At 45.9% G+C, this 144,179-nt stretch overlaps 2 protein-coding genes and 1 pseudogene across 8 annotated transcripts; 1 reads left to right on the forward strand and 2 right to left on the reverse strand.

Moving 5' to 3' along the window:
- The first annotated feature begins 701 nt into the window (after positions 1-701).
- Positions 702-86,215, forward strand: ap1s3a (adaptor related protein complex 1 subunit sigma 3a). 6 transcript variants are annotated; one of them, XM_085990474.1, is made up of 6 exons: positions 702-826; positions 24,122-24,410; positions 26,210-26,365; positions 44,974-45,082; positions 47,574-47,711; positions 85,534-86,215. In XM_085990474.1, exons 3-6 carry the CDS (start codon positions 26,250-26,252, stop codon positions 85,810-85,812), a joined length of 642 nt encoding a protein of 213 aa, XP_085846600.1. In that variant the 5' UTR covers positions 702-826; positions 24,122-24,410; positions 26,210-26,249; the 3' UTR covers positions 85,813-86,215. The 6 variants fall into 6 exon arrangements, with proteins under 6 accessions (XP_085846600.1, XP_085846602.1, XP_085846599.1 ...); XM_085990473.1 differs by having other exon boundaries at positions 703-826; positions 26,187-26,365; XM_085990478.1 differs by lacking the exons at positions 24,122-24,410; positions 85,534-86,215 and adding exons at positions 52,435-52,474; positions 52,894-54,797 and having other exon boundaries at positions 708-826; positions 26,187-26,365.
- scg2a (secretogranin II a) lies at positions 85,977-89,365 on the reverse strand. 2 transcript variants are annotated; one of them, XM_085990471.1, is made up of 3 exons: positions 89,259-89,365; positions 88,984-89,044; positions 85,977-88,330 (listed from the first exon to the last, which is right to left on the reverse strand). In XM_085990471.1, exon 3 carries the CDS (start codon positions 88,308-88,310, stop codon positions 86,340-86,342), a length of 1,971 nt encoding a protein of 656 aa, XP_085846597.1. In that variant the 5' UTR covers positions 88,311-88,330; positions 88,984-89,044; positions 89,259-89,365; the 3' UTR covers positions 85,977-86,339. The 2 variants fall into 2 exon arrangements, with proteins under 2 accessions (XP_085846597.1, XP_085846596.1); XM_085990470.1 differs by having other exon boundaries at positions 88,975-89,044.
- A 29,719-nt stretch (positions 89,366-119,084) lies between these two features.
- On the reverse strand, positions 119,085-119,788 carry LOC147115853 (uncharacterized; annotated as a pseudogene).
- Positions 119,789-144,179: the final 24,391 nt, after the last annotated feature.

The following is a 144,179-nucleotide window of genomic DNA, read 5'->3' on the forward strand; positions in this document are numbered from 1 at the left end:
CACAATTTTCCAGCCCTACAAATGGCAAACTCCTAATCAGAGGTGGTATTATTGCCAGGTGCTCAGCTGCAAAATGAAAATTAATTTGATCCCAGAAAATTGGGCAGTCAGCCATTTCTATTCAATGGGTGGGAATCCCATTCTGCAATTTTACCACTTGAAATTTTGCCTAAGCGGAAAATCCTACTCTGAGAATTCACAATTCTAAGTATTATTGATTTATAAGCATATAAAACGCTGGCTGGTTGTGTTGTAACATTGCTTTTTGGTTATAGTAAACTTTAATAATCATTAAAGATCAAATTGTTGAGAGAAGCTGGAAAAAAGTTAACATATTTAGAACAAACTCCACTGGCCAACATAGTTGCCAATTAATGCTCGCCCTAATGATGAGCTACAGAATAATTTACTTTCACTTGTCTGGCCTTAAGTCACCATAAACTATTAACCAACAGTAAAACTCAAAAAGTTTGTCATTCCAAAATTTATCATTCTCACAGCCATAAAAGTAGCACTAAATCAAATCTTAACATGTACTTTAATTTATTTACAATGTTGATAAGCTTTTCTCTATCCTACCTGTAAAAATATGAAATGTTAAGGATCAGGATAATAAGGCCCAAGGATAATGAAACAAAGACAAGGTATTCTCTACCCTGCTGCTTTACTGCCAGTTAATGTGTAATCCACAGGCAGGGAGGAGCTTAAAACTCAAAGGATTCTGGGATAACTGCCATGGGTTCCTGAATATAAGCTTCACAGGAAATGTTTTGTAGTGATTTTGAGAGAGGTTAAAATCCTCCATCTTTCACTCTAAAGCAGAATGGTAAGTTTTTTTTTGCATTATATTTCATTCCTTGGGAGTGTCTCAAAGATCTAAGTACAGAGCTAAAATGGTAAGTGAGGTTTTCAGTTCCTTTACCTGGTTGTGCAGGTGAAAATACAGTACACACCTGGCCTACTTTGAAAGGGAGAGTTTATCATTAGATTGATTAAGACACTTTTGCTGTGTGTATGAGTGGTTAGTGTGTTTTAATGAGACAGGTTAGGAATTTTACTATAGATAATATTAAAGGCTACTAGTTAAAATCAATTGTATCCTGTACCCGATACCTAGCTAATCAGGTTATATGGCATTGCTGAGATGACGGGTGTAGATGTCTCTGAATTTATTTCAATAGAAATCATTACTTCCTCAAAAAAAATGTTCCTACTGGTTTTGAAAAAGGTAATGTCTTTCAGAAGTAATATTAGTGATAACATTCGTAGCTGATTTTGTGCTTTGTACTAATTGCAAACAACCCACGATTCTGGTATTGCATCTTTAAAGAAGAAGTACAGCAAATGCTGGAAATCCGAAACAAAAACAGAAAATACACAGCAGGTCCATTAGCTCCTGGAAACAGGTTATTTCAAATGTAAACCCAGCATCAAAACAGAAAAAAACTTTCAAAAACCAGCAACAGGTTTAAAAGTGAATTTTGTATAAACTACAGAACATTTTAGAATTCCATAAATGTATCAAACTTAAAAATACAACATAAATCAATTAAACTCTTTGGGGGAAAAATTCGGTTGTTAGCGCCACCGATTAACGCCTAAAGAGGCTGAGAAGTGGGGCGCTAGCCAATTTCCGGGCGGGCGCAGGGCACCTAGCACCTCGCCCCATATTGAGCATGCATTTAGCACCGGCGCTAAATCTTAGTGCCCGCTCATACGCGCAGGCTGATTATGACATCATTTGAGTGTGCAACTCCTTTTGGGCGCCCCGGACTGGAAAGTCAGTGGCACCCCCCCTCCGTAGCGCCTGGCGGTAATAGTGACAGCTTACCTGGACCTTGCCAAGTCGCTCTCGGGCTGGAGGAGCGTTATTTAAAGGGGACTGGTGTGGTTTAAAAGCGGCAGCCATTTTTGGAGCACAACTTCCTTGAGAGCTACAAAGAGTTGCTGAGCTGCACAGAGAGCCATTTGATCACTGAGCCAGCGCAGGCAGACGATCTTCAGCCTTCTGACCATCACCTTGCTGTTGGTGAGCCTTGACAATGGGGAACCTTCCTGTGGGCACTTATTATGGGGGCTGCATTGGAGGGGAACGTCCTGCTGCTGAATCATCTGGAAAGGGCACTGAGACGCTGGGAGAGGGGGGCGGGCATGGCCAGACAGAGGAGGGCCAACAGACATCGCCACAGCAGACCTTACGCTGGCAGGGTTTTCCGACAGCAGTTTTCCTACATGAACATGCCGGAGGAGCAGTGTGTCAGAAGGCTGCGATTTAGAAAGGAGGTGGTGACTGAGCTGTGCCAGCTGCTTCAGCCAGATCTGCAGCCTCAGATAAGGTGCAGGACATCTCTGTCGGTGGCTGAGAAGATGTCTGCTGGCCTGAACTTCGACGCAAGCGGCTCTTCTCAGGCTGCGCGTCAGAGGCTGATCAGAAGTAGCTTCTAGGCCCCTCTCACGGAATGCTTGCTGCCATTCCAAGAACAGGAATGGAACCGGTCTGATACCCCCAAGCCTGTGAAGGGCAAGATGCATGTAAATAGCAGGCATGACCATTGTAAATGAAGAAAGTGTTTCATTACACAAAATGTGGTTCCTTCAAACATGAGAAAGCTATGGCAACAGAAAGCAAAACGAATACACTGACACATAACTGCCTCTCACACCCGGGAGACTGTCCAAAACATAAATCACATTCCGACCATCTTCCTTGGCTTTGATTCCACTGCGCCAACCAAAGCATCCAATGCCCCATCAGTGAGGCGTTCCGCCCTCTGCCTCACCCTTTCCATGTCTTGCTAGGCTGTTGCGCCACAGGTAGGCTCCCACCGCTTTGAAGGCCTACAAGGCAGTGAGTGTGTCTGGTGATGCCAATTGACCTGCCCCTTTAAGAGCTGGCCGGCGCCAGTGTGTCTCAGGGAAAGTGATTATTGACCGCACCCTCGCTGCGCCCCGCCGCGGCGCAATTGGGTTGCGCTGCCGGTTTAGCGCCTTAAGTGTAGCGTGCAGCACCTGATTTAGCGCTGCAATCACCTTTAGGGGCGCTGCAACCCAATATCGCGCTAGGTGGCGCTAAATTGTGCCTGGTGCTAAACTTTGCGCATCGCCAGGACTAGCGCCCCAAACATGGCTATACCGAATTTCTAGGCCTTTAACCCTTAGAGCACTGAACATGTTCCAAATTGCACACATTCATACAATTTTTATGAGTTATAATGTAGAATTGTCGTACATTTGTGATGGCGAGTGGAAAACAGATTAAATTTTAAACATCTTGTAGAACTTCCATCAATATTACAAAGACCCATCGAAGGAGCAGGCCTGATACTAAGGCGGATTTTAGACACCTGGTCGGCCAGGCTTGCAATTTGAATCTCCAACACATCCACCATCTTAGTGTTTGCCATCACCTCCACCCTCCTCCTCCTCCTCCTCCTCCTCGACAAGATCAACCATGCCTCAATTGTTGGCACTCTTCCCTCTGAGTCAGAAGGTTGTGGGTTCAAGTCCCATTCCAGAGAATTGAGCACAAAAATCTAGGCTGACACTCCACTGCAGTACTGAGGGCGTGTTGCACTGTCAGAGGTGGAGTCTTTCGGATGAGCCGTTAAGCCAAGGCCCCGTCTGCTCTTTCAGGTGGATGTAAAAGATGCCATGGCACTATTTTGAAGAAGAGCAGGGGAGATATCCCCAGTGTCCTGGCCAATAATTATCCCTCAACCAACATCACTAAAACAGGTTATCAGATTGCTATTTGTGGGAGCTTGCTGTGCGCAAATTGGCTGCTGTGTTTCCTACATTACAACAGCGTCTACATTTCAAAAGTGCTTAATTGGCTGTAAAGTGCTTTGGGACATCCCGAAGTCATGAAAGGCACTATATAAATGCAAATCCTTCTTCTTCTTCCCTCATTACTTAGTTAGACTCTCCTGTACCATCTGCAGAGTGAAAAATAATCAAGTTTATAAAAGAAAAAATTCTGTGCCTTTGTTTCTTTTTATTCGTTCATGGGATGTGGGTGTTGCTGGCAAGGCCAGCATTTATTGCCCATCCCTAATTGCCCTTGAGAAGGTGGTGGTGAGCCACCACCTTTGACCGCTGCAGTCCGTGTGGTGATGGTACTCCCACAGTGCTGTTAGGGAGGGAGTTCCAGGATTTTGACCCAGCGACGATGAAGGAACGGCGATATACTTCCAAGTCAGGATGGTGTGTGACTTGGAGGGGAACTTGGAGGTGGTGGTGCTCCCATGCGCCTGCTGCCCTTGTCTTTCTAGGTGGTAGATCGTGGGTTTGGAAGGTGCTGCCGAAGAAGCCTTGGCGAGTTGCTGCTGTGCATCTTGTAGATGATACACACTGCCGCTATAGTACGCCGGTGGTGGAGGGAGTGACTGTTTAAGGTGATGGATGGGGTGCCAAACAAGCAGGCTGCTTTGTCCTGGATGGTGTTGAACTTCTCGAGTGTTGTTGGAGCTTCATTCATCCAGGCAAGTGGAGAGTATTCCATCACACTCCTTACTTGTGCTTTGTAGATGATAGAAAGGAGTCGGAAGGTGAGACACTCGCCGCAAAATACCTAGCCTCTGACATGCTCTTGTTGCCACAGTATTCATGTAGCTGGTCTAGTTAAGTTTCTGGTCAGGATGTTGATGGTGGGGGATTTGGTGATGGTAATGCCATTGAATGTCAAGGGGCGGTGGTTAGACTCTTGCTTGTTGGAGATGGTCATTGCCTGACACTTGTGTGGCGCGAATGTTACCTGCCACTTATCAGCCCAAGTCTGAATGTCGTCCAGGTCTTGTTGCATGCGGGCATGGACTGCTTCATTATCTGAGGAGTTGCGAATGGCACTGAACACTGTGCAGTCATCAGCAAACATCCCCATTTCTGACCTTATGTTGGAGGGAAGGTCATTGATGAAGCAGCTGAAGATGGTTGGGCCTGGGACACTGCCTTTAGGAACTCCTGCAGTGATGTCCTGGGTGATGACCTCCAACCACCACAACCATTTTCCTTTGTGCTAGGTATGACTCCAGCCAGTGGAGTACTTTCCCCCCCTGATTCCCATTGACTTAAGTTTAATGAGGGCTCCTTGATGCCACACTCAGTCAAATGCTGCCTTGATGTCAAGGGCAGTCACTCTCACCTCACCTCTGGAATTCAGCTCCTTTGTCCATGTCTGGACCAAGGCTGTAATGAGGTCGGGAGCTGAGTGGTCCTGGCGGAACCCAAACTGGGCATCAGTGAGCAGCTTATTGGTGAGTAAGTGCTGATTGATAGCACTGTCGATCATACCTTCCATCACTTTGCTGATGATTGAGAGTAGACTTTTGGGGCAATAATTGGCTGGATTGGATTTGTCCTGCTTTTAGTGGACAAGGCATACCTGGGTAATTTTGCACATTGTCGGGTAGATGCCATGTTGTAGCTATACTGGAACAGCTTGGCTAGAGACGCGGCTAGTTCTGAAGCACAAGTCTTCAGCACGACAGTCGGGATGTTGTCTGGTCCCATAGCCTTTGCTGTATCCAGTGCGCTCAGCCGTTTCTTGATATCATGTGGAATGAATCGAATTGGCTGAAGACTGGCTTCTGTGATGGTGGGGACCTCAGGAGGAGGCTGATATGGATCATCCACTCTGCACTTCTGGCTGAAGATGGTTGCAAATGCTTCAGCCTTGTCTTTTGCACTCACGTGCTGGGCTCCACCATCATTGAGGGTGGGGATATTCATGGAGCCTCCTCCTCCTGTTAGTTGTTTAATGATCCACCACCATTCAAGACTGGATGTGGCAGGACTGCAGAGCTTTGATCTGATCCATTGATTGTGGGATCACTTAGCACTGTCTATAGCATGCTGCTTCCCCAGGTTGGCACCTCATTTTTAGGTACGCCTGGTGCTGCTCCAGACATGTTCTTCTACACTCCTTGTTGAACCAGTGTTGGCCCCCTGGCTTGGTGGTAATGGTAGAGTGAGGGATATGCCGGGCCATGAGGTTACAGATTGTGGTGGAATACAACTCTGCTGCAGCTGATGGCCCACAGCGCCTCATGGATGCCCAGTTTTGAGCTGCTAAATCTGTTCTGAAACTATCCCCTGTAACACGGTGCCACACAACATGTCCTCAGTGTGAAGACGGGACTTCGTCTCCACAATGACTGTGCGGTGGTCACTGCTACCAATGCTGTCATGGACAGATGCATCTGCGACGGGTAGATTGATGAGGACGAGGTCAAGTAGGTTTTTCCCTCGTGTTGGTTCTCTCACCACCTGCCGCAGGCCCAGACTGGCAGCTACGTCCTTCACGACTCAGCCAGCTCGGTCAGTAGTGGTGCTACCGAGCCACTCTTGGTGATGGACATTGAAGTCCCCCACCCAGAGTACATTCTGTGCCCTTGCTACTCTCAATGTTTCTTCCAAGTGGTGTTCAACATGGAGGAGTACTGATTCATCAGCTGAGGGAGAGCAGTAGGTGGTAATCAGCAGGAGGTTTCCTTGCCCATGCTTGATCTGAAGCCATGAGACTTCATGGGATCCAGAGTCAATGTTGAGGACTCCCAGGGCCACTCCTTCCCAACTGTATACCACTGTGCTGCCATCCCTGGTGGGTCTGTCCTGCCGGTGGGACAGGACATAGCCAGGGATGGTGATGGAGGAGTTTGGGACATTGGATGAAAGGTATGATTCTGTGAGTATGACTATGTCAGGCTGTTGCTTGACTAGTCTTTGGACAGCTCTCCCAATTTTGGCACAAATCCCCAGATGTTGGTGAGGAGGACTTTGCCGGGTTGACTGGGCTGGGTGTGCCGTGATCGTGGTCCGTAGCCAATGCCGAGTGGTCCATCTGGTTTTATTCTTATTATTGTTTTTCGTAGCGGTTTGTTACAACTGGGTGGCTTGCTAGGCCATTTCAGAGGGCAGTTAAGATTCAACCACATTTCTGTGGGTCTGAAGCCACTAATAGGCCAGACCAGGTAAGGACGGCAGATTTCCTTCCCTAAAGGACATTAGTGAACCAGATGGGTTTTTACGACAATCCAATAGTTTCATGGTCACCGTTACTGATATTAGCTTTTTATTCCAGATTTATTTCATTGAATTTAAATTCCCCAGCTGTCATGGTGGGATTTGAACTCGCGTCTCCAGATCATTAGTCCAGGCCTCTGGATTACTAGTCCAGTAACATAACCACTAGGCTACCGTTCCCATAATACACAACTTTACATACAAATATATTAAAAGAGTATTTAATGGAGCAAAGCTGCTCACCAATATAAACAGAGCAGTTCTACTACATCCACGGATTAAAATACAACACCTCATCTTAAATATACTATAACCAAACACATCATTTGATTTTGGTGTGCATGTGGTTTAGCAGTCTCAAATGGTCAAGATAAATGGGCCAGAAAGGGAGGGTGAAAACGAGAAAAAAACACGAGACTACATTAATTTGTATTTTAATAGCACAGTTGGTACTGCAGAACTATAATTATTTCCCAACATGTGGCTATATACACAAGGTTTGATGTTAGCTAAATTGTTACTTCATTTTTAAATGGTCAATTCAGATGCCTAAAATGTTCCTGTCTGTTTCATTTACATGGGTTATTTTTTGGAAAAAAAATGTAAAATGGAGCTCTGTCTCAAAATACAAGCTAATTCTGGGTTTTCATTGACAAGACATGACAGGACATCAATTCATGGCATAACACCAGAAATTGTAGCACCCAATTAAACCACAGACCAGGTGACAGTTGTACAAACAACCCTAAAGGTCACAAACAATGTGCCTGCTGTAAATATACATGGAGTCATGGAAAGGATCTTTGCTCTTTCAAGTAAATCTGAAACATGAATGAAAACCGTGGTTGTTATTCAGAGATTACGAATAGGGCTTGCGATTTAAGTGCCTTTGCACATACAGGAAGCTCTGATGTGGACTTTAATCCTGAAATGTTGCATATTTCTGAAATGTCAATAAATGACTCCTATTCAAGCCAGACCTCTGTTCTCTTTCAGCAGTAGTGCTGTTTATAAATGTTACATGTTTAAAGTCTGCCTTAGATAGTCTCTTGGAACATAAACTGGAGAAACCCTTGTGTTTGAACTAGCTAGCATGTCTTTCGCACGTGCTCTCACATGCGTTTCTCCAATCTTTTTGAAGACGGACTGAAACACTTGCTGAGACGAGACCAGAGATCAATTGTAACAGTCAAAGCAAATTCCACTTACTACATTACAACAGTGACAACTTCTCTTGGCTATAAAGCGCTTTGGGACGTCCTGAGGTCATCATAAGCACTATATAAATGCAAATCTTTTTTTTTTCTTTCTTAGTTCACTTTTGCTTCTCTCCTTAAAAGCATGCGTGGATGGGGGGGGGGCGCGGAGAATAATAAATCACACGCCCTGTCCCTTTCATGGGTTGTCTTACTTATTTTTGGCATTATCTTTCTTTAAGACTACTTCTTAAAAACACACCTCCTGAACTTTATGCTTCCAGGTTTTTGCCAAGGACTGTTGCCTCACAGACCTCTGTCTATTTGTTCCTTTTCTCTGTCTGTTAATTCTGGCTTGAGGAGGCAGAGAGACCATGTGCCCGACACATTTGCAGGCAGGGATTCACCAACAGGCCTGTCCACCAGGGGTATATCTTCTGCAGACACCTTATGCTGTGCTCACATGAATAGAATTGTCCTCACCACTGCGTGTGTGGATATCTGTTTGGGCCCCTGAGACAAAATGAAGAATTGTTTAATGTCCCTGGTCATTCTGGCTTTAATACACCTTCTTCAATACCCTTTTTTAAACCATGTGTAAATTCACTTTGGTTGAAAACAGAACCTTTTAAATATAACTCAATCCCAACATCCTTTCTGTGGAGAGAGGAAAAAAAAATCAAAAAATCCCCAAATGTATTAAAAAACAAGGTGGCACTGGGGATAAAATGTATTGCATTACATAGAGTCATAAGGCACAGAAGGAGGCCATTCAGCCCATCGAGTCCATCATCGGCAAATTTAGAAATTCTACTCTGTATTCCAATACCCAGGTAATTTATATATATCAAAAAAAGCAGTGGCCCCAGCACTGACCCTTAGGGAACACCACTGTCTACCATTCTCCAGTCTGAAAAACAGCCATTTACCACAACTCGCTGTTTTCTGTCCTTAAGCCAATTCCTTATTCAAGCTGCCACTGACCCACCTATTCCATGAACCTGAATTTTGTTAACCAGCCTGCTATGTGGTATTTTGTCAAATGCCTTCCGAAAAATCCATGTAGACAACATCCATTGCATTCCCTTCTCTCTGTTATTTCATCAAAAAATTCAATTAGATTCGTCAAACATAATTTGCCTTTAACAAATCTGTGTTGGCTCTCCTTAATTAGCTTAAATCTCTCCAAGTGCCCGTTAATTTTTTCCCTGATTTATTGTTTCTAAAACTTTACCCACCACTGATGTTAAACTGACCGGCCTGTAGTTACTAGGATTGTCCTTGCACCCTTTCTTGAACAATGGTGTCACATTTGCCACTTTCCAATCCTCAGGCACCTCCCCCACATCTAGGGAAGATTGCAAAATTATGACAAGCCCTTCCGCTATCTCCTCCCCCAATTCCCTTAGCAACCTGGGATGCAAGCCATCCGGACCAGGCGACTTGTCCACTCTAAGCATACCCAGCCTTTCTAGTACATCCTGTCTATCAATTTTCACCTCTTCCATTGCTTCTATCTTTTCCATTTCTACCGATATTTTGTCAGCATGCACCTCCTTAGTAAACACCGATACAAAGTACTCATTGAGTATTCTAGTCTTGCCCTGCGCCTCTAAGCATATATCGCCTTCTTTGTCTCTAATAGGCCCCACCCCACCTCTTACTACCCGCTTACTGTTTACATGCCGGTAGAAGATTTTTGGGTTCCCTTTTATGTTCACCACCATTCTACTCTCATATTCGCTCTTTGCCAATCTTATTTTCATCTTCACTTCCCCTCATAATTTATTGTATTTGGCCTGGTTCTCCCTTGAAGAATTCACCTGACATGCATCATACACCCTCTTTTTATGTTTCATCATTTTCTCTATCTCCCTCATCATCCAAGGAGCCCTTGTTTTGGTTCCCTTGCCCTTCCCTCTTGTTGGAATGTAACTAGCCTGTACTTGGAACATCTCCTTAAAGATCACCCATTGTTCCATTACAGTTTTTCCTGTCAGTCTTTGGTTCCATTTTATACTGGCTAGATCCTTTCGCATCCCATTGAAGTTAGCCCTATTCCAGTTTAGAAGTTCCACTCTAGATTGTTCCTTGCTCCTCTCCATTGCTAATCTAAATCTTATGATACGATGATCACTCGTACCCAAGTGTTCTCCCACAGACACTTGGTCGATCTGGCCCACCTCATTCCCCAGCACCAGATCCAGCAAAGCATCCTTCCTAGTTGGGCCAAGAATATATTGGTCAAGGAAATTCTCCTGAACACATTTCAGAAATTCCTCCCCCTACTTTTCCTTTACCCTAGCATTATCCCAATCGATATTTCGGTAATTAAAGTCCCCCAATATCACCACTCTATAGCTCTTGCATATCTCTGTGATTTCCCTGCAGATTTGGTCCTCTACCTCCCTCTCACTATTTGGAGGACTATAGAATACCCCCAATAGCGTGATGATACCCTTTTTGCTCCTCAACTCTAACCAAATGAATTCTGTCCTTGTCCCTGTTAAGTCCGTGAATGATTGAGACACGGACTAGCAGGAGAGAAAACAAACAGATCTTTACTGGTGAAAGGCATAAACGAAACTAAACAACAGAGGCTCTCTAGCGCCTTTTATACAGGGGTGGTCACTGCCGGTACTGCAGTCTGAGACCAGTTATTCTCTTAAAGGTACATACACAACAATTCCTCCCCTTTTAGATAAACAGTACATAACATTCATTTAACAACTAATGATAACGAATTACAATCACAATTACTGTTGCTAGATACATTGGTTAAGTTTAAGCAATTATAAGTTCAGTCTTTGAGGAGGCTTCCTGATTCTGTCTGGATAACGCCTCTTTGGGGTATCAGGTTCTTCTGGCAATGTTGAGTCGGAATCAATGTCGTTGTTTGGTTCATCTGCCTCCAATATTACCGGTTCTGCGGTAGCTGCAATTGGAATGTCGTTTTCATTACCAGGTGTATCAGATTGTGGTGTGGAGTTGACGTTTTCCAGTGACTCTAGAATCTGGTCAGCATGGCATCTTACAATGCTCTCCCCAACATCCATGGTATACATGAGAGGTCCTTGTCGTGTACAAATCGTTCCTGGCTGCCATTTCTCAGTGCGGTAGTCCCGGGCCAAAACTGGTTGACCTATCTTAAAACTCCTGGTCGGCCTTTCATTCATATACTGAAACTGCCTGTTCTCCACATCTCTTCGGACGTTTGGCTTAACCAAATCCAAACAGCATCGTAGTCTTCGATTGAAGAACATCATGGCTGGAGTTTGGTTGGTAACCGCATGTGTCGCATTCCGGTAGGCAAACAAGAAGTTGTCCACCTTGTGTTGTAGGGGTATATCTTCATTACACATTGCCTTGATAGCCTTCTTGAATGTTTGGACAAACCTCTCGGCCAATCCATTAGTGGCTGGATGATATGGGGCAGATGTGTAGTGCTTAACACCATTGTTCTTTAAGAACCTCCGGAACTCTTCAGACACAAACTGTGGTCCATTGTCAGAGCAAATCTGTTTAGGCAGCCCATTCCTGGTGAATATGGTTCGTAAAACTGTGATAGTTTTTTCCGTGGTGGTTGAGGACATTTTTATTACCTCTGGCCACTTTGAATGTGCATCCACCGCAATTAAAAACATCGAGTCCATGAAGGGACCAGCAAAATCAATGTGCACCCCTTGCCATGGAGATGATGGCCACTCCCATGGACGCAGAGGAGCTTGTGGTGGGGCGTTTTGGACCTTCTGGCATCCTGCACAGCTCTTGGTCATCTCTTCGATTTCTCTATCGATTCCCGGCCACCACACAAACGCTCTGGCTAAGCTCTTCATTTTTACCCCACCCAGATGACCCTCATGAAGCTCATTGAGCACTCTAGCCGTCAACTTAGGTGGAATTACTACTCTAGATCCACACATCAAGGTTCCTCTGCACACTGACAGCTGTTCTCTTCTTGGCGAGAATGCTGGCAGCAGTGGCTCGCCATGTGCTGGCCATCCCTTCACCGTTAAATCATAGACCCGTGATAGTGTCGGGTCATTCCGTGTTTCCTTTTCTATGTTTGCATTCGTCACAGGGAGACATTCGACTATGGTCGAGTGGAATAACTCCATTGGATTCACTGCAAGGTCGTCTTCTTCCACCGTCGGCAACGGTAGACGTGACAATCCATCAGCATTTCCATGCTGTTTAGTTCCTTTGTACTCGATGTCATATTGGTGTGCCCCTAGGAAAAGGGACCATCTCTGCAGCCGTTGTGCTGTCATTATCAGTACGCCCTTCTGAGGGTTGAAAATGGAGACAAGAGGTTGATGATCGGTTAGTAGAGTAAATTTTTGACCGTGCAGATAGTGATTGAACTTCTTCACCCCCCACACTAGGCTGAGGGCCTCTCTGTCAATCTGGGCGTAGTTATGCTCAGCAGAAGTTAACGAGCGTGACGCAAAAGCTATCGGCCTCTCCGAACCATCAAGGAATTTATGTGACAGTACCGCCCCAATGCCGTAGGGAGACGCATCACACGCCAGCCTGATTGGCAGTGCTGGGTTGTAGTAAGCCAATACTTCCTTTTGAAGTGATTAAGTCCTTACTCTTCTGAAAAGCACGCTTACAATCATCGCTCCATTTCCATGCTACCCCCGTTCGTAGCAGGGCGTTCAGTGGGTGCAGAATTGTCGACAAATTCGGCAAAAACTTATGATAGTAATTCACCAACCCGAGGAATGACCTCAGCTGCGACACATTTTCAGGCGCTGGGGCCTTAACAACCGCTTCAATTTTGTCAGGGGACTTATGTAACCCCTCTTCATCAATCACGTGGCCACAATACGATATCTGTTTCTTAAAAAATTCGCACTTGGGGCGGTTGGCTCGCAGCCCATGTTCCCGTAGTCTAGTGAGCACCTGTTCTAGGTTGTTAAGGTGTTCACTGTCATCTTCACCTGTTACAAGGATGTCGTCCAAGTAACACTGAGTCCCCGGAATCCCTTGCAGGACTTGTTCCATCGCTCTTTGCCATATCGCCGGAGCCGATGCTACTCCGAATACCAATCGATGATACTGGTAAAGACCTTTTGTGAGTGTTTATCGTGAGATACTTCCTAGAGGACTCTTCAACCTCCATCTGCAAATATGCTTGTGCTAGGTCAATTTTTGTAAAACGCTTCCCTCCAGACAGCGAGGCGAAGATGTCTTCTATCCTTGGAAGAGGATATTGTACTGTGTGAAGGACTGGGTTCACCGTCACCTTGAAATCCCCACAGATGCGAATCTTCCTTGGCTCTCCGGACTTATTGCTTAACGTTTTCTTCATGACAGGAACGATGGGTGTCGCCCACTCGCTCCAGTCGACCTTAGACAACACGCCCGCCTTCTCCAGATTCTCCAGCTCTGCCTCGATGGCTGGGCGAATTGCATATGGTACCGGTCTCGCTTTGAAAAACTTGGGAACTGCATTCTCTTCTATTTTTAGCGAGGCGGTTATGCCTTTAAGCGTGCCCAGTTCTTGTTGAAATACCTCTTTGGCGTTAGCTAAGATTGTTGACAATCATCCAGGAGTGACGTCTTCATCTTTTTTACCGTCCACCGTCATTGCATGAATGGAATGCCAATCTAAGTTTATCTTCCTGATCCATTCCCGTCCCAATAACGGTGGTCCACCATTTGGCAGTATGTAGAGATACAATTTCTGTATTTTCTTGCCATTGTATTCGACAGGCACCCTTATTTTCCCTCTGGGGTATACTTTTTGCCCCGTATACGTCGTCAAGACGATGGATGTCTCTCTCAAGGGTATGTGTGAAAATAGCCGCTCGTAGTCTCGTCGATTCATGACGGTTAGCGCTGATCCTGTATCCAATTCCATTTTAACTTGGGACCCTGCTATCGTGAGAGTGACCCAAATGGTTCGGTGATCCTCTTTTGCGATTACATTGTGAAGTTTGAGACAGCTTAGTCTCCTGTTTCCGGATTCACTATCGCTCATCTGGTCTTCGGAACTACTGTCCGTCATCTTTTGTACTTTCTTGTATGGTTCCTTAGTAGCCTTTTTGTTGTCGCTGGTCTTCTTCCCAGACCTACAAACTCGTGCAATGTGTCCAATCTTCCCGCATTGTCTGCATATTTTGTCTTTGGACCAGCAGTCCTTCTGGTCATGGTTAGTTCTGCCGCAGCGATAACATTTTGCAAATCCCCGTGTCATTTCGTGGGTGCCGTATTCCTGTGGTTTTTGTTGAATTTCTGCAGCTCCCCTGGCTGCTGCTTCATACGATACTGCCATGCTGAAAGCCTTATCTAGCGTCAGCTCTTTTTCTGCGAGTAACTTCTTCTGTGTTCCTTCACTCAGGAGTCCACAGACAAATTTGTCCCGTAGGGTATCTGCCAGTCCTGCTCCAAACTGGCAGTGCTTTGATAGCTTACGTAGTTCCGTAAGATACTCAGCATTGCTCTCATCTTTGTGCTGAGTTCTCCTGTGGAATTTAAATCTTTCTGTTATCAACAGCGGTGCAGGGTTTAAGTGCTCCTGTAGAACAGCAACAATTTCGTTAAAACTCTTCGCCTTCGGTTTGGCTGGAGTAATCAGGTCCCGCAATAGGCCGTACGTTCTAGCGCCCATTAAGTTTAATAATATCGATGCCTTTTTCCCCTCCGCTATATCGTTTGCCTCGAAATATACCTCGACTCTTTCCACATACGTGGTCCAGTCCTCTAATGTATTATCAAAAGCAGTGATACAGCCAGTCTTCGGCATCTTGCAAATCTAAAATGGCACCTCCCGTGCTTTGCCTTCTTCTCTGATTTAACAAAATGGCGCCTCCCGCGCTTGTCCTTCTTCCCCGCTGTTGTTAGCACTGCTTTCCACGGTTTCTTGCGCGTATTCTTTTCTTTTATTATTTTCCCGTCGTGGAGCGGACCCTCTGGAACACTTCCCTCCCTCTTCTGAGGTCCGAACGCTGCCCAGCTTCGAAACACCGGTCGCGCCCTGTATGCTCCACCCTCTCTCTCTCTCCTTGCTTCCCGACTCGCTGCCCGGCCCCATTGAAAAGCCACCCGATCGAGCTTCAGCCCGCCGCAGCCCAGGAAGGATCAGAGCACTACCTGCCACCAGCCCGATTAGCTGGGAAACCACGGACCGAGGAACCCAGCCTGGCTCTGGACAGTCTCTCCTGCAAGTTTTGAAATCGATGATTGACGGTCGACGCCCGTTTCTCGAGTTTCAATGGCCTATTTTTTTTTTCTTCTTTCTTCTGGCTCCGACCTTCAACAACGTCGTCGGAGCTGCTGCTGAGTTGCAGGTAAGTTCGTTTCTAACTCGTCGCCAGTGTTAAGTCCGTGAATGATTGAGACACGGACTGGCAGGAGAGAAAACAAACAGATCTTTACTGGTGAAAGGCATAAACGAAACTAAACAACAGAGGCTCTCTAGCGCCTTTTATACAGGGGTGGTCACTGCCGGTACTGCAGTCTGAGACCAGTTATTCTCTTAAAGGTACATACACAACAGTCCCCTCAAGAACATCCTCCCTTTCCAACACTACAATGTCTTTCTTAATCAGCACTGCCACCACACCTCCCTTTTTTCCTTCGATATCTTTTCTGAACACCTTGTACCCTTGAATATTAAGTGCCCAGTCCTCACCGTTTTTAAGCCACGTTTCCGTTATTGCCACAACATCATATTGCCACACGGCTAATTGTGCTTGTAGCTCACCAACCTTATTCACCACACTTTGTGCATTTACGTACTTGCATTCTAAACCCAATTTTGAATTTTTCATAGTCTTTCTTAGTCTGCTCCTATCTAATATGGTACTACTACCACCTCCAGTACTATCTTCTCTAGTACTATCCAACACACTCACTCTTTTATGCACCTTATTCCTCTTTTCTACTCCTATATGCTGGTGCCCACCCCCCTGCCAAGCTCATTTAAACCCTCCCCAACAGCACTAACAAACCTCCCCGCGAGAATGTTGGTCCTGGCTCTGTTGAGGTGCAACACGTCCAGCTTGTACAGGTCCCACCTTCCCCAGAAATGGTCCCAGTGCCTCAGGAATCTAAAGCCCTCCTTCGTGCACCATCTCTCCAGCCACGCATTAATCTGTTCTATCCTCCTATTCCTGTACTCACTAGCACATGGCACCGGGAATAATCTGGAGATTACCATCTTTGAGGTCCTGCTTTTTAATCTCTTTCCTAGCTCCCTAAAATCTGCCTGCAGGACCTCATCCCTCTTTCTACCTATGTCATTGATACCAATATGGACCACAACCTCTGGCCATTCACCCTCCCCCTCAGAGTGTCCTGCAGCCGCTCAGTGACATCCTTGACCCTGGCACCAGGGAGGCAACATATCATCCTGGAGTCACGTCTATGGCCGCAGAAGCGCCTGTCTGCTCCCCTAACTATTGAATCCCCTACCACTATTGCTCTATTGCTCTTCCACTCTTTTTCCTCCCCCCCCCCCCCTGTGCAGCTGAGCCACCGGTGGTGCCGTGGACTTGTCTCTGGCTGCACTCGCCAGGGGAACCATCACCCTCACCGGTACTCAGAACAGATTACTGGTTGGAGAGTGCAATACACTCCAGGGACTCCTGCACTATCTGCCTGGTCCTCCTCTTCTGTCTGGAAGTCACCCATTCCCTCTCTGCCTGCATACTCTTAAGCTGTGGGGTGGCCACCTCTAGAAACATGCTATCCATGTAACTCTCAGATTCGTGGATGCATCGCAATGACTCCAGCCGCCGCTCAAGCTCCGAAACCCGGAGCTCGAGTTGCTGTAGCTGGCGACACTTGCCGCACATGTGGTCATCCAGACTACGCAAAGCATCCAGGACTTCCCACATGGCACAGGATGTGCACTCCATGGGACTGAGCTGCCCTGCCATGCCTCTATTTAACAGACTAAGAACTAACTTAGCAGAAATGAACTTAAAAAAAACACTCACCAGCTACTCACCACTCACCAGCTACTCACCAATCAGCTCCTTCCCTTGTGCCGAAGTCACTTTTTCTACTTTGACGTCACTCTCTTTCGGATTCTGCCTCTGTTGAGTTGCTGCCTCTCTCGCTTTGGTCTCGCCCAGGTCCACTGCCTCCTCTTCCTCTCGCGCTCCAGCTCCTCTCGCCCATCTGGTGCAAGTCAACCGAAAATAATGGCTGACCACTGAATTGCAAAGATGTCCTAGAGTAACTAATCCTCTATTATCACAGTTTAATTCCTGAACAGTAGGTACATGGCTAACTTTAGACCTTAAACTTGGTGCCCGCATTCACTTAACCAGCAGCAAAGCTTGACAAACTTTTGAGTGCAACAGATATTCACTAAATGAAGTGCAATATATGCTAGTTCTTTGCAGGATATTGGTACCTGCTATTTTCCTGGATACCTTTCAGAAATCAGACAGTAATGTAGTAGGAAGTTGTGCTTGGCTCTTCAGGATCACAAACTATTAGCAACTGGTCTGAGCCTGGGCAGTGTCATGTGGGAGCTGTTAAAGTACAGCTGTAGTACAATCTGGCACCATCTAGTGAGCTTAGTCAGAAATGCATTCTTCTTAAAGACTGCACCTTTTTAAATTAAAGACTTTTTTAGGTTCCTTTCCATTCCACAGTACACTATATATCTTGTGATGCTCGAAAAATTTAAAAATAATTTAATTAGTGATGTATCCCATGATGTGAAATGTTATAACCTTGTGTGTTTCCTAGTGTGTAAATGTGAGATTTTATGATCTGTATTTAAAGGTATTTTTTAAGATACACCAGCACACCCTTAACCACCTCTCTCCCTGCTACCAGCTCCTTTCAGCTCCGTTAAAGTGACAGACCTAATAATAAGGCTGTTATGCCACTTGCTGACTGGATGTTGTCCTGCACTTTCTGTATAATGGAGGCAAGCTGCTCTTTCACTTCAGGTATTATGGAGTGTTTGCCAAAGCTCTTCATTTGTTTATGAACATAAAATTTGACAACATAAATTATGCTTAAATGTGTCATGATGTCATCACGATTAAGCTGGTACATATATCTTCTGACTCTCCTCCATCCTCAGTCTGCCTCACAACCCAAGAGCAACACTACAGGAAATCTACGAGAGTCTAAATAGCATTATTCAGAACCATAAAAATTAAAGCTGATCTGATATTTCCATTGGAAGGCATATTTTTCATTGCTGGGTATCATGACGTGCTGACTGCCAGAAAGTTCCAATTCAGCTGATGTTTGACAATATTCTTACTGGCATATTAATGCAAGACTAATAAAATTTAATTAGCAGATGAGTACTGAGAGTTTTGCTCTACGTTAGTTTCTGGCATTTGTTCTATTTTTCAATGCTTCCAAATCTTCTACGTAGATAATAATTATATCTCACATTTAAAATCATTAATAGAAACCATCATTTGTTTGTCAAACTAATATAAAATTCACGCTGAAGTTCATAAGAAATGGTTTTAATAAGAAGCATAAACAAAACCACTGGTTCTCATACTTTTCATGGCAAAAATTGACAGAACTGCAGAATGTGATTCCCAAAGCAAAAAAATTGACTTATCTATTATAATTGGCAAATGAGTATCAACACCGATAAATGTGAGGTATTACATTTTGGTAGGAAGAATAGGGAGGTCACTTATTACTTGGAGGGTGTGAGTCCGGGTGGGGTAGATGTGCAAAGGGATCTCTGAGTATAAATACACAAATCACAAAGTAGCAACACAAGGCCATAAAAAAAGCAAACCAAGCACTAGGATTTATTTCTAGAGGGATAGAATTGAAAAGTAGTGAAGTTATGCTAAACTTGTATCGAACCTTGGTTAGACCACACTTGGAGTACTGCATACAATTCTGGTCGCCATATTAGAAAAAGGATATAGAGGCACTAGAGCGGGTGCAGAGAAGATTTACAAGGACGATACCAGAAATGCGAGAGTATACCTATCAGGAAAGGATGAAGAGGCTAGGTCTTTTTTCGCTTGAAAAGAGAAGGCTGAGGAGTGACCTAATAGAGGTCTTTAAAATTATGAAAGATTTTGATAGAGTAGATACATAGGGCAGGATTTTCATTGGGCCATGGAGGCGGGATTGGAGGCGTGTGGAGGGGTTAAAATCGTGAAATCGGGGGGCATGAACCCAACCCACCTCCATGCCAGTTTCAAAGGAGGCGGATACCCGACCTGTGCTGGGAACTGCCTCCCTGAGGCAGGAAGGGGATTAATGCCAATTAACTGCCTGTTAACAGGTAGTTTTTAGCCTAATCCCTATTTTTATTCCTGAAGTGTGGGATTCCTGACGGCTCCAAACCATGCCAAGTTAGCAAGGTGGACCGTCGGGCTGAAGGGCTTGGGGGGTTCGAGATGTCCGGTGTTCAGGTGAGTGATGGGTGCATGAGTGCAGAGGTAAATGTGTTTGGTGTGTGTAAAGTGTTTAAAGCAGTTTTACTTACCTTTACAGCCTTCCTTCCTTCAGGTCTCGGGAGTCCCTCATCTCACCGGCACAGAAAGCAGAATGGCCACGAGCCGTCAAAAGTTGCAGCATTCTGCTTTCTGTTCTGGAGAGATCTCTAAATCAGCCTGAGAGGAGGGAATTAATTTAGTGTACAGATTGTCAGTGTTTGACAGCTTCAAAGAACTGTCAAACGCTGATATTTCATCTGTCAAAAGCTCTTGACAGATGAAATGTCAATCTGTGACGTCACCTGTTGCCGGGTGGCCCTTAATTGGCCTGCTGGGTGGGCTCAACAAGGTCAATCAAGTGAAAATCGAGTAGGTTGGCCACAACTCGATGGAGACTGGACTACAACCCCAAAAGTTGTAGTCACGCCTCCAGTATCAAAGTCCAGCCCATAGAGAGTGTTTCCACTTGGGAAGAGCATAGCTAGAGGCCATCAATAAAAGATAGTCACCAAGAAATCAAATAGGGAATTCAGAAGAAACTTCTTTACCCAGAGAATGGTGAGAATGTAGAACTCGCTACCACAGGGATTGGTTGAAGCGAATAGTATAGGCGCATTTAAGGAGCAGTTAGATAAGCATATGAAGGAGAAGGGAATAGAGGGTTATGTTGATAGAGTTAGATGAGGAAAGACTGGAGGCTCGAGTGGCGTATAAACACTGACACGGCCTGTTTCTGTGCTGCATATCCTATATAATCTAGTCACTGTAAACTGTAATGTATGTACCTTTAAGGGGGAGAACTACTTTTTACAGCTCCTGTATCCTGTAGCACCGGCAGTGACCACACCTGTATATAACCCTGAGTAGTGATCTGTACAGTCAGTTGCAGTTTGAACCCTCATTCAGTAAACACCTGTTGATCGTTCCCTGCAGTCTTTTGTCTGATTATTGAAGGACACAACATTAAGATACCCGGATCTAACATAAACCAGTGACCCTGATAAGCCCGTAAAGATTATAAAAGAAGAGCTATTGGTGGATTTTCATACCAATACTGTTTACTGCATGGCAATATGTAATAGGCCAGAGTCCTGAACTTTATTCTTTAGTAATGTTTACAAGGGAAAAGTACCTGTTGCAAAGATTTTCTGCTTTTCTCTTTCTTGGCAGTTGCTGCTCTGAGAAATCTATGCTCTGCCAGTTTGGTTCCTATAATTAGTGGTTAATTAATTAATTTAGTTAAAATAGTAACTTCAGCTGCTGTTAGAAAGATTGTTTTGACCAAGCCAATGAGGGCTGAATGATACTCTGAACCAAGTCAGTTTTCCCTTTTCATTATGTGGGACTATTAAATTATGATTTATAATTAAGGACCATCAAAATCAGTTTTTACCAGTTTCCACCAATAAATTGCTGGATTTAAATTGCTGGCTTTTTTTTGTGGTGAATTGGTACAAATAACAATCTTCTCCTGAATTTTAGGGACCCCGCCCCCAGAATTTCCCATTATTTTCTGACTAAAATTCAGGTCCAAAGGTGCCTACACATCACGTCCATGATGTCAGCATGCATGTTACATGCTGTATTTGCCGTGTTAATGTCCTTGATGTAATGCGTGTGCATCTCTGGACCCAATTTTCAGCAGGAAAGGAATAAAGGCTGTGCAATTTGTTTTTCCTTTTTTAAGGAGTCTTGGGTCTTCCTTACATACTGCTGGGGGGACTACATTCATCATACTGTGGCAACGCCCATCTTTTATTCCTACCTAGATATAGAGTAAGGACAGCACTGCACTGACAGTAACCAAACTGAAAGTTCTCTGAATGCTGACGTCATTTATCAAAGACTGCCTCGGGTCACACACCAAGACATTGTTTACTAAAAGCAAGATCACATCTGTTCCTCTGTGTATAATCTCCAAGAATTATTATTATTCCACCATCATAGTGGCAGGAGCCACAACAATAACCATGGGTTCCTCATTTTTTTTAACTTTTAAAAATAAAAAAAAAACTACCTAGGGAATAAATGAGAATCTGGTGATGAGGCCATGAACTGTACATAATTGTGGGTTGTCTTTTAATGTGACTGTACCTTTTACTTAAGTCCTTTCCTTGATTTATTGTATTTTAGTGATATTCAAAGTAAACTTTTTTTTTTAGTGATTTTCTCTGAATTTAACTGGCCTTTTTTGGGTCAGTTTTTCCCACCTATTTTCTCTCTTGTTTTAACCCCAAAAATTGGAACCTGAAAACAAACAGGTTTTTAAATTGGCAAAAACATTGACTTTAATGATCCTTAGTTATAATAAGACACAGGATGAAATAAAATGTTGGTACTTTTTGATTTCTTGTTGCTTATGCTCCTTAAAACCTACCTCCCACCTGCCCTAATTTATCCTTATGTGGATCGGTGTCAAATTTTTTGTCTTAAAATACTCCTGGGATGCCTTGGGACGTTTTACTACGTTAAAGGCGCTATATAAATACAAGTTGTTGTTGTTGCTAGTCAGCAAATTTCAGACACTATAAAATTTGCCAGATAGTAAGTCAAATAATGGTTTAATTAAAAAAATGCCTTTGTACTTGCCCATGACATTAAAAAAATATCTAGCAGAGCAGAGAATGAAAGAAAACTGTAATATTCAATGATTTGATCAGACATGATGCTACAAGGTGTGCTGAGAGAGGCAGCTGTCCACAGATAAGTTTCACACTGACCTGTAAAGGTTGCCAAGCAAAACATGCGATTATGAATCCAAACTTGAGAGCCACTCATAACTCTGACTGGTTCCATTGCCAAGGTGATTCATCAATGCTCCCATTGACAAATGACCGTTGTATTCTTTACAACATTCTGCTATCTGTGGTCAATATTCATAATCATTCTTTTATACACAAAAATTAATTGATATTTATCACACTTCATTTTCCCTCTGCTTGAACAATAGCAATTAATGCAATGCGTTGTAGTATTATTTGTCCAGGTTATCTCTCAGTCCTCAAGAATTCTTGGGTAGCAAGTGACGTATGAGCTTTGCTATGCATCACATGTTGACGGTGTGTTCAGTCTTCAGTACCATGTTGAAAAATGAAGATTAATGTGATGCAAAACCTGTGTTGTTGGGGAACAGATGGATTTTAAAGGTTTAGCGTACCATTTTCCCTCTCACTTTCCATCAGCACAGCTTTTTGTGGAAGACAGATCTGTTGAAACTAGCTTAGAAACATCAAACAGCCCACCTCGCCCTCCTGCTGCCAGTCAATGAAACTTAAAATTGCAATAAAATTTGTATATAAGACGTTACATTGATAATTTTTAAAGATATTTAAATATTTTAGGTGTGGAAATAGTGTAATGTAATATAATATTTAATTATTTTTAAAGTTGGAAAAATGTTGGTGTTAATTATTATCCTGTTGCTAGTGAAATTACTAATCATAACTTTAAAATAAATAGAGGACAGTGCACCCATCAAAGTACATTGCTAGAGTCTTTCATGAATGTCAAAAATTCTGTCATTACAGAATTGTTCATGGAATTTCACATCAGAAATTATATTCTGTAAGCGTCTGGGAATTTGCTACACATCAAAATGGCAATATTTCATCCCCATTAACCTTCGCTTCTCACCTAATAAGAGGGTGTGTGTGTGTAGTAGAAGTCAAAATGGCAGAAATTCGTATCATGGTATGTTCCTTTTGTATAGGCGAAGCCTTATAGATTGTAAATGACTTTCCCTATGATAAGTAGCATGATTAAGAACTACCAACATTTAAAGAATGAAAGAAAATAGAATAAAACAGATCAAAGACAATAGCTGGGAAGAATTGTTTCTTTTCTCCAGTGTCACTGTGTCATGTTTGATCTTCCATTTCACCGATTGCTGATCTCAGCTGCATTGCTGTAGGGAGGAGCATTGAAAACCAACAGGAGAATCACCTTTAGACAGGAGGTCTGGTTGGAGCAGTATTTGATGGTGGTTTTGGAGCAGTTTATCTGTATGCCGTCTTTACTGTATTGGGTGGATAAAAGAAAGAATTTGGATTTTTATAGTGCCTTTTATGACCTCAGGACATCCCGAAGTGCTTCACAGCCAATGAAGTACCTTTGAAGTGTAGTCACTGTTGTAATGTAGGAGCACAGAAGACCAGGGCAAAAAGAAAATGGACAAAATGAATGTTTTATTGTGTAAAATTGTGGTAATTTTTAATCACAGAATTTATACAAAATGTTATTGAATTTGAAAAGCTTTGTCACAATTTATTCCCTTTTGGCCTCCATTCCAATGGGTTTGCTGGTGAGTCGCGATGTAGGTATTGTAGAATTTAAATATGATTGTCTTTTTTATGAATGATACACTTGTACGGTGACTAGGAATTACAGGCAAAATATTTCTAATTATATCATAAAGGTCACCTTTTACACGTGTTAAAATGTCCCGCATTGTTAGTGAATGATGTGATTCAGTTATTGTTCTCACTGGAGTTAATTATCACATTCCAGGCTGTGGAATCATCATCAACACCCACAAAATAAATAAAGATGTGTGGAGAAAGAAAACTACAAATAAAGAAATGGAATGGAACTAAGGGAAAAGTGAATATTAAAGAAAATACAGATGTTGCCATTTTTGCCCTGAGTACCGGAGGTCGAAGGGTACAAATTTGCATATAGGTTCTGAAGGCGTTGTCGCCAAATAGGGAGGAGCTTTTACCTTGAGGAATTCTGGGAAAGCAGTTACAGTTTCCTGAATGTAAAGGTGTGAGGACATTTCTAACCTACAATCAGAATGGTAGGTACATTGTAATTTCATGCTGGTTGTAAAGGTGATTTGAAATCAATAAAACTCTGACTAGGTGAATAGGTGCATACCTGACATACCTGGAAAGGTGACTTTACTTGTTTGATTAGAGCTCTCTCTCTCTCGCTGTTAGAGATACTGGTGTGTGTATTTTAAGATATTAGGTAAGTAACTTATAGTACCATATTGCAAAACTCTTTAAAACAATCCCCACAGGATTGTGCACCACCTGGAAACAGGCTGAGCAGGTTTAGCAAGGTTGCTGTAAGGCTGTAAAATGCTTTTGTTATTTTCATAAATAGGAAAAAAAACTTGCATTTAAATATGCACTTTCAGTTAATTTCCAGGACTAAAATTGCTATTGGAGAGAAGTATTTTCTAAAGCAAATATATTTCCATGGTCTGAGCTGATTTTCTGTGTTTCAAATGATCTTTATTATGTAGCAGTGTTATCATATGCAAAAATTAATATACTGGTTTATACTGTTTAAAAATGCACTTCTTAAAAATGAAAGTGATGGCAGTACTATATGTTAATTGTTCTATTAAACCCTGCCCATTATTTTCATTAGAGCTCTAGTTACTCTGTCTTTTTCTAAGGTAAGCTGTGTTTTTTCTGTTTGAATATATTCAGGTTCTCAATTCATTCATGTGCACAAAGTCTGTATATTTATGCCCTATAATCTTCATTGTCATTCCTGAATCAAAAGCTGCCTTGATATCGGTCTGTTGTTTTACATCCAACTGAGAGGGCAGATGGGGCCTCAGTTTAACATTTCATCTGAAAAATGGCACCTCCGACAGTGCAGTATTGTACTGGAGTGCCAGCCAAGATTATGTGTTTAGATCCCTGGAGTGGGACTTGAACCCACAACCTTCTGACTCTTGAGATGAGAATGTTACCACTGAGCTATGACTAACACCTCATTTGGGGAACAATGGTTTCTGGGTCTTGAACCAGACTCTGTAGGGTGAATTTTAACTTATTGACCTGCCAGGAGTAGTGGTGGGGTGGGCAGTAGCGTGCAGGAAAGCTGGAAGTCCGGGTTTCCCCGCACGCTGTGGAGTTTTAACTTCTCCCGGCCCACAAGGATTACTCCCCAAGGCTGTCCTCGCTTCACTGCAGCTGCTGGGATTCCCAAGGCTCAGGAAACCTGGCCGACTGCAGTAAAACCTGCAAAGCAGGTTAAATCAGAGGCTTCAGCCTCATTATCATATTTAATGTGCCAACCTGCCTCCTGGGAGCGGATTGGCTGCCCGCCTCTTGTCCTGCCTGAGTAAAAGCTGGAAGTCAGTGGGTTGGAGCCAGTTTCCCGACACACTTCCAATTTTTCCCCATTTAACTCCCCCCCCCCCCCACCCACCCACACCCACTCTCACCTATGTTAAAACTCCCCCCTATGTCTGCAGGTTCCATTGCAGACTGCAACTAAGTACTGGGACTTTATCTTTCAGTTCTGATGAAGGACTGTGGTCTGAAGTATTAATTTATCTATTCTCTCCATAGATTCTAACTAACTGTGTGCTTCCATTGTTTCCTGTTGGTGTTTCAGATTTCCTGCATTTGCAGTTGTTTTTTGCTTTTTATTTCCATTTTTAATCCTTGCTTTTGTCACACTGGGCTACTTTGCATGGTATTTTCATCCACATTAATTATCTGGAGATTCTCTTGCTACCACCTCCCATGAGACGCATTGGCAAGATGGGGGTTAGGAGCAAATCAAGGAGCTGTATTAAGTTCTTAAAGATAAATATTTGTTTTCACAGATGCATTTTATGCTGCTTTTCAGCCGTCAAGGCAAGTTGAGGCTCCAGAAGTGGTACACCACAATGCTTGATAAGGAGAAGAAAAAGATTACTCGGGAACTTGTTCAGATTGTGCTGGCTCGACAACCTAAAATGTGTAGCTTTGTGGAATGGCGGGATCTCAAAATTATTTATAAAAGGTTTGAATTATCTTCTTTAATGATGCAGATTTATGCAACATTTTCACTCCTTTTACTCAAATTAGTAATGGGGTACAGATTATTTATTAAACTTTGTTATAACTATGGCTTCTGATGCATTGCAGAAAACAGCTGATTGCTCAATAGTTGGCACCAGCTGTCTTTGGGACCTCGGTTCCAGAACTGTTGATTCTTTAAAGGACAAGAAGCTTCCATGTTTGTTTTAATTTTATTGAATTTTACCAGCAGCCACTTTATTTTAGTTTAGAACCGCTATTCCAAAACATTAGCTTACAGTTCCTCTCTTCCCTTTAGTAATTTTCCATGCCACATTATTTAACTCTTATTCTGTGTCATTTCATCTATTGCTCTGTGGTGGCAGTATTTCAGTTGAAAGGTGGATTTTATTTTACTCTGTCCTGACTACTCTCCTTTCAATAAATCCAGAAAAGAATCAATTGAATCACAGCCTATTCCAGTACAACTCCTGACGAAGATTTTCAGCAGCCCAAGCAGCTTCCCCCTGCACCCTCAAATATTAAAATCAAACTTGAATCCACCAAATCATACAGCATTGTGGGTGTACCTACACCATATGGACTGCAGCGGTTCAAGAAGGAGGCTCACCACCATCTTCTCAAGGGCAATTAGAGATGGGCACTAAATGCAGGCCTAGCCAGCGACGCCCACATCCCATCAATGAATTAAAAAAAAGACCATATCCCATTGTATTGTGAGAAAATTCAGCCTGGTGTTCTGCAAATGCTGTGCTGCATAGAATATACAGCACAGAAACAGGCAATTCGGCCCACCCAGTCCATGCTGGCGATATATGCAGACTTTGCGGCGGAAATCTCCTCGTGTCCCTCTGCCAGTTTTTCAGTATAATTCAGGTGAGGGGTGACAGGAAATGACTCGGGGGATAAGCTCCACTGTGCCCCCTCCCATTTTTGCCTCATTTCAGTTTTCCATTGTACGTAATGTTGGCGCAGCAAGCGCCCGCTTACTTTCCGCATAAAAATTTTAATTAATTTGTTGGGTTGGAGTGATGTCATGCCTGTTCAGTTGTTATGAATTAATTAGCGCCCAATGTTTATGACTTCAATGGAAATAAAAATCAGTAAAACAAGCTGCCGATTAGCTATTGTGGCAGAGCCACCAGGGGACTCTGATCTTATGTACATAATTATCTTTAACAAATTATTAGCTACAGAATGAATCTGTATCTTTGTTCATATTATTGCATGTACATAGTGCGGTCCCTTTAAGAATGAGACCAAACACGATGACGTCATCACGTTGATCACGTGATCCTCCAGTGGCGGGAAAACGTGATGACGTCATGACGTCAGGCTGGGGAGCCGCCTTAGCCAGTCCTCGTGGAGCCAGCAAAGAGTACAGACCTGTAATTTAGTTCTCCTGTGTTTTCGTGTTAAACTCTGTTGAATATTATTAAACATCGTTTGTTTGATAGACTGACTCGACCTCAGTCCTTTAGTTAGGAATCTAGCCATTCCTACAGTGGTGACCCCGAATTTTCGTGAACAATTTTCGCGGAAGAAGCGAAGTGAAACGAAACATGGAAGCAAACTCCGTGGCTTTGAAGCTCCCACAGTTTTGGGAACAACAGGCGGCCTCCTGGCTCGTACAAGCAGAAGCACAATTCGAACTCCGAAACATCGTTGCGGATCAGACCCGTTACCTTTACGTGGTCTCCGCACTCAACAGCTCCATGGCCTCACGGATCATCAGCCTGCTCGAAAACCCCCCCGGTTGACAGCAAGTATAATACTCTTAAAGCACGGTTAATACAGGTCTTCGGGCTCACGAAGGCGGAGCATGCCCGCCGACTGCTCGCTATGCCCGGGCTTGGCGATTCCAAGCCACCTGAGTTAATGAGCCAGATGCTCACACTCCTTGGCCCCGAACCACAATGTTTCCTCTTTCGGGAGTTATTCCTGAGTCAACTACCCGAGCAGGTTCAGGCTGCCCTCGCCAGATCGGAAGCCACAGATTGTGCAGCACTTGCTGCAGAAGCAGATACGATTTATGCGGTCACGCAGCAATCCTGCGCCGCCACGAGGCACCCCTCCCCCGCGAACGCCACCCCGACGCCTCCATCCCCCGGCTTGTGCTTTTACCATGCTCGTTTTGGCGCGAAGGCCAGAGGCTGCCGCTCTCCCTGCAGTTTCACGCCTATAAAAAAAAATCAACACCAGCAGCAACTCCAGAAAAGGAGGACCGAGTCTGAGGGACTTTCCGCGGCTGCGATGGCGATTGGAAATTCCGGGAAGCTCCTCTAAATTACAGATTCCCTCTTGGGCCGGCGCTTTTTATGCGACACCGGGGCGCAGTGTAGCATCCTTCCTGCCTCAGCACTCGATATTCAGTCTGGGAGGCATGGCCTCTCCCTCGAGGCAGCTAATGGCGGGGCCATTCGTACCTTTGGCAAACGGCGGGTCCAGATGTGCTTCGGCGGGCAACGGTTTCAGGGGAATTCATCACAGCCAAGGTTTCGCAAGCCATCCTCGGCGCGGATTTCTTATGCGCCAACAGCCTCTTGGTGGATGTAAGAAATCGTCGATTGGTTAACACGGCCACCTTCCACTCCATGCCTTGCTTCCGCAGTTCCGCAACATCGCACACTGTCTCCTGCGCGTTGCCCTCGCTGGACGAGTTCACTCGCCTATTAGGTGAATTCCCGGAGCTGACCAAGCCCACTTTCTCCTTGATGCGCTATCAATTACTCATAAAAGACTGAGAGTTAAGAGAGTAACTAAAGGCTTTTATTAACAAAAGAATGAAGGTCTGCCTCGAGTGGTCGACCGGTCCAGAAATACAAAGGGCTGGGGAGCAGTCACCTTTATACTAGGACTTGTGGGAGGAGTCAGCCGAGGCATGTCCAGGCATGTACACAGTGGAATACAAACAGTGGTTTACCACACTCCTCCTCGGCCACTAAGCATGGTGTCAAACACCACATTACTATGACTGGCTCTCCAGTTTACGCACGAGCTCAGCGCCTGGAACCCGGCAGGCTCGCGGCTGCGAAGGCAGAGTTTGCCACGATGGAACGGCTGGGGATTATTCGCCAGTCGAATAGTCCCTGGTCCTCGCCTCTCCACATCGTTCCGAAGCCTGGCGACGGATGGCGGCCATGCGGGGACTACTGACGCCTTAATGATGCCACTACTCCTGATCGGTACCTGATCCCGCATTTTCAGGATTTCTCCGCCCATTTGGCGGGAAACTCAATCTTCTCCAAGGTCGACCTCATCCGTGGCTACCACCAAGTTCCCGTACACCTGCAGGACGTCCAGAAAACTGCAGTCATCACTCCCTTTGGACTGTTCGAGTTTCTACAGATGCCATTTGAGCTCAAGAACGCTGCACAGGCTCTTCAGCGACTAATGGACTCGGTCCTGCGGGATCTTAAGTTTTTATTTGTCTACCTCGATGACATCCTGATAGCCAGCTCTACCAAAGAGGAACACGTCTCCCATCTATGCACCCTCTTCCGGCGCCTCAGCCAACATGGCCTCATAATCAACCCGGCCAAGTGTTAGTTCGGCCTACAGCAGATTGACTTCTTGGGCCACCGCATTACTTCGGAGGGCGCAATTCCGCTGCAATCAAAGGTCGAAGCAATTACGGCATTCCCAAGGCCGCAGTCCACCAAGGCTCTTCAAGAATTCCTGGGCATGGTGGCTTTGTACTGAAGGCAGCACAACTCATGCAGCCCCTCTACGAGGCCCTCAAAGGCAAGGCTGGAAAGGATACAATAGCCTGGACGGTCGAAATGGACAACGCTTTCGACAACACAAAAACCGCTCTAGCCAATGCAACTATGTTGGCGCACCCTCTGCCAGGTGCCACCATCGCCCTTACCACCGACGCTTCCGACTATGCCAGAGGCGCCGTACAGGAACAGTGGGTCAATGGGACATGGCAACCACTGGCGTTTTTCAACCGCCAACTCCGGCGCAATGAACGCAAATACAGCACTTTCGACCGGGAGTTGCTGGCGCTGTTCCTGGCTATCCGCCATTTCCGTTTTTTGTTAGAAGGACGTTCCTTCACTGCCTTTGTAGATCACAAACCACTGACCTTTGCCATGGCCAAGACCGCCGAACCGTGGTCGGCTTGACAGCAGCGACAGCTAACTTTCATTTCAGAATTCACGACAGACATCCAACACGTAGCTGGCAAGGACAACTTGGTAGCTGATTGCCTTTCTCGCGCGACCGTACGGGCGGTCCAGCTGGGTATCGATTATGCCCTCATGGCCACCGATCAGGCATCCAACCCTGAAACACAGGCGTATCGCACCGACACCTCTAGCCTCCAACCGGCCGATGTGCAATTCCACGCAGCAGGCACCTCGTTACTCTGCGATGTCTCCATGGGAGATCCCCGCCCGATCGTTCCAGTCGCCTGGCGCCGCAAAGTTTTTGACGCCATACATGGGCTTTCCCATCCTGGTGTGAAGGCATCTCAAAAATTAATGTTGGCTAAGTTCGTCTGGAGAGGAATGCGTAAGGATATCCGCGACTGGGCTAACACCTGCGTCGTCTGTCAAAAGTCTAAGGTGCAACGTCACGTCAAGGCCCCATTGGCCACGTTCGCAGTACCAGAACGTTGATTCGACCATGTCAACGTGGACCTCATCGGGCCGCTTCCACCGTCACACAGGTTCACACACATCCTCACCATGGTCGATCGTACTACTAGATGGCCAGAGGCAGTTCCTTTGGTGTCTACTACATCCGCTGATGCCGCCAGAGCATTCCTCTCCTCATGGGTCACACATTTCGGCGTTCCGGCGGACATTTCTTCAGACCGCAGTCCACAGTTCTCTTCCAAGCTCTGGAACGCTGTGGCCCAGGGTCTCTGCACCAAGCTTCACCACACCACGGCCTATCACCCGCAGGCAAACGGTTTGTGTGAACGTTTCCACAGATCGTTAAAGGCATCACTGAGGGCCAGCCTCCAAGGCGCTGGATTGGTGGATAAGCTTCCGTGGGTCATGTTGGGTCTTCGCACGGCACCCAGAGAGGACCTGCAATCGTCCGCCGTGGAGCTCGTGTACGGCCAGCCACTCTGCATACCGGGAGATTTCCTGCCGCTTCCAACTGAGCCGTGGTCCGCAGCCAACCAACTCGGCAACCACCGGGAAACAGCCAAGGCTTTTGCGCCTATCCCAACTTCGCATCACGGCCTTCCATCTTCACACGTACCAGCAGAGCTAAAGAATGCTGAATTTGTATTCATTCATCATGATGCCCATAGGGATCCGCTCAAGGCCCCTTATGTAGTGTATGTGCCTTTAAGAGCCCCAGGTGTGCTGTAATGCCAGTAATGGCCACTCGGGCTATATAAGCCTGTATATTGTGTATATCCGTTAGAACCCCCCCCCCGCAAGACTTTGCTTAGTAAACACCTATGAGCCAACTCCTGTCTTCAGTGTCTTTATCAACACACGGACACTACAGTGGCGACGAAGTGGAAACGGACTTACCTGCAATTCGGCAGCACCTCCAGGACATCGATTCCTCGGGTGTCCAGAAGACTCAAGAAAGTGAGAGAAGCTGTGGTTTCACCAGCTGGCCAAGCTGGTGGCAGGTACTGCGCTAATCCTTCCTGGGCGTCAGGCTGGGGCTCCAGCGGCTGGCTCTACAGCTGAGACAGGCAGCGAAATCGGAGGCAAGCAATAACGGACTGGGAGGGAGCACTCGGGAGACGGCCGGCGTGGCAAGCAGGTCAGCGTTCAGACCTGCAGAGAAAGTCTGGCGGGAACGAGTCTCCAACTGTAAACAAATAAAATAAAAAAATAAAAAAACAAAGAACGGAAACCGCGGGAAACAGCGTTGTCATCGGCAGCAGCGGCGGGAAAGTGCGGGAAGCGCCACATCTTTTCAGAAATGCCTAAGTCTGGCAATATTGATGCTTTTGATAGCGAAATAGAGGATTGGACCACATACGTGGAAAGAGTAGAGGTATATTGCACTGCAAATGGAATAGAAGATGAAAAAAAAGCTTCAGTACTGCTGAACCTAATGGGCGCAAAGGCATACGGGCTGTTACAAAATTTAATCACTCCAGCCAAACCAAAGGACAAGAATTTTAAAGAAATTGTTGATACCCTGCAGGAGCACTTAAACCTAACACCGCTGCTGATAGCGGAACGAAGACTGTAAACGTGCCTTCCATAAATGCAAAGACTTAATCACATCCGAAGAAGTTTTGGCTCATTACAACCCATCACTGCCAATCAGACTGGCATGCGATGCATCCCCTTACGGCATAGGAGCAGTATTATCCCATAAATTCCCTGATGGCTCAGAACAGCCGGTAGCTTTTGCGTCACGCTCATTAAACTCAGCTGAGCGTAACTATGCCCAAATCGACAGGGAAGCACTCAGCCTGGTATGGGGAGTGAAGAAATTCAACCATTACCTACACGGACAAAAATTTACCTTGTTGACTGACCATCAACCCCTCATCTCCATATTCAACCCTAAAAAGGGTGTTCCCATTATGACAGCGCAAAGGCTACAGAGGTGGTCCCTTTTTCTAGGGGCACACCAATACAACATAGAATACAAAGGATCAAAACAGCATGGGAATGCTGACAGTTTATCGCGCCTACTATTGCCAACGGTAGAAGAGGCACCTACAGTAGACCCAGTAGAGATGTTCCACTCTACCATAATGGAATGTCTACCAGTAACAAATTCTGCCATTGAAAGGGAGATGAGAAATGACCCGACTCTCTCACGGGTCTATGATTTAACAGTGAAGGGATGGCCAGCACATGGCGAACCCCTGTTGCCAGCATTCTCGCAAAGAAGAGAACAGCTGTCAGTGTGCCGAGGAACCTTGATGTGTGGATCCAGAATGGTGATTCCACCCAAACTCCAGGATAAAGTGCTAAAGGAGCTTCACGAGGGGCATCTGGGTGGAGTGAAAATGAAGAACCTAGCTAGGGCGTTTGTATGGTGGCCAGGTATCGATGGAGACATCGAAGAAATGACCAAGAGCTGCCTAGGATGCCAGAAGGTCCAAAACGCTCCACCACAAGCCCCTCTACATCCATGGGAGTGGCCCTCATCTCCCTGGCAAAGGGTGCACATCGACTTTGCTGGTCCATTTATGGACTCAATGTTCTTAATCGCGGTTGATGCACACTCCAAGTGGCCGGAGGTAATAAAGATGTCCTCCACCACCACGGAAAAAAACATCACAGTATTAAGGACCATATTTGCCAGGAATGGGCTGCCGGAACAGATATGTTCTGATAATGGACCGCAATTTGTGTCCGAAGAATTCAGGAAGTTCTTAAAAAACAATGGGGGTTAAGCACTACACGTCCGCCCCATACCATCCCGCCACCAATGGATTGGCTGAAAGGTTTGTCCAGACCTTCAAGAAGGCCATAAAGGCCATGGGTAATGAAGACATAAAACTTCAGCATAAGGTGGATAACTTCTTATTCGCATACAGGAATGCAACACATATGGTTACCAACCAAACACCCGCCATGATGTTCTTCAATAGAAACCTAAGATGCCGGCTGGATTTGGTCAAGCCCAACAGCAGAAGGGACGTGGAGAACCGGCAGTTTCAAGGCATGAATGAAAGGCCAACTAGAACCTTCCAGATAGGTCAACAAGTTTTGGCCCGGGGCTACCGTACCGAGAAATGGCAGCCTGGAACTATCTGCACATGACTAGGACCACTGATGTATACCGTGGACATCGGAGAAAGCATGATAAGGCGCCATGCTGACCAAATCATAAAGTCATCCGAAAAGGGACAACCTACACCACAACTCTATACGTCTAACGATGAAGTAGAGATACCCATATCCACCTCCGATCCGGTGATACTGGAACCCGATGAACCCGACACTGGCATTCAAGCTGAATCAGCCTTGCCAAAAGAACCTACTACACCACCAGAAACTACTACACCCCCGAGGCGTTATCCGGACCGAGTCAGGAAGCCTCCTGAGAGACTGACTTATAATTAATTAACTACAGCAATGTGTATATTGTTTTTCTTATAACATGTAGTTAATAATTACTTAAAATATGATATACTGGTTAGCTAAAAGGGGAGGAATTGTAGTGTATGTGCCTTTAAGAGCCCCAGGTGTGCTGTAATGCCGGTAATGGCCACTCGGGCTATATAAGCCTGTATATTGTGTATATCCGTTAGAACCCCCCCCAGACTTTGCTTAGTAAACACCTATGAACCAACTCCTGTCTTCAGTGTCTTTATCAACACACGGACACTACACCTTACACAGGCCCTTTCCGCGTACTGGAGACAGGCGACAAGAGTTTCTCCATAGACATCGGTGGTAAACCCGACCACATATCCATTGACCGTCTCAAACCGGCACACCTGGACATCGACCGGCCAGTAGAGACCGCACAGCCACCACGACGTGGTCGACCTCCCGCTGCATCCACGCCAGACCCAAGGCTTCCATCCGCCAGCCCGCCAGCTGTTCAACAACGTCCACTCCAAGAATACAGGAGTCGCTCTGACAGGCTTGTCAGACCTCCTATTCGATTGACTTTTACTGTTAAAGACAATTCTGGGGGGGCGCATGTGGCAGAGACACCAGGGGACTCTGATCTTATGTACATAATTATCTTTAACAAATGATTAGCTACAGAATGAATCTGTATCTTTGTTCATATTATTGCATGTACATATGAATGAGACCAAACACGATGACGTCATCACGTTGATCACGTGATCCTCCAGCGGCGGGAAAATGTGATGACGTCATGACGTCAGGCTGGGGAGCCGCCCTAGCCAGTCCTCATGGAGCCAGCAAAGAGTACAGACCTGTAATTTAGTTCTCCTGTGTTTTCGTGTTAAACTCTGTTGAATAGTATTAAACATCGTTTGTTTGATAGACTGACTCGACCTCAGTCCTTTAGTTAGGAATCTAGCCATTACTACACTATCGCCCATTTTAGTCAGTTTAGAGTTCCAAATTTACCTTTACTATACTGTTTACTATGTTACACATCTCTTTTGGGTCTCGGTGACCTGAATGGACATATTACTGAAAGTGTGGTCTGCCCGGTGCGCTGTACAGTTTAAGCATACACTTCTCCGACTTGTATTCTGCTGTTTTAGCTGAATAGTTCAGCATTCTATTTGCTTTGTTGATTGCTGCCATGTGCTGATTGGATACATTTGAGTGCCTGGTCCATCAATATCCCTAGATCTCTTTCAACCTCACTCTTGGCTATTTTGACAACGTTCACATGGGGGGGGAATTTTAACCTAAAAAAAAGGGTAGTTTGGGGATCTGAATCCCGAACTGAACCCGCCACCAATCTGCCCACCTTACGTTTTAACGGCAGCGGGACCGGGACTAGGCAGCCAATCCGCTGCCGGGAGGCGGATCATCTATTTAGATTTTATAATGAGGCTGGATGCCTCTGCTTTAATCTTCATTTTGAAATGTAGCTTTTTAGCTGGTCGGGTTTTGCAGGCCTTGTGAAATCTGCCAGCTAGCACAAGGTGTGGACTCCTGGATTCAGGAGATAAGTGCCTTTACACTTTTGGGCGCTAGCCAGCTGGCGGGGCCATAGTGAATTTCTAGGCCAAAGGATTTATTTATAGCAAAGGCGATATCTGATTTTTTTTTAATGGGTTGTTCACTCAATTGCTCTGATTTTGAGGGCCTTCGTCCAGTGAGAACAGAGTAGTTATTCCCCAAAAATCACGGTGCAGAACTTACGGTCCCATTCCTCTCTTGCTGAGGGAATGGTAGCATAGTGGTTATGTTACTCGACTAGTAATCCAGAGACCTAGGTACTGATGTGGGGAAGCCGCAACACAGGACTACATGCATGCTAAAAAGCAGAAGCACCATGCTATAGACAGAGCTAAGCAGTACCACAATCGGCGGATCAGATCAAAGCTCTGCAATCCTGCCACACCCGGTCATGAATGGTGGTGGACAATTAAACAACTAACTGAAGGAGGAGGCTCCATGAATATCCCCATCCTCAATGATGGTGGAGCCCAGCACGCGAGTGCAAAAGACCAGGCTTGAAGTGTTTGCAACCATCTTCAGCCAGAAGTGCCAAGTGGATGATCCATATTGGCCTAATCCTGAGGTCCCCACCATCACAGAAGCCAGTCTTCAGCCAATTCGATTTACTCCACATGATATCAAGAAACGGCTGAGCGCACTGAATACAGCAAAGGCTATGGGCCCCGACAACATCCTGGCTATCCTGCTGAAGATTTGTGCTCCAGAATGAGCCACGCCTCTAGCCAAGCTGTTCCAGCACAGCTACAACACTGGCATCTATCCAACAATGTGGAAAACTGCCCAGACATGTCCTGTCTACAAAAAGCAGGACAAATCCAATCCGGCTAATTACCGCCCCATCAGTCTACTCTCAATCATCAGCAAAGTGATGGAAGGTGTCATCGACAGTGCTATCATTCAGCACTTACTCACCAAAAACCCAATCACTGATGCCCAGTTTGGGTTCTGCCAAGACCACTAGGCTCCTGATCTCATTACAGCCTTGGTCCAAATATGGACAAAGGAGCTGAATTCCAGAGGTGAAGCGAGAGTGACTGCCCTTGACATCAAGGCATCAAGAAGCCCTAGTAAAATTGAAGTCAATGGTAATCGGGGGAAAACTCTCCACTGCCTGGAGTCATACCTAGCACAAAGGAAGATGGCTGTGGTTATTGGAGGTCAATCATCTCAGCCCCAGGACAGTGCTGCAGGAGTTTCTCAGGGCAGTGTACTAGGCCCAACCATCTTCAGCTGGTTCATCAATGACCTTCCCTCCATCATAAGGTCAGAAGTGGGGATGTTCGCTGATGATTTCAGTGTTCAGTTCATTCGCAACTCCTCAGAAAATGAAGCAGTCCATGTCCACATGCAGCAAGACCTGGACAATATTCAGTCTTGGGCTGATAAGTGGCAAGTAACATTCGCACCACTCAAGTGACAGGCAATGACCATCTCTAACAGGAGAAAGTCTAATTGCTGCCCCTTGACATTCAACAGCATTACCATCGCTGAATCTCCCACCATCAACATCCTGGGGGTCACCATTGACCAAAAACTTAACTGGATCAGCCACATAAATACTGTGGCTACAAGAGCAGGTCAGAGGCTGGGTATTATGTGGCGAGTGTCTCACCTCCTTACTCCCCAAAGCCTTTCCACCATCTACAAGGCATAAGTCAGGAGTGTAATGGAATACTCTCCACTTGCCTGGATGAGTGTAGCTCCAACAACACTCAAGGAGCTCGACACCATCCAGGACAAAGCAGTCCACTTGATTGGCACCTTAACCACCACCTTAAACATTCACTCCCCCCACCACCGGCGTACTGTGGCTACAGTGTGTACCATCTACAAGATGCACTGCAGTAACTCGCCAAGGTTTCTTCGGCAGCACCTTCCAAACCTGCGACCTCTACCACCTAGAAGGACAAGGGCAGCAGGCGCATGGGAACACCATCACCTCCAGGTTACACACCATACTGACTTAGAAATATATTGCTGCTCCTTCATTATCGTTGCTGAGTCAAAATCCTGGAACTCCCTTCCTAATAGAACTGTGGGAGTACCTTCACCACAAGGACTGCAGCGGTTCAAGAAGGCTGCTCACCACTACCTTCTTGAGGGCAATTAGGGATGGGCAATAAATGCTGGCTTTGGTAGCAACGCCCACATCCAAGGAACAAATGGGAAAAAAAAAGCCCTTTAGAGTGGAGCCTATTTATAATATGCAAAACAGGGTCCTACCCTGGTTGTGATGTTTTATTATATTAAAGGCGCTATATTAATGCAAGTTGTTCTGGTTGTAGGATCCCACTGCAATACTGAGGAACCGATGGGTGCAACATGCACTGCGCATGCTCCAGCCATTGAGTGGCCTAACCAGCAGTCCTTAAAGCGACTGCTGCAGGGTATTCGTAAAATGTGGCCTTAAAACGTAGCGGCATTGCTTTATGTTGGGCTAAAAGGAGCTCCTGGACCCACATAAATCGGCACCACCCTCTGCCAGCCTGTCCACGTCCCTTCTCCCTGTGAATGCCCCCATCCCACAGTTATGTGTGCTTGGCTCCATGGAGGAGCCACCAGGTTTCCCATTCATTCCAATTGGCTAGCTGCCCATGAAGACTGAAGCCATCATCTTCAGCCCCTGCCACAAATTTTGCTCCCTTCTAATTCCCCCTCCCTTGCTGCTGTCTCAGTCTTAGATTTGGAATAGGTTTAGTCTAAGCCCTATTCAATCCTGAACTGAGCCTAAGGCATTATGACCTAGAAATTCGTCTCGGGCTGTGGTGAAAAATGGGCGGTATCGGATCGGCCGCACTGGAACTGAATATAAGTGGCTGCGTGTAACAGGCGGCCGATCCAATACCGCCTGTTATGCACCACTGCCCGAGACGAATTTCTAGGCCTATATCTTCTCCATCACAAAAACCTATTCCTTCCAACTCTACAAGTTGTCTCTTTTATCACTACCTCAGTCCCTCTGTTGCGGAATACCTTTGTCCCCTCCAGCCTCAATTACTCCAATTCTCTACTTCTTATCCTGTTATTCGCCACCCTCCATAAACTCCAATCTGCCCAAACTCTGCTGTATGTATCTTGCCCTGTACCAAGTCCTACCAGCCCATCACCCCACTTCTCACTGGACTGCACTGCCTCTCCATTCCTAACACCTCAAATTTCAACCTCTCCCTGGCTTTGCCCCACCTTACCTCTGAAACCTCTTCCAGCCCCTTCTGTTCCCCCTGGAACTTGCTATTCTTCTGAATCTGGCTACTTGTTCATTCTCCTTTCACTAACCAACAACAACAGAGTCTTCAGCCACCTTGATCCCAATCTCTGGAATTCCCTGCCTAAACCTGGCCATCTCCCTCTCCAATTCTCTCTCTTTCTCTCTGTCTCCTTTTAAAAACCTCCTCAAAACCCATCTCTTCGACCAAGCATTTGGTCACCCTTCCTCGCCTCCCTTTTGCATTGCTTAGCATGTGTTTCCATATGCCTATCTGAAAAGCACTTCAGGACATGCTTTACGTTAATGGCATTATATAATTGCATGTTGTTGCAATTGTACAATTCCATTAATGTAAAGAACATGGCAGGGAAAGCCTGAAGTAGTAAGTGTAGCATTTAGTAGGTGGTTCTGCCAGCAAGGAACAATGACATTGCTCTCGGATTAACTACTCTTCTACCCACTCCATGGTCACTGACTCGGTGGTCAGCTTCACGTAACTACGACTAACTGCTCTGGAATCTGGGAGGAAGGCATGATTGGGAACGGATTGATCGTCAGCCAAGCTTTACTCACCCTCTGTAGTGAATATCTTTGTCCCTAAAAGGCCGTCCATATAAGTGTTCCATTCTCCAACTATTATGATTTTCCCACCTTTTTTCCATTTACAATGGTTAAATCAATGAAAGGGACATTAATAACGTTTTGTTTTGATGTAGGAAGGAGATGGTCAAGCTAAGGCCCTACCCCTGGGAGTGTTCTTTAGCTCCAGTAATAGGAGCTCATGAGTTGAACAGTAATTTCAGTCATTAAATAAAAGTTCAGTATTTCCTCCTGGCCATAGATCATCATCTGTTCACAACCTTGGTGTCATTTTTGACCCTGAAATGAGCTTCCGACCACATATCTGCAGCATAACAAAGACCACCTATTTCCGCCTCCGTAACATCGCCCGTCTCCGCCCTTGCCTCAGCTCATCTGCTGCTGAAACCCTCATCCATACCTTTGTTACCTCTAGACTTGTCTATTCCAATGCACTCCTGGCTGGCCTCCCACATTCTACCCTACGTAAACTTGAGATCATCCAAAACTCGGCTGCCCGTGTCCTAACTCGCACCAAGTCCCGTTCGCCCATCACCCCTGTGCTCACTGACCTACTTTGGCTCCCAGTTAAGCAGTACCTCGAGTTCAAAATTCCTGTCGTTGTTTTCAAATCCCTTGGTGACCTCACCCCTCCCGATCTCTGTAATCTCCTTCAGCCCCACAACCCCCCCCAAGATATCTGCGTTCCTCTAATTCTGCCCTCTTGAGCATCCCTGATTATAATCACTCAACCATTGGTGGCCGTGCCTTCTGTTGCCTAGGCCCTAAGCTCTGGAATTTCCTGCCTAAACCTCTCTGCCTCTCTACCTCTCTTTCCTCCTATAAGACGCTCCTTAAAACCTACCTCTCTGACCAAGCTTTTGGTCACCTGCCCTAATTTCTCCTTATGTGGCTCGGTGTCAAATTTTTTGTCTTCTAACACTCCTGTGCGGCGCCTTGGGATGTTTTACTAGGTTAAAAGTGCTATATAAATACAAGTTGTTGTTGTTGTTGCTTCATTATGCCTTATTAATTGTTTCCCTGATTTGAGTGATTACAGATAGCCGGCTCTGTTGGGGGTGGTGGGCACAGCACAGCCTGTGTCAGAGCAGTGAATGATGGACCGCAACTTCAGGATTTCCGCATTGCACCAAATCCCGAAGTTGCAGTCAGTTTCAAAGGTGGAATGACGGCGAACGCTGCCAGTTCGCCATCATCCGGACCGCAAATTCTGGGCCTGTGTATGTAAATAATTAATGTACTTGGTTTTAATAAACAATCCCTACCCCTCTCCCCCAAAATCTTCAGGTTTTGCACTCTGTACAGGTGTTTATGGGCCAGAAGTGGATAACAGTGTGGGATATATTCAGTACCAGTAATCTTAATCCGAGTGTTAGTACATGAGCAAGGTTTAACTGTGTCATGGGATGTTTGCCCTCTCTGCCACTTATGGGGGCAATTTCCTTTGTAGCAAAATTGTAAGCACGTTAACATTTAGTTTCACTAAAATGGTGCACAGAAGAAATCTTGCCCGTTAGTGCCAAATGAATAGTGATGTAGGGCTGGATTTTGCTAGGGCCGGGGAGGCGGGATTGGAGGCGTGTGGGGGATAAAAATCGCAAAACTGGCGTGCGGGCCCAAACCCGCCTCCATGCAATTTTCCTAAATTCGTGTCTGTTGGTCCCGACTCCGTCCCGCCTCCAGGAGGCGGGATAGGCCCTTAAGGCCCTTAACAAGCCCTCAATTGGCTCTATAATCCCATTTTCCTAACCACTTGCAAGTTTACTCGTTTTCCCACGTGAAACACGCCTGGTGGGAAACACACATCTGAAACCTGGCGGGAGCACAACTGGCTTGCGGAGTAGCAGCTGCAGCTCAACCATTAAATGGCAGATTTGAACAGGCTTTAATTGCAGGTGGCATAACTTTGCTCTCTCAGGTCTGGGGGATCTTTCAGAAGGCATACCCACAGCTCTGGAAGTTTGCAGCCTGACAACCATCTCCAGTGTGACCTCCTGGGAAACCCCTCTCGCCACCTTCACTGAGCGCTTCCTCAACTGAGGCATCTACCAGAAGCATGGGAGCCATTTTTGTCCTGCCCTTCTGGATATTACATGAGGCCGCCCAACAGCAGCAGCAACAACAGTTGCGCCAAACTGCTGCTGCCCCACCTGAGGATGCACAGGCCAGAAGGGGCCAGCGCATGGAAGACCGTCGGCGCAGGAGATACCCCCCAAACAGGGTCTACAGACGCAGGGTCAGCTACCTCAACATGTCTGAGCAGCAGTGCCAGCGACGGACTCCTCCATTCGCTCCACACTCGCAGCAACCCTGGAGACAAAACCTGCCAGAGACTCCTGCATATTTTCCTGGAGTGCCATCACCGCTGATACTGTGGATGGACCCAGAGGCAGAGGGTCGACATGCAGCTGAGCCGAGCTGGGAGAGTGCTGCGCCCTCCGACTAGGACTCTCCACTGCTGTCTCTGTCTCCACCATCTGCTGAGGCTCACTTGTGAGCTGTGATACACCAGGTGACAACACTACTCTCTGTCCCGAAGGTCCCACCGAGGTGTGAGTGTCTGCGCTGGTGCTGGGTGCGTTGCCTTCTGCTGACGCTGCGCCCTCAGAGGTTGCAACTTCCTCTGAGGAGTCTGGATGCTGAGGTTGAACCTCCTCCTGCGTCCTGGAGACGGGAGCTTGCGATGGTCCTGTGGGGGAGTAAAGGAAAGTGTCAGAGATGAGAGGCCAGGGTTACCTGCACAGTGCTTATTGCAGATGATCAGAGGTCCATCTGCTAGAGCTTCCAAGTCATTATCAGCGAGTCATGCAATGCAATTGAGAGTTGGAAAACTCTTCTGTCACCAGCTTGCTCTCCTGCACCGGTCTCTCCGTCCCCCACTTGTGTGTCGTCCTGGATGCCGACGATCTCCAGGATCGCCTCCTCCCATGGGGTCAGCTGGGCTAAGGAGGCTGCCCCTCCACCTGTCCTGGCTCGCTCTCTTCGGTTGTGAGCTCTCTTTTCCTGCAATGGGGGAGACAAGTGGAGTTTGAGCGAGAATGAAGGAGTGAGTGTAGAGAATCGATGGCATAGATGCTTAGAAGGAGAGAAAGATGGAGTGAGATGGCAAGACCAAGGGCCCTCCCTATGTGATGTAAGTTGTTTTCATAGCATGACAGTGATAGGGAGTGTGAGGGCTGCATAGTCCATTAGTTAGGTGAATATGACCATAGAGAGAGAGGGAGTGGGAAAGGGTGCATGGATGTCAGTGTCAAGTGGGATGTGGAGGAAGAGATTGGTAAAGCTGAGAGCTGGTGAGGAAAGGCAATGGGGATCAGATTAAGAGTGATGGGAACATCATACTCACTTTTCCAGTGCGCAGAAGGTCATGGAAGCGTTTCCGACACTGGATCCATGTTCTGCTGGTATTCGAGCTGGCATTCACCTGCTCTGCCACCCTCAGCCACACAGCCTTGGTTTGCTGGGGTGGCTTCTTCCTCCCCGAGGAGGGGAAGAGCACCTCCCTGCTCTCTGTCGCTCCCTCCACCAATGTCTGGAGGGCTGCCTCGTCCAATCTGGGGGATGCCTTACTCCGATGTGTCGCCATGATTGATGATGGTAGCAGCAGCTGCCAGGGCCAGAAGCTTGGCAGTCTGCTGAAGTGAGCAAGGCTTGTGGAAGCCCTTAAATGAAGCAGCAGTGATGATGTCATCGGAGGCGAGCTTCCCACCTGAAAAGCTCACTGGCTAGGGGTTCCCACACGTGGGGAATCAATTGGGCTATAAAATCAAAATTGCATCAATTTCCCACATCGTTCAGGATTCGTGTGGGAAACACGAAATGTGGGGAACACGACCCCAACCGGCCCCCGTAGCAAAATCCAGCCCGTAGTGTCCAAACCATTCTTGTATGCAAGCCACTCCAAGAATCACCAAGACTATTGTCCTATGCCAAAATATAATTAAAAATATATAAAAGTTCTAGTAACCATATGGCAAGCTTTCTCCTTTACCCAGAGGCAGACTGGTGAACCAAAATATTAGAGCAATGCCCAGTAATTTGATCAAGTGTGCTTTTGCATAAATCTGATTTAGGTCAGCAGAAATGTCAGCTTGGATGCTGAATAGAAAGGATTCAAACAACTCACAGAAAACTGATGATATTAGATCACATCCATCAAAAATAGACACACAAAAGCAGTATGAATGGGCTACTCAGATGAGAACAGCACTGCTGGCTCCATCTTGAAGATTTTATCCATGTATGTAATCACCATTATGGCGTGTTTCCAGCTGTAGCAATGGCTTCTAGAGTGCTTTCAAACCACAGTTATACAACTTTACTGTTGATTTTAAAAATAATATCGGGGCGGTTCAGAGAAGGTTCACTCGGTTGATTCCGGAGATGAGGGGGTTGACGTATGAGGAAAGGTTGAGTAGGTTGGGCCTCTACTCATTGGAGTTCAGAAGAATGAGAGGCGATCTTATTGAAACATATAAAATTGTGAGGGGGGTTGATCGGGTGGATGCGGTGAGGATGTTTCCACTGATGGGTGAGACTAGAACTAGGGGGCATAATCTTAGAATAAGGGGATGCCCTTTCAAAACTGAGATGAGAAGAAACTTCTTTACTCAGAGGGTAGTTAATCTATGGAATTTGCTACCCCAGAGAGCTGTGGAAGCTGCAACATTAAATAGATTTAAAACGGAGATAGACAGTTTCTTAGCAGGTAAGGGAATTAGGGGTTACGGGGAGAGGGCAGGGAAGTGGACGTGAGTCTAGGTTCGGATCAGCCATGATCCTATTGAATGGTGGAGCAGGCCCAAGGGGCCGTATGGCCTACTCCTGCTCCTACTTCTTATGTTCTTATGTTATGTTCTTATGAATTTCTGATACTTAACGCCTGTGATTTTTATATACAATATATTTTATTTCACAATTCAGTAAAGTTGTTGCTTGATGGATTTTTTTCAGTTATGGTGAAGTTATTTCAAAAGAGTGTCCAATTTTGCATTGTGGGATCATTCTGTTCGTTCTTTTTATTAACAAAGACCTCTAATTTGCTGATCACTAAAAATGTTCGCAAGTGAGAAAATCAGCAGTTGAGACTGGAATATCATAAATACTGTGACTGTTACAAAAATGAAGAATATTATAAAGCTTGTGGAACTGCGCTGTCAATGACTCTGGTGCTGCATGTAGATTCATATTTCTGTTTTTTTTGTTCCTTAGGTTTGCTAGTTTATATTTCTGTTGTGCAATAGAGGAACAAGACAATGAGCTTCTGACTCTAGAAATCATCCATCGCTATGTGGAACTGCTGGATAAGTATTTTGGCAATGTATGTTTTCTGTGGCAAATGCATTTAAAATTTGGAGTAAGGCTTGCTTAATTTTACCACTTCATGGCCCCATTGTGCTGGTTGAAAATGTTTATCAGATTAAATTCTGCTTTTTTAAACAAAAAATTGAGATTTCTGCTCAAGGTGAGGGATGTTGGAGCGGTGGAATGGATAAAAACTCCCTGGTCAAGTATAGCATGGTTAGCTGCTAAATGAGTGAAGCTCATTGTGCTCTGTCTCAGCAATGTGTTTCAGCCCCAACCTGACAATGGCAGTACAATTGAACCAGTGTGATATTTCTCATAGAAGCCTAGGGGAAAGTCTTCTGTTTTAGGAACTGGATTAAGACTGCCCAAACTCATTTTCCTATCGGCATACAAAGACAATGTTCATGTTAGTAATCTGAGTTAGCTTTGAACATAGGACCTAGAAATGAAAGCCTAGTGTGTAACCAACTGCATCCTTCAGTCTCCAGGTTCTGATTGACTATAAAGTTATGTTTAAATATTGTTTGCTATTTTAATTTTTTCCTCAAAGTTAGATGGCAGCACAATCTGACGTACAGATTTCTGCCAATGATGTGATAAAATCTGTTAACACCTGTTTAGGTTAGAATCTCTTATAATCAATAATTTGGTAGTGTGCAAATGTAGTACTATTGTCTAAGTGAGCCAAAGATGGAAATCAATCCTTCTTACCATGGAGGTCAAGTGATTGTAAAATGCACAAGCTATATCATGAACCAAATAAATAGCTTTGGAATAGTAATCTCATCCCAAGATTCCTGCACTATATTGTGATCGATGGGAACTTTGGATTGGTGTTCTCTATACTGAGTTATGAATTCCCAGTTACAATTATTGGAAATTTGAGCCTAGCTCATGGAATATGTAAATTAAAAATAATTTTCTTTGGTGGTACAATGGGTTCAGGATCTGGTAAATTCCACTATGAGGTGGTAGAACTTAGTGATGGCTCACATCTTCTACTTAGTGACTTCCAAATCTCAGCTAGAACGATCTGGGGAGGCAGTAGTAGAGATGAGTGGAGACTCTCAGGAGGGGGTGGGGAGGATCAAAAGTAAGTGTGAATTACTGCCTTTTTAGAGGGGGTTGCTGATCGGGTTTGTGAACAAGGCCTATTCCTCCTCCTCAGTGAAGTAAGTAGTAAACATAGGGTACTGCAAAGGATTTGGGGAATTATTTAAGTAGATTCTTTTATCCTCAAATAAAAACAGAAAATGCTGGAAATACTCAGCAGGTCAGGCAGCATCTGTGGAGAGAGAAACAGAGTTAACGTTTCAGGTCGATGACCCTTCGTCAGAATTCTTTTATCGTGAGTTTGCTATCCCACTGTAGCATAGTAACTTCTGTTGAATACCATCTTGTTTAAAATGTTGAAAATAGCATCTTTAATATAACAGCTTTAAGATACTTGCATACTCAGTGAATATTTAATAATTAAAAGTGTGTTTTTAATTTAATATAGTACTAGTCACTTTTCTGTTTTTAAATCTGAGAAATAATAAAGTGCATGAGGGTTAGTGTGCAATATTCCTAAAATTGCTTCATAACCACATTAGTTAAAGCTTATAATGTTCTTATTCATGGAATAGACTCTAAAACCCATTGCTACTTTACGTGGAGCTATTATTTGTGCCAAAAAATTATTTTGTAAAAAGTTACTTTAGATTTCTATAAAAATAAACAGCTGCCCAGTCAGCATCTGTAAAAGGGAAAGTCTGAGAATCTTCCAGGCATTGGACTTTTAGTTTCCTCTAGAGGATATAATCCCTAATTCTGAATTTATGATTTCTTTTACTGAATTTTGTGGTTATCAAGATGATGGGAGTGCTGGAAAATTCTATTTTTTTCATTTTTGCAGGAATATGCAGGTTATGTATTGTACGGATTAGAAATAAGTGCAAGGTAAACATCCCAGCCATGGCCCTTAACTGCAAATTCAAAAGAACATCTCCTACTGTGCTGGACAATACCCAGTCAGGGATAAATGCTGGCTAGGTCTGTACCACAGCTGCAGTGATGAGACTGAATTAATCTCACTTAAGAATCAGAGAGAGAGAACAGACTTTATCATACTAGTTTGGATTAGATTTAAACTTGCATCTTAGAAGGGAAAGAAAGCTGTTAACTGCTTTGCCAATTAGCCCTTGGGCTCTTTTAAAAATAATAACGTGTAAATGGAAAACTTGTAAACTGAACATAAATCCCGGTTCTGTTGTGCTTCAAAAGAGCTGAGGGTTTAATACTAACGAAGAAAAATCACTTGGCATAAATATTATATTTAAAGTTCAATAGCAACTAGAAGATTTAGCATTCAAATACACCAAACGTGTAATTAGAATATTTTAAGCACTATACATCTACACAATTATTTTTTAAATTCTTTATATTAACAAACTATGTCAACCATTCCCTCGGGATTCAGCAAACTGTAACTGAACATTTAAAAGCTTTTTTGTCTTTTTCAGGTCTGTGAACTGGACATCATCTTTAATTTTGAGAAGGCCTATTTCATACTGGATGAATTTCTAATTGGAGGAGAGTTGCAGGACACCTCAAAGCAAAGTATACCAAAAGCGATAGAGGAAGCAGATATGCTGCAAGAGGTAAGGCATAGACTTGCAGATAGCCGGTGCAAAAAACTAGTGTTTATCTTTAAATGTTTCCTTGTTATTCAATAACATGTTAAATGTGAGCTATGTAGTTCTTTTACAAAATTAATTCTTGTATCTTGGACAGGATATTTTAACTCTCCTAATAGTTCAGTTGATAAAGGCAGCAGATAATGAATCATAAAGACTGGACTGTCGTAGATCAGATTTCCCAATCTTTGGTGAGTTAGGGTATCAGAAAAACAGCCACAGTTCTAGCTATCCAGTGATACCTATTGGAAAGTTCACAAATTGGGCAATTTGTGCTGGTTTCTTTTTAATGTATTCAACAGACTGGTTATTTATACATTCTGTAAACCCTGTTGGAAACTTGCATTTGTGTTGGCTGAAGACAAGATCATGCTCAGCTGTGATGTCTCTTTGTAGTCAAACAGCCTGCCAGTGCTCACTGTTTAGGTTCACACATGAAGAATGGCCACTGGCCTTATGTAATTGGAGCTGGCTGGTGCTGTAAAACTGTACCCTAACAAAGAAGCAATGTCTTCAAGGGAAAGGGGGGGAGGGGGGGAGATGGTGGTGTGGAATAAAGATTGTATTTTCTTTTGCAGCATAGTTTTGAAGTGTATTTATTTTCTCACCAAATTTCTCCCCTCCCTAAATTTGTTGACTCCTTGCTGGGGTATGGATCAATGGATGTCAGTTGGCCTCTCTACCTTGTCAAAAGTAGTCATTATTTATGTGTGAGAATTGGTGGTGAGCATGCCAAGCTATTTAACCAAAGGAGTTATGTCCTAACGCGATGTCCACATATCCAGCAGGAGTCACTACATCTTCTCTTCTTAGGCAGTCCCGCAGAACTGAGGATGACTTGCTTCTACACTAAAAATGAGTTCTCAGGTGACTGATGAGTCCAATGCGGACCTACAGTTTCTGTCACAGGTGGGGCAGATGGTGGTTGAAGGGGCGGGTGGGTGGGGTGCTTGGGTTGATGTGCGCTCCTTCCGCTGTTTGCACTTGGCTTCCGCTTGCTCCCGGCGCAGAGACTCGAGGTGTTCGGTGCCTTCCCGGATGTTTCTCCTCCACTTTGTGTGGTCTTGGGCCAGGGATTCCCAGGTGTTGGTGGGGATGTTGCACTTTTTCAAGGAGGCTTTGAGGGTGTCCTTGAAGCGTTTCCTCTGCCCACCTGGGGCTCTCTTGCCATGTCGGAGCTCCGAGTAGAGCGCTTGTTTTGGGAGTCTCGTGTCGGGCATGCAGACAATGTGGCCTGTCCATCGGAGCTGATCGAGCGTGGTCAAAGCTTCGATGCTGGGGATGTTGGCCTGAGCAAGAACACTGACATTGGTGCACCTATCCTGCCAATGGATTTGCAGGATCTTGCGGAGGCAGCATTGGTGGTACCTCTCCAGTGCTTTGAGGTGCCTGCTGTACATGGTCCATGTCTCTGAAGCATACAGGAGGGCGGGTATCACTACTGCTCTGTAGACCATGAGCTTGGTGCTGGATTTGAGGTCCTGGTCTTCAAACACTTTCTTCCGAAGGCTGCACTGGCACACTGAAGGCGGTGTTGGATTTTATCATCGAAGTCTGCCCTTGTTGACTGTAGACTACTGAGGTATGGAAAGTGGTCCAAGTTGTCCAAAGCCTCGTCATGGATTTTGATAATCGGGGAGCAATACTGTGTGGCGGGGGCAGGTGGGTTGTCTTGCGGATGTTTAGTGCAAGGCCCATGCTCTCGTGCACTTCGGTGAAGGTGTTGATGATGGGTTGGAGTTCGGCCTCAGAGTGTGCACAGATGCAAGCGTCGTCTGCATACTGTAATTCGATGACAGAGGATGGGACGACCTTGGATCTGGACTTGAGGCGATGGAGGTTGAACAGTTTCCTGTTTGTTCTGTAGATTAGCTCCACTCCAGCGGGGAGCTTACTGAGGGTGAGATGAAGCGTTGCAGCCAGGAAGATCGAGAAGAGAGTTGGTGCAATGACATAGTCTTGCTTGACCCCGGTCCGTACGTGAATTGGGTCTGTGGTGGATCTGTTGGTCGGGATCATGGCTTGCATGTCATCGTGAAGCAGGCGGAGGATAGTGACAAACTTTTGAGGGCAGCTGAATTTGAGGGGGACACTCCATAATCCCTCATGGTTGATGGTGTCGAAGGCCTTTATGAGGTCAAAGAAGGCCATGTACAGTGGTTGGTGCTGTTCCCTGCATTTCTCTTATAGTTGACCCACGGTGAAGATCATGACCATTGTGCCCCTTAGTGGGCGGAATCTGCATTGCGACTATGGGAGGAGCTCTTCAGCCACTGGGAGAAGGCAATTGAGGAGGATTCTTGCGATGACTTTCCCTGTGGCAGACAGCAAGGAGACTCCTCTGTAATTACCGCAATCTGACTATGTCATTGTCCAAGCAAGGACGTCCGCATCACCCGCGCCATGACCGGAGCTGACAACTGCTGGACAGATGACCGCCTAATCCATTCTGTCATCTCCATAGCTCCAAAACAGCGGCGGCAACAGAAGCAATGCTGCAGCAAAATCAATGCTGGAGCACTCAAAGACCCTGCTAAGAAAGCCCGATTCAGCCTGCGCCTCACAACCAACCTGACGACTCCCAGTGATTCAGAGACACAGAGTGCCCACGGTGCCTGGTTTACACTCAAGGCCTCCATAATCAGCACCTGTAAAGAGACGCTCGGTCACTCGACCAGGAAACACCAAGATTGGTTCGACGAGAACGACCAGGAGGTCCAGAAGCTAATAAGCCGCAAGCGCAAGGCATTCCTGATCTGGAAGCAGCAACAGAACTCGAGAGCAAGAAAGCAGCTCTACAGACGCTTGAAGGCCGAGGTCCAACAAAAAACTCACGACCTAAAGAACAGCTGGTGGGTGGAGAAAGTGCAGGAGATCCAGCAGCTAGCCGACAACCACGACATGAGTGGATTCTTTACCGCAGTTAAGACCACCTACAGCCCAAGCACCCAAGGTCCTACCCCACTGCAGGCCAAGAACGGAGAGGTACTCATCAAGGACAGAGAGGCAGTCAATGCCTGCTAGAAGGAGCATTTTGAAGATCTCCTTAACCGAGACTCTGTCTTCGACGCGAGTGTCCTCAACTCCATCCCGCAGCATGCTACCTCAGCACAGCCCTAGCCCGGCATGAGGTTGAAAAGGCCATCCGACAACTGAAGAACAACAGGGCCTCAGGAGCAGATGGAATCCCCACCGAGGCGCTAAGACATGGTGGAGAAGCACTATTGGTGTGAATACATGAACTCATTTCACTTATTTGGAAGGAGGAGAGCATGTCAGGAGATCTCAGAGACACCGTAATCGTGACCATCTTCAAGAAAGGTGACAAGTCACTACATAGTGATAAGGATTCAACTGATCTTAGCTTTCCCAATCTACAGCCATTGTGTCACTTTTAGGATCCCTGGTCTTGCTCTAGTTGAGATCAGCCAACTCCGCACGGATCAGGGATTGAAACTGGGACCTTCCTGGTTCTATTGCTGAGCTAACTACTAGTTAACGTTGCTGAGCCATTGGAGGAGCTTGATATTCTAACTGCCAGAAACCTGAAAAGTTTGCTTTGCATATTCTTACCTTGGGCTAAACATATTACACAGTTGTTACATTTTTTTTTAATGATTATAGTGTTTTTTTTGTTGTAGATTCAATTTTGAAATCTTATTTTCATTTAGCAATTGCCAGCATTCCACTTTTCAGCCAAATAAATGTCTTCACTGTTGCAATAAAACTGTACATTGATTATTTTAAACATATTCCACTTGGATTGTAATACCATTTGGGGGAAAAATTCAGTTGCTTTGCGCCTCCCGTTAGTGCCCTAACTAGCGTCCGGGCGCGGCGATGTTTGCACCGCTCGCAAAATTGACCAGACATTTTGCGGCAGCATTAAGCACTACCGCCATGATGTCCTGCGCCTGCAGATCATGACGTCAGTTGAGTGCGCAACGCCCCGGTAGTGCCCCGGACCGGATATTGAATGGCGCCCCCTGCCTTACCGCCTGCCACTAGCAACGACAGGTTGAGGGGAGCGTTTTGTAATCGGGAAGGGACTGGGGAGCGCTATTTAAAGGTGACCGCTTCCTGCCTTTTTTTGTCGGTGACATTTTTGCACCACGCATTGTGAGAGAGAGAGAGAGAGAGAGAGAGAGAGACTTCTGGAGAGATTCAACACTGTGAAGGAGTTTTAGGTACTGAGCAGCACTTTGCAGGTTCATTTTGATTTGACCTTCCTTGCATCGATTTAGAAGAGACTATGGGGACTTCACTCTGAGCTCTTTCCCTGTGCGCCTCCATTGTTTTTTCCAGCAGATTTGATGTACAGGTCTCTCCAGGCCGAGGTTCAAGGCTGCAATGAGCAGGGTGTGAATGGAGAGCAAGATCGACCCTCCCCAGTGTGTCTATGTTCCATTGCTGACTGCCATCACATGAGCTTCGCCAGCGCTCTGAGGTAGCGCCTCGCTCCTCGGCGTTAGCGCTTTAAGAGAGGTGTGTAGCGCCTGATTTAGTGCTCCAATCACCTCCAGGGGCGATAGAAGCCAAGTTTGCAGTCGGAGGCTATAATTAGTGCCAGACGCTAAACTTTGTGCCCGGCCGATAATTGCGCCCCAAACGGGGCGATAGCGAATTTCTCCCCCTTTGTATTTTCAAAGTATTTATTTAAATTATCCAAACCTCATTTATTTGTTAGGTAGATCCACAGAGAATCTAGTGGCTGACTGACCATCACAGTAAGTACATGTCTTTAGACACAAAGATGTTGGAAATTCCAGGCCTATGTACCTATAGCTCTGAACGTCCTAAACCCCAGTACTGAAATCATTCCTAAACCCCAGTACTGAAGTCATTTCTTCCACTTGTATTACTTACTCTCACCATTTAAATGTTTCTCAACTCTGTTTTGATCCCTTGATTTAGTCAAATCCGCTCATTTCATTTATGCAATTTGCTTTGCTATGAAATCACTTACTGTGAAGAATTAGGGTAATTGATCAGATTACAGACTTCAGTTTCTTGTAAAATCTTGATCGAATCATTCTCAAATAAATAAACCAGTGTCATAGGGGATGCTTCACAGTTTTATTAATATTTTAATGAAACAACCTTAAAGTTGAGTTGATTAACTAATGCTGCAACATGTTTGTTACAGACCATGGAAGAATATATGGCTAAGCCCACATTTTAACTTGGGCTTTTGAAGACCTGGAAGATGGGCCTAATTTCTAAAGTGTGCACATAGACTTACAGTGGCTTAAAATTTAGAAGTATACATTTTGCTGCAGCATCAGATTAAAGAAGAAAATAAAAGTATGTCAATCGAAATGCAGTTAGCAAATTAGCACTGTGCAACGTCCAGGCATATCTCGTTTATAATATTTTGGTATGTATAGCTCTCGATGTACTGTTCATTCTTAGCTTTCCTTTGCTATTAAGCAGGAGGTATGATGCTTCACTACTTTTTTAAAATATACATTCTTTACAAATCTCCTTAACTAGCTTATATTGTAGTTCTTCTATTGTAATTCAAAACATTCTGTTTATATAAAAAAATCAAATCTGCAGAAAATGCTTCTAATCATTATAATTAATAAAGCATCAATCCTGGAATTCTTGATTTACCAAATTCAGGTTTGGGACTGGAGTTGTCAGCTAATCTAATGGCAATTTATTCTGAAAAATATCACCTCCATTAAGCTTTTATCTTTTTAGATAATCTTTCAAGAGAGAATGTCACTTTAAAATGTTTTAAATAGGCTGAAGCTGAACTTAAAGCCACCTAATTGTAAATGAACACTGGAAACAATTGATAAGTAAAAAAAAAAGATGCAGGTTATTTAAGAGCTGATGAACCAACAATATCTGTGTGCCAGTACGTGAAGCAGGTGCATATTCTGTGGTGACCTGGACCTACCACAGATTACCAAATTTGAATCTCTGATGTATTATTACTTTTCTTTGTCAGCATGGCTCTGTTGTAGCACTCTTGCCTCTGAGTAGAGGCCCATATGTTCAAGCCCCACTGCAGCATTGAGCATATAATCTAGGCTGATACTTCCGTGTAGTACAGAGGGAGAACTGCATTGTCAGAGGTACTGTCTTTAAATCAGGGCTCCATTTGTTCGTTCAGATGGATGTAAAAGATTCATAACACTATTCGAAGAAGAGGAGGGAAGTTCTCTTGGTGTGCTTCAACCAACGCCACCAAAAACAAATTAATTAATCGTTTACTTCATTGCAAAATTGAAATTGTTATTTGCATGTTAATGTAGCCAAATCTGATGTCTGTTTAGGATGCTAACCCCTTCTGAACCCCTGAGGTCCATTTGAGATTGTGGTTTGAAACATGAACCAGTGTAAAGTTCTTGGCAGCTAACTGGATTGTGTCCACCGCTCAGTAGGGGAACCTGGCTACAGGTGATCGAGGACTATGATGGTCATCTTTTAAACATGTGGAATTTGAATGTGGAGCCTACTTTTACCATAACAATCCAACATCTGTTAGGAATACAGTATGAGGTTTTCTGTCCATGCAGAAACTGCAGTACAAACCCAATGCAAATGATAAAAAGTTTCACGGTCTTATTTATTGATAATATTCTTGTAGATGAGCAAGTTGTCATGTGCTTAGTTGCACCCTGTGGTTTTTCAGCAGCATTGCGTTTCCTTCAAGCCATCTCATTGTGTTGACATCCAGCTAAGATTCATTATTGATTATTTAATGTTAAAGTATTTTTTTTTACATTTTGAAGTTTAGCTTGATGAATACCAAATTCTCCATTTTTGATGTTTCCATTTCAGCAACTTGCCACTGAAAGAAACAACCAATTATATGTATTTTTCTAAAAACGTTCATGACTGTCCTGTTGCAATTTCTCAAAAGTTTTGCTTTAAGTTAGAAAGATGTAGATACTCCAATCATAAACCAGAAAAATATATTCGAGGTTAAATTTTAAAAGGGACTATGAAGAATTTAGCAATAATAGTTGTATATAATGTACTTGTATCTGAAGATTTAAATATGGATGTGAAAATAAAGAATTGTAATTAATCTTCCACAGCTAATGCAGTGAGTCATTTTAACCGCACTTATTTTTCTTATCTAGGTTCCATAAACACTGGCCAGAATTTTCTGGGGTCCGTGCGGGCACGATCGGAGGCGGGTGGGTGGGAAATTTGAAATATGTTGGAGCAGGTCGGGAACCCACAGTCATCCCCCCCACCCGCCTTTCCCTCTGGTGCATTTGCCAGCGTGGCAGCGACTCAAACGGCAGAGGCGGGCGACCTAATTTAAATCATTAACAGGTACTAGACAGACACTTAAGCGCCTTTTTAACCCTACCGTGCAAATTTCCCTGGATGACCACGGAATCACGCAGCTCGGAAACCACATCTGTCAACCTGAGGCAGAATTTGATGCATCTGTGGGCGGCTGACTGTGAGATGCTGCAAATGTCTGCTGCAGATCCCTGGAAGGAGTCTGAGGCGAAGAAGTTGAGGGCGCTGGTGACTTTAACAGCCACTGGTAAGGCATGTCTACCCGCTCCTCTAGGTTGCAGGTCTTGCTCCAACAATGTGCAAATGTCCATTGATCCAGCTGATTAGTTGACTGCATGAAATGTACTATAAAAGTTCCCACCTCACAATTGATCACTTTCCTCAGGCAGAAGCTGTTGCTCACTGCATTGCCAGCACAGATTTAGCTTTCTAGAGGTTGCCGATATTTCCAGCAAAGTCGCCATCCAGTCTCACCTCATTGGTAGAACCATTGAAAGATTGCTTCTGTCATCTCTACTTGACCTGCTATCTATTCCATCAACATGCGAGCCGTTTATACTGTCTCACCTTGGTCCTCAAAATCAGACCACAATAAGCCCCAACACCAGCAGAACCAGGCAAACCAGCAGCACCAACAACACCACCAACCTTCTCCTCAACCACCTGATGCTGCACAGGACAGAGGGCATTAGCACAGGGCTGAACTGTGCTGGAGGCGATACCCCCAACACAGGGTATACAGGCAGAGGATGAGCTTCCTCAACATGACTGAGCAGCAGTGCCAAAGGAAGCTCAGGCTATCGCGCCAAGTCATCACAGGCATTTGCACATTGTTGGAGCAAGACCTGCAGCCCAGAGGAGCGGGTGGACATGCCTTACCAGTGGCTGTCAAAGTCACCAGCACCCTCAACTTCTTTGCCTCAGGCGCCTTCCAGGGATCTGCAGCAGACATTTGTGACATCTTGTAGTTGGCTGCTCACAGATACATCACACAGGTCACTGATGCCCTCTTTGACAAGTCCGCCAATTATATCAACTTTGCCACTGATGAAGCCAGTGTTACTGAGCGGGTGCTCGGATTTGCCACTCTGGCTGGCTTCTCACGGGTGCAGGGCGTCATCGACTACACGCATGGCCATCAGGGTACCCCATCATAACCCAGGTGTCTTTGTCAACCACAACGGCTTCCACTCCCTCAATGTGCAGCTGGTCTGCAACCATAGGAAGATCATCATGCATGTTTGTGCCATATTCCCTGGCAGCTGCCATGACCCTTTCGTCCTTCGCCAGTCCACCCTCACTCAGCTCTTCGTTCCTCAAAAGAGACTTTCTGGCTGGTTGCTTGGAGACGAGGGCTATCCACTGAAGACTTGGCTCAAGGAGAGAGTTAATGAAAGCCACATATCCACCAGATGTGCCATAGAGCAGAAAATAGGCGTGCTCAAAATGCGCTTCAGATGCCTTGACAGAGCTCTTCAGTACACACCAGCCAGTGTCTCCAGAATCATGGTCGTCTGCTGTGCGCTGCACAACATAGCGCAGCAACGAGGATTAGCGCTGCATGAGTAGCAAAGCACTGAGTGCACAGCCTCGGAGGAGGAGAAGCATCAGCTAGAGGATGATAAGGAGGAGCATGATTGCACTAGGATGAGGGTGAGTGAGAGGTGGCTAGTGAGATGGGGGATGTGATAATGTAAATAGAAAGAGAGGGATGGGTGGACGTGCAAGGTATGTTGGTGTGAATAAGGATGTGCAGGAGTAAGGTTGGGAAGGCAGAGTGATGGGGATGTGATGAGAGGCACAGCAGGATGAAGTTGAGTGTGGCTTTGTACTCACCTTTCTTGATCTAATGCGATAATTGAAACATTTCCGGCACTGCACCCAGGTCCTCCTGAATACATCCCTGCTGTTAACCGCCTCTGCAATTTGGAGCCAGGCTCTTTTTGTCTTCTGGGGAGGTCTTTTCCGCCCAGTCGAAGGGAAGAGGACCAACCTGCATGCTCTGACTCCCTCCACAAGCATATGGAGGGAGTCATCAGAGATCCTGGGTGCAACCCTCTGCCTCTGTGCAGACATCTGTGGAACTGTTTCCAGCAGTCGATTTGTCCAATGGGCTGCCTGCACACTCCTAGATGAACCTTCAAATGCAATGTGGCCATGGCTCCTTTTAAATATGTGGGATGTTAAAAGGGCAATGCATTGTCAATTTCTTATCTGAAATAATAATTAAAATAATGTAAAAATATGCAGTTTTCAGCCCTTACAGCTCAACGACCTGAAAATATATTAAAATTTGAAAAAAGAAATCCCAAATGGGAGTCTTAGGGGGTGATTTTCATTCAGAAGTCGGGAAGGAGGCGGGACTACAACTTTCGGGGTTGTAGTCCCGCCTCCATCGAGATGCGGCCAATCCATGCGATTTTAACATGATTGACCTTGTTGAGCCCACCCAGCGGGCTCAGCAGGCCAATTAAGGGCCACCCGGCAACAGGTGACATCACAGACTGAAATTTCATCTGTCAAGACGTTTTGACAGATGAAATATCAGCGTTTCACGGCTGTTTGAAGCTGTCAAACACTGACAATCTTACTTCTAACCTGAGTCCTTCTACACAGACTCAGTTAGAAATCTCACCGGCACAGAAAGCTGCAGGCTGTCACTTTTGACAGATCGCAGCCATACTGCTTTCTGTGCCAGTTAGATGATGGACTCTGAAACCTAGAGGAAGGAAGGCTGAAAAGGTAAGTACAGGTAATTTAAACTTCTTTACACACTTTAGACACACCAAACACACTTACCTTTGCACTCATGCACCCATCACTCACCTGAACACCGACATCTCGACCCCACCAAGTCCTTCAACCCGACGGCCCGACGACTCTAACTTGCCGTGGTTTGGAGCCATCGGGAATCCCACACTTCAAGCTTTAAAATAGGGATTAGGCTAAAAACTGCCTGTTAACTACCTGTTAACAGGCAGTTAATTGGCACTAATCCCTTCCCGCCTCAGGTAGGCGGGTCCCAGTGCGGGGTGGGTACCCACCTCCTTTGAAACTTATATGAAGGCGGGATGGTGTCGGGACCCCCGAATTTGGGACTTTAACCCCCTGCATGCCTCCAATCCCGACTCCACAGGTCAATGAAAATCGACCCCTTAAGCTCTTAAAGCTGAATTCCCTTCCACATGTAAGAAAATGGGAAAAGTGCTTCAGCTCTGAAACAAATGGCTTAGCAAGCCAAGGAAGGGGCACCCAGGGTCTCACACGCAGTACTCCAGCTTTGTGTAGAGGGTCAACACTGCAAGGGAAGTCCTCTACCCACAGGGGCCAGGAGACGCTCCAGAAAGAACGGTGTGTGACCACATCACCGAGGCCATCACTGCCAGCAGGGTCGTCCCCACCACTTGGCTCCAGTGGCCAAAGAAGCTTCATGACCTCAGGCCAGTGGTGAAGGTCAGTGAATTCATCTTCAAAAGCCATCTGCTACTAACTGCATTGCTAGCCTCACACACTTCTCAATACATGACTCGCCCCCCCCCCCTTCCCCCCCCCCCCACATTCACTCACCTCATGATTGCTACAATCTGTAGCAATCACGAGGCACACCTCCCATTCCTAGCTTCACCTCACCCCCTTGGAGGAGACGGTGCTGGCCATTCTTGGCAGGGGCATGGCTGAGCCCTTGGCCAGCGATGGAGCTGAAAGGATACAAGATGCTAGGAGAGTGAAAAAGACCAAGAAGAAACACCATCACTCAATTTGACACTCCCAGCCAGCAGCTCCTCATGTTCGAGCAGCAAGGCCATTTGCCGTGTCCCCCACTGAAAGTCAGCAGCTTTCCACCAGCTATGCTGCAGCCACTGGGGTAGCACTGCGTGACATCAGTAGGGTAGGCAAAAGCACGCACAAGACAGTCATTAGGAGAATGCATAAGGGTGATGAGTTGATTTCTTGATGTCATATTGGATGGATAGATGTATAAAGTTGGATTGGAAAGTTTGCTTTTTGGTGGCGCTTATTTCAGAAATATGGCCAGAAGGACACTGTGACGGTCAGTAACAGAGGGAAGGTAAGGTGTGTTGAAAGGGGAATTGGGGTTATGGTCACTCGTACCGCAGGTGGATGATTCCATCCCGATATCCTGGCCAAAAAGGGGTTGTCTAGGTTGCATCCTTCCTTCTGCTTCCTCCTCTTCAGCATCTTCCTCTTCCCTCTGCGAACCTATGTTGTAATCTGAAATAAAAGCATAGAATTCTGGAAATACTCAGCAGATCAGGCAGCATCTCAGCCTGAGACGTGAACTCTGTTTCTCGCTCCACGGATGTTGCCTGATCTGCTGAGTATTTCCAGCATTTTCTGTCTTCTCAGAGGCTTTCCTTTACCATCTGAGGCCTTGTAAGTGTCCAGCAGCACTCCTTGCACACTTAAAAAAACGTTTAACATGTACTGCAGCAAGCCATAACCTCAATAAAGCTTTAAAAATCCAGTCCAAATGCTAAAATGCAAACTTACCTGAAAGAGGTACTGACAGCTCCTCTGTCAGTCTGCTGAACGCTGGGTTTTCATGGCAAGCTTAGGACCCAGCGCTGAACTCAGTGCTAAGGTCCAAGTTCGCTGAGGTGACGTTAAGGCGGCACGCCCTCACCCTCTCCCTAATTTACATTTGCAGGGCAATCGCTTTTACCAGCAGCGTTGCCATCCCTTGGAAAATGGCAGACGCTGCGGGACCCACCACCAGCTAGCAAAATAATGCCGGTAACGGGTGGTGTAAAACTTCCAAATTTTTAGCCCCCAGTTTTTCAGTAACTTTAATTTTTTCACTGGCATTCTGAGCAGAGTTTTGTGTGTGCATTTGAACTGATGTGTGCAGAGTTCCACTTTGCCTGAACATGATTTTTAAAAAAATAAGAAACCAAGATGAAGGGTCAGGGCCAATAAGACAGGACATGACCAAGGTTGGAGGAGTGAAAGAGAAGATGGGATAAGTAAGGAACTAGAAGTCTCAGATACTGTGAAATATTTTGGACATGTTCAAATAATTAACCCAAAAGCGGATTCTGGAAATCTGAAATAAAAACAGAAAATGCTGGAAATATTCAGCAGGTCAGGCAGCATCTGTGGAGAGAGAAACAGAGTTCACAAATCAGGTCGATGATATCTGACATGCTGAGTATTTCCAGCATTTTCCATCAAATAATTTAAAGTGTTTCAGTGCAGACTTTCAGAGGTACATAAGCTAACATAAAAAATTACCAGTACAAAAGTGATGCCTAAAATCACGAGTCAGCTTGGGTTAAGCCAGAACTTTCACAGTAATGGATAATTTTGAGAGTTAAATAGCTTTAGAAAGTAAGGGCAATGAGTATAACTCAACTGGCTGGATGGCAGTGCTCAAAAGCAAATACTAGTGTCAAACTGGAGCCTGCAGTATTGCAAACCATATGCAAGTTAAGCTCCAGAGTCTTATTTAATTGTATTGAGTAACTGTATAGTAGTAGAGATCCCTAAATGTCTTTAGTTAAATCCAGTTCAGCTAACATTCTTTCTCATTGGTGTTTGATAGAGAACTATGAGATTTCAAAAGTTCAGAAAGAAAAATAAAATGCACCTGATCCAAGATGGCAGATCAGCACACAAAGGTCTGGATAGGAAAATATTAGGCAGGGATTCTCCCAAACTGTGCCTTCCAAAGTAAAAGGATTTAAATGGCCACAATGGTTTGCTAAATTAACAAATTTACCGCTGCTCTCAAATTGTCCAGAGCTGGGGAAATTTATACACATCTGTGAGCATCACATGCCTGGCTTTCAGAACAATATTCAGATCATAGACTTGCCAGAAAGGGAGCTTTAATAGTCCAACATTTATCTTATTGGACTCCACACAAGTCCCTATTACAGGGTGGTAAATTTTAACTCTATGGCCAGAGTTTTCACCTTTGTGTTGAGTTGGGTGTGTGTGGGTGGCGTGCGGGTGCGGGTCCGAAAAGGGATGTTCTGAGCAATGTGCTGTTCAGAGCAACTTTCACTTAATGGCCCAAATTGAAAGAGTCATGCGCATTTCCCAGCCCTATTAAATGGTGCGGTCTGGTGACGTCATTGATGACTCATTTCCAGCGCCCATATTTAAAGCAGCCTTGCACTGAACTCACATGAAGCTTTCCAGAGGAGGGTGGAAGGTGTGAAAGAAAGCCCACAGGAGAGAGAAAACTTTTGAAACATGGATAGCCAAAGGCAGAGGACTGCATCCTGGTTCTCAGATTCTTCCTTGCATACTCTGCTGGAGGCTGTCAGAGCACGCAGAGAGGTCCTCTTCCCTGATGACGAGCAAAGAAGACCTCCACAAGCAACAAAGAGAGCCTGGCTGGATATTGCTGAGGAGGTTAGCATCAGGGATGTGGTCAGGGGGACCTGGATACAGTGCAGGAAGCACTTCAATGATCTCATGAGGTCAGGAAAGGTGAGTGCAATGCCACACTCACCCTCATCCTGAAGTGCCTGTCAACACATCCCCATCACTCTGCCTTCCCAAGCCTACTCCTGCACATCATTACTCACACCAACTAACCCTGCACATCCACCCAGCCCTCTCTCTCTATGTACATACTCACATCCCCATCTGACTAACCACCCCTCACACTCCCCCTCATCCTAATTCAATCATAGCAAGTAACACCACAGAAGGAGGCCATTTGGCATTGGCACCCCACTCCCTCATAGTCACCCTCTACAGATGTAACCCATCCATTCCTTACACTCATTCCATCACTTTCACTCAAACTTCTCTTCTTTCCCTCCTTGTAGGAGAAGAGAGCCCACAACAACAGGGATAGGGGGAGAACCGGAGGTGGCCCTCCAGTCATTGCACATCTGACCGCAGCAGAGGAGGCGGCTCTGGAAATTTCAGGAGTTCGAGAGATGTTAGAGGTGGGAGATGGAGAGAGGGGCACATCCCAATAACCTGGTGACAGAATCACATCTCATAAAGCCACCATAGATATCTCCGTCTTGATTTTCTCCGGCTCAGAGTCGAGCTGGAGTGCAAATTGGAGATACTCTGACACATGAAGGGGAGGACTAGCTGGACAGTCTAGGACATATCCAGTCATTGTGGTCCATGTTGAGACCAACAAGATAGGGAAGAGAAGGCAAGAGGTCCTGTTTGGGGAGTACCAGGAACTTGGAGCCAAATTAAAGAACAGGACCCCAAGGGTTATAATCTCTGGATTATTACCTGAGCCACGTGCAAATTGGTGTATGGGATAAGCTGATTAGGGAAGTGAACACATGGTTAAAGGAGTGGTGTGGGAAAGAGGGGTTCCATTTCATGGGGCACTGGCACCAGTATTGGGACAGGAACTATATCATTGGGACGGGCACCACCTGAACCAGTCTGGGGCCAGGGTCCTAGCAGAAAGGATAAATAGGGTGGTCACATGGACTTTAAACTAGTAATGGGGGGAGGGCTCAGATGGAGATTGTAGTACAAAAACAAATGAAAGGGAAGAGAGTAGAGTAACAGTCAGAAATTGTGCTTTAGGCCCTATAGGTAAAGGGAAAACTAAATGATGTAAAGTGATTAAACCAGGAGAGAGAAATAAGAATCAAGTGAGTAAAACATTAGCACTGAAGGACAGGCTGGAGTGTGTGGCCCAAATAAGCCTTCTTTGTACAAGCGTACAAGGAATAAATTGAATGAACTGCAGGCGCAAATTCAAATTGCAGGGTATGACATGGTAGCCATTACTGAGACATGGCTGCAAGACTGTCAGGAACTGGGAACTAAATATATCAGATTATAAGATCTACAGGAAAGATAGGGGAAATGGCAGAGGGGGAGGAGTAGCCTTAGTGATTGTTACATTGTTATAGTATCACATCGTTAAATGGAACTACTTTGGTATGGAACTACTTTGGTATGGTGTAGTTATATTGCTATGTGGCACACTGTGCACGGGCAGTGCACAGTGCAGCGTCGGACATCTTGTATCACTCCGCACCATGCGGCAGCACAGAAACAAAGCAGGAATGCAACTAAGTAAAAGCAGTAACTAAAGTGAGCTAAAAGTGTCTATTATTTATAGTATAAGAACACAAGGAGACACAACATGGTGGCAGCGGTAAAAGTGAGTACAAATTGTGCTATACGAACTACAAATAAGACGAAAAGTGATTTTATGAGCTGATTGTGAGTATCGGTGTCTGCGGTGATTGAAAGTGAATCGTATGGGAAACTAAAATGACGGCTGCCGCTGCACTGACTGTGCAAATGCAACCCCTCATGAGCTGGGAAGCTGACGATATAGCGGAAGCATTCCGCAAGTTCAAACAGAAATGTGAGCTTACATTCAAAAGCTTCCTGAAGGGTACTACCAATGAGGAAAAGGTTAGTTACATTCTGTTGTGGACAGGAGAAAAAGGCCTAGATTTGTATAATAGCTGGAGTTTGACTGAAGAGGAAAAGGAAAACCCTGCGACAATTATTGGTAAATTCAGCAACCATCTAGAACCTAAATCCAATCACCGTATACACAGATACAAATTCCAGAGTCTAAGACAGGAACCCGGTGAAACAGCTGACAAGGCTGAGAAATGAAGCCAGGAAGTGTAAATTTAAGGAAATGGAGGAAAGGCTTGTGGACCAGCTGATATGGGGGTCAGCGCATGTAGAGGTACAAAAAGCCCTGATAGGAAAAGAAAAGCTCGGCATAACAGAGGCTATAGATACTGAGAGAGCTCATGAAGCAGCAAATGAAAACGCTGATTTCGCAAACGGCTGACATGCGGACAGCTTCTGAGACGGACAACAGAGTGGATGCAGTGAGAGAAAAGTACAACACACAAAGACATGCACATGACAACGGGGGAAACATCTGCAGAAATTGTGGAAAACCGCACGATTACACAGACAAGAGGAAATGTCCAGCATATGGAACAAGCTGCAATGCATGTGGCAAACTAAACCACTGGGAAAAGAGGTGCAGAACGAAGAAAGAAGGAACATACATCAAAAACAAAGGTGGACAGCAGAACCAGAGAAAGAAACGCAATATCCATGCCATGGATGAGCAGGATGATGATGATGATCACGACAATGCACTAAACATCGAAACCATAAAGATACAGCTTCACGAGATGTCCAGAGTGGAAAATACTCCGAGGAGAGAATTGCACACCATCATCCAAATCAAAAAAAAGTCAAAGGTCGGCCCACAACCATCAACTTAAAGTTGAAACTGGACACAGGGGCTCAGAGCAACATTCTCCTATTGAGGCTGTACCAGCAGATCTTTCCCGAAAACCTGAGAGAAGATGGCTACCCGAAAAATGGTTGTTTAAAGGCAAGTAATGTCACGCTGACAGCATACGGGGGGAGTGAGATTAAACAACTCGGAATAACCTTTATCAAAGGGGCACATAAAAGAAAGAACATCAACTGCATGTTCTATGTCACCGACACTGAGGGGGCCAGCGATCCTGGGATTAAACAGCTGCGAGAAGTTGAGATTGATCTCAGTGCATCACAAGCTGATGAAAATGCCACTGAAGATAGACAGCAACACCCCACTGGAGAACCGCCCACAAATCAAGAGTAAAAAAGACTTGATAGACATGTATCCGGGATGTTTCGATGATACAGTGGGATGTTTCGGAGATTTCCAATACCACATCACCATTGATCCAGAGGTAAAGCCCGTTATCCATTCTCCACGAAAAGTACGCATCGAGCTGAAGACAAAGCTTGAAAGAGAGCTAAAGGAGATGGAAGAAAAGGGAGTGATCGTAAAGGTCACTGAACCCACAGACTGGGTAAACTCAATTGTGGTACGAGAAAAGCCAAACGGGTGTCTCAGAATATGTTTGGACCCCAAAGATCTAAACCAGGCGATAAAGAGGGACCACTATCCCACCCCAACGCTAGAGGAGATTAGGCCATCACTGGCAGGTGCCAAAGTTTTCTCAAAACTAGATGCCAGAAATGGATATTGGAACGTAAAGTTGGATGAGGAATCAACAACACTGACAACATTCAACACACCATTTGGGTGTTACAAATTCCTGAGGCTACCATTCGGGTTAAAGGTCAGTCAAGATATCTTTCAACAGAAAGTAGACGAGACATACAGAGACTGTGAAGGAGCTATAGGAATAGCTGATGATATTCAGATCTATGGAGCAGATGAAAGAGACCATGACATGCACCTACACGAGGCCATGGAGCGTACCAGAAAGGCTGGCATCAAGTTAAATGCAGATAAGTGCATAGTTAAAGTCAAGGAATGCCAATTCTTCGGTATGATTTATACACCAGAGGGAGTCAAGCCAAGTCCAGAGAAGATTGCGGCGATTGCTGAAATGAAACCACCCAAAGATAAGAAAGAGCTAAGGAGTTACCTTGGCTTGGTCCAATACATGAGTTCTTTCATCCCACACATGTCAGAACATACAACAAATCTCAGAGAGCTATTGAAAGAAGACGCCGAATACCAGTGGCCTGAATCACACGAAAGGAATTTCAAACAACCTAAAGAACTATTGTGCAAAGAAACAAGTCTGTCATATTATGACAGAAGAAAACCAGTCACTCTGCAAGTAGACGCTTCTAACAGAGGACTAGGGGCAGCTCTGGTGCAGGAAGGAAAGCCAATAGCTTTCGCATCAAAGGCCTTGACGTCAGCCGAGATGAGATACGCCAACATAGAAAGAGAACTATTAGCAGTAGTGTACGGATGCGAGAAATTCCATACATACCTGTATGGCAGGCAATTTACAATAGAGAGTGACCATCGTCCACTAGAACAGATCTATAAGAAGAATCTGTGCAAAGCGCCTGCAAGACTGCAAAGACTACTTCTAAGGCTCCAAAGCTATGACTTCACGCTTAAGTATAAACCAGGAAAGGAAACGGTGCTAGCAGATGCGTTGTCTCGATTGTCACCATATGAGAAACACGAGGTGGAGGGCCTAACAGTAAAAATCCACCACCTAGTGAATGTTACCCCTACAAAGCTCAGTCAAATCAGAGATGAGACTAGCAAAGATGAGGAATTGCAACTACTCACACAACAAGTAATACAAGGGTGGCCGGAGAGAATCCAGCAGGTACAGGCGACAATTCATCAATACTGGATGATTAAAGACGATATTGCAGTAGAAGACGGTATTCTCCTTGCTGGAGCGAGGATCATCGTGCCAAAGACGATGCAGACACAACTTCTCCATCTCATACATGAAGGCCACATGGGAATGGAGAAATGTAAGCTGAGAGCCAGATCAGCTGTATACTGGATAGGCATGTACAAAAATATCGAACAGATGGTCTCTGCATGTGGTATATGCCAGAAATACAGAAATGCACAACAGAAAGAGGAGATGATACCTAGTGAAATAGCGTCAAGACCATGGCACACTGTTGGGGCAGATCTCTTCGTGTGCAATCGAGAATGGTATCTCATAGTGGCAAATTACTATTCCAAGTTTCCTTTTGTGAGAAGGATGAAAGACTTGAGAGCCACAACTACCACCAGAATTGCAAAGAGCTTGTTTGCCGAACAAGGAATCCCGGGAAAGGTAATCAGTGACAACGGAACCCAGTTCACATCGAGTGAATTCAGAGCTCTGGCAGAAAAGTATGGGTTCAAAATAGTAACCTCATCCCCACACTTCCCAAGGGGACACGGGTTCATTGAAAGACAGATCCAGACTGTCAAGAGAACTCTCATCAAAAGTAGTGAGATGGGGGAAGACCAAGACCTTGCCCTCCTATCACTCAGATCAACACCATTGAAAGCAGACAAAAATCGTGCCCACGGTATCCAAAAAACATTCAAAATTCCGCTCATTAAATGGGAAAAGTTCCGCTCATTTGCTCATTAGCATTGAGTGACGTGAATTGCTGAATGGGAGGAAGTTTAAGACTACACTACCAGCAAAAATACATCCTCCCCAGGACCAGGAGGACATCAGACAAAAGCTGGCAGAAGCACAAATCGTAGGAAGCAAACATTAAGATAAACATGCAAAGACGCTACCAGAATTGTCGAATGGACAATCAGTGCATGTGCAAGACCCGGTGTTGAAAACCTGGAACCCAGCCAAGGTCATTGGAAAAGTTGATACTCCAAGATCCTACTTCATAGGGACTGAACCTGGTAACCAATACAGATGGAACGGACTCCACATCAGACCTTCACCTGAACTGGATAAGCAGCAGACAACATCAGCAACATTGACAACACCAGCTACCACAAGCAGTACAACACCAGAAACAAGCACTACAAATCAAACAACCACGAGCATGCACACTCCAACTCCAAAGGCGACAGCAACAACAACAACGAGAGCGGAACACACCAAAACACCGCAGAGAGGAATGGTCACCACCAAATCCACAAGATGGAGGGACAACATCCAACCACCTGAGCGATATCGCGAATAAAAAAAACCTCACGATTCTTTGTAGTTGATAATAATAGTTTTGATATAATATTTGTTAATTTAAATTGTTAAATTTCATGTTTTAGTTTGTTGAGAAAGAGGGATGTTACATTGTTATAGTATCATATCGTTAAATGGAACTACTTTGGTATGGAACTACTTTGGTATGGTGTAGTTATATTGCTATGTGGCACACTGCACGGGCAGTGCACAGGCCAGTGTTGGACATCTTGTATCACTCCGCACCATGCAGCAGCACAGAAACAAAGCAGGAATACAACTAAGTAAAAGCAGTAACTAAAATGAGCTAAAAGTGTCTATTATTTATAGTATAAGAACACAAGGAGACACAACAGTGATTAAGGATGAAATCACTTCAATGATAAGAGAGGATATAAAGAGTGGTAAGCAGGCAGTGGAGACTTTATGGGTAGAATTAAGAAATATGAAAGGATTTAAGACTGTAGTGCGAGTTGTGTATAGGCCCCTTGGTAGCAGCTGTGAAGTGCTAGGTTGTATAAATGCAGAGATTAGACAAGCGCGTAGCAAAGACGGCGTGGTTTTAATGGGGGATATTAACTTTCATATACATTGGGATAAGCAGACTACCACCTGTCAGAAAGGAAATGAATTTCTTGAGTGAGTCCGGGATAGTTTTCTACAACAGTATGTCGTAGAGGCAACAAGGGGGAAAGCCATCTTAGATTTAGTAATGAGTAATGAGCCAGATTTAGTTAACAGCCTAACTGTGCGTGAACATTTATCCAATAGCGATCATAACAAGATTGAGTTCACGTAGCGTTTGAAAGGGAGAAACGCGAAACAGCTACTAAGATTCTAGATTTGGGTAAGGCCAACTTCAACGGGATGAGGCACAGACTGTCCACAGTAAACTGGGCAAATCTGTTATGATAGCAAAATACTGCAGATGCTGGAAATCCGAAATAACAACAGAAAATGCTGGAAAAACTCAGCAGGCCAGGCAACATCCGTGGAGAGAAATTAGAGTCGACGTTTCGGGTCTAACCCTTTTTCAAAACTGGAAAGGAAATGAAATAGATCGAAAGGCAGGGCTGGGAGAGAACAAAAGAAGTGAAGAGACATTAAGAGGTATTCAAAACGAGACAAGATGGTGATAGGACAGTGGAGACAAAAGACGGCTCAGATTAGGTGTGAAATGTTCTGGCAGAATGAGAGGCAGCTGCCATGTGGGAGAGAGAAAAAAAAGGAAAGGGGGGGAGGGAAAAACCAAAACACAGGGGTGGATAAAAAATATAAGTAAAAATGTAATAGGGGCCGAGGTTATGATCTGAAATTGTTGAACTCGATATTGAGTCCGGAAGGCTGTAAAGTGCCTAATCGGAAGATGAGGTGCTGTTCCTCGAGTTTATGTTGAGCTTCCGTGGAACAATGCAAGAGGCCAAGGATGGTGAGGTCCGAGTGGGAATGGAGCGGTGAATTAAAGTGACAGGCGACCGGAAGCTCGGGGTCACCCTTACGGACTGAACGGAGGTGTTCCGCAAAGCGGTCACCCAATCTGCGTTCGGTCTCCCCAATGCAGGGGAGACCACATCGTGAGCAGCGAATACAGTATACTAGATTGCAAGAAGTACAAGTAAATTGCTGTTTCACCTGGAAGGGGTGTTTGGGGCCCTGGACAGTGGGAAGGGGGGAGGCATAGGGGCAGATGTTACATCTCCTGCGCTTGCACGGGCGAAGGGGAAGGGGTGCTGGGGGTGATAGAGGAGTGGACTAGCATGTCTCGGAGGGAGCGGTCCCTACGGAATGCTGAAAGGGGAGGGGAAGATATGTTTGGTGGTGGGATCACTTTGGAGATAGCGGAAATGGCGGAGGATGATCCGTTGAATGTGGAGGCTGGTGGGGTGAAAGGTGAGGACAAGGGAAACCGTATCGTGGTTCTGGCAGGGAGGGGCAGGGGTGAGGGCAGAAGTGCGGGAGATAGAACGGACACGGTCGAGGGCTGTGTCAATCACGGTAGAGGGGAATCCTCAGTTGAGGAAAAAGGAAGACATGTCGGAAGCACTGGTGTGGAAGGTGGCATCGTCGGAGCAGATGCAGCGGAGATGGAGAAACTGGGAGAATGGAATAGAATCCTTACAGGAGGCGGGGTGGAAAGAAGTGTAGTCCAGGTAGCTGTGGGAGTCAGTGGGCTTATAGTGAATATTGGTCAATAACCTATCCCCAGAGATGGAGACGGAGAGGTCGAGGAAGGGAAGGGAAGAGTCAGAGATGGACCATGTGAAGGCGAGGGAAGGGTGGAAATTGGAGGCAAAGTGAATGAAATTGTCTAGTTCAGGGCAAGAGCAGGATACGGCACCGATACAGTCATCAATGTATCGGAAAAAGAGGTGAGGGAGGGGACCTGAGTAGGACTGGAACGAAGAGTGTTCCACATATCCCACGAAAAGGCAGGCATAGCTAGGACCCATGCGGGTACCCATAGCAACACCTTTGATTTGAAGGAAATGAGTGGAGTTAAAGGAGAAGTTGTTCATTGTGAGAACAAGTTCAGCCAGGCGGAGGAGGGTGGATGGGGACTGGTCGGGCCTCTGTTCAAGGAAGAAGCGGAGCGTCCTCAGGCCATCCTGGTGGGGGATGGAGGTGTAGAGGGATTGTACGTCCATGATGAAAAGGAAGCGGTTGGGGCCAGGAAACTGGAAACTGTTAAAGTGGTGGAGGGCGTCTGAAGAGTCGCAGATGTAGGTGGGAAGAGACTGGACAAGGGGAGAAAAGATAAAGTCGAGATAGGAAGGGATAAGTTCCGTGGGGCAAGAACAGGCAACTCAAAACTGAGCATCCATGAGGCGCTGTGGGCCATCAGCAGCAGCAGAATTGTGTTCAACCACAATCTGTAACCTCATGGCCCGGCATATCCCGCACTCTACCATTACCATCAAGCCGGGGGATCAACCCTAGTTTAATGAAGAGTGCAGGAGAGCATGCCGGGAACAGCACCAGGCATACCGAAAAATGAGGTGTCAACCTGGTGAGGCTACAACACAGGACTACTTGCATGCCAAACAATGGAAGCAACATGCGATAGACAGAGCTAAGCGATCTCACAACCATCGGATCAAATCAAAGCTCTGCAGTCCTGCCACATCCAGTCGTGAGTGGTGGTGGACAATTAAACAGTTAACAGGAGGAGGAGGCTTCAAAAATATCCCCATCCTCAATGATGGTGGAGCCCAGCACGTGAGTGCAAAAGACAAGGCTGAAGCATTTGCAACTATCTTCAGCCAGAAGTGCCGAGTGGATGATCCATCTCGGTCTCCTCCTGAGGTCCCCAGCATCACAGATGCCAGTCTTCAGCCCATTCAATTAACTCCACGTGATGTCAAGAAACGGCTGAAGACACTGGATACTGCAAAGGCTATGGGCCCTGACAACATTCCGGCAATAGTACTGAAGACTTGTGCTGCAGAACTAGCTGCGCCCCTAGCCAAGCTGTTCCAGTAAAAGTACAACACTGGCATCTACCCGGCAATGTGGAAAATTGCTCAAGTATGTCCTGTCTACAAAAAGCAGGACAAATCCGACCCGGCCAATTACCGTCCCATCAGTCTACTCTCAATCATCAGCAAAGTGATGGAAGGTGTCGTCGACAGTGCTTTCAAGCAGCACTTACTCAGCAATAACCTGCTAACTGACGCCCAGTTTGGGTTCCGCCAGGGCCACTCAGCTCCTGACCTCATTATAGCCTTGGTCCAAACATGGACAAAAGAGCTGAACTCAAGAGGTGAGGTGAGAGTGACTGCCCTTGACATCAAGGCAGCATTTGATCGAGTGTGGCATCAAGGAGCCCTAGCAAAACTGAAGTCAATGGGAATCAAGGGGAAAACTCTCCATTGGTTGGAATCATACCTAACACAAAGGAAGTTGGCTGTGGTTGTTGGAGGTCATTCATCCCAATCACATGACATCACTGCAGGAGTTCCTCAGGGCAGTGTCCTAGGCCCAACCATCTTCAGCTGTTTCATCAATGACCTTCCCTCCATCATAAGGTCAGAAGTGGGGATGTTCGCTGATGATTGCACACTGTTCAGCACCATTCGAGACTCGTCAGATACTGACACAGTCCGTGTCCATATGCAGCTGATGTAAGCCCCCAAAGTGTGGACTGAGTGATATACAAAGTCGACAACACTGGCTTGTTGTAAGAAAGACAGACCCAATAATTGAGGTAAAACGGTTTATTCAGGCCTGGGGAGCTATGGCTCTTGCGTCCCAACACAAGGCTCCAACTCCACCGAATCTCTTGAGGTTTACACAGTTATACACATATTCCGAGACCTCCTACTCCAGAGGTCCAATCGATTTAAAAGTCTATACATTAATCACTAACTAGGTGTGCCTAACTTCTACAAGGTAACCAATAACATAAGTTTCACTTTTCACTGTATGGGCCTGTGGCCCCTCTGATTTCTTGGAAATGAGTCATCAGGTCATGTGATTTCTGAGAAACGAGACCGTCTCTCTCTTGACCACTACTAAGTTTCGTTTTTCCAGAAAAGGGTTATGTCATTGTCTCTTTTTGTAAGTTTCATCTCTCTAAACTGGTATGGTCATTTCTGCAATTAAACATACGAATAATTAGTACATTTCATCTTTAAACATTTTGCTGCGCAATTGCGTTCTACTAAACGTGCCCTGTTACGCTCATTTTTAAATCTTACTTCACAGCAAGATCTGGACAACATTCAGACTTGGGCTGACAAGTGGCAAGTAACATTCGCACCACACAAGTGCCAGGCAATGACCATCTCCAACAAGCGAGACTCTAACCATCTCCCCTTGACATTCAATGGCATTACCATCGCTGAATCCCCCACTATCAACATCCTGGGGGTTACCATTGATCAGAAACTGAACTGGACCAGCCATATAAATACTGTGGCTACAAGAGCAGGCCAGAGGCTGGGAATTCTGCGGCGAGTGTCTCACCTCCTGACTCCCCAAAGCCTTTCCACCATCTACAAGGCACAAGTCAGGAGTGTGATGGAATACTCTCCACTTGCCTGGATGAGTGCAGCTCCAACAACACTCAAGAAGCTCGACACCATTCAGGATAAAGCAGCCCGCTTGATTGGCACTCCATCCACCTTAAACATTCACTCCCTCCACCACCGGTGCACTGTGGCTGCAGTGTGTACCATCTACAAGATGCACTGCAGCAACTCGCCAAAGCTCCTTCAACAGCACCTTCCAAACCCGCGACCTCTACCACTTAGAAGGACAAGGGCAGCAGACGCATGGGAACATTACCACCTACAAGTTCCCCTCCAAGCCACACACCATCCTGACTTGGACCTGTATCGCCGTTCCTTCACTGTCGCTGGGCCAAAATCCTGGAACTCCCTTCCTAACAGCATTGTGCGTGTACCTACACCATATGGACTGCAGCGGTTCAACAAGGCGGCTCACCACCATCTTCTCAAGGGCAATTAGGGATGGGCACTAAATGCAGGCCTAGCCAGCCAGCAACGCCCACATCCCATCAATGAATTAAAAAAAAAAGAAACGATGGGTCTACCAGGGCAGTCCTGTTTGTGGATCTTGGGAAGGAGGTAGAATCGGGCTGTGCGGGGTTGGGGAACCATGAGGTTGGTGGCCGCGGGGGTAAGATCTCCAGAGGAGATGAAGTCAGTGACAGTCTTGGAAACGGTGGTTTGATGTTCGGTAGTGGGGACATGGTCCAGGTGGAGGTAGGAGGAGGTGTCGGAGAGTTGGCGTTCAGCTTCCGCTAGGTAGAGGTCAGTTCGCCAAACAACAACAGCACCACCCTTGTCAGCAGGTTTAATGACAATGTCAGGGTTGGATCTGAGAGAATGGAGTGCTGCAAGTTCAGAGGGAGGTAGGTTGGAGTGAGTGAGGGGAGCAGAGAAATGGAGACGGCCGATGTCACGGCGGCAGTTAGTGATGAAAAGATCTAGAGAGGGTAAGAGGCCAGGGGAAGGGGTCCAGGTAGAACGGGAATTCTGAAAGCGGGCGAAAGGGTCAGTCGTGCGGGGGGAAGACTCCTGGCCAGAGAAGTGGGCATGGAGACGAAGGCGGCAGAAAAAGAGCTCAACATCGTGCCGAGCTCGAAATTCATTGAGGTGGGGGCGTAAGGGGATGAAGCTCAGGCCTTTGCTGAGGACTGATCGTTCGGGGTCAGAGAGTGGAAGGTCAGAGGGGATAGTGAAAACATGGCAGGAGGTGAGATTGGGAGAAGGGGGTGTCAGTGGAAAGTGAAGGGGAAGAAGGTTCCGGAGGGGCGTTGGTGTCCAACAGTTGACAAAGCTTACGATCCTTGACATAGGAAAGGAAGAAAAAAAGTTTTTTGATGAAGCGTCGGATGAGTCAAAGGATGAAATTGAACTGTGGACCTGGACAACTTTGAGATAGAGTGCGCCGGTGTTGCTGAAGAGAAGGTCGAGAGTATTCATGTGGCGCCGCATGGCGTTGAGCGTGGATCTCAAGATGCGGTGAGAGCAGTAGTTCGAGGAACGATGAATATCTTGGAGATATTTGTAATCCTGGGTGGATCCGAAACACGAAGGGTGGAAGTTTAGTTGGAATCCACGTGGAATAAGTCGGAACCGGAGACAATTGCTGAGGAAAATGATGTGGCTGTGAAACCGAGTCTTGGCAGATACCTGATCAAACACAAGAAGGGAAACTGAAAGTAATGACGATGAACAAGGTTGAAGAGCCAAACGGAGATCCCGTCGAAGAGAAGAGTAGAACTTCTTCAAGGTAGGCATTCCTAGAAGAGGTGTGGCAGTGAACCGAACACTAGTACGATAGCAAAATACTGCAGATGCTGGAAATCCGAAATAACAACAGAAAATGCTGGAAAAACTCAGCAGGCCAGGCAACATCCGTGGAGAGAAATTAGAGTCGACGTTTCGGGTCTAACCCTTTTTCAAAACTGGAAAGGAAATGAAATAGATCGAAAGGCAGGGCTGGGAGAGAACAAAAGAAGTGAAGAGACATTAAGAGGTATTCAAAACGAGACAAGATGGTGACAGGACTAGTGGAGACAAAAGATGGCTCAGATTAGGTGTGAAATGTTCTGGCAGAATGAGAGGCAGCTGCCATGTGGGAGAGAGAAAAAAAAGGAAAGGGGGGGAGGGAAAAACCAAAACACAGGGGTGGATAAAAAATATAAGTAAAAATGTAATAGGGGCCGAGATTATGATCTGAAATTGTTGAACTCGATATTGAGTCCGGAAGGCTGTAAAGTGCCTAATCGGAAGATGAGGTGCTGTTCCTCGAGTTTACGTTGAGCTTCCGTGGAACAATGCAAGAGGCCAAGGACGGTGAGGTCCGAGTGTAAATGGAGCGGTGAATTAAAGTGACAGGTGACCGGAAGCTCGGGGTCACCCTTACGGACTGAACGGAGGTGTTCCGCAAAGCGGTCACCCAATCTGCGTTCGGTCTCCCCAATGTAGAGGAGACCGCATCATGAGCAGCGAATACAGTATACTAGATTGCAAGAAGTACAAGTAAATCGCTGTTTCACCTGGAAGGGGTGTTTGGGGCCCTGGACATTGGGAAGGGGGGAGGTATAGGGGCAGGTGTTACATCTCCTGCGCTTGCACGGGAAGGTGCCAGGTGAAGGGGAAGGGGTGCTGGGGGTGATAGGGGAGTGGACTAGCGTGTCTCGGAGGGAGCGGTCCCTACGGAATGCTGAAAGGGGAGGGAAGGGGAAGATGCGTTTGGTGGTGGGATCACTTTGGAGGTAGCGGAAATGGCGGAGGATGATTCGTTGAATGTGGAGGCTGGTGGGGTGAAAGGTGAGGACAAGGGGAACCCTATCGTGGTTCCGGGCGGGAGGGGCAGGGGTGAGGGCAGAAGTGCGGGAGATAGAACGGACAAGGTCGAGGGCCGTGTCAACCACGGTAGAGGGGAATCCTCAGTTGAGGAAAAAGGAAGACATGTCGGAAGCACTGGTGTGGAAGATGGCACCATCGGAGCAGATGCGGCGGAGATGGAGAAACTGGGAGAATGGAATAGAGTCCTTACAGGAGGCGGGGTGGGAGGAAGTGTGGTCCAGGTAGCTGTGGGAGTCAGTGGGCTTGTAGTGAATATTGGTCAATAACCTATCCCCAGAGATGGAGACGGAGAAGTCGAGGAAGGGAAGGGAAGAGTCAGAGATGGACCATGTGAAGGTGAGGGAAGGGTGGAAATTGGAGGCAAAGTGAATGAAATTGTCTAGTTCAGGGTGAGAGCAGGAAATGGCACCGATACAGTCATCAATGTATCAGAAAAAGAGGTGAGGGAGAGGACCTGAGTAGGACTGGAACAAAGATTGTTCCACATATCCCACGAAAAGGCAGGCATAGCTAGGACCCATGTGGGTACCCATAGCAAATCCTTTGATTTGGAGGAAATGAGTGGAGTTAAAGGAGAAGTTGTTCATGGTGAGTACAAGCTCAGCCAGGCGGAGGAGGGTAGTGGTGGATGGGGACTGGTCAGGCCTCTGTTCAAGGAAGAAGCGGAGCACCCTCAGGCCATCCTGGTGGGGGATGGAGGTGTAGAGGGATTGTACGTCCATGGTGAAAAGGAAGCGGTTGGGGCCAGGAAACTGGAAACTGTTAAAGTGGCGGAGGGTGTGCGAAGAGTCGCGGATGTAGGTGGGAAGAGACTGGACAAGGGGAGATAAGATGGAGTCGAGATAGGAAGAGATAAGTCCCGTGGGGCAAGAACAGGCTGAAACGATGGGTCAACAGGGCAGTTCATATTGAACATATGTTTTCTTTTGCACCACTGTCAGGTCTTGTTCATTTTTGCCTCAAACCTTGGAAGTGGCTTTGTCACTTGGAGTGAATGGTGAGACATGATTTAACCTCGAGCATTAGGTCTTTGGGTGAGAGTGATGGCTTGGTCATTGTAGGGATGCTTTATGGTGTTGGTGGGAGGGGGGAACTTAGTCATCATGTGGCAGCCATATGGGTACATTGGAGCAAATTAAGTTAATCTGGCCATGATGAGTCCATCCCCGGCAGCAATGTGCTCCACTGCTGGTGGCATCTGCATCTCAGCTTCCTCCTCCTCCTCCTCGTCTTCCACCTGCTCTTCCTCCTCCACTGAAGAGGCTGTGTGCTGTGCGCGATGCTCCTCCTGCAGCTCCAATCCTCGCTGCTGCGCTATATTGTGCAGCACAAAGCAGATGACGATGATTCTGGAGACCCTGGCTGGTGCGTACTGAAGGGCTCCTCCAGATCTGTCAAGGCATCTGAAGCACATCTTCAGCATACCTATTGCTTGTTCTATGACACATCTGGTGAAGATGTGGCTCTCATTATAGATATGTGAAGAGAAAAAGATTGGTGAAGTCAAGTGTAGGTCCCTTGCAGTCAGAATCAGGGGAATTTATAATGGGGAACAAAGAAATGACAGTCCAATTAAATACATACTTTGGTTCTGTCTTCACAAAGGAGGACACAAATAACCTCCCAGAGATGTCGGGAAAGATAGGGTCTAATGAGAGGGAGGAACTGAATGAAATCAGTATTTGTAGGGAAATGGTGTTAAGGACATTGATGGGATTGAAGGCCGATAAATCCCCAGGGCCTAATAATCTACATCCTAGGGTACTTAAGGAAGTGGCCCTAGAAATAGTAGATGAATTGCTGGTCATCTTCCAAAATTCTATAGATTCTGGAACAGTTCCCATGGATTGGAGGGTAGCTAATGTTACCCCACTATTCAAAAAAGGTGGTAGAGAGAAAACGGGGAATTATAGACCTGACATCTGTAGTGGGGAAAATGCTTGAGTCCATTATAAAAGATGTAATAGCAGAGCACTTGGAAAACAGTGACAGGATCGGACAAAGTCAACATGGATTTACAAAAGGTAAATCGTGCTTGACTAATCTACTGGAATTTTTTGAGGATGTAACTGGTAGAATAGATAAGGGAGAACCAGTGGATGTGGTGTATTTGGACTTTCAGAAGGCTTTCGATAAGGTCCCGCATAAGAGATTAGCATGTAAAGTTAAAGCACATGGGATTGGGGGCAAGGTACTGACGTGCATAGAGAACTGGTTGGCAGACAGGAAGCAACGAGTTGGAATAAACGGCTCTTTTTCCGAGTGGTAGGCTGTGACTGGTGGCGTACCGCAGGGATTGGTGCTAGGACCCCAGCTATTCACAATATATATTAATGATCTAGACAAGGGAACTAGATGTAATATCTCCAACTTTGCAGACAACACAAAGCTGGGTGGGCGTGTGGGCTGTGAGGAGGAGGCCGAGAAATTCCAGTATGATTTGGACAGGTTGGGTGATTGGGCAAATGTATGGCAGATGCAGTTTAATGTGGATAAATGTGAGGTTTTCCACTTTGGTGGCAAAAACAGGAAGGCAGATTATTATCTGAATGGCAATAGATTGGGAGAAGGGGAAGTGCAGCGAGACCTGGGTGTCCTTGTGCGCCAGTCGCTGAAGGTAAGCATGTAGGTGCAGCAGGCGGTTAAGAAGGCAAATGGTATGTTGGCCTTCGTAGCGAGAGGATTCAAGTACAGGAACAAGGATGTCTTGCTGCAGTTGTACAGGGCCTTGGTGAGACCACACCTTGAGTATTGTGTGCAGTTTTGGTCACCTTATCTGAGGAAGGATGTTCTTGCCATGGAGGGAGTGCAGCGAAGATTCACCAGACTGATACCTGGGATGGCAGGAATGACGTATGAGGAGAGATTGGGTCGATTGGGCTTATACTCGCTGGAGTTTAGAAGAATGAGAGGGGATCTCATTGAAACTTATAAAATTCTAACAGGACTAGACAGACTAGATGCAGGAAGGATGTTCCCGATGGCGGGGGAGTCCAGAACCAGGGGTCACAGTCTAAAACTAAGGGGTAAGCCATTTAGGACAGAGATGAGGAGGAATTTCTTCACCCAGAGAGTGGTGAACCTGTGGAATTCTCTACCACCGAAGGCAGTTGAGGCCAATTCATTAAATATATTCAAGAAGGAGTTAGATATATTTCTTAAGGCTAAAGGGATCAAGGGATATGGGGAGAAGGCAGGGACAGGGTGCTGAGTATGGATGATCAGCCATGATCTCATTGAATGGCGGAACAGGCTCGAGGGGCCGAATGGCCTACTCCTGCTCCTATCTTCTATCTTTCTATTATAATGCTCCTCGGCCTCAGTACTTGGCCTCCTCAGGGGAGCCACGTCTTCAGTGGAGAGCCCTTGTCTCCAAGCAGCCAGCCGGTAAGTCTGTTTGGGGGTGTGAAGCACTGAGGGAGGGTGGACTGGTGCAGCACAAGTCATGACACCTGCCAGGGAATCTGGCACACACATGCATAATCATCTTTTTTATGGTTGCAGGTGAGCTGCACATTGAGGGAGTGGAAGCCCTTGCAGTTCACAAGCACTCCTGGGTGACAATGGGGTGCCTTCATGGCCACTTGTGTGCAGTCGATGACACCCTGCACTTGTGGGAAGCCAGGCAGAGCCACAAAGCCGAGCGCCCACTCTGTAACACTGGCTTCATCTGGCAAAGTGGATATAATTGGCTGACTTGTGAAACATCTGTGGGCGGCCGACTGCAAGATCCCACAAATGTCTGCTGCAGATACCTGGAAGGAGCCTGAGGTGAAGAAGTTGAGGGCAGTGGTGGCTTTGACAGCCATTGGTAAGGAGTGTCCACCAGGTTCTCTGGGCAGCAGGTCTTGTTCCAGCAAGCTACAAATGTCTGTGATGACCTGGCGCGATAGCCTGAGCCTCCTGAAGCACTATTGCTCAGTCATGTTGAGGAAGCTCATCCTCTGCCTGTATACCTTGTGTTGGGAGTATCGCCTACGGTGTGCTGCCGCACTGTGTTACCCCCCTCTCTGCTGTGGAGCATCAGGTCATTGAGGAGAAGGCTGGTGTTGTGGTTGCTACTGCTGGTGTTGTTGGTGAAGGTGCTCATCTTTGTCCGATTCTGAGGACCAAGGTGAGACAGTATAAGTGGCACCCATGCTGATGTTGTAGATGGCAGGTCAAGTAGCGATCAGAGGGCCAATCCCTCAATGTTGTGATAGTGAGTAGCAATGTGGTGAGTGTGGCAAACTCCAGAAACCTAAATCTGTGCACAAAGTGAAGTCATCAACAGCCTTTGCCTTAGGCAACTAATGAGGTGTAAGGTTTGTGTATTTATCTGGTATTACTAGTTGTCAATTAATGCCCTTGCACAAAGGCCACTGAACCGCCGCATCCGCTTCACCAGCGAGGTTCCGGAGCTGCGTGCTTCCCGTGCTCATGCCGTCAAATTCTAAAGCTCCAGATAAAAACTCTGTTATGGGTCTGATACCAAGTATTTAATGAGTTTAATGAGGTCACCTGCCTCTCCCGATAGAGTCTGTGGTGCGCTGGCAAACGCGACTGCGTTAAAGGCGTGATGACGGCAGGTTCCTGGGATGAGAGGGTTGTCCTATGATGAGAGATTGTGTAGAATGGGCCTATACTCTCTGGAGTTTAGAAGAATGAGAGGTGATCTCATTGAAGTTTACAAAATTCTTACAGGGCTTGACAGGGTAAATGCAGGGAGGATGTTTCCCCTGGCTGGGGAGTCTAGAACCAGGGATCACAGTCTCAGAATAAGGGGTCAGCCATTTAGAACTGAGATGAGGAGAAATTTCTTCACTCAGAGGGTGGTGAATCTTTGGAATTCTCTACCCCAGAGGGCTGTGGAGGCTCAGACATTGAGTATATTCAAGACAGAGATCGATAGATTTTTTGATATTAAGGGAATCAAGGGATATGGGGATACTGCAGGAAAGTGGAGTTGAGGTAGAAGATCAGGCATGATCTTATTGAATGGCGGAGCAGGCTCGAGGGGCCGAATGGCCTACTCCTGCTCCTATTTCTTAAGTTCTTATGTTAATCTCTGTGTTTTGAGATTGTTGCTGACTAAAGACTTCGGGATAGAGGTTATTGTAGTTTTATGGAGAAATCTCTCTTATTCAGGCTGCTCCATCCCAGCATTGGGTAGTCTGGGAGGTTTGTCCCTTGCCACAGACACCATAAACAAATCTGGGATAATTCCAATCATTTGAGTAGCTAAATACATGAATAATACTTAAGAACTATTTTTTCTTGATCCCTGCCCCATTAAAGTGAGAGATGGTGGCCTAGAAATTGGATCGCACTGTGTCCATTTTTAACACATGAAACAGGCACCTAAGGGTCCAGTATGGCAGGCAGCATGCGTCTTGCGCCAGAAGTGCACTGCCGGCAATATTGGATCTAGCGTGCGCCGGGAGTCATAGAGTCACAACGGCACAGAAGGAGGCCATCCAGCCCATTGAGTCCGTGCCGGCTCTCTGTAGAGCAATCCAGTCAGTCCCATTCCCCGCTCTATCCCCGTAGCCCTGCAAGTTTATTTCCCTCAAGTGCCTATCCAGTCTCCCCTTGAAAACATTGAGTGTCTCCGCTTCCATCACTTCCATCGGCAGCGAGTTCCAGGTTCTCGCCACTCGCTGCATAAAAAAGTTTTTCCTCACATCCCCCCTGTATCTCTTGCCCAAAGCCGGAAATCTGTGTCCCCTAGTCCTTGTACCATCAACTAGTGGGAACAGCCTTTCCCCGTCTAGCCTATCCAAACCCGTCATAATCTTGTACACCTCTATCAAATCACCCCTCAACCTCCTTTGCTCTAATGAAAACAAATCCAGCTTCTCCAACCTGTCCTTATAGCTAAGATCCCCCATCCCCAGAAACATTCTGGTAAATCTCCTCTGCACCCTCTCAAGTGCCTTCACATCCTTCCTAAAGTGTGGTGACCAGAACTGGATGCAATACTCTAGTTGTGGCCTAACCAGCGCTTTATAAAGGTTCAGCATAACTTCTCTACTTTTGTACTCAATACCTCTATTTATGAAGCCCAAGATCCCATATTCATAGATCTCATTATAATAAAATAAAGGTCCTATGCTTGTTGTAGGACACTTTTGTGAAATTGGCCTGTCCCAGCACCTGACACACCATGTGCTAAACCCACCCAAGAAATCACAGTGCTACCAGTCGGCAAGGATTCTATGGAGCACTATTAAAGGGCTCATCATCTCCTCACAGGCTAGTTGCTGGTTTGTGCCCTGGGGGCCTTTTTTTGGCTATTTTCTCTGTTCCATTACTAACTGCTTCTCTGCCTTGGAAATACTTGATTTCACTCATGAGTGATTGGACTTTAGGGCTGGAGGTAAGGGAGCAGCAAAGAAGACAGGAGTGAGTAGGAGCAGCTTGGAGAAGATAAAAAAGACTTGCATTTATATAGCGCTTTTCAAAACCTCAGGTTGTCCCAAAGCGCTTTACAGCCAATGAAGTACTTTTGAAGTGTAGTCATTGTTGTAATGTAGGAAACACGACAGCCAATTTATGCACAGCAAGCTCCCACAAACAGCAATGTGATAATGGCCAGATAATTTTTTTTTAGCGATTGAGAGCTAAATATTGGCCAGGATACTGGGGTTAACTCCACTACTCTTCTTCCAAATAATGCCATCAGATCTTTTACGTCCACCTGAGAGAGGAGATGGGGCTTCGGTTTAACATCTCACCCAAAGATGGCAACTCCGACAGGGCAGTTCTCCCTCAGTACTGCACTGGAGTGTCAGCTTAGATTTTTGTGTCCAAGTCTCTGGAGTGGGATTTTTTGAACCTCTCAATCTTCTGACCCAGAGGTGAGAGTGCTCTGGCTGACACTGCGTTGCAAAATTATGCAGCATGCAGCACACACACGACAAACTTGGAGACAAGGTCAGGAGTGAAATGTAGAGCTCTGGCAGTATGATTCAGGCAGCAGGACTGTTGTTTGAGCATGCCGACGATCTGCTCAGTAAGATCTGTTGGGAGGAGGAGGGAGGAGGAGTGCACTGCACAGGAGACCATACTCACAATGGGTCTTCAGGGAACACTTTTCCTATCTCAACCCGACCGAGGAGCAATGCATGAGGCATCTGCACTTCACCAAGGAGGCTGTCACTGAGCTGTGTCATCTGCTGCAGCCACAACTGGAGCCCCAAACCAGGGCATGGACACCACTGCCTGTGGTGGTCAAGGTCACTATGGCCCTTAACGTTTATTCCAAGAGGTCGTAGGTTGTTCCAGGCTGCAGCAGGTGGTATCGGTGACATCTTCCAGTTCAATGTACACTGCTGCCTCAGCCAGGTGACCAAGGCTCTCTACTCCAGGAGGACCACCTACATCTCCTACCCAATGGGGCAAGAGAGCACTAAGCTTTGCACTATGTGTAGTCTTCTACAGGGTTCAAAGGGTCATAAACTGCACTCACATTGCCCTGTGTGATTCCCATCACCAGCCTGGAATCTTCCTCAACAGAAAGGGATATCATCCCCTCAATGTGCAGCTCATTTGCAAACCTGCATAATGCAGGTCTGTGTCCGATTTCCGTGATGCCTTCATCCTGCGCCAGTCCTCTGTCCCACCTCTATTCCAGTCAGGCTGTCAGATCGGAGGCTAGGTATTTTGGGGACAAGTGATATCTTTTCCAGGCATGGATCATGACACCTGTCAGGAACCGGAGTACAGATGCAGGGCTGGCCTACAATGAGAGCTATGCCACCACCAGATCTTATTGAGCAGACCATCGGCATGCGCAAACAATGGTTCCGCTGCCTGGGTCATTCTGGCAGAGCTCTGCCGTACACTCCTGACTGTGTCTCCAAATTTGTCATGCTGCATAATTTTGCAATACGAGGGGGTCAGCCCTTACCACTGCCTGGGCAGGAAGAAGTGGAGGAGGAGGAAGAAGAGCAACATGAAGAGGTGGAAGAGCAGGAGCAGCATTGCCCACTAGTCTCCCAAGCTGCTAGAGCTGTCAGAGAATAACTTGTACAAGAGAGCTTCACCTGAACCATCCCTCCTCTCTCCAACACTCCAACAGTCCCTCCATCCTTATAACCACTCTCCTCACCTCCACCATCTGATTGCTCTCCTGCAGTCTAGCCTCAAGGGAGTTGCCTGAGCTTGACTACAAATATTAACACCAGCTCTGCAAAAATTCACTTTCTATTTGGATAACAGTCAACTTGCTGAATTAAGTATCTCCTTTGTGCAAACCACTAGTGCTGGTCTTGTGTGCTTATTTACCTATCCTGGTGCTCCTATACAGTGTATCATCAGTGATCACAGCTTGGGAGATGGAAAGGTGCTGAGCTTCCAGTAAGGATACTTCAGATGGCAGTGGTTGGCAACCTTGAGTAGCTCTAGGCTTTGAGTGCCTGGCTGGAGACTGCAACATCTTGGCATGCAGCTGGCTGTGTGGTACTGACAAAGAGCACTGGCAGAAGGGGTGGTGGGGGCACAAGCATGTTTTTGTCCTGAGAGAGAACAGCAGGTGCCTCTCCCATTGAGCCAATGTCACTCTCCTGGGGCTGAACCTCCAGATTCCGAATGTTTTGCATAAGAACAAAGTGCAGGGGTGATGTGATGCTCTGGAAGCCCCTCTCAACACTGGGCTCTAGAACCAAGATGGCAGCAGGCTAAGCTTTCATGACAGCAGTGAGAGCAGCCATGGAAGCTGTCAAAGCTGTCACTAGATATTCCAACATGGTGCCCACTGCTGTGTTCATGGAGCTGACCGCTTGCTCCATGTTCAACAGAATGGCCTCGATGCACTGTGCAAAGCCCCAACACAATGTAGAGTTGGACTCCTCCGTGTTCTCAGCCATTGTGTGCAAGCTCACTGGCTGGCTGCCCAGTGCATCTAGCATTTCCTAATGTATCCACACCAGTCTTCTTCAGGAGCCTGGGCTCTTGAAGTCAGAATCTGAGTCCTCTGCAGCAGAGCTGGTATGACATCTCGCCCTCCAGTGAGCTGTCACCTGTGGTGTTCGCTCCCCACCCTAGCTCATGCACACCTGTGCCCAGTGATTCACCTTGTGAAGATGCCTCCTCTAACCTACCCTCTAAAGTACACGTGGTGCCAATCTCTAAACTGGTGTTTGCTAGGGTCAGAGCAAGTGATGGTGCATCTTCAGGGCCTTGACATTTTCTGCACCTGAAATGAGAGGAACAAGGATTAGTTTTTAGTGTCAAGGGTAAGTAGAGAGAGATGAGTGGCTGCTGAAAGCAGCTGCAATTTGTCTTGCAGCGTGTGTAGAGAGGGATAGAATTGAGAAGGCACAAAGAGGTACCTTTGGCACATCTCCAACATTTCCACTAGCCACAGCCACAGCCATGACTCGCAGAGGATGAGTTTTAAGAGGTGCAGATTGCCTTTAAATGGCATCAGTGGCACTAGATTCCTCCCCCCCCCCGCCAAACAGACTGCATCCAATAAGTCATGCTGGAGGAGTTCTGCTGAAAGGTTTCTTTACATCTTACCATCTTTTTCCCTTCTCCTTTCTGTATCACCCCGCACACTCTGCCTGTCTAATGATCTCCCAGCAAGAATTTCACATCGTCCCTGCGACCACGTGAACTGGCACATGCCCGGCCCGCCGCATGCCCATTTGTGGGTGCAATTGAATTTCCAGGCTGGTCACTCTAAAACGTGAAACATTGAGGCAGCACAGAACGGGCGAGAGCGAATCAGCAGCCCCTCCATTTTGGAAAAGCAGATCGGGAAAAACATCGCCCGTTTTGTGCTGCCGCCCAAGACCAAGTCCTACCTCAAAATTGTGTGACACTTATTGAGAATGAATGCTTCAAACCCTGTAGCTAATCCCCACCGTTGTGAGGCGAGAGAAGATTGCTGAGTTTGTCCTCCTGAATTATTCCATCCTTGGTGCTTCCCTCCATTCTCCAGCCCTTTCCCCCGCTGCTTATTGCACACGTTGTGTGGCTGGTTTGGAGGGCGGCCGTGCCAGCTCCTGTCTCATGCCGAGACTACACATACTCCGACTGGTTTCAATCACTTGAAACACGTTTTGTATGTTGAAGGAACATTGTCGTGAACTTTGTGCTCACATGTTGTGAAACAGACTTGTCATGCAAATGTCTTATCCAACAGCAAAGATTGCTTTAAACGGCGATGTGTCTGTGCACTTGGAAGGAAGCAATTCATGAAGTAATAGAAATGTCATTTTTGATGTGTTGTGTTTCTTGTTTTTGCAGCTTAAACGATCACGCCAGTTAGGGAAGCAAGAATCAGTCGTGCTTGCTGGAATAGAAGGAATAGAAGCATCCGGGAAGGCGCCGAACACCTCGAGTCTCTTCGCCGGGAGCAAGCGGAAGCCAAGCGCAGGCAGCGCAAGTCAACCCAAGCACCCCGCCCACCCATCCCTTCAACCACCGTCTGCCCCACCTGTGACAGAGACTGTAGGTCCCGTATTGGACTCATCAGTCATCTGCGAACTCATTTTTAATGTGGTAGCAAGTCATCCTCGGTTCTGAAGGACTGCCTAAGAAGAAGAAAGAGAAGGAATACAGTGGCAGGCTTGGTATTTCATCCAACAATAGGTGCAACATGTACTAGAATTAATGCTCCTTTATTTTCATAATGCTACTTTATTTTCTTCTCAGCTTTTCACAAGAAATCATAGACAATAACGAGCTCGTTTCGGTTAATTAAGAAAAAAAATAATTTTATTCAATAAAATCAACCAGCCACACGTTTCTAGTAACGGTTCAACAATGCGTGATGGGCGAGAGTTCCAAACAAGAAGTTTCATAACTTTTAACACCGCCTCATCATGGAAAGTCAACATTTTCACAACTAAAAGTGATGCCGAAAAGCTTGTGATAAAAGACTCATTGCAACAATCTACTATACACAATAAAGAGGTTTCATTATTCATGTCATTGTCCGTGTAACTTGATTAGAGTACATTCTTACTCTGTTAAGATTTCTATAATCACCAGCTGATAATCTACCGTTTCTTCTCTTCACAAATACAAACCTTTCCCTTCATTACTACTGTTTAGTCATCACTGCCGAGAATTTCTCTGTTTGATTCCTTTACAGAGCGATCCCTGTCGTTATTCTGTTGATTTATTAATTCCATCAACTTGAGTATCACAGGCGAAGAATCTTCCCCTTCCTGTTGTCTTCGAGGGGCGTGGTAATCGTTTCCCGTGAAAGCGGAAAGGTTATTTATTACTGACATGACTTCTGCAGCCTTGCGGGGGTTTATGCCCCGCAGTAACTCTTTGATGGGGTCTTGGTAACCGTCTGCCTCCAACAGCTCGCCAACAGATGCAGCCCCTCTGGCCCGCGGCATGTCAGCGGAGTTCAGAAAGTCGGGATTTTTGGCCAGCAGCATTTCTAGGTACCTGGCAAGTTCTTCATCGTCGGTGTTGATGTCCTGGTCGCCCGTTTGTCCTCGGCCCATGCCGCCTCCGTTCGGTAATGATCCGTGGTTGCGACTCCCTTTAAACCCCTCAAATGGGACATGAATTCCGGACAAACGGTATTTTGACTGATCTGCTTTTCGGAAATACGCCGGCTTCTCGTACATTCTATCATCCATTCCCAGGATATTCAGAATGTCTTCCGTAGTGAGATCTTCACCTTCGTTGTCTGGTGCGAGGTGTCCTCTGGTGTAACTATCTCGAAACCTTTTGTTTTCTCGACCCGAGTCCATTTCCGAGCTCTCTGCAACATAGTAGGGAAGGTCGGACGCGATCTCTGCTGGGAATGGCCTGTCTGCTTGCTTCTTTTGCTCCGCGTCTTTTAGCATTTTGACGATATCATCTGGAGGTATTTGAAGTCTGCTGGACAGTTCGACCAACTGGTCGACGATCCGTGGGTCAATTTCATCCTCAGATCCTCGGGACTGTTTGGTTGTCATTTTCTCATTTTCCACATTTCTGACTTCATCTGTTTTTCCGATGTCCCTTTTCGATTGTTCCTCGTACATTCTGTCTTGCAGCCGTTTGTAATACTGCAACATTAAGTCTACCGCGGCGTCCGACATCTCATCCTCATTTTCTTTCTCCATTGTCACCTTTTCTTGGGAATCTAGCGGATCCAAATCCACCTCATCAAAACCAGCTAAAGATTTCTTCACATTGTTTCCTGCCCGCTCCGAGTCTCTGTCGACCTCTGTTTCCTCATCTTGAAATTGCACTTCTTTATGGTGATGTCTGTTCTTCAGTTCAACCGAGTTCCAGTCTTCTCCATCGGCCACATCCTCATACGCAAAATCACTGCCCTGGGAGATATCATCTTCCTCGTCTTTTCGAAAATGCTCTTCCCCTAGTCTTCCTTGTTCCTTATAGGAACCTGCGTATTTCCCCAGTTCGCGGAAGGCAGACTCCAGGGTTGCAAGGCTTTGGGGGGTGTACTGCTCTTCTACAATTTCACTGGTGCGTTTATAGGGATTAACTCTGTAACCGCCCTCTGGAAATGCAACATGGTGCTTCCTTGACAGTTTACCGTTTCTGTCACTTTCGGGTAATTCGTATCCATCATAGTCTTGTTGGTTACCTTCAAAACCCAGTGTGTCCTTCTCCTGATTATGACGGCGGGTACCTGAACTGTAATGTTTGCCGTTCGCCCTGGCCTTGCTTTCTGCTTGCATCAGTGCTTGCAGTAAAAGTTTGGCCCATTCAGCCCTGCCCTCACCTAGAGATTCCCTGGTGGTGTCCGACTGCAGATTCTCTTGTTCGTCGCCCTCTAACTTTTTAAAGAGGGGATCTTGAAATGGCCGGAATGTGCCTCTCGCATCATAGTCTGGGATGGATGTGTCCTCACTGTTTTGTCTTAAATTTTCAATAAACTCTAGGGCTTTAATCATATCGGGATTAGGGTAGGTATAAATGCTTTCTTTGAAAACGCTCGGATCATATCTGTTTGGCGGCCCCAACGAAGCGGCGTGAAGGCTATCGGAATAAAGCAGGATGGTGAGGGTTAACATTGTGCCACTTGAAAGGGTCTTTATCACCGTCATCTTTATTCTGTTGCCCACAACTGGTAAAATAAAAAAAAGCATCGATTACATCAAAAAAATATACAGTTTAATTTGGACATTCAAACATCAAGATGTATGGAGAATGCAATGCAACAAACTATCTTAGTATTTCTGATATAATTCACTAAGTACCCCAGATACTGATCAGTACCATCCTTTCTAGCACTTTAACCACTCCTTTTCTCATGAAAGAGGTTTACTAAGAAATGACCAATGTATATTAACCGAAATGATGTTCAGTCGATTTAACATGTGTGGTTTCTCAACTCGCTAAGAGTTTTCTTTATTCGCGAAGCATTGGACACATTTGGGAAATTGGGTATTTCCCGTTAGACATTTAAGACTGCATTTGGCACCTGCTGCGTGCTAATTCTATTTGTGTATTGTTTTCACCGCTGGATTCTCCGGGTCTCGAGATGCTGCAGTATTTGTTGCCACGGTAACATGCAATTCATGCATCTGACAGCATTAAAAGCTCGAAAGGAACATTCCTTATGCACAACAATCGTAGAATATGAAATGATATTGCCGAAATCAGATTGTTATGTTAAAATATGTCAATTCTAGACTTATTTTGACTAAGTTTGGCGAAGACAGTCCATATTATTTATTCCACTTCACTCAGCACACAATAAAGCCTTACTTCACCAACTTCGGTTCAGAGGTGTTGGTCCCCGCCGTCTGCCAGTTGCCCGGAGCTCACGAGGAAAAGGCTTTAAAAATAAGCAAAAAAATATCAGTTCAGCTAAGTATGTGAACGCAGATACCCTACAGATTCTACCCACGAATCGCGACTGCAATACAATTTCTAGAGCGCATCAGGTTGCTGTTGAAGCACCACGCGGTTAAAAGGGATCAGTAGCCGGCAACCACATAGTATATCCTTTAGTAGCAGAGTGGGTTTCTTAAACGTGATGCAAAACTTACCCGTGATTTAAAGTGAAGCCGGTTCGTGCTTTCCCCGTTTGTGAGCGTCTGGAGCAGGTGGGACTGAAAATTTCAGCACCCGGACAGCTCCCTATTTATAAAGCAGCCCCACAAACAAGCCAGAACCACATGACCCTGCGTCATCCAACACTGACGCCAGTACAGCTTCATCACTGAATGCAATCGGAAATTAGAATACACTGCAGCCATCACCATGAGGTAGCGCAGCGACCAGGGATAACAGCATTAAGTACGTTATGCCCACAACATGTACACGCAAGTATAGAGAGCCACTGGGAGCTCAACAAAGGTTACTTTGATCGTGAGCTCAACTTTGCTTCACAAAATTAAACACATTTTATCAGAGGTTTCTCCTGATGCCTCACTTGCACAATTGATCAAAAACTCATCTAGGCTTAGGAAGCTAATGTGCTGTTTTTCGTGTAATGTGCAATAAAGCTGCAGCGATGAGATTTTAATGTATTTCCATTATCCGCGATTTTGTGTACTTTTAGGATCAATGACGATTCATAATTTATGTTGCACTTTCCTAGTGAGAGTACACTATGCACCTTTTAACTAGAGTAGTTAGAAAAGAGCATCATAGGCCCTGAAATTACACCATGAGATACTAACAGTTAAATATAGATTGGTCAGCATCTGAAAGAGAAAGAGAAATCAACAATGTAACGATGGGTCCCATTGAAAATGTTAACTTAACTTTCTCTTTCAGATGCTGACCTGACCTGCGCTTCATTTGCAGCATTTGGTGTTTTTTGTAAACAGTCTTTCATTATTTGTATTTTTCCTTTTTATCTTTGTCCCTTCTATAATACCTTAACACACATCTACTTGTGATAATAATATAATTAAAATGATGTGTATGTGTGCATCTCTTATGTGTCACATCACACTTCTTGCATCACACTTCTCTGTCATACCTATTTATAGGCACACTTCTTGAAATTGACTCATATCAAATTTATTTATTCCCAACAATTTTGTAAGAAAGAAAAATCAGTTATTTGCAATGTATAGAAAAGATCACCCCCAACAGAAATAACGGGGGGAATTTTAACCTCCAAAAACAGGTAGGTTTGGGTCAGATGGCATGTAGAAATGCAAAAAATCTTAAACCTGCCCACTTCTGGCTTTAACGGAGGCAGGACAGGGTCGTCCCCCTGACCCTTCTGATATGGCCCCCGACTCTTCCGAATTCCACCCCCGCCACCACCACCACCACCACCGAGGCCTTCAATCTGCCCCCAACACTGACCATTCTGATCTCCCCCGAGGCCCTTCCAATCTCCCCCCCAGACTCTTCCCATCTTCCCTTGACCATTCCGATCTCCCCACGACTATTCCGATCGCCCGACCCTTCCGATCTCCCCCGACCATTCTGATCCCCTCACCAACCCTTCTGATCTCTCCTCGACCCTTCCGATCTCCTCCCGACCATTCCTTTCTCCCTCTGACCCTTCTGATCTCCCCCCAACTCTACCAATCAGCCCCCCGACCCTTCTGATCTCCCCCCGACCATTCCGATCTCCCCCCGACCATTCTGATCTCCACCTGACCATTTTGATTTCCACCCGACCATTCCGATCTTCCCCCAACCCTTCTGATCGCCCCAACCCTTCCGATCTACCCCAACCCTTCTGATCTCCCCCTGACCCTTCTGATCATCCCCCGACCTTTCCAATCTCTCCCCTACCCAACGGTCTCTCCCTGACCCTTCCCATCTCCCCCAACCCTTCCCATCTCCCCCAACCCTTCCAATCTCCCCCTGACCCTTCCGATATCCCCCCCTGAGGCCTTCACTATCCCCTATGAGGCCTCTGATCTTCCCCTAACACACCGACCCTTGCAATCTCCCTCCTGACTCCCCTTCGATCTCCCCAGACACTGACCCTTCTGATCTCACCCAAGGCTCCGCTGATCTCACCCATGAAGCCTCCGATCTCACCCACCCACCCCCACTGAGGCCTCTGATCCTTCCCTTCCTCCTCTCCGGTCCCTGGCTGCAGTCTCGTGCAAAAGGCCTACATGCCCGACAGCCAGCCAGCCTCTCAATCTGGCTGGCTGTGGCTGGAAAACAAAGACAAAAAAATGCTAATCAGCTCCTGCCGTTAAATTGTGAAGGAATAGCCATGATTCAGAGAAATACACGATACTACGACCAGAATTCTGATATTATTAATATAAGACATACTAGGTTTAAGTCTCAGCAGACAAGGCTGTAAACAGAATACAGGCTTCTGAGATAAAGATCAGTTGATAACAAAGTTGTAAACAGACTTTGAAATGGGAAAGGGATATTGACCAAGAAACTAAGACCCTATTGAAAAGCAAAGACTTGCTTCCAAAGAGTCTAGAGTTTGGAGGTAACACAATGGGCCAGATTATCAGTGTGCCGTGAGGCGGGCTTTCAGGAGTGCGGGGGGCAAAAATCCCAAATTCGGGGGTCCCGACACCATCCCGCCCAAATCCCGCCTCCACATAAGTTTCAAGGGAGGTGGGTACCCACCCTGCACTGGGACCCGCCGACCCGAGGCAGGAAGGGATTAGTGCCAATTAATTGCCTGTTAACAGGCAGTTTTTAGCTTAATCCCTATTTTGAGGGGTGTCGTATGGGATTCCCGACGGCTCCAAACCACGCCAGGTTAGAGCAGGCGGGCCGTCGGGTTGAAGGACTTGGAGGGGTCGAGATGTCGGTGTTCAGGTGAGTGATGGGTGCATGAGTGCAAAGGTAAGTGTGTTTGGTGTGTCTAAAGTGCGTAAAGAAGTTTTACTTACCTGTACTTACCTTAACAGCCTTTCTTCCTCTAGGCGTCGGGAGTCCATCATTCAGCCGGAACTGAAAGCTGAACGGCTGTGATCTGTCAAAAGTGACAGCCTTCAGCTTTCAGTGTTGGTGACAGTTCTAACTGAGTCTGCATAGAAGGACTCAGGTTAGAAGTCAGACTGTCAGTGTTTGACAGCTTCAAACAGCTGTGAAACACTGATATTTCATCTGTCAGCACCTCTTGACAGATGAAATTTCAGTCTGTGACATCACCTGTTGCCGGGTGGCCCTTAATTGGCCTGCTGAGCCCGCTGGGTGGGCTCAACAAGGTCAATCAAGGGAAAATCGCGTCGATTGGCCAGATGTCGATGGAGGCGGGACTAAAACCCAAAAGTTGTAGTCCCGCCTCCTTCCCGACTGCTTAATGAAAATCCAGCCCAATGAGAATGCCCAGTTTAAGTGTTAAGAGCTAACACGTTGGAACAGACACACAAACATTAAAAGAGGCGTGTGTCTTTGAAAACATGACATCAAGTAAAAGAAAGATCTGCTGGTCAATAGTTTTATGTTAAACTTGGAAAACAAGAACCATAAGATTAAATATGCAACCAATTGAGATAGCTCCCTCGTCAAAGTGTCTTTAATTTAGATATAGTAAAAACCATACCAACAAGACTTTGAGGATATAACTTCAGTAGAGGCACCAAGCAATTACATTGTTTTTGTGTTAAACGTGGACCACCATGGAGACTCAGCATCTGTTAAAACCAGTAAAGCCAAAATTAAGAATTGAATAGAAAGCATTTTGTAAGAATGACATCAAACAAAAACCATAGCTGTCATTGTTTTTATGATAGTTTTTGGAACACCTAAAGGTAGAGAAATAATTATGCATGCAATAGTTGAATTGACAGTAAGAATAGAAAGCATTCAAAAGAGATATCAATAAAGACAATTAGCTGACATCAGCAGGGAACATCAAAGAAGAAACCAATGCCAAAAGGGTATAAAATAAGACTTTTTTAATAGAAAAGCCAGAACACGCTGAACGGGCAGGGTGTTTCTCAACTTTCCAGAGGCATCTCTGTAAGTCTTTAACTATGAGTCTCGGGAAGTCAAAAGTGTGATGAAATAACTCTGTGTTCTGGCATTTGTATTGTTGTTGTTGTTGTTGTTGTACTTGTTAATGTCTGGAATGTTCCACCGGTGTAACCACTAATGCTCCTCCCTAGCCCCGCCCCTCTTCTGGAATGTTCTACCAAGGGCTGGTTCGGTGATGACTGTGTTAACTTGATGCCATGTTCTTACTTAATAAAAGCCTTTAGTCTTAAGCTTTAACCTCATGGATTCAGGCAGTTATTTGGCACATCAATTTTATTAAGTAACAACTTTTGGAAGATGGATCGATTTTTGAAACCAGAGCGTCTGGATATCGATCCCCATTCGGCAGACACGTCAAAGAAATTTACGCATTGGCTTCGATGTTTTGAACACTTCATCGCATCGGTCGATTCAACGGTTAACAAGTTGGGTCTTCTAACCAACTTGGTAAGCCATCAAACTTACTCTATAATTGAAGATATTACTACATATGAAGAGGCCCTCGCAGCTCTTAAGGCACAGTACCTTAAGTCGGTTAACGAAGTATACGCCAGGTATCTTTTGTCTACTCGCAGGCAATTACCCGAGGAACCTCTGGACGATTTCCTGCAGGACTTTAAGGCTTTGGCTAAGGATTGCAACTACAAGGCTGTCTCTGCCATAGTGTATCAGGAAGAAGCCATCCGCGATTCTTTCATATCTGGCCTCTGATCTAATTATATTAGACAGAGACTCCTCGAGAACGACTCGTTAGTTTTAAAAACGGTCGTCGCTACTGCTCGATCGTTAGATGTAGCCCAGAAGAATTTAGAAGTGTATGCATCAGCCCATGCGTCTCTCTCAGCCTCGTGTGTTCCGAGTATGGAGGCATCCATAACACCAATGGAGCCTCCAGTTAATCCTATTGTTGCGGCTGTACCCCATGGGTCTAAGTGTTATTTTTGTGGCCAATCTAAACACCCCAGGCAAAGATGCCCAGCCAGAGAGGCTACCTGTTTTAAATGTAAGAAATGGGGACATTTTAGTAAAGCGTGTAAGGGTAATCCAGTACCCGATGTCTTCTCTGCTGCCGCCCATCGTTTTACTCTAGCCTCGGCTACGGTTGACCAGATCATACCGTGTTCCTTGTCGAAATCTATGATGGACATCAAGATTAATGGTCATCCTACTGGGTGTTTGATAGACTGTGGCAGTACTGAAAGTTTTATACACCCCAACCTTGTTAACTCCTGTTCATTGAAGGTGTATCCTACTTGAAGTGAAATTGTGATGGCGTCCAAGTCCCTTACTTCGGAGGTAACTGGATATTGTAAAGTCACATTGACCATTAAGGATACGGAGTATAAGGACTTTAAACTTCTCATATTACCTCAGTTGTGTGTGAAATTAATTTTAGGCTTGGGCTTCCAGTGTCAGCATGAGAGCGTTACCCTTAAGTATGGTGGATCTCAGCCTCCACTCACAGTCTGCGGCCTTTCTACTTTAAAAGTAAGTCCGCCTTCTTTGTTCGCGAACCTTGCTCCTAATTGTAGACCTATAGGCCTAGAAATTCAGTATAGCCACTTTTGGGGCGGTAAAGTCGGGCGGCTGCTAAAGTTTGCGCCCGCCGGAAAGTGGAGGGCAGTTCGCCGAAATTCAGTAGCTTTGGCCAAGGAGTTTGCTCGAGCGCTAAAACTGGCGATGCACGGCTATCCTTAGGCGCTAAGCCGGCGGTGCAGACTGATACCGCCGAGGCCGGGCGCAGCGCAGGTGCGGTCATGTTTTGATTGACAGCAGACACCCTGGCGCCGGCCAGCTCTTAAAGGGGGAAGGGTCGACTTGGTCTGCTGCCATGCCCTGGATACTGCAGCCCTCCAGCTAGGCCTAAACACTGCTGCTGGAGAGAAATAGCGCCAGGAAGGATGCAGAGGGCCCGTGAGCGAGCGCAGCGCTTCTCTGGCCATGATTTAAAGGTGCTGGTTAGGGCTTTGGAGAAGAGAAGCCATATCTTGTTCCCGGACAGTGGCAAGAAGCCTCCCAACAGGGTGTACAGGAGAGCCTGGAGGGATATCGCCCAGAGGGTCACAGCCACCTGCGATGTCCCCCGGACTGTTGTCCAATGCCGGAAAAAGTTTAACGACCTCACTCGGATTGTCAGGGTGAGTACCCTTTCCAGTGTCCTCCTCATCCTTGCATGTGCACCTCACATTATGGGCAAAGGGACCTCAAAGGCCTAATGGCCAGCCCTCATCCAGCAGCTGTGGCACTGGCATGAACATCAATTGCACTTTCTGCACTTTACACACTGGCCAAGCTATTCAACCATGGGAGGCAGTGCACACAACAACAGGGCACCACACTGGCCAAGCTATTCGACCATGGGAGGCAGTGCACACAACAACAGGGCACCACACTGTACTTAGAGGCCGTCCTTTCTCTTGCAGGCCAAGCTGGCCCAGAATCTGAAGAGCTGGACTGTCACCGGGGGAGGCCGTCCCCAGTTCCAGCAGCTCAGTGACCTGGAAGAGCGCGTGGGTCAACTCATGGGTGCCCGGGTGATTGGCCCCGTTGCAATTGGAGATGCCAACCCTGTGCTGGGCCCCAATGGTAAGGACATGACCTTTTGGACCTCTCTCGTTCCCCTTGCGCTTCAGATCTACATCCTTTGCCACTGTCCGACCAATGCGCAGAATGCCACCACTCATGCCTCCCTCGCTGACGCCCTGTCCTCACTCTAAAGCTACTCTTGTGCCTTCCTGCTTTCAGCTGGTGAGGAGGAGGTCCCTGAAGCTGCGAGTGTCAGTCCCTCGGAAGAGGAGGACGAGGAGGAGCAAGAGGAAGGCGGCCCATCGGGGGAACCCTCATCCGCGCCAGGGGATGGCAATGGAGGGGACACGTCTTCCCTGGAGGAGAGCCAGGGGGAAGTGTTGCAGGGGGGTGTAGCTCCTGTGCCCAGTGGCGTCCAGCCACGCGGGAAGGGTCGGGCAGCACGGCTGCCTTCTCCCCAGAGGGGGGAAGTGTTGCAGGGGAGTGTAGCTCCTGTGCCCAGTGGCATCCAGCCACGCAGGAAGGGTCGGGCAGCTTGGCTGCCTTCTCCCCAGAGGGAGAGTCCGGCCTCCAGTCCGGAGACGGTCCTCGCCCAGGAGGTGCGCCTCCTTGATCAAATGTCCGCGGACTTGGATCGTCGGCACACCGAGTTCATGGGGGTTGTGGCACGGTTGCCTGAGGCCATTGAGTCCCTGGCTCATAGTGTGTCCAATTTCGGGGCCTCACAGGCCAGGGGTTTTGAACAACTCGTGGCAGCACAGGCCAGGGGTCTCGAACAATTCGGGGCATCACAGGACGCGAGTCGGGCCGAATTCAGGGCATCACAGGACGTGAGTCGGGCCGAATTGAGGGCAGCACAGGACGCGAGTCGGGCCGAATTCAGGGCAGCACAGGACGCGAGTCGGGATGAATTCAGGGCAGCACAGGCAGCGAGTGGACAGTTGATCAGTGGTGCCGTGCAGTCACTGGCTGGTCTGATGCGGGCACAGACCAGGGCAGTACGGGCACTCACTGCTGCCACACTCGCTGTGTCAGGCAGGCATCGCCAGGGCACCCGCCGCGCTGCAGCAGCACAGTGGTCTGGCCTTCACCAGATTGCTGCGCTTGCTGCAGTGCCAGCCCGGCCGAGTGCCAGTGTCTCAGGCGAGCAGCGAGCGCCTGGCATCAGCCAGCTTGCCCCCATTGCTGCAGCCGCCACTGCCACTCCCCCAGCGAAGCTGCTACGAGCTGCTGGAGGGACTGATGCTGCCCAGCCACAGCTGCAGCAGTCAGCAGCCGGCCCCTCGAGGGCCAGAGCTCGTCTAGGCCGACCCCCAAGGGCATCTGCCGTCATGCAATGTGCCCCTCAGGAGCCTTCCCCCAGCCTTGCAGCACCCACAGGGCCCAGGTTGAGGCGGAGCAGCAGGTCAGCCAGGGGTCGGAAAAGCCTGGACAAGGACTCGCCCTCTCGGCACACAAAGTAGAGTGTGTTGGCAAATGTTTTTTTATATGGGGGTGGTTGTGTTGTCTATGGGGGGGGTTCTTTTGGTAAGGCCGAGGATGAAGGCCATTTGGATGGACAAGTTTTGTTATTTCTCCCCAGGTTGTGGGAGTGAGATATGTTTTTGACTGTTTTTTGGGGGTGTTATCTGTTTTTGGGTTTCATGTGGGAAGGGCCCTGAGTTTGTTCAATAAAGCTTTTTCTTTATTCAGCTTGTCCATGTGTGATGTTTCAAGTGGTTGTTGCGTTAACCAGCTGAGGGCTTGCGGAGCGGCTGCATTCATGTGCCTTCATTGCCACAAGCCATTCCCTAACAGGGGGCCTAGAAGTGTCGTTCAATAAGCCACCGACGGACGGCCCTTGGACCTTGTGGCTCCCTCCTGGGCTGGTACTCCTCCTCCTCCTCCTCCTCCTCCTCATGGTCCTCCTGCTCGTCCTCCTGAGGTGGTGGTCCAACGTGAGGTGGCAGTGCCTGAGTCCTGCGGATAGCCAGGTTGTGCAGCATGCAGCAAACGACGACGAACTGGGAGACTCTATCCGACGAATACTGCAGAGATCCGCTGGAGCGATCCAGGCAGCGGAACCGTTGCTTGAGGATGCCAATCGTTTGCTCTATGATGTTCCTTGTGGCTTGATGGCTTTCGTTGTATGCCTCCTCAGCAGGGGTCCTGGGCGCGCGGAGCGGGGTCATGAGCCATGTACACAAAGGATAGCCTTTGTCCCCGATAAGCCATCCTCTTGGGGGAGGCTGTGCCTGGAACATGTCAGCCACAGTAGTCTGGCGCAGGATAAATGCATCGTGGCTGCTGCCTGGAAAGCGGGCATTGACAGCTAGGATGCGCTGCCAGTGGTCACACACCAGCTGTACATTGAGGGAATGGTAGCCCTTCCGGTTGCGGTAATCCTCGGCATTATCGATAGGTGCCCGCAAAGCCACATGCATGCAGTCAATGGCGCCCTGCACCATGGGGAAGTCGGCAATCCTCGCAAATCCGACTGCACGCTGCTCCTGCCTCTCTAGGGTCATGGGGAAGGAGATGAATTGGTGTCTCCTTGTGACAAGGGCATCGGTGACCTGCCGGATGCAGCGATGCACGGCGAACTGGGAGATGTTAGCTATGTCCCCAGCAGCGGCTTGGAAGGAGCCGCTTGCATAAAAGTTCAGAGCCACCGTGACCTTCACTTCCACCGACAGAGATGTCCTGCACATCAGCTGTGGACGCAGATCTCTGTGAAGCAGCTGGCAGATCTCTGCAACCACCTCCCTTCTGAAGCGCAGCCTCTTAACACACTGCACGGCAGTCATGGTGAGATAGGACACCTGCTGGCGGTATTCCCTGAGTGGGTAAGGCCTACGTTGCCGATGCCTGATGCCCCCTCTGTGTCTAGGCATGGCTGCCCCTCTCACACAGCGTCTGCGAGCCCTTCGCACATAATGCTGGAACTGAGGGTTGGAACCCCATGCAGCCCCCATAATATACTTGCAAACAATGAAATCACAATGAGGCAAATTTCCAAGCTCTGGCCAGAAGCCAAAAATACCTCTCCTATGTTGGGCCAAATCAGTAAGGTCTCTTCCTTGGTCTCTGTCCAGAAATCCGTTGCAGAAAGGTCATTGCAGCAAAATGGCTGGCCTTTATAGTTCAGTGTAAGTGCCCTTTAATTAGCGCTCCCCGAGGCCCGCAGGGCCTCTGCTGCGTTCCACTTCACAGTTCTTAACACCGCCACGCCCACATTGGGCGGGCGCGACTGAAGTTCCGGTTTGGGGCGCACAAAGGGCGTTGCACGACGAAATGACGTCATAAGTTGCGCGCGCAGCTGAGCGCGCGCAAACACTTTGCGCCGGCGCTAAATGTCTACTGAAGTTGGGCGTAGGCGCAGATCGTCCTGCGCCCGGGCGCTAAGTGCCTAGCGCTCGAGATCTACCCCTCCTAAGGCGCTAACGGCTGGCGAACGCAACTGAATTTCTAGGCCAAGGTGACTAAGAGTCGACGGTATAGTTCAGAAGATAAAACATTTATAAAAGAGGAAGTGGACAGGCTTCAACGGGAGGGAATCATCAAACACAGTAATAGCTCGTGGCGTGCCCAGGTGGTGGTGGTTAAAACTAATGAAAAGAAAAGACTTGTGGTCGATTATAGCCAGACTATAAACTTGTATACCCAATTAGACGCCTATCCTTTGCCTCGTATTTCTGAGATGGTGAACCAGATAGCTCAGTACCGCGTGTTCTCCACCATTGATTTAAAGTCTGCCTACCATCAACTCCCCATTAAAATAGAAGACCGACCTTATACGGCCTTCGAAGCTAATGGGCGCCTGTACCAATTCCTTAGGGTGCCCTTTGGAGTGACGAATGGGGTATCCGTCTTCCAACGGGAGATGGATCGTATGGTGGATGAATACACGTTGGAAGCAACATTCCCGTACCTGGACAATGTTACTATCTGTGGGCACGACCAACGGGAGCATGATCAAAATCTCGCGAAGTTCCTAGAGACTGCAAAGAGGTTAAACCTGACCTACAACGAAAACAAGTGTACCTTCAATACTACACATTTGTTGTATTCTTGGTTGCGTTGTGGAGAATGGGGTAATCGGGCCAGATCCTGAAAGATTATGCCCACTTAAGGAATTACCTTTACCTCACACTGTAAAAGCTTTAAGAAGGTGTCTGGGATTCTTCTCGTACTATGCCCAGTGGGTGGCTAACTACTCAGATAAAGTCTGACCTCTTATTAAGTCGACGTCTTTTCCGCTATCGGCGGAAGCTCAGGAGGCTTTCCTTAATATCAAACGGGACATTGAGAAGGCAGTGGTATGTGCCGTGGATGAGAAGATCCCTTTTCAAGTGGAAAATGATGCATCTGATTTTGCGTTGGCAGCAACTTTTAACCAAGCTGGTAGACCAGTAGCTTTCTTCTCTCATACATTACAAGGACCAGAAGTTCAACATTCTTCAGTGGAAAAGGAGGCACAGGCAATTATCGAAGCAGTCAGGTATTCAGTGGAAAAGGAGGCACAGGCAATTATTGAAGCAGTCAGGTATTGGAGACATTATCTCGCTGGCCAACGTTTTACGCTCATTACTGACCAGCGGTCCGTGGCCTTTATGTTCAACACTAAGCAGAGAGGCAAGATCAAAAATGATAAGATTTTAAGATGGCGAATAGAACTGTCAACATATGACTATGATATTCAGTACAGGCCTGGAGTATTTAATGAGCCATCGGATGCTTTGTCATGAGGAGTATGTGCTAGTCTAGGTATAGATAAGCTTCAAAGTCTCCACGATGCACTCTGCCACCCTGGGGTTACCAGAATGAACCACTTCATTAAGTCCCACAATCTACCCTACTCTATTGAGGAGGTCTGGACAATGACCAGAACCTGTCGTGTTTGTGCTGAATGCAAACCCCGCTTCTATAAGCCGTCCGAGCCAGCTCATTTTATTAAAGCAACTCGACCATTTGAGCATTTGAGTCTCGATTTTAAAGGTCCCCTTCCATCAAGCGACCGTAATGTCTATTTTCTTAATATTATAGACGAGTACTCTCAGTTCCCTTTTGTTATCCCCTGTCCGGATGTGACTAGTGCTGTTGTAATTAAATGCCTCTGCCAACTGTTTTCCTTGTTTGGCATGCCTAACTATATACATAGTGGTAGGGGTTCTTCCTTTATGAGTGAAGAATTGCGACAGTTTTTGCTATCGAAAGGGATTGCAACGAGTAGAACTACCAGCTATAACCCTCGTGGTAATGGGCAGGTCGAGAAAGAAAATGCGACAGTGTGGAAGGCTATCGTACTGTCTCTGAAGTCGCGAGGCCTGACGACCTCTCGCTGGCAGGATGTCCTGCCAGACGTGCTGCATTCCATAAGGTCTCTTTTGTGTACAGCGATGAATGCCACCCCTCATGAAAGGATGTTTAGTTTTCCAAGAAAAGCTACTAACGGAGAAATGTTACCCACATGGTTGACGACCACGGGCCCTGTGTTGTTGCGCAGACATGTGAGAGGCCACAAGACTGATCCACTGGTGGAGGAAGTACAACTCCTCCATGCTAATCCCCAGTATGCGTATATTCAATATCCGGATGGGCGAGAGGATACGGTCTCTGTTAAAGATCTTGCACCTGCTGGAGCTCGAAAAGAGTTCGACTCTGAGAGTAGAGTTTTCAGTTGTGGTATTGGACCTTCAGAGACACAAACCCTCAGTGTGGAAAATACTGATGATTCTGGGAATTCGAATGAACTGGAGTTAGTACTCCGGGAAGAGCCTCAGCAAGAGTTATGTCATTCTCAGAGGATTATCAGACCTCCTGACAGACTGAATCTATAGCAGGGGGTGAATGTGATGAAATAACTCTGTGTTCTGGCATTTGTATTGTTGTTGTTGTTGTTGTTGTACTTGTTAATGTCTGGAATGTTCCACCGGTGTAACCACTAATGCTCCTACCTAGCCCCGCCCCTCTTCTGGAATGTTCTAGCAAGGGTTGGGTTGGTGATGACTGTGTTAACTTGATGCCATGTTCTTACTTAATAAAAGCCTTTAGTCTTAAGCTTTAACCTCATGGATTCAGGCAGTTACTTGGCACATCAAAAAGTGATTGATTTTGGTGGATGTTCTGGATTTAGAAATAAGCAAGAAGTAAGAAATGTAACGAAGTAAAGATTTGAGAATAAGGATCTCTGAGAAATAAGAAATGTAAGCTAATTGTATTTTGAATTGTTAATGTTGCGACTGATTCAACTATGTATTTTTAGAATTGTCTGAAAGAGTAATTCTGTATAGACTCGCGAACCCACAAATTCTGTACACTCTTTTGTAAGGAGTTGCAGAATTCTGGGGGGTATTCCGGACCCTCATAATATCCGGAAGGTTACAGTCTAATTCAACTTATTAAAAGTACTATCTGGAGGATGGTAACATCTTTAGTCATTCCGTTCCTTTAGGGAGAGATAGCCTGAACCTTTAGACCCATTTAAGCATCTTATGGAATTCGGCTATCTCTAACTTAAGTTGAAGGTGAACGTCTGGGGAATACGCCTGACCTGGGATAGCCCAAAAGAGCTAGGACTGTAATTATCCCTTCAAAATTCAGCAGGACATTCGGGAAACCCGCTCTTCTGAGTTTCCCAACCTCAAAACAGCACTCCACCCCTTTCCCTCCCCGCCTCCAAGCTAATATCCAGCCCAACATCACAGGAATCAGTGTTCTTGATTTTGACTCTCAAATGGGAATACCGCAAAGTGAGTGACGTGCCTTTCTGGGAGCGCCAGCAGGTAGGCTCGGCCGATTTTAAGGGCTGAGTCTCATTTGCTACTTGCTGATTTCCCACCCCTTTTTCAGTGGGAAGCAGCTGCCCGGCCGTTAAAGTCGCACCGCTCAGAGGCAGCCATCGTGGACCAAATGCAACGGTTCCCACCACTAAGGTAAGTGGATCGGGACGGAATCCCAGTTGCTGGGTGAGGGAATCCCAGAGCTGGGGAAGTCCAAGGTTCCCTAGAATGGCCCAGAGGAGCACTCCTGGCCCAGAAAGAAGCTAATAAATAAATAAATAATTTACCTTACTAGGCATCTTTTGGCCTCGCCTCCTGTTTCTGGTAAGTTTGGCCTGGTGGGGAAGCCACCACTGCTCCGCCACTCAGACCTCAGCTTAAACTCACAGGTCGGGCCCTGCTGACATCGTTGAAGTCCATTCTATATATTTACAGAGGACCCCGCCAGCTTTGGGTGGGTGCCCTCCTGTCCTGTTCGCCTGCAATTTCAAATTCCTTCTCTAACAAAGTAACAAGAGACAAATAAAAATAAAACAGAACGGAAACTTAAAGGACTGAAAACTTTATGCTTCAAAATCAATCTATCAGAAGAAAGGCACAAAGTAGCAACTGAGGGCAATGCAGCTTTAAGAGGGACAAAGAGGCACTTCTGATGACTGTGCACCAACAGGCTCACCCTGTGCTCCAACTTTTCATGGCACACCTCGGTGACATTGTGCAAATGGTGCAAAGTATTTGGAAATTCCAAAGCCCACTGGACACCCCCCTAAAATTCACCAAATGGATATATTAATGAGTGTTGCATCAGGAATCAGCACAAGCCTCTTGTGCCCACACCCCCACCCCGTCCCCCGGCGCCTGCCCACACACAACCCTATCAGTAAACTCGGGGCTAGTGCAAAACTGTGTAAGGACACTACTTTTGGTGTTCCACCCAGGAAAGCCTGCAAACCTGAACTGTGAAATTTCAGTCCAAGAGACACAAGAAAAGTTGTGATGGAAAATCAGAGGCTAGAGGTGATAGAGAACAACTGTCAGCTGATGAGATCTTTCTTCCATCTTGTCTGAGAGTGCAAGAAAAATGCTAGATGAACTCCATCGATCTGCAAGCAGTATTCCACCAGCTTGGACTTTGTAGAGAGTTAAATGTTTTTGAGGGATAAGAAGTATTGAGCACCAAAGCAAAACTAAATTTGTTTTGAGTCAGCTTTAGCAATGGAGGAGATGGTAAAGTTCCATTTGAGTTCAGAGGAGATAGTCACCGCAAGAATGTCAATTGATAAGTATAAGGATGGAAACTTCAAAAGGTTCCTAAATGGTAGCCATTGGTTGGACTTGTGAGATACAAGAGATTGTGGGGTAGAAATTTGTCTTGAGTAGTAGCGCGAAACAGGCAGTATTACATCGGTCGCCTGTTATACCTGATATTCAGTTCTATTGAAATCCATGAAACTGAATATTGGGCGGGGCGTATAATGGCAGCCAATGCGATACTCTCTGTTTTGCATTACCACCTAGACAAATTTCTATCCTTGTGTCTTTGAAGGATTGAAAGAAACAAAATTTGCTTTGCTCCATTGAATGACATGGAGAACATGTAAGATATTTATTCAGTTAGTATCTTGTAATCCTTCTGTATTAGGAGTTTGCCATCAACTGATATCATCGTAGGAAATGCATGCCACCAAAAGAGGTGGTTTTAGGCATATCTCTCCTTGCACCACCACTTCAAGCTGCAATGCATACACCACAGTTATGTGCCATTCAAGGTAGAGGTAGCCAATAAACATGGTTATCGGTGAGCTGAGCCACTGAGGACCTTCTGTCCCCCTCTGTACAGACAGCCGAGAAGTTTTGCCACTGCTGGCCTATACCATTCCCAAACTTTGGGGAGGGGAGGTACCAGCACTAGCAAAATAGCTGAAAACAATAGGATGAAATTGAATTTTGGTGGGGGCTCCAAACAGGCAGTAACGGATCAGCTGCCCATTATACACCCTGCCCATATATGGTTTCCATTGACTTCAATCTGCTACTGCCCGTTTTTCAACCCCACTGATGTTAAATTTTACCCATAATGACATTGAAACAACTGTGCTGTCAATTCAACTGTTGTAAAAGCTACCCTACAATATAAATGGAGTGGTTTCAGTAATGGAACTAGGGCTGGGATATGAAAGAGATTCTCCAATATTAATGGGAGATTTAGCACCCAAGTGTGTGATACCATAAATATTTAATAATTTGAACTCATATTACTATATCCTTGATCTCAACCTCTATGATGTTGATATTTCACAGCATAATGGAGGGAAGTAGTAGATATATATTATTTAAGATAAAATTGTAATATAGCTGCAGTCCTGTGGATTAGAAGGTAGAATTCAGAATGTGCATTGCAGGGATTATTAGATAAAGTGATCAAATTGGGGACGGGGTGAATTTCCCTTGTTGTTTGTAGCAATATTGTAAACCATGTTGCTTATACTGTACTCTCATTTATGATTTTGTTACAAATAACAAAGAGGGGAAAGCGTTCCTGGTGTGAAACCATCATTGCTCCAAGCACTAACAATGTCATTATTCCTTTTGATAATGTATTGGATTCGATGTAGAATTTACCTCTCCAAACACAATTTTATTAAGTTTTATCTACTAAGTATGTGCATTGAAGATACACATGACAACATACATATAAACCATTGTGGCTGAATGAGAATACCTTTTCAGTTTCATAAGAACATAAGAACATAAGAAATAGGAGCAGGAATAGGCCACTTGGCCCCTCGAGCCTGCTCCTCCATTCAATAAGATCATGGCTGATCTTGGGCTCAAAGCCACTTCCCCGCTCGCTCCCCATAACTCTTCACTCCCTTATCTTGCAAAAATTTGTCTATCTCCACCTTAAATGTATTTAATGACCCAGCCTCCATGGCTCTCTGGGGCAGAGAATTCCACAGATTTACGACCCTCTGAGAGAAGAAATTCCTCCTCATCTCAGTTCTAAGAGGGCACCCCTTTATTCTAAAACTGTGCCCCCGCATTCTAGATTTCCCCATGAGGGGAAGCATCCTCTCTGCATCTACCTTGTCGTGCCCCCTCAGTATCTTATATGTTTCAATAAGATCACCTCTCATTATTCTAAATTCCAATGAGTATAGGCCCAACCTGCTCAACCTTTCCTCATAAGTCAACCCCCTCCTCTCCGGAATTAACCAAGTGAATCGTTTCTGAACTGCCTCCAATGCAAATATATCCTTCCTTAAAATAAGGAGACCAAAACTGTACGCAGTACTCGAGGTGTGTTCTCACCAATATCCTGTACAGTTGTAGCAGGACTTCCCTCATGAGATCAATAAAGCAAGCAATTCTGAAGATCTGGGGGCTGGTTTCCGAACATAATTTGCGGAAGTAGGAGCCATTCTACCGGTTCCCTGCACCCAACAGCACTTCCTGCACTTTCTGCCCGAAGTGACATCAGTTGCATCTGTTGTAGGTATTTACTCAACTTGCCTGTAATTATAATATTTCCACGCAAACAAAGGAATATATCATACAACATATTTACCATCATTTACACCCTAGCAACACTGAGTGCAAGGGATGCCTGTGCGTCTCTGGCACTCATCATCGCTAAGAGTCTTGGAGAGGGGGGAATTTCAGTTTTAAAAGACAGAGTGATCGATTGTATTATGGAAACTGGCACAATGGGAAACCGGCAACTTTAACAATGTTTACTATTCATTCTCTCAGGACCGTGGACCCATTTATATTTTGGCAAGGTGCTCTGACAAATCCCCACCCCCCACCTGAGGCAAGCTGTAAATATTTAAGTGCCCCAATCCCGGAAGTGGATCACGGTTGCAAACAACAGACATGTGGAAATCCCACCCCACTGCACTTCTGGTGGCAGAGTGGGACCACAAGAAATTTGGCTTCCTTATATACATGCATAAATAATTTAATTTGTACCCCAATAATCAAAAACTAATTAGACAAATCACTATGCTATTTTAAACAGATTTAACGAACACACACTTTAGGGATGCAATTATATCGACACTTTCTGGTGGCGTGAAGTGGGCTTGGCTGTCCATTGCCTTGAAAAGTAGCAATATAACTCAGGTATCAGGTCAGCATCTCACTGAAGAGTATTAAAACTAAATGGTTGTCATCTCCTTAAAGAGGGCTTCTCACAGCACTTGGGCTTCAGTATAACTCCAGTCCAGTGTGAAGCAGGAGCCCAGGTGGTCACTTGGATGGCCTGAGAATCTTTAAAACCTTGAATGGAATGTTTTTAACCCACCCTATGCTCCTGACAGGAAAAGTTTATTGTCTGGGAACAGAGCTCTGCACAGGTGACAAAGAACATGTTCAGAGCACCACTGTCACTGTATCTGGGTGCTAGTCAGGCTTTGGTGCATTATGCCCACTGTGCATTGAAGCCACGAGATACAAGTGTCAGTATAACTACAATCTTATTGTTCTGCATGGAGCAATTGTGGACCCCATGAATATAGAGATCCAGAAGAAGAAACACAATTCAAAAGCATTCTGATGAAAGGTCACAACCTGAAATGTTACCCCTCTTTCTCTCTCTACAGATGCTGCCTGACCTGCTGAGTGTTTTCCAGCATTTTTTGTTTATATTTCAAAAACTTGGATTGTTACAAATAATGGCAGAATGATTGGTTTGGGAATAACAAACTTCACTGCTCATAACAAAGATTAATGTAACAGTTTGTTGAACAGCTGAATGTACTTCATGTTTACTGCATTTAATGCCTCAACAAAGTTATTCCAAGTCCTGAAAACATCCTTATACTTGAAATGTAAGTGCTGTATTCTGTGCCCACTGGGAAACAAAAGTATGCATATTTTTTGAACAACTGTCTTAATGAAATATTATTGTATTGTGGTTTGCCATTTTGCTAAGCCTAGGTGCCTGGGGAACACTGTTGGTGGATGATCCAACTGCTGATGACTCACTGTTTCACACTCTCTCTCTATAGCAACTCTCAGAAGTACCAGACCTGTCTTTTTGAACTCCTATTAGCAGTGTGATGTCGAAGATCGAGCAATGCCAAGAAGGAAATGCCAGAAATGGAAGGTTACATGGAGATCATTAAACATGTAAACACATTTATAATTAAAAATGGTCGATTTTTTGCTGCAGATCGATTGGATGTTAAATACCAATGTATCACAAGGTTGATACCTACAGCTATATTAACAGCAGCTAAGAAACTATTGGGATAGAATGAATGAATGGAGAAGGAAAAACATAAGGGTAGGAATAACATTTCATTTTGAGAATAATCCCCAGCTATTGAATCACATGTATTGTTCATTATCACCTTTATTTTGTAACATTTCACTGACACGCAGGATATGCATTAAATTTCATAAATAAAGCAAAGATAAAAAGAATGCTGAAATCAAGTTAAGAGCAGAAAATGCTCCAAAGACACAACAGCCCCCTCATCATCTGTAAAAAGATGTAAAAAGACAGGTCAATTTTTCAGGTAGAAAGCTTCAAAACTGGTAAGGGAATGTGGCCAAGTTCCTTTGCAACACTGATGAAACAAAGAAGGGAGGGAGACAACACGTACAAGTTGCTGGTCAATTATACTAACTACTAATACAAAGAACAGCTAGGAACCATTTTTTTCTAAAAAAATATATTTCAGGTCTAAAACCCTTCCTCAAGACTGGAAGATATTACAGATGAACAGCATTTAAAAGGGAATAGAACAAGGGAAAGAGAGAAGGAGAAAAATGTACACAGGAAATTAAATAGAATGACCTGTGAAGTGCTTGGGAGGAGAACAAGAAATGGTTATATGGCTGAAGTGATATTAGCAGGAGACAAACAGAGGCATAATGAAAGAAATCAAAGAAATAGAAAATATAACAAGACACAGAGAGAGTGTGAATAGATAAAGGGGTAGAAAGGTAAGCATGAAAACAGATGGGAATTAATGGAAGGGTGTTCAGTAGTAGGGCCCTGGTCCGGGGGAGGTAGGAGGAGTCATCAGAGAGTTTGCGTTCAGCCTCAACAAGGTAGAAGTCCTTTCACCATACAACAACAGCACCCTCTTTGTCAGCAGATTTGATGATGATCTCAGAAATGGACTTGAGAGAACGGAATACTGCAAATTCAGAGGACGTTAGATTAGAGTGAGTGAGGGGAGTGGAGTAATTGACACAGCCAATGTCATGCCAGCAGTTCACAATAAGATCAAGCGAGGGTAGGAGGCCAGAGAGAGGACTCGACATGGAGCAGGTAGGCTGAAGACAGGAGAAACAGCCAGATGTGCGAGAAGAAGCATCCTGGTCAAAATAATAGGCGCAGAGGCAAAGGTGGCAGAAGAAGAACTCAGCATCGTGTCGAGCTCAGAACTTGTTGAGGTGGAGACATAAGGGGATGAAGCTGAAGCCTTTGCTGAGGACATATCATTCGGGGTCAGAGAGAAGAAGGTCAAAGGGGATGGCGAAGATACAGCAAGGGGTGAGGTTGGAAGGAGTGATGGGGTCAGAAGAAGATGAAGAAGAAGAGGGATTGGGAGAGAGGCTAGCACTTTCACTTTCAAAATCTGATTGCTCAAAGGGGTATGTAGCTGTATCTTAAGGCCTTTATATTTTGGGCTCCTTTAGTCCAGCTTATGGGAAATGGTATGATTGCTGCTTTAAGACAGTTTAGAATGTGTCGATGCCCAGGGTAGGCAAGGAAGAAAGGGAGAGCGTGGTGAGTGTCTTACTTTGCCAGCTCAGTTCATCACTGAAGTTCTTCTTGCACTGTTTTGGGGACCTTGGAGTGAGAGAGTTGGCATTCAGTTCCAGCGCAACCTCCTTCCATGCACGATAGCAAAATACTGCGGATGCTGGAAATCTGAAATAACAACAGGAAATGCTGGAAAAACTCAGCAGGCCAGGCAGCATCGGTGGAGAGAGAAACAGAAACGTTTCAGGTCGATGACCTTTCATCAGAACTGGAAAAAAAGCAGGAAATGGAAAGCAAGTTTGGGGGCTGGGAAAAGGGGGAGGGGATGAAAGAACAAAAGGGAAGGTCAGTGATAGGATAGAAAGATTAAGGGTCATTGAGAGACATTAAGAGATATTCAAGGCAAGGGGAGGTGGAAATGGGACAGGTTAAGGAATAAAGGATGGCTCTAGATGGGGTGTGAATTGCGCTGGCAGAATGAAGGAGAGCTGAAGGGAGGGAAGAAAAAACAAAAAGTGTGGATAAAAAAAGAAAAAATACATATGTGATAGGGGCCGAGGTTATGATCTGAAATTGTTGAACTCTATGTTGAGTCCAGAGGGCTGTAGAGTGCCTAATCAAAAGATGAGGTGCTGTTCCTCGAGCTTCCTTCCATGCACCATGGCTCATGATCCTGGCTGTCTTGGTTATCTTACTGTCCAGAATTCGGTCTCTTCTCGCTTCATTTTTCATTAGAGAAATTGCAGGTCTTCCTCCTGGATGCCTTGGTTTTCAGTCCACCATGCATATAAGACACTGGGGTGGTCATCGCTCTGTGAAAGAATAAATTTAAATACTATTGAGACTCTGAAAACACAGTAGTATAGAAGTTTAAAAGAATGAAAGAGAGAAGCAATATCTGACACTTAGCTCCTGCTTCCAAACCTCCTGCTGAAGAATGACTTATGAATGGTGCTTTTATAGTGCTGAACGCAAATTTCCGTAGACATTTATTAGTTAAACTGAAGTAGCATGTGTTTAACACTGGTATTCATGTTCCAGCTTAAGGAAATATGCTCCACAGGAAACTGGTGCACATCTTCCTGTTGGAGCGATCGGTGACTGCAACAGTGTAACTAATGGTATTTTTACAGTGTAAATTTGATCAAGGAAATTCCAGGCCTAAGATATCATCAAATGTAGACAGGAGCGTTTATAGGACTGCACTATCAGTTCATTTTAGTGCAATGTTTTGCTGCTGAAATTACTTGTGCTGCAGACAGACGGAAACTATTTTGAGTTTAGTACAACCTCAGCTTGAGGAGGACATGTTTTCTATCGGCAATTTTCAGTTTCAGCAGCCATCTCACTTGGACTTTCTAAATAATGCATCAACACTAAAGTGAAATCTGATCAGATTTATTTCTCCCTTCCATGTGCCTGCTCTCAGTTTGCAGAGTTTGATGTAATTGATGGTCCCTTGGGTGACATGTCATTCTTCCTTTGGTTCAAACCCTCTTCTTTTTAAGTCCTATCGATGCAGTTGTTTCTCTCTGCAGCAATACACATAACATTGAAAATCTTTGTTTGGAAATTCTATTTTATTTTACAGCTAACTTTCCAATCAATTTATTTTGTATGTGTGCCATGCATATCTACACTGTAAGATTGATTTTTTGGAGAGGGTTGAGAGAATAGTGACAAGCATTATTCCAAGACTTGGGTCTCTAAGCTACGAAGACTGATACCCAAGCTCAACTTGTTTTTCAATAGAGATTGAGTGGAGACGTGATCCAACTTTTTAAAATTTTAAAAACACATACAATGTAGACATAAACAAATTATCCAACTTAAGTTGTGGCTGCAGGACTAGAGGACATGGGCAACACTACAAATTATACAGATTTCTCTCCCCACAGAGTGTTAGATATGTGGAAGAGGCTCCCAGCAAAAGCATTAGGTTGATCAATTCCTTTTAGAAGTGGCCAGATAAATATCTAGACAAGAATATGATTGAAGGTTATAATGCTAAAGATGGAGATAGATGATCAAGTACTTTAAGAGGCACAAGATTTCTTCTGTTATTGGGCTCACATGGGAAATATACCAGGTCAGGGTTGAATAACTATCTTTAATGCTAGAATGACATCCTAGAGTTCTAAAACAAAACACTGGATACGTGGTTGACACGACCCTCGACCGTCTCCGTTCTATCTCCCGCACTTCTGCCCTCACCCCTGCCCCTCCCTCCCGGAACCACGATAGGGTTCCCCTTGTCCTCACCTTTCACCCCACCAGCCTCCACATTCAACGGATCATCCTCCGCCATTTCCGCCACCTCCAAAGTGATCCCACCACCAAACGCATCTTCCCCTCCCCTCCCCTTTCAGCATTCCATAGGGACCGCTCCCTCCGAGACACCCTAGTCCACTCCTCTATCAGCCCCAGCACCCCTTTCCCTTCGCCTGGCACCTTCCCGTGCAAGCACAGGAGATGCAACACCTGCCCTTATACCTCCCCCCCTTCCCACTGTCCAGGGCCCCAAACACCCCTTCCAGGTGAAACAGCGATTTACTTGTACTTCTTCCAATCTAGTACACTGTATTCGCTGCTCACGATGTGGTCTCCTCTACATTGGGGAGACTAAACGCAGGTTGGGTGACCGCTTTGCAGAACACCTCCGTTCAGTCCGTAAGGATGACCCCGAGCTTCCAGTCGCCTGTCATTTTCATTCACCACCCCATTCCCACTCAGACCTCACCATACTCGGGCTCTTGCATTGTTCCATGGAAGCTCAGCGTAAGCTCAAGGAACAGCACCTCATCTTCCGATTAGGCACTTTACAGCCTTCCGGACTCAATATCAAGTTCAACAAACTTAAACTCACAGTAACTGACTAGCACAACCCTCAAGCATGCTCCACCAATTTGGTACCCTCACACATCAACTCTGCAATGACACACAGCGATCAACTGCAAGCTGCACCTACATTCTCTTTTCCTTTTTACAGGACCAGTTGATGCTCAATGCCCGCCACAGGCAGAACACCAGAGTGGGGGGGGGGGGGGGGGGAGGTGGCAGGGGATACCCATTCTGAAAATCCTGGCCAACGTCAAAAGAAAGGCCATGCAGCTCCTGGGTCATGACGTCACTGTGGCTGTGGCACATGCCAAATTTGACAGCATCCTGCTGCCGTTATCTCTCTATGGCAGCCATCTGCACCATTGCGCATGCCCAGCTTTCCATTCCCATTCAGCATATACTGCATTCCGAGGGAGATGTGCTCAAACCATTCTGACCATATGCCTTTTATTGCTTGCGGATCCAGTGCATTAGCAGGTGGTAATTGGGGGGGGAGTAAGAGGAGGGGAAGCAGCTCCAGGAGAAGAGGAGGAAGAGGGCCTAAGGCTCTGCCTTTCTGAAGGCCCTGATGAAATGAATGGTGAGGAGCAGGCAGAAGACCAGGTCCCTATTCTTCTGTCCTTCTCTGAGAGAAAGCCATCCTCATGATCTCCAAGCTCCCCACCGTCTTAACATCTGCGGGACTCGATTCACTTGTTCCAGGCACCAGCGCAGAGACTAGCACCCTGGGAAGTGGGGGGGGCGGTGGTGGGGGGGGGAGTTGGGGACAGTGAGCTAGTTAGCTGCAGTCAGGAAAGCTTATTGATGAAACACAAAGTATTCAGGATCTGAAAGAGTGGGAAGTTGGAGAGGATTTGATTACTTCTCCACAGAGGTTGATTAGAAGGTGGCCTAGGACTTCAGAGTTCCAGGCCCTATGCTTCATGGGTACTTGCACCAGCAGCATGAGAGGTATGTGAGTGCTCCTGGAACAATTTCCCCTAATTTGAGATAGCTCCTGGACAGCTCATTGGGTTACAGCCTTTGAATATCGGGCAACCCAGAGGCCGCCTGGCCGGCATTCAGGTAAGCAATCTTGGGGGTGTTCGGGAGGGCTATTAAAATAGCAGACAGAGGAATGACATACGTTAGATGTTCACTATTATCGTTGCCATGTGTTAGGAGATCTAGGCCTAGAATGTTGCCCAGAACCCTGAAGACTTATTGCAAACGGTCGGATTATTTTGGCACTCTTATTAAAGAGGATTGATGGACATGGTGAGATTTGTTTCTGGGGGTTACCGCCTGGACCCGATAAATGTATAGCCAATTTTCTGGCCTGGTGGGCAGGTGGATGCCTAATGTGTGGGCAACTACCAGTAGTATTATAATTAACGGACCGCCCGCTAACTTCGTAAACTTCGACAGCCAGCGCTGAAAGTCCCAGGGGCACATCCTACGATTTTTGGCCCCATTATCAGTAAAACTTTTCTCACTGTCTCTATTTCTGCATTTATAAGCAATGAACAATCAGGAACCACCACAATGTTTGATTGCTCCTGCTACTTCTTCACTGGCTCCAACTCTATGCCCCTAAGATTAAATTATGACATAAAAGAAAAAAATAATAATTCTGAAGGACTCACTAGTCTTACCTTTAAATTTAGCTGTTGTATTTTACAACTTCCACCTTTCCAGACTTGCCCCTCTTTCTGTGGTGTGGAACTTGAGGACTGCCACATTTCTGGAACATCAGTTTTTTACCTGCTGATATTTTTCAGGCCTCTACATTAATGTGGAAATGATGAGGGTCAACCAATTAACAGAATTGAAGTCTCGTAAACCCAAAGCAGATTTCTCAAATTCCGCCCGAAAATTGAGTGCAAAGCAGAGGAAAAATGGGTGCTAATCTTCTTCTCATGTTTTGCTCCTGAATAACACTACATCAAGCTTCACTTATGGCCTCTCTGATGTCTATACTAGAAGTGTGATGTCTTGAGATACAGCTTATATATACAACAGCACAACATGGCTTCTGCTAAGAACTGTACTGCATATGGCTTTATTATTATATACATCAGTAGTCCACCAGGTGGTTCTATTGCACTTCTCCCTCCTTATTGAAGAAGTTAATCATAGCAAATAATCATTGTACATGATTTGCATGGTATACACAACTCTTGATATACATTTCTCAAATGGAACCCATTTTATGTTTCCAAATTCTACTATAGAATTCTGTAACACAACCAAAAGATATGAACTTATTTTCCATATTTACAGATTAAACTTAACTACTGGTTTTCTGTTTCGAAGAGGATACCTTCTTTCTTGAACAGAACTTTTAGATCTTGTTGTAGGACTTTGACTCATTCTAGGCTGAGCTTGAGGAGAATTTTTCTCCAAGGGCTGACCTTGATCTACATTTGGACTCTCTACACTTTCAGACTGTTGGTCTGCCTGACTCGGGCTCAGACTTAAATTCTGACTTTGTCTTGGACTTGCTTTTGGTACGTCTGATGTAGGATTTGCTACTGGTACTCTACTTGTAACAAGACCATCTGACTCATCAGAATAAATTGAATCATCTGAGCTTACAACTCCTTCCACATCTGTAGGTAAGATATGATCAATGTGAACAAACCTAACCTTTCCATGATTAAACATCTTGACCAAATATGTGCGAGGATCACACATCTTCACTACTCTTCTTGGCAACCACTTTAACCATTTATGGTGATGGTTCTTCACTCCAACCTTCTGGTTCAATTTCACACTTCTCTCTCTAACTCTACCTTTATCATGACTCTCGTTCTGCTTTGATTGTTTCTCTTCTATGGACTGTGCCAAGTTTGACTTTAACAACAAGAACCTGGTTCATGGCTGTCATTTGAGTAAAAACTCTGCTGGTTCTCTACCAGTTGTAGGGTTTGGCCGGTGCCAACATAGGTGGGTGCATGTGCCTCAAGGATTTTTGGACTTTTAAAATGGATATGTACCATTTTAAAATGGACACGCACGTGGGCTGCATTTTAAAAATGGAGTTTGGACTTTAAAAGGGACTGCCTGTTAATTTCTGTGAAGATAGCAGGAGCTGTCTGTCTTTTGGGTTGCCATGGGACCTGTCTCAATGCTGACGTCATGAAAGGCAGGAGCCTTTTCATATTCGAACTTGTGTGATTTGAGGAAAACCACCTTTTGTCCATGGAGCCAGGATGTCTGGATGGACAATGAGGTTTGCAGGCCAAAAGTAACACCTCTGGACTCTTTCAATGAAGGAGCAGTCAAGAACTTAACAAACAGTTAGCAATTCGATAACTGCTCATCTACAGTAATGGCCTACCATTGTTTTCTTCAAAATGACCAATCCAAGACAGAGACAACCAACTAGCATCTCTGCGACCATGGTAACCAGGAATCGCCCAGCAAGTTTTGTGTATTGCACGGGGTATAAACATGCTGAACTTTGGGGATGCATGGTTGCGTTGTTGGCTTGCTGGCTTGCTTTTCTCTATCATCTGTAACGGGGTTCTCCGCTTAACCACGCGTCCGTCAACTCTCCAGGAATGCCCGAAGTGAGCGCCTTGTTGTACCGCCTGAAAGTAACTCTCTAGGCCTCATTGCATGCCTCTGTTAGGCACAATTTTGTCTCTGGAGTCGAACGGAACCAGGACCGCATGAATCAACGACAAGGGCTGGTAATTATATCCAGCATACACCTCTAAAAATCCCCAGGGGAACTGCAAGTGTCCAAGACACAGGCTAGCACATATGTGTGTGCGAGGAGGCTTCCAAGTATGGGTTCTGAACAAACCAGGAGAGGGGTTTAGTTAGAAGGGTTTTTCCATTATCTAGGCTTAGATTCTGGGAAGGGGTTGGTTTGGCGTACCCAACAGGGTGGGTATTTTAGTCTCAAGTTATAAGCTAGTGTCCACGGTCACCTACTTGTTCTGCCGTAAACGAGAGGAGTAGGGATTGTCGTTTTTGTGAGTGTAATAAAAGGAATTGATTTTTTCCCAACCTGAACCATTTCATTTTGTCTGAATCATTTATAATCTACCCATAGTAACTCCTTGAGTCCGAACTTGGGGGTTGTGGGGCTTGTGGTTCGCGGTATAATTCGGAAGACCAACCGGGTGGCATCCGGTCACGGCCGGGTTACACAGTAATCCCACTGGGGATACTGTGCATCGGGCCTAGGAGAAGACCTACCTGGCCTTGGTCTCTCTCTCTGTGTGGGATTACCCGCTAATCGACGGGCTAGGCAGGGACTATTGTCATAAGCTCCTGCCGTCCAAGGGAAACAACACAAACCGGGGAGTTTTTGTGGCATGGGTTGACTCAAGGGAGAGTCATAGAAACATGGGGCATGCAAAAGCAGCCTACACAGTCATGGTATGATGAGTATTCCGATAGGTAATCAGAAAATTTGTCAGTTTGTGGTCCAACGACAACTGATGTTTCTTTGGATTTGGATCCAACATTTGCTTGATGAGGGCTGTTTGACAATTTGTACTGTGCGCTCTGCTGCACCATTTGAAGCAGGGTGGTGTGGTGGAACTTTGGTATGTTTCACACCGTTTCTGCTCATGAACTGTGTGAACTCTTCTGAACAAAATTGCGGCCCATTATCAGACACAATTTCTTCTGGGAGGCCATATGAAGAAATCAATTTCCGCAAATTGTCTAGTGTTTTGCTTGTTGCTATTATCCACATCAGAAACACCTCTACCCACTTCGAGTGATTATCTATCATTATGGACAATTGCTGTCCTTCTAGCTCAGCAAAATCTACATGTAACCTTTGCCACACTCTGGGAGGCCATTTCCATGGCTGTAATGGTACTGATGGTGCTTTCTTGCTCACTGATTGACATGTTGTACACTGACTGACTATGTACTCTATCTCTTTATCTAAACTTGGCCACCATAAGTAACTGCGTGCGGAGATCTTGGTCAAACACATTCCCATGTGCTGGTCATGAAGTTCTCCTAACAATTTAGACCTGAACCTATTTGGGATAACCATTCTTGCTCCCCACATAATACAATCTTTATCCACTGACAATTCATTCCTATGAATGAAGTATGGATAGATATCTTCCTCTGATACCTGGTTTGGCCATCCATTTGCTATGTAATTATACGCCTTTGACATAATTGGGTCACGTTTGGTTGCCCTACCAATCTCTTCAGCGGTGACTGGCAGCTCATCAATGTATGATAAATAGACACTTCTTCCTTATTGGGTGTAACTTGTGATGGGGATGGCAACCTGGACATAGCATCAGCATTACTGTGATCAGTTGATTGTCTCTACTCAATGTCATACATTTATGCTGACAAAATCAAAGCCCATCTCTGTATTTGGGCTGCAGCTAAGGTTGGAACTAGGGACTTTGGATGGAGGATTGCTGTCAAGGGCTTATAGTCAGTAACTATGGTAAACTTATGACCAAACAAGTATTTGTGAAATTTCTTGACCCCAAAAATCAATGACAAAGCTTCCCTTTCGATCTGCGCATAATTTCGTCACTGGCACTGAGAATGCGTGAAGCAAAAGCAATTGGTCTCTCCTCCCTACTATCTAGTAGATGAGAGATCACTGCCCCAACTCCGTACGGAGAGGCGTCACATGCTAGCTTGAGCTCCTTAGATACATCATAGTGAACTCTCTACTCTCTCATGGTACCCTACTAATTGGCTTTTACACTCTTTGAATGCTGTGTCGCATTCTTTTGACCATTTCCAAGGGACCTGTTTTCTCAACAGCTCATTCAGTGGATGTAACAATGTAGCCAAGTTTGGGAGGAACTTTCCGTAATAACTCAAAAGACCTAAAAATGATCGAAGTTCAGAGACATTCTTGGGAGTAGGTGCATTTCTGATTGCACCCAGCTTTCCCTTGGTTAGATGTAAACCATCTTTGTCTACTCTGTGCCCTAAGTACTGTACTCCACTGAGTTTTGAAGCAACTCACACTTGTGAGCTGTCACTCGTACTCTCTGCTTCTCTAGCCGTTTGAGCACTTCATTCAACACCTCATCATGGATTTTCCTGTTTGGTGCTGAAATGAGTATGTCATACAAATAACACACTCCCCTTCAATCCCTTGCAAAATTTGATTCATCACCCCCTGGAATATGTCGGGGGCAGAAGACATTCCAAATGGTAGCCTATTGAACTGATATAGGCCTCAGTGAGCATTTATAGTGAAGCAAGACTTGGACACTTCATCTAACTCAAGTTGTAGGTAGGCGTTTGTTAGATCTAACTTCAAAAAGATCTGGCCACCTGTCAGCATTGTGAAAAAATCTTCCACATTTGGCAACGTATTGGGTAGATTACATTCTAGAACCGGGTTTACGGTTACCTTATAATCACCACACAACCTTACCTTACCATCTGACTTAGGTACAACAACAATGGGCATAGCCCAATTACTCAGATCTACCTTAGAGATAATGTTCTCAATTTCTAGTCTTTTGAGTTCTTGCTCAACTTTCTCCTTGAGTGTGTATGGTATGGGACATGGCTTGCAGTAAACTGGTCTTGCTTCCCTCTGCACTCTGACACTCGCCTTGAAGTCTTGGATCGGACTGCCCGTTTCACTGAACACCTTCGAATACTGCTTGATAACATCATTTTTCGATGCAAATTTCACTTCCATACGAAAAATCTCATTCCAATCCAGCTTCAGTGATCCCAATCAATTTCTACCTATCAAGGCAGGCTTGTCTCCTGCCACTACTATGAGAGGCAAGCTCTGGCACTGATCCTTGCATTTCACTGGAATGGTGACACTTCCTACTACAGGGATTTGCTCTCCTGGGTAGCCTCGCAGCTCTACCTTCGATTTCTCCAGTCGATAATCACACAACTTGTTGCGATATAATGATTCCAGTACTATGCTCACAGATGCACCAGTTTCGATTTTCATGGGTATCCTGGTTCCTGCGACATCTACTTGGATGATGATACCTCGCGAATCGCTGTTAGATACCTTTGTGCTCCTGATGATGTGAATCTCCAGAAACTTCTCATCCTGCTGCTTCTCTTCAATGGTATGTAGAGTCTGGCGATTTCTACTTCCAGCATTGCCAGTCAGTTTACTCTTCTGTCGGCACGCATTTGCAAGATGCCCAGTTTTCTTGCAGTAGAAACACTCTGCCTTCACATATGGACAACTTTGAGCGATGTGTTGTCCCAGGCACTGATAGCATGACCTCCGTGCACTGTTACCTTGGCCAGTTGCTGAGGCCTTGGGGCCCAACTGCCTTTCACTTTTAGCCTGCAGCCAATTCACCTCAGTTGGCTGATGACTGGAAATGGCGCGGAACTCACAGGAATATTGGTTGGCCATATCCATCGACATAGCTGTCTGACAAGTTAAGTCAAAAGTTAAGTTAGGGGTTGACAACAATTTACTTCTGATACGTTCATTTTTCAACCCATAAACAAAGTGGTCACGCAAAGCTTGGTCCTGAAAGTTTCCGAAATGACAGTGAATGGATAGCATTTTTAAAGCTATAATGTCTTCACTGACACCCTCGTCATTTAATTGATCGCCTGTTCCAAAATGACAACTTTCAGCAGTTTCCAGGGGCTCAGGATTGTAGTGCTGTTCTAACTTGGTTAGGATCTCCTTCAGTGGCGTGTCCTTCAGCTTGACGAGAACAAGCACATTTTTCAGGGTTTCATACACCTCGGGGACTGCTTCAGTCAAAAAAATAGCCTGTTTCATTTCTAAAACCGTTCGGTTATGGTTTACATCATCGGGGACTTCGACAAAACTATTCGTGGTGAAAAACATTTCTAGCCACTCCACATACACTCCGAAAGTCTCTCGATAACAATGGAACTCACCCAAGCACCCTATTATTCCCATAGGCACGGCCATCTGGACTCTGGCAACGTTGACAGTTCAGCCACGTGTGCTTGAAATTTACCTCAGATTTTTAAGTTTTTCTGCAAAACAAAAAACCTCTACCAGTCCCTCCATCGGTTGTCCTCCAGCAAAAATTTCAGCTAGAGAATCCGCAATCGCATCCTCATTGCCAATTCTGTGATATCTTGAGACACAGCATATATATACACAACAGTGCAACATGGCTTCCGGTAAGAACTGTACTGCATATGGCTTTATTTTTATAAACATCAGTAGTCCACCAGGTGGCTTTATTACAAGAAGAAAGTTCAGCAACAAAAATGTCATATAAATGAATGTCACAGGTCTTTGTGCACAAGTTTCCTCTAATAGCACTAGGTACAGTTAGGGATAAACTGCTCCCAGAAAAAGATGGCGCTTCAACTTCCTGAACTGCTATTTTGACGCTGTCTTAAGGGACAGGCTGATTTTATCAAGAAAGGTCTTTCCTTTTGACTCTTTGAATAATAAAATAAGGTTTTGCTGCTATTGTACTTGTTGCAGAGTGTTGTTAATTCTTAACACTTAGAGAGGGAGGCTATGTGCAGCACTGTGTCAATCCTCCTAATCCGCACCCTCATCTTTCACCATATTGCTTATTTAGAGGCAGTCAAGGGAAAATAACCATTAGACCCCTTATTAGGTGCTAAAATCTTTCACTTGGGCCTCTAACTATGGCCTGAATTTTAGCCCGAAGACATGTTCCATGCGAGGGGCTGTTTTGAGGTCGGGAAACCTGGGAGAATAGGTTTCCCGAAAGTCCTGAAGTTTTTAACTGCAGGGCTCCTTTAAATTTTTTTCTGTTGGTTTCCCACCCACAGGCTGTCTGATTGACAGGCTGGAGGCCTGTCAGACAGGAAGCCTGCAGGTCAAGGCCACAACCAAGGAGAGTTGATCTACAAACACCTCAAATGTTTTTTGAAGTAAGCAAGACATTTTTGAGGTTTTCTGATGGGCAGGAATTCTGGCAATTCATAGACTATTGATTGTACGTTTCCTTTTCCTGGGCTTTAAAAAGGAGAAAAGACAACAATTCAGAATTCAGTAAAGCAACGTGAGGTGTATTGAATGAGGTGCATGGAGAAGAGTGGCAGATTGTCAGAAGAAAATGAAAACATAGGAAAAGAGAGACTTACAAAAAGAAGGATAGAGAAAGAATGAGAAAAGTCAGAGACAGATAAAAACAAGAGAGGCAAGGAATGATGGACAACAAACAGAGAGACTGTGAGAGCGTCATCACCACAAGGACTGCAGTGATTCAAGGAGCAGGAGCCCCACTACCTTCTCTATGGCAACTAGGGATGGGCAATAAATGCAGCCTTGCCAGCGATGCCCGCATCCTGAAAACAAATTTTAAAAAGGGAGTAAGAAGTAATTAGAGAATGCAGAACAAAATATTCTGCAGTGATAAAGTCCAGTATCTACTCATTTATTTGCTTCCTTTCCTTGCACACCATTCAACCTTACACACATTAAATGCTGTTTGCTTTGGGCCCATAAACTCTCAGAAAAAATATTGAAATTGCTATGGCAACGAGGCTTACTCTATAACAGATGCTTAGCTCCTGAACAATCTCTTGGAAAGTGCACTAAAGGTCAATCTATTAAACCTTTTTGCTATGGAGAGAAGTAATGACAAACATTTTATTTGCACAATGTTGTTGTACCTACATTCCTTTATTAAAGCACATATTTAGCTATTAGCAAAGTATAGCAGATATTGACATAAATCACTCTTAGGCAAGAAGTAGACCATTAAATACATCTTAAGTGTACAAATATCTCCTACTATACCAATATTTAGCATTGCAGGTCAGTTCAGTAGACTGTACTTCCCATATAAGGATTATGGCCTGGATTTTCCACCTCCCATTAGAAGTGGGTTGCTCGCTGCTTGCTGTTCAAACGCCGCCATAATCCTGAATCATTTTCCTGGGTTAGGGTCAATTATATAAGCAGGACAGGCTCCCAGGATACCTCTACAGAGGGAGCCCCCACTGCCGGGGAGGAAAATCTTGTGCTACAGCAGGGCATTTGTTGCAACAATAGAAATGACCAGGGCAATGTTTAAGGGGAAAGAAGCTCCCTAAATAATGGTGACTGAAATTTGGAAGGGGCTTTGAAGAATTCCAGGATCAGTGCTTCAGTAATTTTCACAGTATGGGAGATAGGGAGGTGGACATTTGTTATTCGTCAACAAGTCCTTCTGCCTCCTGCTGCCAAGTTCCCCTCTCCCTCATCATCTCCTTTCTTCTGGTCTTCCTGAGATTCATTTGGTGGTTCAGGGATGGAAAAGAAGGAAAGTTCACTAGAGACCCAAGCACAGCCTGGCCATAATTCATATGCAGTGAGGTGGGCAAGGAGCTGACATCCATGTCAATGGAGTGAGGAGGAAAAGTTTGGGGGCAAGGTTTTGCCAGTAGGCACCCCCACCTCGTGTTCCTTGAGACACCACTCCAGGACATAGAAGATAGGAGCAGGAGTAGGCCATTCGGCCCCTCGAGCCTGCTCCGCCATTCAATGAGATCATGGTTGATCATCCAAATTCAGTACCCTGTCCCTGCCTTCTCCCCATATCCCTTGATCCCTTTAGCCTTAAGAAATATATCCAACTCCTTCTTGAATATATTTAATGAACTGGCCTCCACTGCCCTCAGTGGCAGAGAATTCCACAGGTTCACCACTCTCTGGGTGAAGAAATTCCTCCTCAGCTCAGTCCTAAATGGCCTACCCCTTATCCTTATACTATGACCCCTAGTTCTGGACTCCCCGGCCATCGGGAACATCCTTCCTGCATCGCACAGTCCTTGTGGAGACAAAGTCCCATCTTCACACTGAGGACCATAAAGGAAAATGGGCAGTTTCCCACAGGAAAATCCATGCTTCAATCTCACATTGGGAACCACTCACTAAATTTACAGGTATGCCACGACTTCACAATCAGATGCTTGAAAGGGTTTGGTTTTGTGGCTACCTTAAACTCAGATCAACTGACCATAGTCAGAATGGTTCTCAAAGGTTCTTGGCTATATAACCATCGGGAGCAGAGGCATAGTGGTTATAGAGTCATAGAGTCATAGAGTTATACAGCACGGATAGAGGCCCTTCAGCCCATCGTGTCCGCGCCGGCCATCAAGCCCTGTCTAATCTAATCCCATATTCCAGCATTTGGTCCGTAGCCTTGTATGCTATGGCATTTCAAGTGCTCATCCAAATGCTTCTTAAATGTTGTGAGGGTTCCTGCCTCCACAACCCTTTCAGGCAGTGAGTTCCAGACTCCAACCACCCTCTGGGTGAAAAAGTTCTAAATCAAATCCCCTCTAAACCTCCCGCCCTTTACCTTGAATCTATGCCCCCTATTTATTGACCCTTCTACTAAGGGAAAAAGCTCCTCAGCATCCATCCTATCTATGCCTCTCATAATTTTGTACACCTCAATCATGTCCCCCCTCAGCCTCCTCTGCTCCAAGGAAAACAAACCCAATCTGCCCAGTCTCTCTTCATAGCTGAAGCGCTCCAGCCCTGGTAACATCCTGGTGAACCTCCTCTGCACCCTCTCCAACGCGATCACATCCTTCCTGTAGTGTGGCGACCAGAACTGCACACAGTATTCCAGCTGTGGCCTAACCAATGTTTTATACAGCTCCATCATAACCTCCTTGCTCTTATATTCAATGCCTCGGCTAATGAAGGCAAGTATCCCATATGCCTTTTTTACCACCTTATCCACCTGTTCCGCCGCCTTCAGGGATCTGTGTACTTGCACACCCAGATCCCTCTGACCCTCCGTCTTGCCTAGGGTCTTACCATTCATTGTGTATTCCCTTGCCTTGTTAGTCCCCCCAAAGTGCATCACCTCGCACTTTTCCGGGTTAAATTCCATTTGCCACTGTTCCGCCCATCTGACCAACCCATCTATATCGTCCTGCAGACTGAGGCTACCCTCCTCGCTATTTACCACCCTACCAATTTTTGTATCATCCGCGAACTTACTGATCATACCTTTTACATTCATATCCAAGTCATTAATGTAGACCACAAACAGCAAGGGACCCAGCACCGATCCCTGTGGTACCCCACTGGCCACAGGCTTCCAGTCACAAAAACAACCTTCGACCATTACCCTCTGCCTTCTGCCACTAAGCCAGTTTTGTATCCAATGTGCCAAGGCACCCTGGATTCCATGGGCTCTTACCTTCTTGACCAGTCTCCTGTGCGGGACTTTATCGAAGGCCTTACTGAAATCCATGTATACCACATCCACTGCGTTACCCTCATCCACACACCTAGTCACCCCCTCAAAAAATTCAATCAAATTAGTCAGACATGATCTTCCCTTGACAAAGCCATGTTGACTATCCCGGATTAATCCTTGCCTCTCCAAGTGGAGACAAATTTTGTCCCTCAGAATTTTTTCCAATAATTTTCCTACCACTGATGTTAGGCTCACTGGCCTGTAGTTCCCCGGTTTTTCCCTACTTCCCTTCTTGAATAATGGTACTACATTAGCGGTTCTCCAGTCCTCTGGCACATCCCCTGTGGCCAGAGAGGTCCTGAATATATGTGTTAGAGCCCCCGCAATCTCTTCCTTTGCCTCACACAGCAACCTGGGATACATTTCATCCGGGCCTGGGGATTTATCCATTTTTAGGCCAGCTAAAACCGCCAATACCTCCTCCCTCTCGATGTTAATATGTTCGAGCATATCACAGTCCCCCCGCCCTATTTCTATGTCTACATCGTCCTTCTCCATAGTGAAAACAGATGCAAAAAATTCATTTAGAACCCCTCCTACATCTTCCGGCTCCACACACAGATTGCCACTTTTGTCCCTAATGGGCCCTATTTTTTCCCTAGTTATCCTCTTACCCTTAATATACTTATAAAACATCTTAGGATTTTCCTTTATTTTGCTCGCCAGTGTTATTTCATGGCCCCTCCTTGATCTCCTAATTTCTTTTTTAAGTACCCCCCTGCACTTTTTGTACTCCTCTAGGGCTTCCTCTGTCTTTAGCCTTTTGTATCTGCCAAAAGCCCTCCTTTTTTTCCTAATCCATTCTCGTATATCCCCTGACACCCAAGGTTCCCTGTGGTTTTTGGAACCACCCTTGACCTTTACGGGAACATGTTGCCATTGTATGATCTCAATCTCCCTTCTGAAAGCCTCCCATTGCTCCGAAGCGGATTTTCCTACAAGTAGCTGATCCCAGTCCATTTTGGCCAGATCCTGCCTTATCCTATTAAAATCGGCCTTCCCCCAATTTAGAACCTTTATTTCCGGCCCATCCCTGTCCTTTTCCATGACCACCTTAAATCTCACCATATTATGGTCACTGTCACCAAAGTGCTCACCTACTAGCACTTTTTCCACTTGGCCGGCTACATTCCCTAGAATTAGGTCCAGTACCGCCCCCTCTCTTGTAGGACTTTCTACATGCTGGCTCAAAAAGCTCTGCTGGATGCACTTTAAGAATTCTACACCCTCTGAGCCTTTCACACTCTGACTATCCCAGTTAATATTGGGGAAGTTGAAATCCCCCATTATTATTACCCTATTATTTGCGCATTTCTCTGAGATTTGCCTACATATCTGTTCCTCTATCTCCCCCTGACTGTTTGGAGGCCTATAGTACACTCCCAGCAAAGTGCTTGCCCCCTTTTTGTTTTTAAGCTCCACCCATATGGCCTCATTAGAGGAACCTGCTAATATATCATCCCTCCTTACTGCAGTAATTGACTCCTTAATTAATATTGCGACACCCCCTCCTCTTATACCTCCCCCTCTGTCTCGCCTGAAGATTCTGTACCCCGGAATATTGAGCTGCCAGTCTTGCCCCTCCCTCAACCATGTCTCCGTGATAGCAACAATATCATACTCCCATGTGTTTATCAACACCTTCAGTTCATCCACCTTATTTGCAAGACTCCTTGCATTAAAATAGATGCCATCCAGCCTTGCCCTTATATGTTTGCCCTGTCTACCAAGCTGACTTGTTTTTTTCTCTATAATTGGCAGTTATGTTACTGGACTAGTAATCCAGAGGCCTGGACTAATGATTCAGTAGATGTGAGTTCAAATCCCACCATGGCAGCTGGGGAATTTAAATTCAGTTAATTAAATAAATTTGGAATTAAAAGAAAGGTAATGGGCCAGAACTTCGGGTCCCCACGGGTGAGTACGCGCTGGGTACTCACACGTAGGCCCAACGAAAGTGCCAGTTTCGTGCAGCCTCCGACCCGAATTTCTGGGCCAACATCAATAATGGTGACCATAAAACTATTGGATTGTCATAAAAACCCATCTGGTTCACTAATGTCCTTTAGGGAGGGAAATCTGCCATCCTTACCTTGGCCTATATGTGACTCTAGACCCACAGCAATGTGGTTGACTCTTAACTGCCCTCTGGCCATGGCCTACCTAGCAAGCCACTCAGTTGTTCCGAACCGGCTTCAGACATGACAACGAAAAATCCTCCTCACTAACATCTAGGGACTTGTGCCAAAATTGGGAGAGCTGTTCCACAGGCTAGTCAAGCAACAGCCTGACATAGTCATACTCACAGAATCATACCTTCCAGTCAATGACCCAGACTCCTCCATCACCATCCCTGGGTATATCCTGTCCCACCGGCAGGACAGACCCACCAGAGGTGGTGGCATACAGTCGGGAGGGAGTGGCCCTGGGAGTCTTCAACATAGATTCTGGACCCCATGAAGTCTCATGGCTTCAGGTCAAGCATGGGCAAGGAAACCTCCTGCTGATTACCACCTACCACCCTCCTTCAGCTGATGAATCAGTACTCCTCCATGTACACAGAATATACTCTGGGTGTAGGACGTCAATGTCCATCACAAAGAGTGGTTCGGTAGCACCACTATTGACCGAGCTGGCTGAGTCCTGAAGGCCATAGCTGCCAGACTGGGCCTGCGGCAGGTGGTGAGAGAAACAACATGAGGGAAAAAGCTACTTGACCTCGTCCTCACCAATCTACCTGTCGCAGATGCATCTGTCCATGACAGCATTGGTAGCAGTGACCACCGCACAGTCTTTGTGGAGACAAAGTCCCGTCTTCACACTGAGGACACCCTCCATCATGTTGTGTGGCATTACCACTGTGCTAAATGGGATAGATTCAGAACAGATCTAGCAGCTCAAAACTGGGCTTCCATGAGGCGCTGTGGGTCATCAGCAGCAGCAGAATTCTATTCTACCACAATCTGTAACCTCATGGCCCGGGATAGCCGTCACTCTACCATTACCATCAAACCAGGGGACCAACCATGGTTCAATGAGGAGTGTAGAAGAGAATGCCAGGTGCAACACCAGGTGTACCTAAAAATGAGGTGCCAACCTGGTGAAGCTACAACACAGAACTAAACAGTGGAAGCAGCATGCTATAGATAGATCCTGGAATTCCCTCCCTAACAGCACTGTGGGAGTACCTTCACCACATGGACTGCATTGGTTCATAGAAGGCAGGTCGCCACCACTTTCTTCAGGGCAATTAGGGATGGGCAATAAATGCTGGCTGTGGCAGCGACACCCACATCCCAAGAACGAATAAATTTAAAAAACTGTGCCTCTCAGTAGCGAGCAACACTTACAAAGGCATGAGAAAAAAACAAGCTATATATGTTTCAGAAGACTGACTATGTAGCAATATTAGCAATTGTTGTGAGGAGCACCACTGTCAGCCCTTGACATGCATGCACACTAAACTAAAGGAGGTTATATGAAAGAAAGAAGACTCATACAGGGAATAATTAGAGAGTAAAGTAAGGATTATATCCCACACTGTTTCACCTAATTGTGCTTAGTTGGAAGCACTTATGCGCGCAGTAATATCTCTTCTCTCTTAGGCAGTCCCTCGGAACCGAGGGTGACTTGCTTCCACATTAAAAATGAGTTCGCAGGTGACTGATGAGTCCAATGCGGGACCTACAGTCTCTGTCAGAGATGGGGCAGACGGTGGTTGAAGGGGCGGGTGGGTGGGGTGCTCGGGTTAATGTGCGCTCCTTGCGCTGCCTGTGCTTGGCTTCCACTTGCTCCCGGCGAAGAGACTCGAGGTGTTCGGCGCCTTCCCAGATGCTTCACCTCCACTTTGTGCAGTCTTGGGTCAGGGATTCCCAGGTGTCAGTGGGGATGTTACACTTTTTCAAGGAGGCTTTGAGGGTGTCCTTGAAGCGTTTCCTCTGCCCACCTGGGGCTCTCTTGCCGTGCCAGAGCTCCGAGTAGAGCGCTTGTTTTGGGAGTCTCGTATCGGGCATGCAGACAATGTGACCCGTCCATCGGAGCTGATTGAGCGTGGTCAAAGCTTCGATGCTGGGGATGTTGGCCTGAGCAAGGACACTGACATTGGTGTGCCTATCCTGCCAATGGATTTGCAGGATCTTGCGGAGGCAGCGTTGGTGGTACCTCTCCAGTGTTTTGAGGTGCCTACTGTACATGGTCCATGTCTCTGAGGCATACAGCAGGGCGGGTATCACTGCTGCTCTGTAGACCATGAGCTTAGTGCTGTGTTTGAGGTCCTGGCCTTCAAACACTCTCTTCCTCAGGTGACTGAAGGCTGCACTGGCACACTGAAGGCGGTGTTGGACTTCGTTGTCGATGTCTGCCCTTGTTGACAGCCTGCGCCTCACAAACAACCTGACGACTCCCAGTGATGCAGAGACACAGAGTGCCCACAGTGCCTGGTCTGCACTCAAGGCCTCCATAATCAGCACCTGTGAAGAGACGCTCGGTCACTTGACCAGGAAACACCAAGTCTGGTTCGACGAGAACGACCAGGAGATCCAGGAGCTAATAAGCCGCCAGAGCAAGGCATTCCTGATCTGGAAACAGCAACAGAACTCGGGAGCAAGAAAGCAGCTCTACAGGAGCCTGAAGGCTGAGGTCCAACAAAAAACTCGCGACCCAAAGAACAGATAGTGGGTGGAGAAAGCGCAGGAGATCCAACAGCTAGCCGACAACCACGACGTGCATGGATTCTTTAGCGCAGTCAAGACCATCTACGGCCCAAGCATCCAAGGCCCTACCCCACTGCGGGCCAAGAATGGAGAGGTACTCATCAAGGACAGAGAGGCAGTCAGTGCCCTCTGGAAGGAGCACTTCGAAGATCTCCTTAACCGCGACTCTGTCTTCGATGCGAGTGTCCTCAACTCCATCCCAGAGCATGCTACCTGCCACCATCTCAGCACAACCCCAGCCCGGCATGAGGTTGAAAAGGCCATCTGACAACTGAAGAACAACAAGGCCTCAGGAGCAGATGGAATCCCCGCCAAGGCACTAAAGCATGGCGGAGAAGCACTACTTGCGTGAATTCATGAACTCATTTCTCTTATCTGGAAGGAGGAGAGCATGCCAAGGGATCTCAGAGACGCCGCAATTGTGACCATCTTCAAGAAAGGTGACGAGTCCGATTGCGGTAATTACAGAGGAGTTTCCCTGCTGTCTGCCACAGGGAAAGTCATGAAAAGAATCCTCCTCAATCGCCTTCTCCGCAGTAATATACGTGCAGATTGTAAGCTATATGACCCGGAATTTGCGGTCAGTGGAGAGGAAAAGGCAGCCCTGAAGAAAGCTGCTCACAGAGCTCTCACGAACTCTGTGGCGAGAAGTTTACTTTTTTCGACGTTCAAGTGATTTCAGTGCTCTGTAATGAGAATCCCCTAGTGTGAAGCTGATGAACTTCAACAAGCTGTCTAAGCAGCCAATCACATTGCAGAATTCCCAGACAGGAAACGAGAAGCTGGGCATATAAAGTAGCCAAATCTAGTGGGAGGATAGAAGATTGGGAAGCATTTAAAAGCCAGCAAAGAATAACTAAAAGATTAATTAAGAAAGGGAAGATAGATTATGAAAGTAAACTAGCAAAAAATATAAAAACAGATAGCAAGAGTTTCTACAGTTATATAAAAAGAAAAAGGGTGGCTAAAGTGAATGTTGGTCCCTTAGAGGACGAGACCGGGAAATTAGTAGTGGGGAACATGGAGATGGCAAATACACTGAACAAATATTTTGTATCAGTCTTTACAGTAGAGGACACTAAAAATATCCCAACACTGGACAAACAGGGGGCTATGGGGGGGAGGAGCTAAACACGATTAAAATCACTAAGGAGATGGTACTCGGTAAGATAATGGGACTTAAGGCGGATAAATCCCCTGGACCTGATGGCTTACATCCTAGGGTCTTGAGAGAAGTAGCGGTAGGGATTGCGGATGCATTGGTGGCAATTTTCCAAAACTTCCTGGATTCAGGAAAGGTCCCAGCAGATTGGAAAACTGCTAATGTAACACCCTTATTTAAAAAGGGAGGTCGATAAAAGGCTGGAAACTATAGACCAGTTAGCCTAACATCTGTGGTTGGTAAAATGTTGGAGTCCATTATTAAGGAAGCAGTAACAGGACATTTGGATAAGCATAATTTAATCGGACAGAGTCAGCATGGTTTTATGAAGGGGAAATCATGCTTGACAAATTTGCTCGAATTCTTTGAGGACATAACAAACAGGGTGGATAAAGGGGAACCAGTGGATGTGGTGTATTTAGGCTTCCAAAAGGCATTTGACAAGGTGCCACACAAAAGATTACTGCACAAGATAAAAAATCACGGGATTGGGGGTAATATACTGGCATGGGTGAAAGATTGGCTATCTAACAGAAAACAGAGAGTTGGGATAAATGGTTCATTCTCGGGTTGGCAATCAGTAACTAGTGGTGTTCCGCAGGGGTCAGTGCTGGGACCCCAACTCTTCACAATCTATATTAACGATTTGGAGGAGGGGACCGAGTGCAACGTATCCAAGTTTGCCGACAATGCAAAGATGGGAGGGAAAGCAGTGAGTGACAAGGACATAAAAAACCTGCAAAAGGACATAGACAGGTTAAGTGAGTGGGCAGAAATTTGGCAGATGGAATATAATGTTGGAAAGTGTGAGGTTATGCACTTTGGCAGAAAAAATCAAAGAGCAAGTTATTATCTAAATGGAGAGAAACTGCAAAGTGTTACAGTACAAAGGGATCTGGGGGTCCTGGTGCATGAAACACAGAAGGTTAGTATGCAGGTACAGCAGGTGATCAGGAAGGCCAATGGAACCTTGGCTTTTATTGCAAGGGGGATGGAGTATAAAAGCAGGGAAGTCTTGCTTCAGTTATACAGGGTACTGGTGAGGCCACACCTGGATTACTGCGTACAGTTTTAGTTTCCATATTTAAGAAAAGATATACTTGCTCTCGAGGCAGTTCAGAGAAGGTTCACTCGGTTGATTCCGGAGATGAGGGGGTTGACTTATGAGGAAAGGTTGAGTAGGTTGGGCCTCTACTCATTGGAATTCAGAAGAATGAGAGGTGATCTTATCGAAACATATAAGATTGTGAGGGGGCTTGATTGGGTGGATGCGGGGAGGATGTTTCCACTGATGGGTGAGACTAGAACTAGGGGGCATAATCTTAGAATAAGGGGCTGCTGTTTCAAAACTGAGATGAGGAGAAACTTCTTCACTCAGAGGGTAGTAAATCTATGGAATTTGCTACCTCAGAGAGCTGTGGAAGCTGCGACATTAAAAAAATTTAAAACGGAGATAGACAGTTTCCTAGCTGATAAGGGAATTAAGGGTTATGGGGAGCGGGCAGGGAAGTAGACGTGAGTCTAGGTTCGGATCAGCCATGATCCTATTGAATGGCAGAGCAGGCCCGAGGGGCCGTATGGCCTACTCCTGCTCCTACTTCTTATGTTCTTATGTAAGCTGCTTTTATCCGGACTTTTTAAAAATGTTACAGCGAGCAAAACAAACATTCGGACTCTCACATGGAGATAAGGTAGAACCTGAAATATCATGAACAAACTTAAAAAAAAGAGTTTTTAAAAGTTTTTTAAAGTAATTTTTTTCATAATGGAGAAATTTGACACTCTACAAATATAAAAATTAGTTTTTCAGGGCCATAATGTTTCTTTAGCAGTCAATACGCTGTTCAAACCCCAGTTACACCTATTTCAACAAGGCTTAACATTTAATGGGGTATTTAACAGCGATATTAACATAGAAACATAGAAGGTAGGAGCAGGAGTAGGCCATTCAGCCCCTCGAGCCTGCTCCGCCATTCAATGAAATCATGGCTGATCATCCAAATTCAGTACCCTGTCCCTGCCTTCTCCCCATATTCCTTGGTCCCTTTATCCTTAAGAAATATATCTAACGCCTTCTTGAATATATTTAATGAATTGGCCTCCACTAACTTCTGTGGTAGAGAATTCCACTGGTTCACCACTCTCTGGGTGAAGAAATTCCTCCTCATCTCTGTCCTAAATGGCTTACCCCTTATCCTTAGACTGTGACCCCTGGTTCTGGACTCCCCGGCCATTGGGAACATCCTTCCTGCATCTAGTCTGTCTAGTCCTGTTAGAATTTTATAAGTTTCAATGAGATCCCCTCTCATTCTTCTAAACTCCAGCGAGTATAAGCCCAATCGACCCAATCTCTCCTCATACGTCATTCCTGCCACCCCAGGTATCAGTCTGGTGAATCTTCGCTGCACTCCCTCCATGGCAAGAACATCCTTCCTCAGATAAGGCGACCAAAACTGCACACAATACTCAAGATGTGGTCTCACCAAGGCAGTTTCACAGATTACACTGATTGCCAGCTATGGGGGTGTGGGGGGGTGGGGTAAACAGTGCAACCAGGGTCGGAGCAGTGAATGACTGACTGCAACTTCAGGATTTTCGCGTTTAGATGCGCATGCGCTAAATCCTGAAGTTGCGGTTAGTTTCAGAGGGCTGTTAGTTCACCGTTATTACCCACCGCAAATTCCAGGCCATTACTTTTTCTGTTTGGTTCAAATGGTTTCACAAAACACTGTGGGTAGTTTACAATTTTTGGGGAATAAAGCACTCAATAAAATGAGCATTTATTATAACCTCAGCCACACACTATGCATCACTGTGAAGCACTCTCTATGAGGAGCTTCAGAAAATAATGCACTACCTTTGCTGACAATCGGTGCTCTGCCTTTTCTCATAAGATTACTCACAGTGACCAAAAATATTCAACCATCTCTTGAGAAGGCTTCTTCAGCTTAAAATACCACACCTGTGGAGTTACTGTGCGTCAGGCAATTCACTTTAAAGTCAAGGCACATCTAGTAATGGATAATAAGACAATTCAAATATCTGAGTCATCCTGGGCTTAGATTAAGCGACTGCGATGTATAAAGCAGCAGTGCTGAGTTTAAAGAGTAGCCTTGTTTGTAAAGAGCTAAAGCTTTCCTGCCTATAAGGATAAACCATTGTATTTGATGATGGTCTGAAGTATTTTACTAAGTTGTAGTTAGTGGGAAGGAAATCATTATCTGGTGAAAAGGTGATCAGTCCTTTTTTCAAAATTTGATATCTCAAAAATGAAGACCATTGTTTATTTTTATTCTACTGCCACATTTAAAAAGATGAGTCACAACATAATATCTTATTATTTTTGCTTTACTTAGATGGAAAGGCAAGTCTCCTCTTGTTACAATTAAAAAAAAAATTTTCAGCTGCATCAATGGAAAATTATTGTTCCGAAATCTGGTTCATTTATATTGGTTGTGAGGCATGCTGGGAGTTTTGTCTTAATGACTGCAAGAATGAGCTCAGAGTCCCGTTCACATATTATTCCATTGATTCTGCTCATGTATCTGTTATCTTGACCTTTCAAAAATCACGATCTTTAGTCAGTCTATAAAAACTGCCTGTAAAGATTATTCACTCTAATAATGCATTCAGTCTGTTATGTGTCAATCAACTTTGTTTAGTTCTGACAACTGCAGCATTTTTTTCTGAAAATACTCATATCTTTTTAATTCACACGGTGATGTGTGCATTGGGCGGGGTTGAGGTTGGAGTTGTACATGGTACCAAGGTACAATCTACTATTAGGTCTTCTTCATTTGTTGTACTAGAACCTATTCCAAGTTTAGCTACAGACTGACACACCAAGTTCACAATCCTTTGTTTTGCTATCATATGATTATAACATATGATAATCTGTTTTAAATGATTTTATATCTTCACTGAATGAGAAAACACAGGGGGCAGTACAAATTTACGAAAGATAATGCAATCTAAGGAATAGTTGTTTCCAGTGGGGTTGATTTCCCCCGGATACTTTAGGCACTGAGGTGGCCAGGGTAGGGGGGCCGGTGGTCTTAGACTGCAACAACAGTTTAGCCCATGTTTAACACACGATGCCATCTTGGTAAAGGAGTTGAAACATGCGCTAGGAACTGCCACCTGGAGGATCGTTAAGGGGCTGATTGACAATTAAATTGCCTGCTAGTGATCATTAAAGAGGCTGCATGCCATTTTGGTGGGTAACGCTTCATTTAACGACCTCTCCTAACAGCAACCAGCTGAACAGGAGTAAACAAGTCGTTACTGAGGATTTTGAGCGCTACTTAAAGCCATGCTCAGCTTTCAATGTTTACTTGCTGATTGAGATCGACTGACTACATTGCATTTGAAGAGGCCTCTTGAGACATATCGGGAGACTTTCTCCAACACTTTGTCAAGACTTCACCAACACACTATCAACGTTTTTCCTGAAAATTCTCTCAGGACTTCACCTGAATAGAGTGATTGCTGAGCTACTCTACTTTATTGGACACCTTATAGGAGTCACCATGGGCATCTTACTAGGGGTCCCCCTTCCTCTGTATGAGGAATTGGAAGAGGAGATGAGGTCAGGCAGAGCAGCGGCAGCTGCTGTAGGAGAAAGGGACTGGAGCAACAGGAGGGCAGGGCGTGCTCTCAGCAGGAGGCCCTATCCACCCAGGGTATACAGAGAGCACTACTCCTACATTCACATGACCCAAGGCCAGTGCATGAGGAGGCTGCGCTTTACCAAGGAGGTCGTCACAGAGATCTGTGGCATCATGGGATGAAGACTCCAATGTCGTGGCATAGCCAGGACTGCAATGCCTGTGGTAGTCAAGGTCACAGTAGCACTTAATTTTTTTGCTACTGGAACCTTCCAGGCTGCCACAGGTGATAAGTTTTGGACAGTTTTGGTCTCCTTATCTAAGGAAGGATATACTTGCCTTGGAGGCGGTGCAACAAAGGTTCACTAGATTGATTCCTGGGATGAGAGATTGTGTAGAATGGGCCTATACATTCTGGAGTTTAGAAGAATGAGAGGTGATCTCATTGAAACATACAAGATTCTGAAGGGGAGTGACAGGGGAGATGCTGAGAGGCTGTTTCCCCTGGCTGGAGTGTCTAGAACTAGGGGGCATAGTCTCAGGATAAGGGATAGGCCATTTAAGACTGAGATGAAGAATTTCTTCACTCAGAGGGTTGTGAATCTTTGGAATTCTCTGCCCCAGAGGGCTGCGAATGCTGAGTCTTTGAGTATATTCAAGGCTGAGATAGGTAGATTTTTGGACTCATGGGGAATCAAGGGATATGGAGATCGGAGTTGAGGTCAATGAAATGCCATGAACTTATTGAATGGCGGAGCAGGCTCGAGGGGCCATATGGCCTACTCCTGCTCTTACTTCTTATGTTCTTAAGTCACATATCCTCTGTGCATTTCTGCTTAAGGGAGGTCTCTGTGGCTCTATACGCTCTGGGGAATGACGATCTCTCATTCTCTATTGTCAGAGAAGACCAGAGGCAGAGAGCTCTAGGATTCAACAGGATTGCAGGATTCCTCATGGTCCAGGGAGCCATTGACTGCACACATGTGGCCATGCGAGTCCCCCCCATTTAAAGTCAGAGGTATTCAGGAACAGGAAGGGGTTCCATTCCCTCAATGAGCAGTTTGTCTGCGACCACCAGCAGCGCAGCCTGCAATCCAGGGAGCTACCACAATGCATTTATAATAAGACAATCATCCATCCCACAGACCTTTGAGCCACAATGCAATGGGCATGGCTGGATACTAGGTGACAAGGATACCCTCTGATGCCATGGCTCATGACTCCCCTGAGAAACCCCCAGACACTAGCTGAGCACTCATACAATGAGAGACAATCAGCCACCAGGAATATCATTGAGCAGACTATTGGGGTTGTGAAGCAGAGGTTTAGATGCCTTGACCGGTCATGAGGTGCCCTGCAGTACTCGGCCGAGAAGGTGTCCAGATTTGTGGTGATTTTCTGCGTGGTCCATAGTCTGGCGATCATGTGAGACCAGCTTTTACCACAAGCAATTGTGCCAGAGGGTCAAGCTCAGGAGCCACAAGAGGAAAAGGAAGAGGTGGAGAAGCAGGAGGAGGAAGAGGAGGTGAACCAGGGGGAGCACCAGAGGCTTCCAGGTAGATGGCCCGCACCTGGGAGGGACATTCGCCGCCATCTAATTGAAGAGCACTTTTGAGAGACATGCTACACCATCAGAAACCAGTGCACCGTTGCTACATGATGTACCTTCCATGACTTAGGATCCATTAGGTACTCAATCCTTTTAACCCCTTCCCCATGAAGATCACAATAAAAAGACTACCAATTCCACCACTACCCAATTAACATCATCTCTCTGTATCTATATCAAAAACGAATAATGGAAACATGATACAACCAACAGCACTTACAATTATTAAACTATTTACCCTGGTCCATAAGTGCTCATAAGAACATAAGAACATAAGAAATAGGAGCAGGAGTAGGCCAATCAGCCCCTCGAGCCTGCTCCACCATTCAATAAGATCATGGCTGATCTGATCCTAACCTCAAATCTACAATCACTCTACATCCCTCCCGAACCCATGTGATCTCCTGGGAGAGGCGAAAAACCAGATTAAAAACCCAATGGCCAATTTGGGAGAAAAAAATCTGGGAAATTCCTCTCCGACCCATCTAGGCGATCGAAACTCCTCCAGGAGATCACTGTCCCTATATTTTTTACAGTACTTACCTTCTGTAAAAGGTGATCTCCACCCCAGCCAGGAACAGGAATAGAACCATCTCCTGAAATCTAACACATAATTAGAACACAAGAAGTAGGAGCAGAACCAGGCTACATGGCCCCTGGGCCCGCTCCATTACCCACAGGGCCATGACCGATCCGAACCTAGACTCATGTCCAATTTCCTGCCCGCCCCCCGTAACCCCTAATTCCCTTTACTTCTAAGAAACTGTCTATTTCTGTTTTAAATTTATTTAATGATGTAGCTTCCACAGCTTTCTGGGGCAGCAAATTCCACAGACCTGCTACCCTCTGAGTGAAGAAGTTTCTCCTCATCTCAGTTTTGAAAGAGCAGCCCCTTATTCTAAGATTATGCCCCCTAGTTCTAGTTTCACCCATCATTGGGAACCACATCCACCCGATCAAGCCCCTTCACAATCTTATATGTTTCAGTAAGATCGCCTCTCATTCTTCTGAACTCCAATGAGTAGAGTCCCAATCTACTCAACCTCTCCTCATATGACCACCCCCCCATCCCCAGGATTAACCGAGTGAACCTTCTTTGTACTGACTCGAGAGCAAGTATGTCTTTTCTTAAGTATGGACACCAAAACTGTATGCAGTATTCCAGGTGCGGTCTCACCAATACCTTGTAGAACTGCAACAATACCTCCCTATTTTTATATTCTATCCCTCTAGCAATAAAAGCCAACATTCCATTGGCCTTCTTGATCACTTGCTGCACCTGCATACTAACTTTTTGAGTTCCGTGCACCAGGACCCCCAGATCCCTTTGTACTACAGTACTTTCCAGTTTCTTGCCATTAAGATAATAACTTGCTCTATGATTTTTCCTGCCAAAGTGCATAACCTCACACTTCCCAGTATTGTATTCCATCTGCCAAATCTCTGCCCACTTACTTAGCCTGTCTATGTCCCTTTGCAGGTTTTTTATGTCCTCCTCACTCACTACCTTCCTTCCCATCTTTGTATCATCTGCAAACTTTGATATGTTACACTCGGTCCCCTCCTCCAAATCATTAATATAGATTGTAAAGAGTTGGGGACCCAGCACTGACCCCTGCAGAACACCACTAGTTACTGATTGCCAGTCTGAGAACGAACCATTTATCCCAACTCTCTGCTTTCTGTTAGATAGCCAATCCTCCACCCATGCCAGAATATTACCCCCAATCCCATGATTTTTTATCTTGAGCAATAATCTTTTGTGTGGCACCTTGTCAAATCTAGTGCTTCTATGAAGTGCAACCCCAGTGGCAGCAATAGGTGAGGATGGCTGCTGAGAATCTAAAGAGGGCTGTTCCGATATCCTCCGGGGACGCCCTTGAGAGGCTGTGGGCCGTGAAGGCCCCACATCAGACTTCAGAATGGACTTCAGCAGTCTGGGCCGCCTGGTTGACAGGCAACGGCAAGAGAATGGTGCTGTGGCGGGAGAGGGAGCCGCAATGCTGGCATCCGGAGAGAGTCCAGTAGGTTCCTGCTTCATGATTCCCACACCACTACCATGGGGCCTCTGTTCAGCCCACCCATTGATCTAGTGGAGGACAGATCTCTAGCCATCAGAAACACTCCGCAAGCCCCTTTCAACCGAGGAGCCCAGAACCACATGGCAGCTGCCTGAGCTTCCATTGCAGCAGTTTCTCATTCCATGGAAGACACAAGTAGTGCAATGGAAGCTGCTTGGGCTTCCATTGCAGCACTTCATCATTCCATGCAAGCTGGAATGACTGCACTGGAATCTGTGACCTCAGTCATCAGACATGGCATAATACTAGATGCAGGAAGGATGTTCCCGATGGCAGGGGAGTCCAGAACCAGGGGTCACAGTCTAAAGATAAGGGGTAAGCCATTTAGAACAGAGATGAGGAGGAATTTCTTCACCCAGAGAGTGGTGAACCTGTGAAATTCTCTACCAGAGAAGGCAGTTGAGGCCAATTCATTAAATATATTCAAGAATCAAATCAAATCAAATCAAATCAACTTTTATTGTCATTGTTAGTGCACAAGTGCAGTACAACGAAATGTAGGCTTGCGGCTCCCGAGAGTGTACATTTAGATTAAGACATTTAAACATTCAACATACATTTGGCTTGTAATACATTAACATAAACATAACCATAATAAAGTGCATTGGCAGATGTGCAGGCTTTAGAGTTTATTTGTGGATTTCAGTAGGATGACAGACCTGGGAAAGAAGCTGTTCCTAAATCTGGTCGTACAGGTGCGAATGCATCTGTAGCGTCTCCCAGATGGCAGGAGGGTGAACAGACTGTGGCTGGGGTGGGTAGGGTCTTTGATGATGGACCGTGACCTCCGTAAACAGCGTTTCTGGTATATGTGCTCTATGGTCGGTAGCCGGGTGCCGGTAATGCGTTGGGCAGTTTTGACTACCCGCTGCAGGGCTTTCCAGTCATAGTAGCTACAGCTGCCATACCATACTGTGATACAGTTTGTCAGGATGCTCTCTATTGTGCAGCGGTAAAAGTTAGAGAGGATCAGGGGTGACAGGTTACATCCCTTCAGCCTCCTTAGGAAATATAGGCGCTGCTGGGCCTTCTTCACCAGAGAGGAGGTATTGAGGGACCAGGAGAGGTCTTCCGTGATGTGGACTCCGAGGAACGTAAAGCTGTCCACCCTTTCCACCACAGCCCCATTGATGTGGATGGGGGTGTGACTTCCGCCTTTAGACTTCCTGAAGTCACAATGATTTCTTTGGTTTTCTTGATGTTAAGGGCCAGGTTGTTATCGGCGCACCACTTCACGAGATGCTGGACCTCCTCCCTGTAGGCTGACTATATATTTATGATTGCAGGCTCCCAGGAGCAAGATCCACCTTGCCCCCTGGAGCAAGTGCAAAATGAGCAACAGCCAACACACCCCCCGGAGGAAGAAGAGGAGGAGAGGAAGAATGCACTGCGTCAATGGCTACCACTGTCACAGGCACCAGCTCAGAGACCGGCACCACACGTAACTTAGAGGCTAGGTTAGTAGAGGGATGCACCATTTCTTAAGGCTAAAGGGATCAAGGGATATGGTGAGAAAGCAGGGACAGGGTACTGAATTTGGATGATCAGCCATGATCTCATTAAATGGCGGAGCAGGCTCGAGGGGCCGAATGGCCTACTCCTGCTCCTATCTTCTATGTTTCTATGTTTCTATAATGTCGGATTCCACAGGTCGCTAGCTGGAATTTGCCAGCCTCTCCACGCTGGAGAGGATGGGTTCTAGGCTCTGCGTCAAGCCACGGGCCAAGGTGGATGCGGACTCCTCCATCCCCCTAGCCATGACCCGTAAACTTTCAGGCAGGCTCACCATTGCACCAAGCATTTGGTTTGTTGCACCCATCAGCCTTGTTCTGAAGCTTGGCCCTGCGAGGTCCTCATGTGGCTCCTCATCTGACTCCTCTACAGCAGAACTAGTATGCGACCTTGCCCCCTGAAAAGGTAGCACCTGTGGTGTCCCTTCCACCCTGCATAGCTGCTGCCCACTAGTGCCCGGTGCGTCCCTCTACTAACCTAGCCTCTAAGTTACGTGTGGTGCCGGTCTCTGAGCTGGTGCCTGTGACAGTGGTAGCCATTGACGCAGTGCATTCTTCCTCTCTTCCTCCTCCTCTTCTTCCTCCGGGGGGTGTGTTGGCTGTTGCTCATTTTGCACTTGCTCCAGGGGGCAAGGTGGATCTTGCTCCTGGGAGCCTGCAATCATAAAGCTGGAAGGGTTAGGGTGCAGCATGTGTGGTCACTATAGGAGGATGCATGTGATGAGACCATATGGAGTTTGGGGGTGAGGATAGCTTTGGGGGATTGGGGATCAGGAATAGTTGTGCATCTGTAAGGAAGCTGGAGTGGCCACATGCCTCTCGGTGATATGCCCCCGCTCTGCCTCTTGCCACAGCATCTCCCACTCTGTTTGCGATCATAGCCAGAACTGCCTCTTCAAGTGGACTGATGCCTTGCAGGCGTGGTTAACCTCCCAAGGTGAGGTCATGCTGTTGTCTGTTATATGCTATTTTTTGCTGGAAGAGAAAGAATGGTGATTGTGAATGAGTGTATTGAGAGGTGTGTTTGTGTGTGATGCCTCACGTGGTTGAATAGCTGTGAAATATGTCTGAGGCCTGAGTAGTGCCTGTGAAGGATGCAATCGTGTGGGGTGTGTGAATGTCAGTGTATAGTTAGATGGTGGATGAAGTGTGTTGAGGTTGTGATGCTGGTGGTGTTGCAGTTACTGAGAAGTGTGTTTGTGAGATGGGATTACCTTGACCACCCGTATCAAGTCATTAAATTTCTTGCGGAACCGGAGCCATGTCCAGGGGCCAGGGCTGCTGACTGTCACCTCCTGGGCGATCTCTTCCTACATGCGGGGCATTAGCTGCCTCTATGGCCTCTTCTGTACCTCCTCCACCAGGGCCTTAAGTGCTGCGTCGGAGAACCTGGGCGCCCTCTCTGTTGGCCCTGAGACATCCTTCCCCATTGGCTTCTCTCCCAGCCAGCGCACTCCACTCCGCCAGTGGAACTGGGTGAGTGCAGGCTACAGATGCAGCTCCAGGAAAATTGCATCTAATCAGTGTTTGAGTGCTAAACCTGCAGTTGTCAGTTTCAGTGCCTGCAGGCACGTTTAAATCATAATAATCATCAATTAGCCTAAATATTGCATGCAAAATCCACTTTCAAACAGGTGTTTCTTATTAGCACAGCACCTATTTAGCGCCTGTTTTCACCTTTTGGCCAAAATTATCCCCAGTGTCTTTACATTCATGTTATGTTATTATTCTGTCCTCCATTTTGTTTGGCAGGATATTTACAAATATGTGTTATGTTTCTGACAGTGGGTGAACTTTCATCTTCATCTCTGCTGGAGGAGGAAGGCAGGTACAGAGGCTTCAGGAAGATATCAATAACCTTGTAAGGCTCGCAAAATTCTACAGATTCCCTCAAACCAAGAAAAGAAGAGATATTGGACTGTTTGAAAGAATATTGGGCCAAAAGGGACTTAAAATCAAAACCTCAGGATTTTTGGCTATTTTAAAAGGCATGTTCAGGCCTGTGGAAAAGCTGCAACAACGGGACTGGGTTAGGCCACTGTGGGACAGACAGTTTGAGTATTGGAAAAGGTCAGATTGTCTGAGAATGTTCTGGACTGTCCCAGTCATTCTACATAAAGACAATAGGCTCACGGAAGGACAGTTCCTGCAGAAAACCTACAGGGCCATCAAGTACATGAATAATACAATACATGCCAACAACCAACAAAAGAGACCCTGGCCCCAGCAGGAGAAGACAATCAAACAACAGTTTAAACCACTCAAAGATTTCCAAAACCACTTTGCACACTTAAACTGATTACGAAGCAATCCCGAAACCAGTTAAAAGCCAATTAAAAATAGATGGGACTAGCCCCGAAACTCGATAAGAATTTTAAAACTATTAAAATTAACGAGCCCGCCAAAATTAACAATGGGCCAGAGGAGATTTGGCGGTCAGATAAGCCAGGCCTCAACACAGTATAATTGAGGCCTACTTGTTCAGTACTAGAGGTCAGTTGAGAAGACAGTTCAACACATAGCTCAAGACACGCAGTTGAGAAGGTTCAAGTTCAGTACAGGAGAGAAAAAGTACAGTTCAGAAAGAGTACTACTCATTATCATCATCACCGTACATAGTCGGAGGATCGGAGACTTGAGGAAAGAAGAACGAAATGAAAGGAAAAGGAAATCGCAGCAGCCAAAGGCCTCAAGAAACCAACAACTAACAATATTACCACCAACTAGGTAATATTGAGCCACCGCGACCAACAAGAAACCAACCAACAAGAAGTCGAAAATTCGCAAGTTTGTTTCCACTCTACAAGCTAGCCTGACTTACCCCTGGGTAAGATTTGACACAAAAGACTCTAAAACTATACCTAATCAAAGGAAATTGGGTACTTACCCGATAAATCCAACTACGCATCCAACCGCATCAGCAGACACGTGAAGACTGAAAACCCAACGCAGGTGCAGTCTTCCATCACGTCTGGGGTATGGCAGGCCCCAACCGCCACAACTAAAGAGAACCCCGAAATCGCGAATCTCTACAATCTGTCAAGAAAGTCGTTTGGTGAGCATTTCCTGGTCCTCTGGAATTCAACCTAGTTAGGATAGTGGGATTGGGAGGGTAAGGTATTTTGTCTATTGTCATTCTCCCTCGCATATTCCGAAGTGTTCCCCCTTTTAGAGTATAAGATTTATTGTATTGCATATTTTCTTGTCTCAAAATAAAATCTAAATTCTTTTGACCAACTCAGGTGTCTGTTGCAATTTCATTACAACCCCCAAATAAGTCCAGGTCTAGAACCAAGGGAGTGGGAGCGATTCGAACCGCTCAGGGAGTCAAAGACAAAGCTGACCACACACACCACCCCTTACAACCTCAACTGATGCAAAGCCAACTGTAATATTTTAGAACATTTACCTGGAAGGGATTTTGTTTTACTTCATGCTATGATATTACTATGATGCTGGATCAACTTCGAAAGGGTTAATTCCCAGTGATACATCATTCTTTTTTACTTAACAATTAAAGCCATTTAGAATGATAACTAGGTGTAATGGAAAGTTGTTCAATACATTCCATAATTCCATGTTACTAGAATAGGATTTTACTCAATGTACCTGGATACGTAACCTTGATAACTTTAATACCAGCAGTTACTTAACATTAGGTCCTCAGCTCCAGGTATGCATCTGATGTCTGATACTAATATAATTGCATTGAAAAATGCCAATTGTAACAGTGAATGGACTATTGGTTCTTGGCTTAGGCCAATAGAACCAGGCCTAGAAATCGGATAAGGCCTGAAAACAGGTAGGGCATCATCCAGCGCTATTTGCCTGCATCCGTTCAAAGTGGTGCAGGCAGCACGCCAAATTTGTGCTGCCTGCTCGTTTACATGATTGCAGCACTGATTGGCTTAGCGCTCAACAGGGGGGCCAATATCAGGTGCAGTCTACTGGCCAAAAAGGTTTGGCCCAGGCTCTCTCCACAACTTAAAGGGGAGGTGCTATGTTGCAGAAATACTTCATTGTCAGTCCGAACATAGCCATGGCCCAACAGCCGAGGGAAGGGGCGAGATGATTTTCTAATGCCACATTGGAGGCCTTGCCCCTGGGGGTCCAAAGACACCATGACATCCTCTACCTGTAGGGGGCAGGAGGCCAGCAAGGATGAACACAAAAAGGAGCTGGGAAGAGATCACTCAAGCTGTCACTGCAAAGAGTGTTGTCCCCAGGACCTGGATTTAGTGGCGCAAAAAGTTTAATGACCTCGCACGAGTCATCAAGGTAAGTGAATGCAGCTTCAAATGCCATATCCCACCATCTGCACCGCAAGCCTCACACACTGC

The sequence above is a fragment of the Somniosus microcephalus genome, chromosome 6 (genome assembly GCF_052327205.1).
Source record: "Somniosus microcephalus isolate GS21.2 chromosome 6, FLI_Smic_1.0, whole genome shotgun sequence".
Lineage (NCBI taxonomy): Eukaryota > Metazoa > Chordata > Chondrichthyes > Squaliformes > Somniosidae > Somniosus > Somniosus microcephalus.

Excerpts from the sequence above, each read along its gene's own strand:
- ap1s3a (XM_085990473.1), top strand. Across the intron at positions 26,366-44,973 it reads CTCAAAATTATTTATAAAAG|GTTTGCTAGTTTATATTTCT; the intron begins GTTTGAATTATC and ends TTTGTTCCTTAG. Across the intron at positions 45,083-47,573 it reads TGGATAAGTATTTTGGCAAT|GTCTGTGAACTGGACATCAT; the intron begins GTATGTTTTCTG and ends TGTCTTTTTCAG.
- scg2a (XM_085990471.1), bottom strand. The coding sequence starts at position 88,310 with ATGACGGTGATAAAGACCCTTTCAAGTGGCACAATGTTAACCCTCACC.